Source organism: Mustelus asterias, unplaced genomic scaffold, assembly GCF_964213995.1.
Source record: "Mustelus asterias unplaced genomic scaffold, sMusAst1.hap1.1 HAP1_SCAFFOLD_587, whole genome shotgun sequence".
NCBI classification, from domain to species: domain Eukaryota; kingdom Metazoa; phylum Chordata; class Chondrichthyes; order Carcharhiniformes; family Triakidae; genus Mustelus; species Mustelus asterias.
In genome coordinates, this window is record NW_027590537.1 from 1 (window position 1) to 144,179 (window position 144,179).

The 144,179-nt window shown below is 47.0% G+C and overlaps 2 protein-coding genes and 1 pseudogene across 2 annotated transcripts; 2 read left to right on the forward strand and 1 right to left on the reverse strand.

The window, feature by feature from the left end:
- The first annotated feature begins 665 nt into the window (after positions 1-665).
- ykt6 (YKT6 v-SNARE homolog (S. cerevisiae)) lies at positions 666-19,125 on the forward strand. The gene is made up of 7 exons (XM_078205152.1): positions 666-817; positions 5,404-5,486; positions 7,605-7,705; positions 10,730-10,834; positions 13,864-13,929; positions 16,023-16,124; positions 17,802-19,125. The coding sequence occupies exons 1-7, from the start codon at positions 714-716 to the stop codon at positions 17,835-17,837; spliced, it is 597 nt and encodes a 198-aa protein (XP_078061278.1). The 5' UTR covers positions 666-713; the 3' UTR covers positions 17,838-19,125.
- Positions 19,126-22,569: 3,444 nt separating this feature from the next.
- On the reverse strand, positions 22,570-85,096 carry npc1l1 (NPC1-like 1). The gene is made up of 19 exons (XM_078205151.1): positions 84,948-85,096; positions 79,707-81,214; positions 78,155-78,255; positions 76,640-76,812; positions 68,823-68,951; positions 67,198-67,380; positions 65,016-65,130; positions 63,519-63,646; positions 57,961-58,098; positions 55,817-55,906; positions 54,703-54,893; positions 45,366-45,463; positions 42,848-42,977; positions 38,292-38,347; positions 35,518-35,668; positions 32,259-32,490; positions 27,087-27,200; positions 24,778-24,940; positions 22,570-23,243 (listed from the first exon to the last, which is right to left on the reverse strand). Exons 1-19 carry the CDS (start codon positions 84,999-85,001, stop codon positions 22,984-22,986), a joined length of 4,014 nt encoding a protein of 1,337 aa, XP_078061277.1. The 5' UTR covers positions 85,002-85,096; the 3' UTR covers positions 22,570-22,983.
- Positions 26,290-26,441, forward strand: LOC144487094 (U2 spliceosomal RNA; annotated as a pseudogene).
- Positions 85,097-144,179: the final 59,083 nt, after the last annotated feature.

Consider the following 144,179-nt stretch of genomic DNA (forward strand, 5'->3'; position numbering starts at 1 on the left):
TCCCTCTATACCCACCTTACCCATGTCACTGTCTAAATGCTTTTAAAAGACAACATTGTACCCACCTCTACTACTACCTCTGGCAGCTTGTTCCAGACACTCACCACCTTCTGTGTGAAAAAATTGCCCCTCTGGACACTTTTGTATCTCTCCCCTCTCACCTTAAACCTATGCCCTCTAGTTTTAGACTCCCCTACCTTTGGGAAAAGATATTGACTATCTAGCTGATCTATGCCCCTCATTATTTTATAGACCTCTATAAGATCACCCCTCAGCCTCCTACGCTCCAGAGAAAAAAGTCCCAGTCTATCCAGCCTCTCCTTATAACTCAATCCATCAAGTCCCGGTCGCATCTTAGTAAATCTTTTCTGCACTCTTTCTAGTTTAATAATATCCTTTCTATAATAGGGTGACCAGAACTGTACACAGTATTCCAAGTGTGGCCTTACCAATGTCCTGTACAACTTCAACAAGACGTCCCAACTCCTGTAGTCGATGTTCTGACCGATGAAACCAAGCATGCCGAATGCTGCCTTCACCACCATATACATGCACACTCGCCTTTGTAAGCAGTGTGGTGGGCGTTTCTAACTCTGTTTGCTCCAAGCGCAGAGGCTTGTACACTTGAATCAGCCCAGCTCGCTATCTGCTTCTGCCCAGCACCGTTCCCGACTGTGTTTGTCTCCCTGCAGAGGTCGTCACAAGGTGCAGTCATGAAGTTATACAGCCTGAGTGTGTTCTACAAGGGGGCCACGGGGGTAAACCTTCTGAAAGCCGCCTACGATGTCTCATCTTTCAGTTTCTTCCAACGGTCCAGGTGAGGATTTCCAGCTGGGGCCTCTACGGCGGGAGGGGTTTACATAGAAACGTAGGAGATGGGAGAACAAAGAACAATACAGCACAGGAACAGGCCCTTCGACCCTCCAAGCCCGCGCCGCTCCCTGGTCCAAACTAGACCATTCTTTTGTATCCCTCCATTCCCACTCCGTTCATGTGGCTATCTAGATAAGTCTTAAACGTTCCCAGTGTGTCCGCCTCCACCACCTTGCCTGGCAGCGCATTCCAGGCCCCCACCACCCTCTGTGTAAAATACGTCCTTCTGATATCCGTGTTAAACCTCCCTCCCTCTCTCTCTCTCTCTCTACCCCCCCCCCCCCCACTCCCACCCCCCCCTTCTCTTTCTTCCCCCCCCCCCCCCCCCGCCCCCACCTTGAACCTATGACCCCCCGTGAACGTCACCACCGACCCGGGGAAAAGCTTCCCACCGTTCACCCTATCTATGCCTTTCATAATTTTATACACCTCTATTAAGTCTCCCCTCATCCTCAGTCTTTCCAGTGAGAACAACCCCAGTTTACCCAATCTCTCCTCATAACTAAGCCCTTCCATACCAGGCAACATCCTGGTAAACCTCCTCTGTACTCTCTCCAAAGCCTCCACGTCCTTCTGGTAGTGTGGCGACCAGAACTGGGCGCAGTATTCCAAATGCGGCCGAACCAACGTTCTATACATCTGCAACATCAGACCCCAACTTTTATACTCTATAAAGGCAAGCATGCCATATGCCTTCTTCACCACCTTCTCCACCTGTGACGTCACCTTCAAGGATCTGTGGACTTGCACATCCAGGTCCCTCTGCGTATCTACACCCTTTATGGTTCTGCCATTTATCGTATAGCTCCCCCCTACGTTAGTTCTACCAAAATGCATCACTTCGCATTTATCTGGATTGAACTCCATCTGCCATTTCTTTGCCCAAATTTCCAGCCTATCTATATCCTTCTGTAGCCTCTGACAATGTTCCTCACTATCTGCAAGTCCCGCCAAGGAGGAGGCCATTCGGCCCTGCGAGCCTGCCCCACCATTCATCACAATCATGGCTGATCGCCCAACTCAATCCTGCTTTCTCCCCCATAACAACGAAAATTACAGCACAGAAACAGGCCCTTCGGCCCTCCAAGCCTGCACCGACCATGCTGCCCGTCTGAACTAAAGCCCCCTCCCCTTCCAGGGACCATATCCCTCTATTCCCATCCTATTCATGTATTTGTCCAGACGCCCCTTAAAAGTCACTATCGTATCTGCTTCCACTACCTCCCCCGGCAGCGAGTTCCAGACACCCACCACCCTCTGTGTAAAAAACCTGCCTTGTACATCTCCTTTAAACCTTGCCCCTCCCACCTTAAACCTGTGTCCCCCGAGTAATTGACTTCCACCCTAGAAAAAAGCTTCTGACTATCCACTCTGTCCAAGCCCCTCATAATCTTGTAGACTTCTATCAGGTCTCCCCTCAACCTCCGTCGTTCCAGTGAGAACAAACCAAGTTTCTCCAACCTCTCCTCATAGCTAATGCCCTCCGTACCAGGCAACATCCTGGTAAATCTTCTCTGTACCCTCTCCAAAGCCTCCACATTCTTCTGGTAGTGTGGCGACCAGAATTGAACACTATATTCCAAGTGCGGCCTAACTAAGGTTCTATAAAGCTGCAACATGACAATTTTTAAACCTTTGACCCCATTCGCCCCAAGTGCTATATCCAGCCGCCTCTTGAATACATTCAATGTTTTGGTATCAACTACTTCCTGTGGTAATGAATTCCACAGGCTCACCACCCTCTGGGTGAAGAAATGTCTCCTCATCTCCGTCCTAAATGGTCTTCCCCGAATCCTCAGACTGTGACCCCTGGTTCTGGACTCCCCCACCATCGGGAACATCCTCCCTGCATCTACCCTGTCTAGTCCTGTTAGAATTTTATAAATCTTTGAGATTTCCCCCTCATTCGTCTGAACTCCAGTGAAAACAATCCTAACCTCGTCAATCTCTCTTCATACGTTCCTTGGCTGATTCTGGCGTCTGATGGTGGGACTGATGTAAGAGCAGGTCAGAGGCTGGGAATCCTACGGCAAGTAACTCACCTCCTGACTCCCCCAAAGCCTGTCCACCAAGGCACAAGTCAGGAGTGTGATGGAATACTCCCCACTTGCCTGGATGGGAGCGGCTCCAACAACACTCAAGAAGCTCGACACCATCCAGGACAAAGCAGCCCCGCTTGATTGGCACCCCATCCACAAACACTCACTCCCTCCACCACCGACGCTCAGTAGCAGCAGTGTGTACCATCTACAAGATGCACTGCAGCAACTCATCCTTAGACAGCACCTTGCAATCCCATTACCGTGGGGCAGCGCGGTGGACCAGTGGCTAGCACTGCTGCCTCACAGTGCCAGGGACCCGGGTTCGATTCCCGGCCTCGGGTCACTGTCTGTGCGGAGTCTGCACATTCTCCCCGTGTCTGTGTGGGTTTCCTCCGGGTGCTCCGGTTTCCTCCCACAGTCTGAAAGACGTGCTGTTTAGGTGCTAAATTCTCCCGCAGTGTAACCTGAACAGGCGCCAGAGTGTGGCGACTGTGGGATTTTCACAGTAACTTCACTGCAGTGTTAATGTAAGCCTAGTTGTGACACTAATAAATAAACTAAACTAGAAGGACAAGGGCAGCAGACACATGGGGAACACCACCACCTGCAAGTTCCCCTCCGAGCCACTCACCATTCCGACTTGGAAATATATCAGCTGTTCCTTCACTGTCGCTGGGTCAAAATCCTGGAATTCCCTCCCTAACAGCACTGTGGGAGTACCTACACCGCACGGACTGACTGATGTCCAATAACAATCCTGGAACTCCCTCCCTAACGGCACTGTGGGTGTACCTACACCACACGGACTGACTGATGTCCAATAACAATCCTGGAACTCCCTCCCTAACGGCACTGTGGGTGTACCTACACCACACGGACTGACTGACTGTCCAATAGCAATCCTGGAACTCCCTCCCTAACAGCATTGTGGGTGTACCTACACCAACTGACTGACTGATGTCCAATAACAATCCTGGAACTCCCTCCCTAACAGCACTGTGGGAGTACCTACACCGCACGGACTGACTGATGTCCAATAACAATCCTGGAACTCCCTCCCTAACAGCACTGTGGGTGTACCTACACCAACTGACTGACTGATGTCCAATAACAATCCTGGAACTCCCTCCCTAACAGCACTGTGGGAGTACCTACACCGCACGGACTGACTGATGTCCAATAACAATCCTGGAACTCCCTCCCTAACAGCACTGTGGGTGTACCTACACCACAGGGGCTCCAGCGGGTTCAAGATGGCGGCTCACCCACCACCTTCTCAAGGGGCAATTGAGCAGTAAATAGATCGATAGAACAGTAAGAGGCCATTCAGCCCGTCATTTCTGCGCTGGCCCCAAAAATAACTAACCGCCCATTCTAATCCCACATGTGTAGCCTTGCCGGTTCCAGCACTCCAGGGGCAGATCCCGGTTCCTTTATGAATGAGTCGTGTTCCAGTGCCAACCACCAATTTAGGCCGTCAATTCCAGACACTCCCCACCCTCTGCGTGACGAGGATTCTCTCGTTTAAAAGCAAATGACCGCGGACGCTGGAATCTGAAACCAAAAGAGAAAATGCTGGAAAATCTCAGCAGGCCTGGCAGCATCTGTGAGGAGAGAAAAGAGCTGACGTTTCAAAGCTTTGACGAAGGGTCATCCAGACTCTTTTGGATGAAGAAAGACAGTAAATAAATAAATAGGTGGAGAACAGTTAAAAATTAAATAAAATGAAAACAAAGGGTGTGGAGGTGGGGTGGAGCGAATCATCTGAAGTTGTTGAATTCGATGTTGAGAGCGGAAGCTGTAAAGTGCCGAGTTGGAAGGTGAGATGCTGTTCCTCCAGTTTGCGTTGAGCTTCACTGGAACACTGCAGCAGGCCCAGGACAGACATGTGGACATGGGGAGCAGGATCGTGTGTTAAAATGGCAAATAGCGGGAAGGTCAGGGTTCCTGATTGCGCACAGTGCTCAGTAGCCCCCTCTGCTTCAAGTAAAACAACCCTACCCTTCTCCCATCTCCCCTTATCGCTGAAAAGTTCCAGCCCTGGCAACATTCTTGTCGACCTCCTCCGCATTCCCTCCACGGCAATTATGTCCTTCCTGGAATGTGGGTGACAGGAACTGTACGCAGAACTCCAGCTGTGGTGGCACAGTGGGTTAGCACTGCTGCCTCACAGCGCCAGGGACCCGGGTTCGATTCCCGGCTTGGGGTCACTGTCTGTGTAGAGTTTGCACGTTCTCCCCGTGTCTGCGTGGGTTTCCTCCGGGTGCTCCGGTTTCCTCCCACACTCCAAAGATGTGCAGGTTATGTGGATTGGCTATGTGTCAGGGGGATTAGCAGGGTAAATATGTAGGGTGACAGGGATAGGGCTTGGTTGGGATTGTGATCGGTGCAGACTCGATGGGCCGAATGGCCTCCTGTACTGTGGACTTCGTGCGTCACGGGTGCAGAAGCTGCGCTGGGGTTCACGCCTTTTGCTCGTTCCCTGCAGCGTCCAGGAGTTTATGACCTTCACAAGTCAGCTGATCGTGGATCGTTCACAGATCGGGAGCCGGGCTGCGGTGAAAGAACAAGGTGAGCCTGTCCGTCGTGGGGCCTCGTACTAAACCCCCAAACATTACTGGAAAAAAAAAACCCTGCCCTGCAATCGTTAGGACAAATGCCAGAATGCCCAATTTCCGAGGGAGCCGTGAGTCATACTGTGCTGGTTGGACCACAGGACGACTCTGATTGAGGCGTCGCCATGGCAAGTGCACCGGGGAACCGTTGCCCATGGTGACACGTCAACCCGCCGTCCAATCAGCACTCTTTTTCCCGTGTAGTATAAATTGTCCCTCCCTCTGAAATTTGGTGTTCTTGTGTCAGACCTGATGAGTGCGAGGCGAAAAGCTTTGACAGTATGTCTTGAAATTTAAATTGGGACCCAAATATTGTCCATCTGCTTGTAGTTTTCTGTCGTAGGGACTAGCTGTCTCAAGTAACCCCGGTATTCATGCTCTATTAATATTTTAATGTATTCTTGCAAGAATTAGCAAAGTGTTAAGGAACATTGGAGGCGGCACAGCGGTTAGCACTGCTGCCTCACAGCGCCAGGGACCCGGGTTCGATTCCCGGCTCGGGTCACTGCCTGTGTGGAGTCTGCATGTTCTCCCCACGTGTCTACGTGGATTCCCTATTGCCTTTAATGACCAGGGAGAATTTAGCACCTAACCAGCACGTCTTTCAGACTGTGGGAGGAAACCGGAGCAAAGGAGGTTTTGTGAAGGGTAGGTCGTGCCTCACAAACCTTATTGAGTTCTTTGAGAAGGTGACCAAAGTGGTGGATGAGGATAAAGCGGTTGATGTGGTGTATATGGATTTCAGCAAAGCGTTTGATAAGGCTCCCCATGGTAAGCTTTTGCAGAAAATACAGACACATGGGATTGAGGGTGATTTAGTGGTTTGGATCAGGAATTGGCTAGCTCTAAGAAAACAGAGGGTGGTGGTTGATGGGAAATATTCATCCTGGAGTTCAGTTACTAGTGGTGTACCGCAAGGATCTGTTTTGGGGCCACTACTGTTTGTCATTTTTATTAATGACCTGGATGAGGGTGTAGAAGGATGGATTAGTAAATTTGCGGATGACACTAAAGTCAGTGGAGTTGTAGACAGTGCGGAGGGAAGTGGCAGGTTACAGAGGGACATAGATAAGCTGCAGAGCTGGGCTGAGAGGTGGCAAATGGAGTTTAATGCGGAAAAGTGCGAAGTGATTCACTTTGGAAGGAGTAACAGGAATACAGAGTACTGGGCTAATGGTAAGATACTTGGTAGTGTGGATGAGCAGAGAGATCTGGGTGTCCATGTGCATAGATCCCTGAAAGTTAGCACCCAGGTTGATAGGGTTGTTAAGAAGGCGTATGGTGTGTTAGCTTTTATTGGTAGAGGGATTGAGTTTCGGAGCCAGGAGGTCATGTTGCAACTGTACAAAACTCTGGTGCGGCCGCATTTGGAGTATTGCGTACAGTTCTGGTTGCCATATTATAGGAAGGATGTGGAAGTGTTGGAAAGGGTGCAGAGGAGATTTACCAGGATGTTGCCTGGTATGGTGGGAAAATCGTATGAGGAAAGGCTGAGGGGCTTGAGGTTGTTTTCGTTAGAGAGAAGAAGGTTAAGAGGTGACTTAATAGAGGCATACAAGATGGTCAGAGGATTAGATAGGGTGGATAGTGAGAGCCTTTTTCCTCTGATGGTGATGGCTAACACGAGGGGACATAGCTTTAAATTGAGGGGTGAGAGATATAGGACAGATGTCAGAGGTAGGTTCTTTACTCAGAGAGTAGTAAGGGCGTGGAATGCCCTGCCTGCAGCAGTGGTGGACTCGTCAACATTAAGAGCATTCAAATGGTTATTGGATAAACATATGGATGATATTGGAATAGTGTAGGTTAGATGGGCTTTAGATTGGTTTCACTGGTCGGCGCAACATCGAGGGCCGAAGGGCCTGTACTGCGCTGTAATGTTCTATGTTCTAAATTGCCCCTTAGTGTCAGGGGGATTAGCAGGGTAAATACAGGGGGTGATGGGGATAGGGCATGGGTGGGATTGTGGTCGGTGCAGACTCGATGGGCCGAATGGCCTTCTGTACTGTCGGGATTCTACGATAACTGGATGATACCATGTTGTCTGAAGTTCCTCCCTCTGTGCTCCTGCCAGATTATCTGTGCCACGTTTGTATACGGAACGATTCCTTGTCAGGGGTGGCAATCGCTGACAGCGAGTACCCATCGCGCGTCTGCTTCTCGCTGCTCGATAAGGTAAGAGTCCGCGTGTCCTGAGATCCTCCCGGAGGCCGACCGAACCAAACCAGAGCCGGCAGGGAGGGATTCCGGGCTTCGCCACTTCCCTCCCGCCCCTCGTACCCCCGAGAGATCAGTAATCTATCCACCCCAGCCTTTTTAAATGTGTTCAGGGATGGAGCTGTCGAAGCCCACTGGGATCGAGATCCCCAAAGATTTGCCGCTACCCTCTGAAGCAATTCATAGAATCCCTACGGTGCGGAAGGAGGCCATTCGGCCCATCGAGTCTGCACCGACCACAATCCCACCCAAACCTTATCCCCGTAACCCCACATATTTACCCCGCTAATCCCCCTGACACTAAGGGGTAATTTAGCATGGCCAATCCACCTAACCCGCACATCTTTGTTATATTTCAAGTGGGCGGCACGTTAGCACAGTGGTTAGCACTGCTGCTTCACAGCTCCAGGGTCCCAGGTTCGATTCCCGGCTCGGGTCACTGTCTGTGTGGAGTTTGCACATTCTCCCCGTGTTGGCGTGGGTTTCCTCCGGGTGCTCCGGTTTCCTCCCACAGTCCAAAGATGTGTGGGTTAGGTTGATTGGCCAGGTTAAAAATTGCCCCTTAGAGTCCTGAGATGCGTAGGTTAGTGGGTAAAATATGTGGGGGTAGGGCCTGGGTGGGATTGTGGTCGGTGCAGACTCGATGGGCCGAATGGCCTCCTTCTGCACTGTAGGGTTTCTATGATTTCTATGCTCACCCAAGTGTTTTTGTCAAGGTTATACATTTTTTGACCTCCACTGCCTTCCTGGGCAGTGCATTCCAGATTCCCACCACCCTCTGAATTTTTTTTTTCCGAATCCATAAGGTATAGGAGCAGAATTAGGCCATTCGATCTGCTGTGGGGAAATTGCCACTTTGTGAGTCGGGCTTGAAGGTTTCAACAATACAGTTTTATTTTAACGAAGCTTCTTGGAGAAAAGGCACTGGCACTCCACAGTGCTTCTAGACAGCTACCTTCTCTCATTGAGACAAAAGGAGCGGTCCATCTTTATACCCTTTACACAATAGATCGACCGGGCATCTGGCCATTATCACATCGTTGTAATCAAGTAGGTGATCGATCGTTAACACATTGTTATAGACAAATACAGACATAAGCATGTTACCATCGCATTGTTCTATGAATGGATACGTTTCCTACGTCAGTGACTATCAATAACTTTAGTTTCGGTCGATTCATACAGTAGTTTACAGTAATTGGTTTTCCTGCATTTTGTATTCCCGATCCCACCTGTAGCTAATCTCTTTACCAGACCCTTTTGTACCTATTTCCACTGGCTTCTTGCAGTATCTAATTCCTGCATATTTTAGTTTATAAGTCGTCTGAGTGTCTTTAATCCTAAGTAATTGTCTGGCCTAAGAGTCGGTGCCTGTTTGTGGTCTTAACTCTTTATGTGCCAGGCAGTCATTTTTAAAGTGTACTCTTCTGTATATTTTTCCCACTTCAGATCCATCGAGTCTGCTCCGCCATTCAATCATGGCTGCTAAGTTTCTCAACCCCATTCTCCCGCCTTCTCCCCGTAACCTTTGACCCCCCTTACCAATCAAGAACCTATCTATCTCTGTCTTAAACACACTCAATGACCCGGCTCCCTCTGTGGCAAAGAGTTCCACAGATTCACCAAATCCTCTGGCTGAAGAAATTCCTCCTCATCTCGGTTCTAAAGGATCGTCCCTTTACTCTGAGGCCGTGCCCTCGGATCCGAGTCTCTCCGGCTAATGGAGAGACTCGGATCCAATCTTATGCAAGACTTGGTATCAACACGGACTTGGGGAAGATAATATACAACTGATAACAGGAGCAGGTCAACTTGACCTGGGATACTATCATATGGTGCTGCATCCCACCCTTGGGTGCCCACGGTGTTGCGAAATTGGCTGACAGATATGTTAACGTTTTACTTTCCATACACGAATAGCCACCTTTTAAGACCGTGGGAACAGGAGTAGGCCATTCGGCCCCTCGAGCCTGCTCCATCATTCAATAGGATCATGGCTGATCCGACAGTCCTCACGTCCACTTTCCTGCCCCTTCCCCGTAACCCTTAATTCCCTAACTGATCTAAAATCTATCTCCGCCTTAAATATACACAAGGACTCTGCGCTCACAGCTCCCTGGAGTTCCAAAGGCTCTCAACCCTCTGAGAGAAGGAATGCCCCCTCACCTCAGTCTTGAGTTGGCACCCCTTTATTCTGAGACTATGCCATCTGACCCTAATCTTTCCCGCGTCCACTCTATCCAGGCCTTTCCGCATTCTAAGGTTCAATGAGATTCCCCCTCCCCTCAGCCACAGATTCACCACTCTCTGGCTGAAGAAATTCCTCCTCATCTCTGTTTTAAAGGATCGTCCCTTTACCCTGAGGTTGTGCCCTCTGGTTCTAGTTTTTCCTACTAGTGGAAACATCTTCTCCACGTCCACTCTATCCAGGCCTCGCAGTATCCTGTAAGTTTCAATAACATCCCTCCTCATCCTTCCAAACTCCAATGAACCTTATACAGCCTCAGAAGTCCATCCCTGCTCTTGTATTCTAGCCCTCTCGACATGAATGCTAACATTGCATTTGCCTTCCTAACTGCCGACTGAACCTGCACGTTAACCTTAAGAGAATCTTGAACAATGACTCCCAAGTCCCTTTGTGTTTCTGATTTCCTAAGCATTTTCCCATTTAGAAAATAGTCCGTGCCTCCATTCCTCCTTCCAAAGTGCATAACCTCACACTTTTCCACATTGTATTCCATCTGCCACTTCTCTGCCCACTCCCCTAACCTGTCCAAGTCCTTCTGCAGCCCCCCTGCTTCCTCAATGCTACCTGTCCCTCTACATATCTCTAAAGTGAGGTGACCAGAACTGTACACAGTACTGTGGCCTAACCAACGTTCTATATCGCTCCAACATTGCCTCCTTGCACTCTATGTGGTTCTGAGTGATGACATTGAATGGTGTGCGATACCCCTCATGTCCTTTGGATTTATTTTTTAGGTGTTGGACGAATTCTGTAGACAGGTGGACAGTATAGAATGGCCCAAAGGCTCCCCGGACGTGATACGCTACAACGGACTGGAAGCCCACCTAGCCCATTACCAGGTACTGCCTGCCACTCTTCTGGGATAGCGCAACTGGCGGGTGAGTCTCGCTGCAGGGAGGGAGGTGCGGAAGTGTTGCCGCTCACCCTGGCGCACCCTCTCGGGAGTCTTGGAGAGCGGCTAGCTAGGAAACGGTACATTCTCCTCGTGTCTGCGTGGGTTTCCTCCAGGTGCTCCGGTTTCCTCCCACAGTCCAAAGATGTGCGGGTTAGGTTGATTGGCCAGGTTAAAAATTGCCCCTTAGTGTCCTGAGATGCGTAGGTTAGAGGGATTAGCGGGTAAATATGTGGGGATGGGGCCTGGGTGGGATTGTGGTCAGTGCAGACTCGATGGGCCGAATGGCCTCCTTCTGCACTGTAGGGATTCTATGATTCTATGAACTGCGCTGGCTTTCCACTGCTTAGAATATAGAGCCGTGTTCTGTTTTATTGTTCCGCGGGAAGGTTGGAATTAGAATGTGCCGGGGGGGTGGGGGAGTGGTAAATAAGAGACCGGCTGCAATTGTAGTCTCGAAACTATTCTAATGGTTTATTGAAAAAGAATAAATAATATGAAGAGCAATGAATCTCTCTGCCACCTGCCCATCGGGGACTCCGGTGGTGATGGCGAATCTGGAGCTGGAGGGGTCCTTGCACTGATCATGATCTTGGTCTGAAGTCCAGCTTATCCGGGTCCAAGCTCCCCTTGGGAAAACTATATACAAAAGGTAACAGTGACAGGTCAACTTGACCTGCGATGCTATCATATGGTGCTGCATCCCGTCCTTAGGTTCCCACGGCGGCACAGTGGGTTAGCACTCCTGCCTCACGGCGCCAGGGACCCGGGTTCGATTCCAGGCCTCGGGTCACTGTCTGTGCAGAGTCTGCACATTCTCCCCGTGTCTGCGTGGGTTTCCTCCGGGTGCTCCGGTTTCCTCCCACAGTCTGAAAGATGTGTGCGTTAGGGTCTAAATTCTCCCTCAGTGTAACCCGAACAGGAGTGCGGCGACTAGGGGTGACTTCATAGTTTCCCCACTCAAGACTGAAGCTGCCTCTGAATTCAGGCAGAGAATTCCAGATGTCAAACTCGCCACGTTCAAATATGAGAAGTTTGCCTTATTCTGCCCATTAGGTTGCCTGTTCAGCTCCAAACCTCATTGTTACAACTCAATGCATTCCACAGCCCACCTGAGTGCAGCCTCACCAGACTATTTGTTGACAAAAGCAGAGCAATACTGGGGTGTGGAATGGACTGCCTGCAGCGATAGTGGAGTCAGACACTTTAGGAACATTTAAGCGGTTATTGGATAGGCACATGGAGCACACCAGGATGATAGGGAGTGGGATAGCTTGATCTTGGTTCCAGATAAAGCTCGGCACAACATCGTGGGCCGAAGGGCCTGTTCTGTGCTGTACTGTTCTATGTTCTAATACTGGAATCTGAAATAAAAACAGAAAATGCAGGAAAGTCCCAGCAGGCCAGGCAGCATCCGTGGAGAGAGGATCGAGACAACGTTTTGAGTCTGGGCGACCCTGCGTCAGAGTTCATTTAAGTTTATTAGAGTCACAAGTAGGCTTACGTTAACACTGCAATGAAGTTACTGTGGAAATCCCCCAGTCGCCACACTCCGGCGTCTGTTCGGGAACAACTGAGGAAGAATTTAGCTCCTAACCAGTACGTCTTTCGGACTGTGGGAGGAAACTGGAGCACCCAGAGGAAACCCACGCAGACACTGGGAGAACGTGCAGACTCCGCACAGACAGTGACCCAATCCGGGAATTGAACCCGGGTCTCTAGCACTGTGAGGCAGCAGTGCTAACCCGCTGTGCCGCCCAAGTTGATAGTTCTAGTTTTAAGTTTAAATTTTAAGTTTGTTTATTAGTATCATAAGTAGACTTGCATTAACAATCACAGAACAGTTTCTTCCCTGCTGCCTTCAGTCTTTTGAATGGACCTACCTATGTTTTGTCTGTATAGCGCACAAGAAACAATACTTTTCACTGTATCCCAATACATGTGACAATAATAAATCAAACAATACTTTTCACTGTATCCCAGTACATGTGACAATAATAAATCAAACAATACTTTTCACTGTATCCCAGTACATGTGACAATAATAAATCAAACAATACTTTTCACTGTATCCCAGTACATGTGACAATAAATCAAACAATACTTTTCACTGTATCCCAGTACATGTGACAATAATAAATCAAACAATACTTTTCACTGTATCCCAATACATGTGACAATAATAAATCAAACAATACTTTTCACTGTATCCCAGTACATGTGACAATAAATCAAACAATACTTTTCACTGTATCCCAGTACATGTGACTATAATAAATCAAACAATACTTTTCACTGTGTCCCAGTACATGTGACAATAATAAATCAAACAATACTTTTCACTGTGTCCCAGTACATGTGACAATAATAAATCAAACAATACTTTTCACTGTATCCCAGTACATGTGACAATAATAAATCAAACAATACTTTTCACTGTATCCCAGTACATGTGACAATAATAAATCAAACAATACTTTTCACTGTGTCCCAGTACACGTGACAATAATAAATCAAACAATACTTTTCACTGTATCCCAGTACACGTGACAATAATAAATCAAACAATACTTTTCACTGTATCCCAGTACATGTGACAATAATAAATCAAACAATACTTTTCACTGTATCCCAGTACATGTGACAATAATAAATCAAACAATACTTTTCACTGTATCCCAGTACATGTGACAATAATAAATCAAGTCAATGAAGTTACAGAAAATCCCCTAGTCGCCACACTCTGGCGCCTGTTCAGGTACATTGAGGGAGAATCTATGAACCTATAAATGATGAAGCATTTTCTATATCTCGTTATGAAATATTCAGCGTGTGTTAAATGTATTTAATCTTATTCATGGAGTCATGGTTAGCGCACAGGCCAAATTTCAGTTTTGAGACAGTGGAGGGCTACTCGCGTGGCCCGCTCACTGGCCTAGGTTGCCCGTCACCTGATTTGTGTCCTTGCTTCCTCAGAATCCCCGCGAAGCTGACCCCATGAGCAAAGTACAAGCCGAACTGGACGAGACCAAAGTAATCCTGGTAAGAGCTGGAAGGCAACCCCGATGTTGTTCCCCTGTTCACCCTGGTGAATACTGTGACGCTGGTGGACAGAGTGAGTGTCTCCAAAGCCCCAGAAGAGTGTTGAGGATGTCAGGTGGTAAACATGCTTTCAGCTGTCCTTTTCTTTTAAGACGTTGAAAGGGAGTTTGGGCTCTCGAGCATAGCCAGTTCGCATCTCTATCTGGATACAAGGTCGAGGTGATTCACCTTGCTGTGGTGATGGGGGAGTTGAGCTCTCGAGCATAGCCAGTTCGCATCTCTATCTGGATACAAGGTCGAGGTGATTCACCTTGCTGTGGTGATGGGGGAGTTGAGCTCTCGAGCATAGCCAGTTCGCATCTCTATCTGGATACAAGGTCGAGGTGATTCACCTTGCTGTGGTGATGGGGGAGTTGAGCTCTCGAGCATAGCCAGTTCGCATCTCTATCTGGACACAAGGTCGAGGTGATTCACCTTGCTGTGGTGATGGGAGAGTTGAGCTCTCGAGCATAGCCAGTCTGCATCTCTATCTGGATATGAGGCCCAAGTGATTCACCTTGCTAGGGTTATGGACTTTGAGAAGGAAAGGGATACTGAAAACCATTGTGATACATATTACATGTATGTATTTCAATTACATTGAGTTTTTGCTGAAAACGTCTGATTTTCTGGCAACTCCAACTGCTTGACTCATTGAGAAATCTCACTAAAATATTGCAGAATATAAAGGAACAGGTTAGTCTGGGGGGAGGGGGGGGGTTGGTGGGAAGGAAGAGAACAGCCGGAGGCTAAATGTCTTTTATGGTTCACCTCGCTGGAATACAGGTGGGAACTCCCACTTGGGTGAAAAGATCAAACTGGAGAGGAGCTTTGCAAACTGGGGCTGGAAGATTCGCCTAACATAGGCGAAAGGAAGGCACTCCGGTAATGCCCTCACCTTGAAGGATGAGACGTGGGGTTAGACGTCCCCAGGCTGAGGCAAGGAAGAAACAGAGTAAACCCTTGGCCAATCCACTGAGGGGCAATTTAGCCTGGCAAATCCACCTGACCCACACATCTTGGGACACGTGATCGGCGATTCTAACAGTGCAGCGGGCCGGGAGGCGCAAGTGGAGGCCGTGTAGTGGGATTCCCCCCTGGGTGCCACGGCCTACGCCCATCTCCGGCCGCCTGATTTCCGGCTTCATCAGTTCTGTGCCAGAAATCGGCGTGGAGCTGATTTGAACGTCAATGTCCGGAGCCCCACCCCCACCACCACCCCCAAGAGTGTTTCACTCCAGTGGGGTTTACACTAATGTGTGGAGCTGGCAGCCCAACCCTGCTGGAGTGAAGGGGGTGGGGGGGGGGGGGGGCGATGGAGGTCAAGGGAGATGCCCCCTGGCACTGTCAGCCTGGCCCCCTGGCACTGCCCAAGGGACAAAGTGGCAATGCCTGGGGGAATCGGGTAGTGCCAAGGGGGCTGGGCGTTCCACTGCCACTCTGCAGTCAGGATTGGTGGGAAGGGTGGACAGTGGGTGGGGCGTGCGGGGGTGGAGAGAGAACTTGGAGGGGCAGCGATGAGAGGTCACGGGGCTGATATTTATGCAAATTCGGCGCTTCGAATTTTTTTGCGAGAATCCCAGCCAACCTTTGTCGGCAACTTGTGCTTTGAGCCACAAAACCGATTTAATATTTTTGTTATTTCGGAACTAACTGGTATATCTTAGTTCCTCTATCAGCCCAGTGATTGGCTGATTAGTGTCCAAAGATGTGCGGGGTTGGGTGGATTGGCCGTGCTAAATTGCCCCTTAGTGTCAGGAGGACGAGCTAGGGTAAATGCATGGGTTTAGGGGGATAGGGCCTGGCTGGGATTGTGGTCGGTGCAGACTCGATGGGCCGAATGGCCTCCTTCTGCACTGTAGGGATTCTATGATTCTACATGTGGGATTCCGGATTTTAAAATTTGCTCCCAAATGGCCGATGGGAATGGGCAACACATGCTGACCTTGCCCAGTGACGGGCGTGTTATAAAACACCGGGGTAAAACTGTGAAAACACAACGCTATCGTTACATGTACGGCATTCCAAACTCCTCCAATCCTTGTGTTTTGCAGCATAACACCATGGAATCGCTGCTAGAACGCGGGGAGAAGCTCGACGATCTGGTGTCAAAATCAGAAGTCCTGGGCACGCAGTCGAAAGCCTTTTACAAAACGGTAAGTGTGGCCCGGTTAGAGTTCGCCAAGGGGGTGCCAACCGCCAGTCCCTCCTGGGTCGGGGAGGGGGTCCCGCGGTACGATTAGGGGGGGTTAGCCTCCATACCTACTAGCCCTAAGCTCCGGGTATCGAGTCCCACCTGGTGGGCTTGGATGTCCAAGGAAGGTGCGTTGGCAACGGAAAGGGTTTACCAGGGGGTTGCCCGCTTTGGGGGGTATTAGATCGGAGGAGAGCTTGGACAAACTCGGTTTGTTTTCGCTTGAGTGTCAGAGGCTGAGGGGTGACCTGATGGTTTACCAAATTGGGAGGCGTGGATGAAGTGGATAATCCCAGGGTAGAAATTCTCACAGGGCAACTAGGGATGGGCAATAAATGTTGTAAGAGTTTTAACAACACCAGGTTAAAGTCCCACAGGTTTATTTGGTAGCAAATACCATTAGCTTTCGGAGCGCTGCTCCTTCGTCAGATGGAGTGGAAATCTGCTCTCAAACAGGGCACAGAGACACAAAATCAAGTTACAGAATACTGATTTGAATCTCTACAGCCAACCAGGTTTTAAAGATACAAACAATGTGAGTGGAGGGAGCATTTGGCACAGGTTAAAGAGATGTGTATTGTCTCCAGACAGGACAGTCAGTGAGATTCTGCAGGTCCAGGCAAGCTGTGGGGGTTACTGATAATGTGACATAAATCCAACATCCCGGTTGAGGCCGTCCTCATGTGTGCGGAACTTGGCTATCAGTTTCTGCTCAGCGACTCTGCGCTGTCGTGTGCCGTGAAGGCCGCCTTGGAGAACGCTTACCCGAAGATCAGAGGTTGAATGACCGTGACCGCTGAAGTGCTCCCCAACAGGAAGAGAACACTCTTGCCTGGTGATTGTCGAGCAGTGTTCATTCATCCATTGTCGTAGTATCTGCATGGTTTCCCCAATGTACCAATCACCAGGCAAGACTGTTCTCTTCCTGTGGGGGAGCACTTCAGCAGTCACGGTCATTCAGCCTCTGATCTTCGGGTAAGCGTTCTCCGAGGCGGCCTTCACGACACACGACAGCGCAGAGCCGCTGAGCAGAGACTGATAGCCAAGTTCCGCACACATGAGGACGGCCTAAACCGGGATGTTGGGTTTATGTCACACTATCAGTAACCCCCACAGCTTGCCTAGGCTTGCAAAATCTCACTGGCTGTCCTGTCTGGAGACAATACACATCTCTTTAACCTGTGCTTAATGCTCCCTCCACTCACATTGTCTGTATCTTTAAGACCTGGTTGGCTGTAGAGATTCTAATCAGTATTCTGTAACTTGATTTTGTGTCTCTGTGCCCTGTTTGAGAGCAGATTTCCACTCCATCTGACGAAGGAGCAGCGCTCCGAAAGCTAATGGTATTTGCTACCAAATACACCTGTTGGACTTTAACCTGGTGTTGTTAAAACTCTTCCTGTGTTTACCCCAGTCCAACGCCGGCATCTCCACAGAATAAATGTTGACCAGCCAGCGACACCCATGGCCTCCCTTGGTGGGAGAGCTTATTGTCCATCTGGGGAAAGATTGGTGGAGTGATGCACCGATTTGTGATTGGGGCTCAAGTGTGTGAAATATCGGGGAGCGGGGGGTGTGGTTGGTTTGGAGATGGTACCAACCTCTTTCTTTCTGTTTTCCCCGCCCCCGCCCTCCGCAGGCTCGCAAACAGAATTCCTGCTGTGACATCATGTGATTCCGGACTGGGCTCCCGCTCCGTCCCTCTGCCTTCAACAACATCCGGATCGTAGGAGCGAAACCTCTCTCTTCAGCGCGTGTGGGCGACACAATAGCAACTTTTGTCAGCAGTCGGTTTTTTTCCCCCCCCCAAGGCGGGCGATTTTTTGTGTGTGTCACACGTGGTGGAACCCCCTCTCCCTCCCTCCCTCCTTCCCTCCCGCCAGGGGTGTGCGTGTACCTGCAGGTGTATGCCCGCGGGGGTGCGCCAGTTGCGTGCGTGTGCCCGTGGAGGTGCTAGTTGCGTGCCCGTGCATGTCTGTTTGTGTATACATGCGTGTTTCTGTCTGTGCGTGATGCCCGTAGCTCCCGGGATCATGCATCTATTTAATCCAGCTCCAAGTTGTTCAATTCTTTACGGTCCATTGAAGTCATTTCTCAGTATTGTCCGTTGTACAGTCTGGGTGGCTGTGTGACCCTTCACGAGGGGACAGCAGGTGCGAGGCCGGGTCTTGTATCCACCGCACCTTCACCCCGCAGCCTCCCTCTAACCCCGCACACCCCAGGGGCACTGACAGATGCACTGGCCCACTCCCCACTGCCAGCCCAGCCGGGCAGCCGTGCTGTTTAACCTCCCCAGCGACCCCTCTCTCTCCCCGGTCAGCCTTGGGCATTGCAGTTTTTTTTTGTTTGGCCTCCCCTGCCATCCGGGGGGTCCGGATTGGCGACCCGGGGCCCCACAAGCTCCCCAATCTCGAGCCAGTCTCCACTCTGGCCGGTGCCATTGTACGGGCTTTGAGATGAAATTGGAGGGCAGAGCTGGAAGGAAATGAGGGTTCGGGTCTGGCCTTGGGTGCTGGAAACGGAAGGTGCGGGGGAGCAGTCGGGTCCATCCCCCCCCCCCCCCCCCGCCCCTCTCCTCCCCCCCGCCCCTCTCCTCCCCCACCTTCATTCCTCGCTTCAGTGAGCACAAGATTTGATTAAAATAGGGGTTGTGCTTCTGACACGTAACGCTATGACTGTAAGTAAAGGTTCCCCACACTTTTTTTTATACAATAAGTATTTTTGCTTCTCTTTTTCCCTCCCTCCCCTCTCTAATCAGGCAAATTGTAAATGTGTTATCCGCCAGATTAACTTATTTTTTTTCCTGTGGTCTTTATAGCACGAAAGGCTGGTGTACAATGACCGCACGGCCCCAGTCCACGCCTTGTGTGTCTCTCGGAGGTTGCGGGTTTGATTTGTCACGAGTCTCTTGTTTACACTGTAATCTGTATCTTTTCACAAATGTATAAAAACTTTTGCTTTCAAAAATCGCCGCCTCCCCCATCTGGTTATTGGAGCTCGACCGCGCGGGACTTGAGGATTTATAGATTTTTAGAAATTAGGAGCAGAAGGAGACAAATTCATTTGATTTATTATTGTCACATGTACTGGGATATAGTGAAAAGTATTGTTATCACGTTGACTTAATGTTTGTCATACAGTGTTAAAGTTATTGTGAAAATCCACGAGTCCCCACACTCCGGCGCCTGTTCGGGTACACTCAGGGAGAATTTAGCATGGCCAATGCACCTAACCTGTATGTCTTTGGACACTAAGGGGCAATTCAGCATGGCCAATTCACCTAACCTGCACATCTTTGGACACAAAGGGGCAATTCATCATGGCCAATCCACCTAACCAGCATGACCTTTGGACTGTAGGAGGAAACTGGAGCCCCCGCAGGAAACCCATGTAGACACGGGGAGAACATGCAAACTCCGCACAGAGTCACCCAAGGCCACTGGGCGGCATGGTCATTAGTACTGCTGCCTCACAGCGCCAGGGACCCGGGTTCGATTCCCGGCTTGGGTCACTGTCTGTGTGGAGTCTGCACATTCTCCCCGTGTCTGCATGGGTGTCCTCCAGGTGCTCCGGTTTCCTCCCACAGTCCGAAAGACGTGCTGGTTAGGTGCTAAAGTCTCCCTCAGTGTGACCCGAACAGGTGTGGCGACTCGGGGATCTTCACAGTAGCTTCTTTGCGGTGTTAATGTATGCCTACTCGTGACGCTAACAAATAAACTTTAAAACTGGAGGCTGGAATCGAACCTGGGTCCCTGGCGCTGTGAGGCAGCAGTGCTAACCCAGTGTGCCACCAATTTGAATATTACACCTGGTGGTTATGGGAGCTCGTTTGCATAAATGGGCTGCAACTTTTCCCCACGGTGTGACAGCAACCTTCAGAAGCTCTTTCACTTTGACCGTCAAAGTGTTTTGGACACGTGTTGGGGATCGGAACCGGTCTCGCTCTCCGAACCGGAAGCACAAACCTTTTTTTCTGTTGAATCTTAACCGAACAGGACACAAATTTCAAAACCCGAAAAATACACTCTGTACAACGATAGTGAATCAGGGAGGACCGGAGGCCAGCGTAAGTCAGAAGTTTTTATTGCACTTGCCAAAGTTGTTGCCAGTTATTGACTCGGATATCCGACGCGGGGTGGGTTATCCGCACTGTCGCTGAGGTGAGGCAACTTTAGTCCGTTTCCTAAAGATGCCTGGCAGATTGCATTGCCCCCTTTTTGAGGCTCTGGTTTAAGCTTCCCCCCCAAGCTCACGAGCCTTGACATCTGCATATACGGGGCACTCACAGTAAGAAGTTTAACAACACCAGGTTAAAGTCCAACAGGTTTATTTGGTAGCAAAAGCCACACAAGCTTTCAGAGCTCCAAGCCCCTTCTTCAGGTGAGTGGGAATTCTGTTCACAAACAGGACATATAAAGACACAAACTCAATTTACATGAATAATGGTTGGAATTGAACCCGGGTCCCTGGCGCTGTGAGGCAGCAGTGCTAACCACTGTGCCACCGTGACGCCTTCAATAGACATGCCAGGAGTGGGATAGCTCTCTTTCTTGGCCATTTCAGAGGGCAGTTGAGAGTCAACCCCATTGCTGTGGCTCTGGAGTCTCATGTAGGCCAGACCAGGGTAAGCATGGCAGATTTCCTTCCCTAAAGGACATTCGTAAACCAGGTGGGTTTTTCCGACAATGGTTTCATGATCATCAGTAGATTCTTAAATTTTTTATTGAATTCAAATTCCATCATCTGCCGTGGCGGGATTCGAACCCAGATCCCCAGAACATTAGGTGGAGTTTCCCGATGAATGAGTCGAGCAATAATACCACTAGGCCATCGCCTACCTCTGACCGACTGCCCTTCGTTGTGTATGAGGTGATTTGCGGTCTTGCCCCTCGCCTGAGGTGTGGCAACCCTCAGGGTAAATGACCACCAGCCAGCTCTTCTCCCCCCCCCCCCCCCTCAAAGGGGGAAGCAGCTTATGGTCCTCTGGGACTGTGGCGAGTCTACCTTTTGTTACTTAAATGTGTGCAGGTGATGGAGTTTAACTGGGGATTCACTTGAGTCCCTGAAATGAGTCATAGACTGAAACTGCGGCTCGGAGGCGCGTGCGTGTAATACGTAACTCTGCAAATAAATACAAAAATGCATCAAGATTGGTTCCAGTTCTACTCTTCACCAACAAGGAGCGGAATAGAACCAGTATAGAGTTAAAAAAGCAAGGGAGTATTGCTAAAACATTTAGGAAACACTGCTTTAACCTCAACTAGAGTACTGTGTCTGGCTCTGGTTTCCGCACTTCAGGAAGGATGTGAAGGGTTTGGGGAGAGTGCGGAAAGGATTCACGGGAATGGTTCCAGGGACGAGGGGCTTCAGTCACGAGGAGAATTGGAGGTTGAGAGGAGATTTGATCACGGCGTTCGATATACACAGTGAACAGGGAGAAACTGTTCCCATTGAGGGAGATTAGGAAGTGTTGAGTTGTTGCGATGGCAAAGGCAACAGTCGGTTGAAAGCAAATGTGAGGGTATGTGTCAAAGTTGGAGAGGTACTTAAAGGTGAAGCACTTGCGGGGGAACTGGAGAAAGAGCGGGATAGTCTCTGCAAGGGCCAGCATAGCACGTGATAGGCTGAGTGGCCTCCTCCTGTGTTATCCAGGGCAGTGATCTTGCTGTGATATCGAGGGGACCATTGGGTGCAGATAGAATCCCTACAGGGCAGAAGGAGGCCATTCGGCCCATCGAGTCTGCACTAACAACACCCAGGCCCTATCCCCGTAACTCCTCATATTTACCCCACTAATCCCTTTGGCCTATGCATCCCTGGACACAAAGGGGGCAATTTAGCATAGCCAATGCACCTAACCTGCACATCTTTGAACACTAAGGGGCAATTTAGCATAGCCAATCCACCTAACCTACACATCTTTGAACCCTAAGGGGCAATTTAGCATGGCCAATCCACCTAACCTACACATCTTTGAACCCTAAGAGGCAATTTAGCATAGCCACTCCACCTAACCTACACATCTTTGGACACTAAGGGACAATTTAGCATAGCCAATCCACCTAACCCACACATCTTTGGATACGAAGGGACAATTTAGCATAGCCAATCCACCTAACCTACACATCTTTGGACACTAAGGGACAATTTAGCATAGCCAATCCACCTAACCTACACATCTTTGGATACTAAGGGACAATTTAGCATAGCCACTCCACCTAACCTACACATCTTTGGATACTAAGGGACAATTTAGCACGGCCAATCCACCTAACCTACACATCTTTGGACACTAAGGGACAATTTAGCATAGCCAATCCACCTAACCCGCACATCTTTGGACACTAAGGGCCAATTTAGCATAGCCAATCCACCTAACCTACACATCTTTGGACACTAAGGGCCAATTTAGCATGGCCAATCCACCTGACCTGCACATATGCTTGGAGTGTGGGAGGAAACCGGAGCACCCGGAGGAAACCCACGTGGACATTGGGGAGAATGTGCGAACTCCACACAGACAGTGACCCAAGCAGGGAATTGAACCCGGGTCCCTGGTGCTGTGAGGCAGCAGTGCTAACCACTGTGTCAATGTGCCGGCTGGGGAAAACAAGATGAACAATGCACTTACGGGCATTCATTTTATGTTTGTGTGTGTTGACACAGCATTTGGAATTAATTTGACATTATTTGCAAGGACGGGAACAATTTTCACGGGCCCCCTTGCCGGGTGGAATGTTCCGGGTCTGAGGCCTAGTAGGCCTGTGACCGACTGGAGAGCTCGAACAGACAAGGTTCGACCTCGCAGGCTGAAAGAGGCCTCAAAGCGAAGTGACTGGGGGGTCTGGCTGACGTCCGGGTGAGGTGGATGCTTCCGCCATAGGTTCCCCGTTGTCCCTGGTTACCGGACGCTCCTCCATCTTGGCTGTCCCGTTGTTGTGAAGCGTTGGCTGCTCGTCCTTCCCAAAGACAGGTCCCTCAAACCCAAAGTTTTGGAAGGAATTAACAGAATATACTTTCTCTGGTGGTGGTTCATTGAGTTCGTGTTGCCGCAGTAACGCAGTAGACTTGATACCCGGGCCTGTAAATAAAGGTAGACATTGTTGTTGAAAGGCCTGACAACAGCAAGTAGAAGTGCATTTCCATTAGAATATTTAACATGCCCCCATCTACATCAATGGTGATAAAATAGAAAGGATCGAGAGCTTCAAGTTTTTAGGTGTCCAGATCACCAACAACCTGTCCTGGTCCCCCCCATGCTGACACTATAGTTAAGAAAACCCACCAATGCCTCTACTTTCTCAGAAGACTAAGGAAATTTGGCATGTCAGCTACGACTCTCACCAACTTTTACAGATGCACCACAGAAAGCATTCTTTCTGGTTGTATCACAGCTTGGTATGGCTCCTGCTCTGCCCAAGACCACAAGAAACTACAAAGGGTCATGAATGAAGCCCAGTCCATCACACAAACCAGCCTCCCATCCCCTGACTCTGTCTACACTTCCCGCTGCCTCGGGAAAAGTAGCCAGCATAATTAAGGACCCCACAGACCCCGGGCATTATCTCTTCCACCTTCTTCCATCGGGAAAAAGATACAAAAGTCTGAGATCACGTACCAACCGACTCAAGAACAGCTTCTTCCCTGCTGCTGTCAGACTTTTGAATGGACCTACCTTGCATTAAGTTGGTCTTTCTCTACACCCTAGCTATGACTGTAACACTACATTCTGCACCCTCTCCTTTCCTACTCCCCTATGTACTCTATGAACAGTATGCTTTGACTGTATAACGCGCAAGAAACAATACTTTTCACTGTATCCCAATACATGTGACAATAATAAATCAAATCAAATCAAACCCTAACTATGACTGTAGGACTGCATTATGCACCCTCTCCTTTCCTTCTCCCCTATGTACTCTATGAATGGTATGCTTTGCCTGTATAGCACGCAAGAAGCAATACTTTTCACTGTATCCCAGTACATGTGACAATAATGAATCAAACAATACTTTTCACTGTGTCCCAGTACATGTGACAATAATAAATCAAACAATACTTTTCACTGTATCCCAGTACATGCGACACATGTACTGGGACACAGTGAAAAGTACTGTTTGATTTATTATTGTCACATGTATTGGGATACAGTGAAAAGTATTGTTTGATTTATTATTGTCACATGTACTGGGATACAGTGAAAAGTATTGTTTGATTTATTATTGTCACATGTATTGGGATACAGTGAAAAGTATTGTTTGATTTATTATTGTCACACGTATTAAAAGTATTATTTCTTGCGTGCTATACAGGCAAAGCATACTGTTCATAGAGTACATAGGGGAGAAGGAAAGGAGAGAGTGCAGAATGTAGTGTTACAGTCATAGCTAGGGTGCAGAGAAAGATCAACTTAATATAAGTCTGACGGCAGCAGGGAAGAAGCTGTTCTTAAGCATCTCCCTATTTTTACATCCTATTCCATGAGCAATGAACATCACAATTCCACTTGTGCGGTTTAATGTTGCCCACTCTGCGAGGTTGCGCTGGCTCCCCTTTGTTCCTGCCCTTCAGTCAGGACGCCATCCCGCGGTGCCCCTGGAGATGTTGGCACTCACCAAAGTAGCTGAGAAGCACCGGGAGAAAGACTATGCCGTGAACGAGGCCCAGTAATGTGATCACCAGGTTCAGCCGGAAGAAGAAGATCTGGATGAGCTGCGACTGGGCGAAATACAGGACAATAATTCCAGGGAGATTCGTCATGGCAACGCCTGCAAAGACCTGTGGTGGAGGGAAGCAAACAGAATCCGGTGAAAAGGCGGGCGCCATTATACCTTCGCCCTGTAAATATAACCTTCTTCATTAATACAAGCGGTCGCTTAGCTTAGAGCGTCAATGTTGCCGAGAAAAGAGACAGGTTGTCGAAGTTTTTCAACCTGGACTCATGAGAACATAAGAACATAAGAAATTGGAGCAGGAGTAGGCCATCTAGCCCCTCGAGCCTGCCCCGCCATTCAATAAGATCATGGCTGATCTGAAGTGGATCAGTTCCACTTACCCGCCTGATCCCCATAACCCCTAATTCCCTTACCGATCAGGAATCCAGCAATCCGTGATTTAAACATATTCAACGAGGTAGCCTCCACCACTTCAGTGGGCAGAGAATTCCAGAGATTCACCACCCTCTGAGAGAAGAAGTTCCTCCTCAACTCTATCCTAAACTGACCCCCCTTTATTTTGAGGCTGTGCCCTCTAGTTCTAGCTTCCTTTCTAAGTGGAAAGAATCTCTCCACCTCTACCCTATCCAGCCCCTTCATTATCTTATAGGTCTCTATGAGATCCCCCCTCAGCCTTCTAAATTCCAACGAGTACAACCCAATCTGCTCAGTCTCTCCTCATAATCAACACCCCTCATCTCTGGTATCAACCTGGTGAACCTTCTCTGCACTCCCTCCAAGGCCAATATATCCTTCCGCAAATAAGGGGACCGATACTGCACACAGTATTCCAGCTGCGGCCTCACCAATGCCCTGTACAGATGCAGCAAGACATCTCTGCTTTTATATTCCATCCCCCTTGCGATATAGGCCAACATCCCATTTGTCTTCTTGATCACCTGTTGCACCTGCAGACTGGGTTTTTGCGTCTCATGCACAAGGACCCCCAGGTCCCTCTGCACAGTAGCATGTTGCAATTTTTTTCCATTTAGATAATAATCCAATTTGCTTTTATTTCCTCCAAAGTGAATAACCTCGCATTTGTCAACGTTATACTCCATCTGCCAGATCCTCGTCAGGACAAGAATGCCAGATTTCCAACTCTTGCAACAATTCATATGACAGGGGAGCCAATGGCATGTTGACTCCGATTGGATGAAGCATTGCCCTGGGGGAAGCGACTTGTGGCTCCCCAACACCCGGATAATTTGAAAAAAAAGTGCAAGGCTTGGACATATTCCTTTTATTTGCAGAGAATGGATCACTGCGTGATAATGTATGTTATTTTGAGCATGTATACATGGGAGCCACATTACGAACGTGACTGCTTGTCTGAAATTGGTTGTTCATGTAGCTATTAGCGCACTCGGAATTGTTCAGTAAGTGCTGAAGTACTGAAGGAAGTAAGAAGCTATCACTTCTCGGCCTTTTGGCTAAGATCAAGAGTAGTATCGGCAGTCCTGCACTTGGTTGAAGTTGTGAGGTTACACTGAGGCTTCATTAGAAGCAATTTTTTAAAGCAGCATCTCGGCCTTTTGGCTCAGATCCAAATGAGGTCAAGCCTTGGCGGAGGTGCAATGCCTGATCCAATCAGCTTGGATCATGTAGATCAAGGCCAAGACAGGAAGAGGCTTGTCAGCTTGGATCGGGAATGTCTCATTCGTTGAGACTTTGATTTGGACTTCGATTGGGTTGAATTGGATATGAAGAAAAAACCTGTTAAAAAAACCCAAAAAACTACCTTCGTGCTAGGTTCGCTGGGTGGGATATTAATGTTAAAAGTTTATTTATTAGTGTCACAAGTAGGTTTACATTAACACTGCAATGAAGTTACTGTGAAATTCCCCTAGTCGCCACACTCCGGTGCCTGTTTGGGGTACAGTGAGGGAGAATTTAGCACCTAACCCGCACGTCTTTCAGACTGTGGGAGGAAACCGGAACACCCGGAGGAAACCCACGCAGACACGGGGAGAATGTGCAGACTCCACACAGACAGTGACCCAAGCTGGGAATCGAACCCACATCCCTGGCGCTGTGAGGCAGCAGTGCTAACCACTGTGCCACCCATGTGGTTTGCATGTCTGGCACGGGAGTCCTGCTATTTAGAAGACAGTCACGGAAGGGGAATATATCTCACCCTCCTGCTCGTGCCACTCCATGCCCAAGATGCCGTGCCCCCCCCCCCTTTGCCACCCACTTGCCATACGTACCGCGCTTCCCATGGTAGCGGTGGCCTCCTTCGCCCGTTCCACTTTGTCGCTCTTGGTGCTGATGGCAAAGGAGCGCGTGAGGTGAGAGACAAACTCTACGGACATCCCGACAGCCTGGGAGGAGGCAACAGATGACCGATTAGACCCCGACACTCAAAAGGGTTAATAGTCACACAAGTTTAAAAATCACACAGGCTGCTATGAGAAAGGTCTACTTATAAAAGTCATAGGGTCATCGAGGTTTACAGCATGGAAACAGGCCCTTCGGCCCAACTTGTCCATGCCGCCCCTTTTTTTTAAACCCCTAAGCTAATCCCAATTGCTCCCATTTGGCCCATATCCCTCTATACCCATCGTACCCATGTAACTGTCTAAATGCTTCTTAAAAGACAAAATTGTACCCACCTCTACTACTACCTCTGGCAGCTCGTTCCAGACACTCATCACCCTCTGTGTGAAAGAATGGCCCCTCTGGACCCTTTTGTATCTCTCCCCTCTCACCTTAAACCTATGCCCCTCTAGTTTTAGACTCCCCTACCTTTGGGAAAAGATGTTGACTATCTAGCTGATCTATGCCCCTCATTATTTTATAGACCTCTATAAGATCACCCCTCAGCCTCCGACGCTCCAGAGAAAAAAGTCCCAGTCTATTCAGCCTCTCCTTATAACTCAAACCATCGAGTCCCGGTAGCATTCGAGTAAATCTTTTCTGCACTCTTTCTAGTTTAATAATATCCTTTCTATAATAGGGTGACCAGAACTGTACACAGTATCCTCACAGATAAGTATCAAGGCCAGTAGTCTGAGAAAATTAATTAAATCGCACATCTGTAGCTGGAAAAAGGGTGTGATATACTGACAGGCACAAGCTGGGATAATGATTTGATTTCGATTTGATTTGATTTATTATTGCCACATGTATTAGCGTACAGTGAAAAGTATTGTTTCTTGGCACTATACAGACAACGCATACCATTCATAGAGAAGGAAAGGAGAGGGTGCAGAATGTAGTGTTACAGTCATAGCTAGGGTGAAGAGAAAGATCAACTTAATGCGAGGTAGGCCCGTTCAAAAGTCTGACAGCAGCAGGGAAGAAGCTGTTCTTGAGTCGGTTGACATGTGTATCAGGTTTTTGTATCTTTTTCCCGATGGAAGAAGGTGGAAGAGAGAATGTCCGGGGTGTGTGTGGGGTCCTTGATTATGCTGGCTGCTTTTCCCGAGGCAGCGGGAAGTGTAGACGGAGTCAATGGATGGGAGGCTGGATAACTTGTAACAACGATGGATTCATTGGAAAAAAATAACAAAGAGAAGTCCAGCACAGGAACAGGCCCTTCGGCCCTCCAAGTCTGTGCTGATCATGATACCCGAACTAAACTATAAAAAACCTTCTTGCCCTTACTCGGTCCGTATCCCTCTATTCCCTCCCTATTCATGGACCCATCCAGATGCCTCTTAAATGTTGCTAACGTGCCTGCTTCCACCACCTCCTCTGGCAGCGGGTTCCAGGCACCCATCACTCTCTGTGTGAAAAACCTCCCCCGCACATCTCCCTTAAACTTTCCCCCTCTCACCTTGAACCTGTGCCCCCTTGTAATTGACACTTCCACCCTGGGGGAAAAGCCTCTGACTATCCACCCTGTCTGTGCCTCTCATCATTTTGTAGACCTCTATCAGGTCTCCCCTCAACCTCCGTCTTTCCAGTGAAAACAATCCCAGTTTATTCAACCTCTCCTCATAGCCGACACCCTCGAGACCAGGCAACATCCTGGTGAACCTTCTTCCCACTCTCTCCAAAGCTTCCACGTCCTTCTGGTAGTGCGGTGACCAGAACTGCACGCAATACTCCAAATGTGGCCTAACCGAGGTTTCATATAGCTGCAACATGATTTCCCAACTCTTGTACTCAATGCCCCGGCTGATGAAGGCAAACACGCCATACGCCTTCTTAATCACCTTGGCCACCTGTGTTGCCACTTTTAGGGAACTGTATATCATAATTGAGCAAGTGTAAGGTGATTGTGATTGGTTTTAATACCTGAATGATGTAACCTTAATCAATAATTAAATATAGGTACACAGGTCACTGAAAGTGGCAATGCAGGTGGAGAAGGTAGTCAAGAAGGCATACGGCATGCTTGCCTTCATCGGCCGGGGCATTGAGTTTAAAAATTGACAAGTCATGTTGCAGCTTTATAGAACCTAAGTTAGGCCGCACTTGGAATATAGTGTTCAATCCTGGTCGCCACACTACCAGGAGTATGTGGAGGCTTTGGAGAGGGTACAGAAAAGATTTACCAGGATGTTGCCTCTGTATGGAGGGCATTAGCTATGAGGAGAGTTTGGAAAAAATCCGGTTTGTTCTCATTGGAATGACAGAGGTTGAGGGGCGACCTGGTAGAAGTCTACAAGATTATGAGAGGCATGGACAGAGTGGATAGTCAGAAGCTTTTTCCCAGGGTGGAAGAATCAATTACTAGGGGGCACAGGTTTAAGGTGCGAGGGGCAATGTTTAAAGGAGATGTACGAGGCAGGTATTTTACACGGAGGGTGGTGGGTGTCTGGAACTCGCTGCTGGGGGAAGGAGTGGAAGCAGATACGATAGTGACTTTTAAGGGGCGTCTGGACAAATACATGAATAGGATGGGAATAGAGGGATATGGTCCCTGGGAGGGTAGGGGGTTTTAGTTCAGTCGGGTAGCATGGTCGGTGCAGGCGTGGAGGGCCGAAGGGCCTGTTCCTGTGCTGTAATTTTCTTTGTTCTTTGTTCTTTGTTAATAACTCTGAATGGATAGAGATAACTCCTATACTCTGATTGGTATCTGCTAATTACTTGTAATTGAATTTGAAACTATAATTGCGTGTGTATCCCTGAATACTGCACTCTGGCTAGTTACAGAATGTGAGTGGCGACGTTCCAGGTTCAGAGTTATGTAGCTTTCATTGAAATGGCTGTTTAAGAGAACTCCGTGACTTGGTCTGGTTACTTGCAGGGCAAAGTTGTAATCAATTAAAAGGGTGACGTCAAAGCTGGCAACAATGCTGAAGGTGGGCGCTGGGTTGACGCCAACCGTGTGCCCCCAACGTCAAACCCTGCAGTGCCGGCGGTGCCCACAGAGCACGGGCAAAAGTAACCGGAACCCACTTGAGCCAGAAACGCGATTGTGGCCGGATTGGAGATGGGAAAATGCGGAGGCAGCACAAGGTTAGCCATTTACTAGCCAAGTCGGATATGCCAAGTGGGCAAGTTACATCTGTAAAATTGCATAGGATTCCTGGCAAAAAAAGGTAATGGTGCCAACTCCAATGGAAATGAATATTGTCAGCACATTTGGTAACGGGGTAATTAAGTATAGATTAAGATAATGTTACTCTGATTTCCCAAGCCCCTGGCTTGTTTAGGCTCGAAGCCTCCCCAAAAAGCCCCACACATTTTCCTCCATTTTTCGAAGATTATGTTTATCTATGGTGTATAAATTGGACTCAGTTTGAAATCTTGAGAAGGTTGTCCAATTTACCACATCGGTTGCAGGGATGAGGGGACTTTAGCTCGAAGGTGAGGTTGGAGACATTGTTCTTCTTGCAGCGACGGAGATTAAGGGGGATACTTGATGGAGGTGTACGAGATTGTCGACAGGTTATGATAAGGTCAACAACGATACGCTGCTCCCAGGGCGGCATGGTGGCACAGTGGGTTAGCACTGCTGCCTCACAGCGCCAGGGACCCGGGTTCGATTCCCGGCTTGGGTCACTGTCTGTGTGGAGTCTGCATGTTCTCCCCGTGTCTGCATGGGTTTCCTCCGGGTGCTCCAGTTTCCTCCCACACTCCAAAGATGTGTGGGTTAGGTGGATTGGCCGTGATAAATTGCCCCTTAGTGTCCAAAGATGTGCGGGTTAGGTGGATTGGCCATGCTAAATTGCCCCTTAGTGTCCAAAGATGTGCAGGTTAGGGGGATTGGCCATGCTAAATTGCCCCTTAGTGTCCAAAGATGTGCAGGTTAGATGAATTGGCCATGCTAAATTGCCCCTTAGTGTCCAAAGACGTGCAGGTTAGGTGGATTGGCCATGCTAAATTGCCCCTTAGTGTCCAAAGATATGCAGGTTAGGGGGGATTGGCCATGCTAAATTGCCCCTTAGTGTCCAAAGATGCACCGGTAAGTGGAATTGGCCATGCTAAATTGTCAGTAGTGTCCAAAGGTGTGTAGGATAGGTGGATTGGCCATGCTAAATTGTCCCTTAATGTCCAAAGATGTGTAGGTTAGGTGGATTGGCCATGCTAAATTGTCCCTTAGTATCCAAAGATGCGCCAGTTAGGGGGATTGGCCATGCTAAATTGTCCCTCAGTGTCCAAAGATGTGTACGTTAGGTGGATTGGCCATGCTAAATTGCCCCTTAATGTCCAAAGGTGTGTAGGTTAGGTGAATTGGCCAAGCTAAAGTGACCCTTAGTATCCAAAGATGCGCCAGTTAGGGGGATTGGCCATGCTAAATTGCCCTTTAATGTCCAATGATGTGCAGGTTCGGTGGATTGGCCGTGGTAAATTGTCCCTTAATGTCCAAAGGTATGTAGGTTAGGTGGATTGGCCATGCTAAATTGTCCCTTAGTGTTCAAAGATGCACCGGTAAGTGGAATCGGCCATGCTAAATTGTCTGTAGTGTCCAAAGGTGTGTAGGTTAGGGGGATTAGCTGGGTAAATACATGGGGTTAAGAGGGTAGGGCCTGTCAGAAAGTCGGTGCAGACCCGATGGGCTGAATGGCCTCCGTCTGCAGTGTAGGGATTCTATGATGAGTGTGAGGACAAGGATTAGAGGGGACCCAGATTGTAAGATTGTGGGTCGCAGATACAGTGGGGGGCGGATCACAGAATCCTACAGTGCAGAAGAGGCCCTTCAGCCCATCGAGTTAGCACCGACGCATGAGAGGAATTGTGTGAAGAATGATGTCACCCAGCGAGCGGGAATGAACTGCAACTCGCTGCCTACGAGGGTGGTGGAAGCGGGGACGATGGATGATTTCCAAAGGAGATTGGATGGGGAATTGAGGGGAATAAATTTGCCGGGATGCGGGGATAGAATAAGGGATAGGGATTGGGACTGATTGATTGGCAGAGAGCTAGCATGGGTTCGATGGGCCGAATGGGCAGGAGGGGTTGAGGAGGCAGTCTTGGAGTCTGACCGTGACAAGGTTGATGAGGGACACCGCATTGAAGTCGATCCCCCACAGCGTCATCACTCCCACTGTGTCCACAATGATCATAACAATCGTTACAAGGTTCAGAATTCCCGACCGAATGTCCATTCCCAGCAGGATGCAGCAGACCACAAAGGTCGGGATCAGGCATAATCCGATATTGAAAATCCCCTCCTTCACCACAGTCAGGTACTGTTCGTAATACACGTAGGTGATCCTGCAAGAGACATAATGTTCAGTGCCTGCCATAGAATCCCTACTGTGCAGAAGAGGCCATTCGGCCCATCAAGCCTGCTCCGGCAGCAATCCCACCCAGTTCCTATCCCCATGTATTTACCCTGCGAATCCCCCTGACACTAAGGAACAATTTAGCATGGCCAATCCACCTAACCCGCACATCTTTGGACACTAGGGGGCAATTTACCATGGCCAATCCACCTAACCTGCACATCTTTGGACACTAAGGGGCAATTTAGCATGGCCAATCCACCTAACCCGCACATCTTTGGACACTAAGGGGCAATTTAGCATGGCCAATCCACCTAACCTGCACATCTTTGGACACTAGGGGGCAATTTAGCATGGCCAATCCACCTAACCTGCACATCTTTGGACACTAGGGGGCAATTTAGCATGGCCAATCCACCTAACACGCACATCTTTGGACACTAGGGGGCAATTTAGCATGGTCAATCCCCCTAACCCGCACAGCTTTGAACACTAAGGGACAATTTAGCATGGCCAATCCACCTAACACGCACATCTTTGTACTGTGGGAGGAAACCGGAGCACCCGGAGGAAACCCACGCAGACACGGGGAGAACGTGCAGCTTCCGCACAAACAGTGACCCAAACTGGGAATTGAACCCGGGTCCCTGGCGCTTTGAGGCAGCAGCGCTAACCACTGTGACACCGTGCCGCTGTGCCATCCCACCATCAAGGCACAAGTCAGGAGTGTGATGGAATACTCCCCACTTGCCTGGATGGGTGCGGCTCCAACAACACTCAAGAAGCTCGACACCATCCAGGACAAAGCAGCCCCGCTTGATTGGCACCCCATCCACAAACACTCACTCCCTCCACCACCGATGCTCAGTAGCAGCAGTGTGTACCATCTACAAGATGCACTGCAGCAACTCATCCTTAGACAGCACCTTCCAAACCCACAACCTCTCCCATCTAGAAGGACAAGGGCAGCAGACACATGGGGAACACCACCACCTGCAAGTTCCCCTCTGAGCCACTCACCATCCTGACTTGGAAATATATCGGCTGTTCCTTCACTGTCGCTGGGTCAAAATCATGGAATTCCTTCCCTAACAGCACAGTGGGTATACCTACACCACATGGATTGACTGATGTCCAATAACAATCCCGAAACTCCCTCCCTAACAGCACTGTGGGTGTACCTACACCACACGGACTGACTGATGTCCAATAACAATCCTGGAACTCCCTCCCTAACAGCACTGTGGGTGTACCTACACCACAGGGACTGACTGATGTCCAATAACAATCCTGGAACTCCCTCCCTAACAGCACTGTGGGTGTACCTACACCACAGGGACTGACTGATGTCCAATAACAATCCTGGAACTCCCTCCCTAACAGCACTGTGGGTGTACCTACACCACAGGGACTGCAGCGGGTTCAAGATGGTGGCTCACCCACCACCTTCTCAAGGGGCAACTAAGGATGGGCAATAAATGTTGGACCTCGCCTGCGATGCCCAGATCTCTTGAAGGATTATACAGCCCTACTAAGGACTGAAGTCAAGGGTGGCACTGCAGTTAGCACTGCTAACTGGTGGCACGGTAGCACAGTGGTTAGCACTGCTGCTTCACAGCTCCAGGGACCTGGGTTCAATTCCTGGCTCGGGTCACTGTCTGTGTGGAGTTTGCACATTCTCCTCGTGTCTGCGTGGGTTTCCTCCGGGTGCTCCGGTTTCCTCCCACACTCCAAAGATGTGCGGGTTAGGGGGATTGGCCGTGCTAAAATTGCCCCTTAGTGTTTTGAGATGCGTAGGTTAGAGGGATTAGCGGGTAAAGGTATGTAGGATATGGGGGCAGGGCCTGGGTGGGATTGTGGTCGGTGCAGACTCGATGGGCCGAATGGCCTCTTCCTGCACTGTAGGGTTTCTATGATTTCTATGCTGCCTCACAGCGCCAGTGATCCGGGTTCAGATTCCGGACTTGATTGACTGTTTGTGTGGGCTTCCTCCGGGTACTCCGGTTTCCTCCCACACTCCCAAAGATGTGCAGGTTAGGTGGATGGCCATGCTAAATTGTCCCTTAGTGTCTAAAGATGTTCAGGTAAGGTGGATTGGCTGTGCTAAATTGCCCCTTAGTGTCTAAAGATGTTCGGGTTAGGTGGATTGGCCATGCTAAATTGCCCCTTAGTGTCTAAAGATGTGCAGGGTAGGTGGATTGGCCATGCTAAATTGCCCCTTAGTGTCTAAAGATGTTCGGGTTAGGTGGATTGGCCATGCTAAATTGCCCCTTAGTGTCTAAAGATGTGCAGGGTAGGTGGATTGGCCATGCTAAATTGTCCCTTAGTGTCCAAAGATGTGCAGGTTAGACGGATTGGCCATGGGAAATGTGTGGGGTTACGGGAATGGGGTGGGGGAGAGAGCCTGGATATGATACTCTGTCAGAGAGTTGGTGCAGACCTGTTTGGCCAAATGGCCTCTTCCGCACTGTTGGGATTCTATAACTTTCTGAAGTGGCCAGGGCATACTTTATAACTGAGGCATGTGGAGTGGTAAGAGATCTAAGATAAATGCAGTCAATTGGAAATGGTGTTTAGCGTGTGTGCTCATGGTAACCTTCTTACAAAATGGAAACAGGGACCTTAAAAAATCAATTCCCCCTTCCTGGGGAAGCCAGCACTCTGTGCAGAGTGGAATGCCCAGGCTAGAAGCTTTTGTACATTTTCTACCTCCTATCTATGCAACGATGACACTAGTGCCATGCGTATGACAGGAGTTACTCCCAATCCTTCAAAATGTCTGCTCCACCCTTCAGCCGCGGCCTCTTGCTCACTTCTGCAGCGTCTGCACTTTACTCAGAGTCCACACCCAGGCTAGACTAGTCAAGCTCAGCGAGCATCGATGCACAGACACACTCAATCAAATGCAGAGCGATTCAACACTCACACCTGCCTGGTAAATTGGAGGGTGGCGCTTTGATTAAAAAAAACGCCCTCTTGGCGAAGCGAACACTTTCCGTCTTCAACGTAAACTTACGTGTAGGGGAAGACCTCGAAGTTTGGGTCCGTTCCGGGGACTTGCCTCAAGGTGGCAGTGATGTTGGCCGCGAGCTCACGGGCCATTTTCAGAGCGGCGGTGTACTCCTGGGAATTTTTCAGAGGCGTGTGATAGGCCATGAACCTGGAGGCTGGTCATAAACACAGGTCACACTGAGGTGATTCCCGATTAAGGTCAGCAACGAGACGCAGCCCACATCACCGCCCCGTCGAATAACAATCCTGGAGTTCCAGGATTGTTATTGGACATCAGTCAGTCCGTGTGGTGTAGGTACACCCACAGTGCTGTTAGGGAGGGTGTTCCAGGATTGTTATTGGACATCAGTCAGTCCGTGTGGTGTAGGTACACCCACAGTGCTGTTAGGGAGGGAGTTCCAGGATTGTTATTGGACATCAGTCAGCCTGTGTGGTGTAGGTACACCCACAGTGCTGTGAGGGAGGGAGTTCCAGGATTGTTATTGGACATCAGTCAGTCCGTGTGGTGTAGGTACACCCACAGTGCTGTTAGGGAGGGAGTTCCAGGATTGTTATTGGACATCAGTCAGTCCCTGTGGTGTAGGTACACCCACAGTGCTGTTAGGGAGGGAGTTCCAGGATTGTTATTGGACATCAGTCAGTCCGTGTGGTGTAGGTACACCCACAGTGCTGTTAGGGAGGGAGTTCCAGGATTGTTATTGGATATCGGTCAGTCCGTGTGGTGTAGGTACACCCACAGTGCTGTTAGGGAGGGTGTTCCAGGATTGTTATTGGACATCAGTCAGTCCGTGTGGTGTAGGTACACCCACAGTGCTGTTAGGGAGGGCGTTCCAGGATTGTTATTGGACATCAGTCAGTCCGTGTGGTGTAGGTACACCCACAGTGCTGTGAGGGAGGGAGTTCCAGGATTGTTATTGGACACCAGTCAGTCCCTGTGGTGTAGGTACACCCACAGTGCTGTTAGGGAGGGAGTTCCAGGATTGTTATTGGACATCAGTCAGCCTGTGTGATGTAGGTGCACCCACAGTGCTGTTAGGGAGGGAGTTCCAGGATTGTTGTTGGACATCAGTCAGTCCGTGTGGTGTAGGTACACCCACAGTGCTGTTAGGGAGGAGTTCCAGGATTGTTATTGGACATCAGTCAGTCCGTGTGGTGTAGGTACACCCACAGTGCTGTTAGGGAGGGAGTTCCAGGATTGTTATTGGACATCAGTCAGTCCGTGTGGTGTAGGTACACCCACAGTGCTGTTAGGGAGGGAGTTCCAGGATTGTTATTGGACATCAGTCAGTCCGTGTGGTGTAGGTACACCCACAGTGCTGTTAGGGAGGGAGTTCCAGGATTGTTATTGGACATCAGTCAGTCCCTGTGGTGTAGGTACACCCACAGTGCTGTTAGGGAGGGAGTTCCAGGATTGTTATTGGACATCAGTCAGTCCGTGTGGTGTAGGTACACCCACAGTGCTGTTAGGGAGGGTGTTCCAGGATTGTTATTGGACATCAGTCAGTCCGTGTGGTGTAGGTACACCCACTGTGCTGTTAGGGAGGGAATTCCAGGATTGTTATTGGACATCAGTCAGTCCGTGTGGTGTAGGTACACCCACAGTGCTGTTAGGGAGGGAGTTCCAGGATTTTGACCCAGCGACAGTGAAGGAACAGCCGATATATTTCCAAGTCAGGATGGTGAGTGGCTCGGAGGGGAACTTGCAGGTGGTGGTGTTCCCCATGTATCTGCTGCCCTTGTCCTTCTAGATTGTAGAGGTCGTGGGTTTGGAAGGTGCTGTCTAAGGATGAGTTGCTGCAGTGCATCTTGTAGATGGTACACACTGCTGCTACTGAGCGTCGGTGGTGGAGGGAGTGAGTGTTTGTGGATGGGGTGCCAATCAAGCGGGGCTGCTTTGTCCTGGATGGTGTCGAGCTTCTTGAGTGTTGTTGGAGCCGCACCCATCCAGGCAAGGGGGGAGTATTCCATCACACTCCTGACTTGTGCCTTGTAGATGGGGGACAGGCTTTGGGGGAGTCAGGAGGTGAGTTACTCTCCGCAGGATTCCCAGCCTCTGACATGCTCTGGGAGCCACAGTGTTTATATGGCTGGGTCCAGCTCAGTTTCTGGTCAATGGGAACCCCCAGGGTGTTGACAGTGGGGAGATTCAGCAATGGCAATGCCTTTGAACATCAAGGGGCGATGGTTAGAGTGTCTCTTATTGGAGATGGTCACTGGATTCCAGATCGGTGTTTTACCATTCCAATGGAAAGCATCTACAGGATATTTTCATCTTTTTCTGATTTTGATTTATCCTTGGTGTTGTTCGGCACGATCACACAAGGGGTCAAAGTACAGATTTGAGGTTAATAATGACCTTCTTAAATGGTGGAGCAGGCTCGAGGGGCATGGGTGTACTATTTTTTAATTCATTCATGGGACATGGGCGTCGCTGGCTGGCATTTATTGCCCATCCCTAGTTGCCCTTGGAGGGCAGTTGGGAGTCAACCACATTGCTGTGGCTCTGGAGTCACAGGTAGGCCAGACCGGGTAAGGACGGCAGATTTCCTTCCCTAAAGGGAACCAGATGGGTTTTTCCGACAATGGTTTCATGGTCATCAGTAGATTCTTAATTCCAGATTTTTAAAAATTGCATTCAAATTCCACCATCTGCCGTGGCGGGATTCGAACCCGGGTCCCCCAGAACATTCGCTGAGTTTCTGGATTAATCGTCCAGCGGTTATACCACTAGGCCATTCGTCTCCCCGTATTATAAATTAAGATAGTCCCAATTCTCACCCAGAATCTCGCTGTTGTTGCCCCTTTTCACTGCGTTCCCGTAAGCTCCCAAGCCTCTGAAAAGGAAAGCACATCCTTATAGCGAGAGAAAAGTGTAAGTGGGATAGCGCGGACTGAGGGAGGGCCGTTTTGCATTTTACAAACTGATCATTCCACCATCATTGACTTAAAGTTAACCTGAGCCGTTTGTACACTTGACATAGACGCCAAGAGGGGATTGTCCAAGCAGATCGAAGACAGAGGGTGGTGGTGGATTATTGCAATGGAGAGGGATAGGGCCGTACGGCAGGGCAAGGTTTACAATTGGGGGAGAGGTAATTATGATGCGATTAGGCAAGAATTAGGGGGCATAAGATGGGAACAGAAACTGTCAGGGAAAGGCACTCATGAAAAGTGGAACTTTTTCAAGCAACAAATACTGGGTGTCCTTGATAGGTATGTCCCTGTCAGGCAGAGAGGAAATGGCCGAGTGAGGGAACCATGGTTCACAAAAGAGGTGGAATGTCTTGTGAAAAGGAAGAGGGAAGCTTATGTAGGGATGAGGAAACAAGGTTCAGATGGCTCGATTGAGGGTTACATGTTAGCAAGGAATGAGCTGAAAAAGGGGCTTAGGAGAGCTAGGAGGGGACATGAGAAGTCCTTGGCAGGTCGGATCAAGGAACACCCCAAGGCTTTTTACTCTTATGTGAGGAATAAAAGAATGACCAGGGTGAGGTTAGGGCGGTCAAGGACTGTAGTGGGAACTTGTGTATGGAGTCAGTAGAGATAGGCGAGGTGATGAATGAATACTTTTCTTCAGTGTTCACCAAGGAGAGGGGCCATGTTTTTGAGGAAGAGAAGGTGTTACAGGCTAATAGGCTGGAGGAAATAGTTGTTTGGAGGGAGGATGTACTGGCAGTTTTGAATAAACTGAAGGTCGATAATTCCCCTGGGCCTGATGAAATATATCCTACGATTCTTTGGGAGGCAAGGGATGAGATTGCAGAGCCTTTGGCTTTGATCTTTGGGTCCTCGCTGTCCACGGGGATGGTGCCAGAGGACTGGAGAATGGCAAATGTTGTTCCTCTGTTTAAGAAAGGGAATAGAATGACCCTGGTAATTATAGACCGGTTAGTCTTACTTCGGTGGTTGGTAAATTGATGGAAAAGGTCCTACGGGATGGGATTTACGACCATTTAGAAAGATGCGGATTAATCCGGGATAGTCAGCACGGATTCGTGAAGGGCAAGTCGTGCCTCACAAATTTGATTGAATTTTTTGAGGAGGTAACTAAGTGTGTTGATGAAGGTAGGGCAGTTGATGTCATATACATGGATTTTAGTAAGGCGTTTGATAAGGTCCCCCATGGTCAGCTTATGATGAAAGTAAGGAGGTGTGGGATAGAGGGAAAGGTGGCCGATTGGATAGGTAACTGGCTATCTGATCGAAGACAGAGGGTGGTGGTGGATGGAAAATTTTCGGACTGGAGGCAGGTTGCTAGCGGAGTGCCACAGGGATCAGTGCTTGGTCCTCTGCTCTTTGTGATTTTCATTAATGACTTAGAGGAGGGGGCTGAAGGGTGGATCAGTAAATTTGCTGATGACATCAAGATTGGTGGAGTAGTGGATGAGGTGGAGGGCTGTTGTAGGCTGCAAAGAGACATAGATAGGATGCAAAGCTGGCCTGAAAAATGGCAAATGGAGTTTAACCCTGATAAATGTGAGGTGATTCATTTTGGTAGGACTAATTTAAATGTGGATTACAGGGTCAAAGGTAGGGTTCTGAAGACTGTGGAGGAACAGAGAGATCTTGGGGTCCATATCCACAGATCTCTAAAGGTTGCCACTCAAGTGGATAGAGCTGTGAAGAAGGCCTATAGTGTGTTAGCTTTTATTAACAGGGGGTTGGAGTTTAAGAGCCGCGGGGTTATGCTGCAACTGTACAGGACCTTGGTGAGACCACATTTGGAATATTGTGTGCAGTTCTGGTCACCTCACTATAAGAAGGATGTGGAAGCGCTGGAAAGAGTGCAGAGGAGATTTACCAGGATGCTGCCTGGTTTGGAGGGTAGGTCTTATGAGGAAAGGTCGAGGGAGCTAGGGCTGTTCTCTCTGGAGCGGAGGAGGCTGAGGGGAGACTTAATAGACATTTACAAAATGATGAAGGGGATAGATAGGGTGAACGTTCAAAGACTATTTCCTCGGGTGGATGGAGCTATTACAAGGGGGCATAACTATAGGGTTCATGGTGGGAGATATAGGAGGGATGTCCGAGGTAGGTTCTTTACGCAGAGAGTGGTTGGGGTGTGGGATGGACTGCCTGCAGTGATAGTGGAGTCAGACACTTTAGGAACATTTAAGCGGTTATTGGACAGGCACACGGAGCACACCAGGATGATAGGGAGTGGGATAGCTTGATCTTGGTTTCAGGTAAAGCTCGGCACAACATCGTGGGCCGAAGGGCCTGTTCTGTGCTGTACTGTTCTATGTTCAGATTGAGATTGAGGTGACGGGGCCTACATTCCCTGGAGTCTGGTTAAAAAAATTGTAGCATGCTGCTGTGCAGAGGGACCTGGGTGTCCTTGTCCATGAATTGCAAAAAGGTTGGTTTGCAGGTGCAGCAGGTAATTAAGAAGGCAAATGGAATTTTCATTGCGAGAGGGATGGAGTTTAAAAACAGCGAGGTTATGTTGCAGCTGTATAAGGTGCTGGTGAGGCCACACCTGGAGTAATGTGTACAGTTTTGGTCTCCTTACTTGAGAAAGGATATACTGGCACTGGAGGGGGTGCAGAGGAGATTCACTAGGTTGATTCCGGAGTTGAGAGGGTTGGCTTATGAGGAGAGACTGTGTAGACTGGGGCTATACTCATTGGAATTCAGAAGAATGAGGGGAGATCTTATAGAAACATATAAGATTATGAAGGGAGTAGATAAGATAGAAGCAGGGAAGTTGTTTCCACTGGCGGGGTGAAACTAGAACTAGGGGGCATGACCTCAAAATAAAGGGAAGCAGATTTAGGACTGAGTTGAGGAGGAACTTCTTCACACAACTAAGGGGTGACCTGATTTATGTGTTCAAGATTATGAGGGACATGGACAGGGTGGATAATGTTTCTATGTTTCTATGAGACCTTGGTGTCCTTGTGCATCAGTCGCTGAAAGTAAGCGCGCAGGTACAGCTTTCATAGCGAGAGGATTCGAGAACAGGAATAGGGATGTTTTGCTGCAACTGTACAGGGCGTTGGTGAGGCCACACCTGGAGTATTGTGTGCAGTTTTGGTCTCCTTATCTGAGGAAGGATGTCCTTGCTATAGAGGGAGCACAGCGAAGGTTTACCAGGCTGATTCCTGGGATGGCAGGTCTGTCATATGAGGAGAGACTAAGTCGGTTAGGATTATATTCACTGGAGTTTAGAAGAGTGAGAGGGGATCTCATAGAAACTTATAAAATTCTAACAGGGTTAGACAGGGTAGATTCAGAAAGAATGTTCCCGATGGTGGGGGGAGTCCAGAACTAGGGGTCATAGTTTGAGGATAAGGGGGAAAACCTTTGAGGACTGAGGTGAGGAGAAATTTCTTCACCCAGAGGGCGGTGAATGTGTGGAATTCACTCCCACAGAAAGTAGTTGAGGCCAAAACATTGTGTGATTTCAAGAACGTGAGAAGGGAAAGTTCAAAGGAGATGTGAGGGGTATGTTTTTTACACAGAAAGTGGTAGGTGTCTGATATGATAGGGGAGGGGGGGGTTTAAGGGGCTTTTAGATAAGCACATGAATATGCAAAGGAGTAGAGGGATATGGAGTAAGGGCAGGCAGGAGGGATTAGTTTAATTTAGCGACATGTTGGGCACAACATGGTGGGCCGAACGGCCTCATCCTGTGCTGTACTGTTCTATGTTCTAAGGAATTAGATTTCGCTCTTGGGGCTAAAGGGATCGAGGGATATGGGGGGAAGGGGGGGATCAGGATATTGAATTTGATGATCAGCCATGATCGTAATGAATAACGGAACAGGCTCAAAGGGCTGAATGGCCTCCTCCTACTCCTGTTGTCTTTGAATGGCAGAGCAGGCTCGACTGAATCAACTACCCAACTCCAGAATTTAATCCTTATATTCTGATCATTCAGTTTATAGTATATTTATTAGTGTCACTAGTACGCTTACATTAACACTGCAATGAAGTTACTGTGAAAATCCCCTAGTCGCCACACTCCTGTTCGGGTTACACTGAGGGAGAATTTAGCACCGAACCAGCACGTCTTTCGGACTGCGGGAGGAAACTGGAGCACCCGGAGGAAACCCACGCAGACACGGGGCAGACTCCGCACAGACAGTGACCCCAGCCAGGAATCGAACCTGGGTCCCTGGCGCCGCGAGGCAGCAGTGCTAACCCACTGTGCCACCCCTATTTTGCAGTGGAGGGTGGGTGCCATTTCACCCACTGGGGTTGGCATCGCCAACTTGGCATCCGCACTGCCCTCTCTCACCCTCCGCTGTCACTAGCCCAAAGTCCCGTGCTCATGAGCTCCCTGTCTGAACTTCCGAACCGCCCTTGCCGCCAACCAAGAAGCACCTTACCCCTTGGAGCACTGGAGTGTGGGAACGTCATTCAGGAAGTCGGGCAGGTAACGATTAAACAGTTCGATAGAGGGCCGGATGATGCCATTCAGATTGGATTCCATACACCTCTTCCTACTCTGCAGCTGACCTGGGTGGGAGGGGACAGAAATGCGTTAGCCCGAAAAATAGATGACCAGCCTGAACCTCAGTTGAACAATTAGAACGTAGAACAGTCCTTGTTTGCAAGAAATATTGTACCAAGTGTAGAGCAATGGGCACAGAATGAGGCCATTTGGCCCCTTACATAGAAGATAGGAGCAGGAGGAGGCCATTCGGCCCTTCGAGCCTGCTCCGCCATTCATCACGATCATGGCTGATGATCCAACTCAATAGCCCAATCCTGCTTTCTCCCCATAACCTTTGATCCCATTCGCCCCAAGTGCTCTATCCAGCCGCCTCTTGAATACATTCAATGCTTTGGCATCAACTACTTCCTGTGGTAATGAATTCCACAGGCTCACCGCTCTTTGGGTGAAGAAATGTCTCCTCACCTCCGTCCTAAATGGTCTATCCCGAATCCTCAGACTGTGACCCCTGGTTCTGGACTCCCCCCACCATCGGGAACATCCTCCCTGCATCTACCCTGTCCAGTCCTGTTAGAGTTTTATAAGTCTCTATGAGATTCCCCCTCATTCATCTGAACTCCAGTGAAAACAATCCTAACCTGGTCAATCTCTCCTCATACATCAGTCCCGCCATCCCCGGAATCAGCCTGGTAAACCTTCGCTGCACTCCCTGCAGTCATCAGGTTTTAACAGCACAGGAAGAGACCCTTTGGCCCATCAAGCCCCGATCTATTTCTAACCCCTTTTTTCCAGCACTTCATCCGTAGCCTTGTGTGCTCCAGCATTCCAAGTGCTCTTCTCCAGTGATGTGAGAGTTCCTGCCTCTATCTCCCCTCTCAGGCAGCGAGTCCCAGGTTCCCACCACCTTCTGGATGGAAAAGGTTTTCCTCAAATCCCCTCTAAATCCCCTGTCCCTTTCCTTAAATCATAGAGTCCCGACAGTGCAGTAGGAGGCCATTCATCCCATCGAGTCTGCACCGACCACAATCCCACCCAGGCTCTATCCCCATAACCCCGTACATTCACCCTAGCTAATCCCCCTGACACTAAGGGGCAATTTAGCATGGCAATCCACCTAACCTACACATCTTTGGACACTAAGGGGCAATTTAGCATGGCCAATCCACCTAACCTACACATCTTTGGACACTAAGGGGCAATTTAGCATGGCCAATCCACCTAACCTACACATCTTTGGACACTAAGGGACAATTTAGCATGGCCAATCCACCTAACCTACACATCTTTGGACACTAAGTGGCAATTTAGCATGGCCAATCCACCTAACCTACACATCTTTGGACACGAAGGGGCAATTTAGCATGGCCAATCCAACTAATCTACACATCTTTGAACACTAAGGGACAAGTTAGCATGGCCAATCCACTCAACTCGCACATCTTTGGACTGTGGGAGGAAACCAGAGCACCTGGAGGAAACCCACGTAGACACGGGGAGAATGTGCAGACTCCACACAGACAGTGACCCAAGCCGGGAATCGAGTCCGGGTCCCTGGCACTGTGAGGCAGCAGTGCTAACCATTGTGCCACCAGATCACCCTGGTAATTGACTCCACGACGAAGGGGAAACGTTTCTTCCTATCCACCCTATCTATGTCCCTCATCATTGTGCATTGGCCATGCAAAATTGTTCCTCAGTATCCAAAGATGTGCTGGCTAGCTGGATTTGCCATGGTAAATTGCCCCTTAGTGTCCAAAGATGTGCAGGTTAGGTGGATTGGCCATGCTAAATTGTCCCTTAGTGTCCAAAGATGTGTAGGTTAGGTGGATTGGCCATGCTAAATTGTCCCTTAGTGTCCAAAGATGTGTAGGTTAGGTGGATTGGCCATGCTAAATTGTCCCTTAGTGTCCAAAGATGTGCGGGTTAGGTGGATTGGCCATGCTAAATTGTCCCTTAGTGTCCAAAGATGTGCTGGTTAGGGGGATTGGCCATGCTAAATTGCCCCTTATTGTCCAAAGATGTGCGGGTTAGGTGGATTGGCCATGCTAAATTGCCCCTTATTGTCCAAAGATGTGCGGGTTAGGTGGATTGGCCATGCTAAATTGCCCCTTAGTGTCAGGAGGATCAGCGGGGGAAATACGTGGAGTTATGGGGATAGGGCCCGGGTGTGATTTTTGCCAAATGGTCTCATTCTGCAGTGTCGGGATTCCATGACACTATAATTGCGTTCCTTACCAATCGCCTTCAACCTGTGTCCCCTGTCTCTTGATCTTCCCGTTAATGGGAACAATTTCTTCCGATCCATTCTGTCCCGGATCCCACCTCCCCCACCCTCCTTCCCCCTCCCACCCCGACCCGATGAATTTCCACATTCAGCGACCAGTGCTTAACAAAACGAGTCAACGGGGATGGGCAGGAGGGTCTCACACTTGGAGCTGAGCAGAATTTACCAAAGTTGTTTCCAACGGTGTTACAGCAGTCTGACAGCGGGTTCAGCCAATCAATGAAATCGTCAACCCAGGAGGATGCTGGGATAGCCATGTAGGATCTGAGAAGGGGGAAATTATTTCAGAAGATAAGTATGATTTATTATTGTCACATGTATTGGGATACAGTGAAAAGTATTGTTTGATTTATTATTGTCACATGTACTGGGATACAGTGAAAAGTATTGTTTGATTTATTATTGTCCCATGTATTGGGATACAGTGAAAAGTATTGTTTGATTTATTATTGTCACATGTACTGGGATACAGTGAAAAGTATTGTTTGATTTATTATTGTCACATGTACTGGGATACAGTGAAAAGTATTGTTTGATTTATTATTGTCACATGTACTGGGATACAGTGAAAAGTATTGTTTGATTTATTATTGTCCCATGTACTGGGATACAGTGAAAAGTATTGTTTGATTTATTATTGTCACATGTACTGGGATACAGTGAAAAGTATTGTTTGATTTATTATTGTCACATGTACTGGGATACAGTGAAAAGTATTGTTTGATTTATTATTGTCCCATGTACTGGGATACAGTGAAAAGTATTGTTTGATTTATTATTGTCACATGTACTGGGATACAGTGAAAAGTATTGTTTGATTTATTATTGTCCCATGTACTGGGATACAGTGAAAAGTATTGTTTGATTTATTATTGTCACATGTACTGGGATACAGTGAAAAGTATTGTTTGATTTATTATTGTCACATGTACTGGGATACAGTGAAAAGTATTGTTTGATTTATTATTGTCACATGTACTGGGATACAGTGAAAAGTATTGTTTGATTTATTATTGTCCCATGTACTGGGATACAGTGAAAAGTATTGTTTGATTTATTATTGTCACATGTACTGGGATACAGTGAAAAGTATTGTTTGATTTATTATTGTCACATGTACTGGGATACAGTGAAAAGTATTGTTTGATTTATTATTGTCCCATGTACTGGGATACAGTGAAAAGTATTGTTTGATTTATTATTGTCACATGTACTGGGATACAGTGAAAAGTATTGTTTGATTTATTATTGTCCCATGTACTGGGATACAGTGAAAAGTATTGTTTGATTTATTATTGTCACATGTACTGGGATACAGTGAAAAGTATTGTTTGATTTATTATTGTCCCATGTACTGGGATACAGTGAAAAGTATTGTTTGATTTATTATTGTCACATGTACTGGGATACAGTGAAAAGTATTGTTTGATTTATTATTGTCACATGGACTGGGATACAGTGAAAAGTATTGTTTGATTTATTATTGTCACATGGACTGGGATACAGTGAAAAGTATTGTTTGATTTATTATTGTCACATGTACTGGGATACAGTGAAAAGTATTGTTTGATTTATTATTGTCCCATGTACTGGGATACAGTGAAAAGTATTGTTTGATTTATTATTGTCCCATGTACTGGGATACAGTGAAAAGTATTGTTTGATTTATTATTGTCACATGTACTGGGATACAGTGAAAAGTATTGTTTGATTTATTATTGTCACATGTACTGGGATACAGTGAAAAGTATTGTTTGATTTATTATTGTCCCATGTATTGGGATACAGTGAAAAGTATTGTTTGATTTATTATTGTCACGTGTACTGGGATACAGTGAAAAGTATTGTTTGATTTATTATTGTCACGTGTACTGGGACACAGTGAAAAGTATTGTTTGATTTATTATTGTCACATGTACTGGGGTACAGTGAAAAGTATTGTTTGATTTATTATTGTCACATGTACTGGGGTACAGTGAAAAGTATTGTTTGATTTATTATTGTCACATGTACTGGGGTACAGTGAAAAGTATTGTTTGATTTATTATTGTCACATGTACTGGGATACAGTGAAAAGTATTGTTTGATTTATTATTGTCACATGTACTGGGATACAGTGAAAAGTATTGTTTGATTTATTATTATCACATGTATTGGGATACAGTGAAAAGTATTGTTTGATTTATTATTGTCACATGTACTGGGACACAGTGAAAAGTATTGTTTGATTTATTATTGTCACATGTACTGGGACACAGTGAAAAGTATTGTTTGATTTATTATTGTCACATGTATTGGGATACAGTGAAAAGTATTGTTTGATTTATTATTGTCACATGTACTGGGATACAGTGAAAAGTATTGTTTGATTTATTATTGTCACATGTATTGGGACACAGTGAAAAGTATTGTTTGATTTATTATTGTCACATGTATTGGGACACAGTGAAAAGTATTGTTTGATTTATTATTGTCACATGTATTGGGACACAGTGAAAAGTATTGTTTGATTTATTATTGTCACATGTATTGGGACACAGTGAAAAGTATTGTTTGATTTATTATTGTCACATGTACTGGGATACAGTGAAAAGTATTGTTTGATTTATTATTGTCACATGTACTGGGACACAGTGAAAAGTATTGTTTGATTTATTATTGTCACATATATTGGGACACAGTGAAAAGTATTGTTTGATTTATTATTGTCACATGTACTGGGACACAGTGAAAAGTATTGTTTGATTTATTATTGTCACATGTACTGGGATACAGTGAAAAGTATTGTTTGATTTATTATTGTCACATGTACTGGGATACAGTGAAAAGTATTGTTTGATTTATTATTGTCACATGTACTGGGATACAGTGAAAAGTATTGTTTGATTTATTATTGTCACATGTATTGGGACACAGTGAAAAGTATTGTTTGATTTATTATTGTCACATGTACTGGGATACAGTGAAAAGTATTGTTTGATTTATTATTGTCACATGTACTGGGATACAGTGAAAAGTATTGTTTGATTTATTATTGTCACATGTACTGGGATACAGTGAAAAGTATTGTTTGATTTATTATTGTCACATATATTGGGACACAGTGAAAAGTATTGTTTGATTTATTATTGTCACATGTATTGGGATACAGTGAAAAGTATTGTTTGATTTATTATTGTCACATGTATTGGGATACAGTGAAAAGTATTGTTTGATTTATTATTGTCACATGTATTGGGACACAGTGAAAAGTATTGTTTGATTTATTATTGTCACATGTATTGGGACACAGTGAAAAGTATTGTTTGATTTATTATTGTCACATGTATTGGGACACAGTGAAAAGTATTGTTCGATTTATTATTGTCCCATGTACTGGGACACAGTGAAAAGTATTGTTCGATTTATTATTGTCACATGTATTGGGATACAGTGAAAAGTATTGTTCGATTTATTATTGTCACATGTATTGGGATACAGTGAAAAGTATTGTTTGATTTATTATTGTCACATGTATTGGGATACAGTGAAAAGTATTGTTTGATTTATTATTGTCACATGTATTGAGATACAGTGAAAAGTATTGTTTGATTTATTATTGTCACATGTATTGGGATACAGTGAAAAGTATTGTTTGATTTATTATTGTCACATGTATTGAGATACAGTGAAAAGTATTGTTTGATTTATTATTGTCACATGTATTGGGATACAGTGAAAAGTATTGTTTGATTTATTATTGTCACATGTATTGGGACACAGTGAAAAGTATTGTTTGATTTATTATTGTCACATGTGCTGGGATACAGTGAAAAGTATTGTTTGATTTATTATTGTCACATGTATTGGGATACAGTGAAAAGTATTGTTTGATTTATTATTCTCACATGTATTGGGATACAGTGAAAAGTATTGTTTGATTTATTATTGTCACATGTACTGGGATACAGTGAAAAGTATTGTTTGATTTATTATTGTCACATGTACTGGGATACAGTGAAAAGTATTGTTTGATTTATTATTGTCACATGTATTGGGATACAGTGAAAAGTATTGTTTGATTTATTATTGTCACATGTACTGGGATACAGTGAAAAGTATTGTTTGATTTATTATTGTCACATGTATTGGGATACAGTGAAAAGTATTGTTTGATTTATTATTGTCACATGTATTGGGATACAGTGAAAAGTATTGTTTGATTTATTATTGTTACATGTACTGGGATACAGTGAAAAGTATTGTTTGATTTATTATTGTCACATGTACTGGGATACAGTGAAAAGTATTGTTTGATTTATTATTGTCACATGTATTGGGATACAGTGAAAAGTATTGTTTGATTTATTATTGTTACATGTACTGGGATACAGTGAAAAGTATTGTTTGATTTATTATTGTCACATGTACTGGGATACAGTGAAAAGTATTGTTTGATTTATTATTGTCACATGTACTGGGATACAGTGAAAAGTATTGTTTGATTTATTATTGTCACATGTACTGGGACACAGTGAAAAGTATTGTTTGATTTATTATTGTCACATGTACTGGGATACAGTGAAAAGTATTGTTTGATTTATTATTGTCACATGTATTGGGACACAGTGAAAAGTATTGTTTGATTTATTATTGTCACATGTACTGGGATACAGTGAAAAGTATTGTTTCTTGCGCGCCACACAGTCAACGCATACCGTTCATAGAGAAGGAAACGAGAGAGTGCAGAATGTAGTGTTACAGTCATAGCTGGGGTGTAAAGAAAGATCAGCTTAATATAAGGTAGGTCCATTCAAAAATCTGACTGCAGCAGGGAAGAAGTTGTTCTTGAGTTGGTTGCTACGTGACCTCAGACTTTTATATCATTTTCCCGACGGAAGACAGTGGAAGAGAGAATGTCCGGGGTGTGTGGGGTCCTTGATTATGCTGGCTGCTTTTCCCGAGGCAGCGGGAAGTGTAGAAGGAGTCAATGGATGGGAGGTTGGTTTGCGTGATGGACTGGGCTACATTCATGATCTTTTGTAGTTCCTTGCGGTCTTGGGCAGAGCAGGAGCCAGACCAAGCTGTGATACAACCAGAAAGAATGCTTTCTATGGTGCATCTGTAAATGTTGGTGAGAGTCATAGCGGACATGGCAAATTTCCTTAGTCTTCTGAGAAAGAAGATGTTGGTGGACTTTCTTAACTATCGTGTAGCATTGTTCGAGAGTTTGAAAGAGTTAGAATGAAGTTTTCGAAGCTTAGAACAAGAGTAAAAGAAAGATTTAGGAGGTATGCTGGGCACAGTTTGCAGGAAGTTGCCTTGCTCCGGCCCCATCTTGAAAAAAATTACTTGGTCTCCAAGTAATCACGAGATGTTACAAAGTGCGGTTAGAACATAGATCACAGAACAGTACAGCACAGAACAGGCCCTTCGGCCCACGATGTTGTGCCGAGCTTTGTCCGAAACCAAGATCAAGCTATCCCACTCCCTATCATCCTGGTGTGCTCCATGTGCCTATCCAATAACCGCTTAAATGTTCCTAAAGTATCTGACTCCACTATCACTGCAGGCAGTCCATTCCACACCCCAACCACTCTCTGCGTAAAGAACCTACCTCTGATATCCTTCCTATATCTCCCACCATGAACCCTATAGTTATGCCCCCTTGTAATAGCTCCATCCACCCGAGGAAATAGTCTTTGAACGTTCACTCTATCTATCCCCTTCATCATTTTATAAATCTCTATTAAGTCTCCCCTCAGCCTCCTCCGCTCCAGAGAGAACAGCCCTAGCTCCCTCAACCTTTCCTCATAAGACCTACCCTCCAAACCAGGCAGCATCCTGGTAAATCTCCTCTGCACTCTTTCCTGCGCTTCCACATCCTTCTTATAGTGAGGTGACCAGAACTGCACACAATATTCCAAATGTGGTCTCACCAAGGTCCTGTACAGTTGCAGCATAACCCCACGGCTCTTAAACTCCAACCCCCTGTTAATAAAAGCTAACACACTATAGGCCTTCTTTACAGTTCTATCCACTTGAGTGGCAACCTTTAGAGATCTGTGGATATGGACCCCAAGATCTCTCTGTTCCTCCACAGCCTTCAGAACCCTACCTTTGACCCTGTAATCCACATTTAAATTAGTCCTACCAAAATGAATCAGGGTTAAACTCCATTTATCAGGGTTAAACTCCATTTGCCATTTTTCAGCCCAGCTTTGCATCCTATCTATGTCTCTTTGCAGCCTACAACAGCCCTCCACCTCATCCACTGCTCCACCAATCTTGGTGTCATCAGCAAATTTACTGATCCATCCTTCAGCCCCCTCCTCTAAGTCATTAATAAAAATCACAAAGAGCAGAGGACCAAGCACTGATCCCTGTGGCACTCCGCTAGCAACCTACCTCCAGTCCGAAAATTTTCCATCCACCACCACCCTCTGTCTTCGATCAGATAGTAAGAAGTCTCACAACTCCAGGTTAAAGTCCAACAGGTTTATTTGGTAGCAAATACCAATGATGGTATTTGCTACCAAATAAACCTGTTGGACTTTAACCTGGTGTTGTGAGACTTCTTACTGTGCCCACCCCAGTCCAACGCCGGCATCTCCACATCATTTCGATCAGATAGCCAGTTACCTATCCAATCTGCCAACTTTCCCTCTATCCCACACCTCCTTACTTTCATCATAAGCTGACCATGGGGGGCCTTATCAAATGCCTTACTAAAATCCATGTATATGACATCAACTGCCCTACCTTCATCAACACACTTCGTTACCTCCTCAAAAAATTCTATCAAATTTGTGAGGCACGACTTGCCCTTCACGAATCCGTGCTGACTATCCCGGATTAATCCGCATCTTTCTAAATGGTCGTAAATCCCATCCCTAAGGACCTTTTCCATCAATTTACCAACCACCGAAGTAAGACTAACCGGTCTATAATTACCAGGGTCATTTCTATTCCCTTTCTTAAACAGAGGAACAACATTCGCCACTCTCCAGTCCTCTGGCACCATCCCCGTGGACAGTGAGGACCCAAAGATCAAAGCCAAAGGCTCTGCAATCTCATCCCTTGCCTCCCAAAGAATCGTAGGATATATTTCATCAGGCCCAGGGGAATTATCGACCTTCAGTTTATTCAAAACTGCCAGTACATCCTCCCTCCAAACAACTATTTCCTCCAGCCTATTAGCCTGTAACACCTTCTCTTCCTCAAAAACATGGCCCCTCTCCTTGGTGAACACTGAAGAAAAGTATTCATTCATCACCTCGCCTATCTCTACTGACTCCATACACAAGTTCCCACAACTGTCCTTGACCGGCCCTAACCTCACCCTGGTCATTCTTTTATTCCTCACATAAGAGTAAAAAGCCTTGGGGTTTTCCTTGATCCGACCTGCCAAGGACTTCTCATGTCCCCTCCTAGCTCTCCTAAGCCCCTTTTTCAGCTCATTCCTTGCTAACTTGTAACCCTCAATCGAGCCATCTGAACCTTGTTTCCTCATCCCTACATAAGCTTCCCTCTTCCTTTTCACAAGACATTCCACCTCTTTCGTGAACCATGCTTCCCTCACTCGGCCATTTCCTCCCTGCCTGACAGGGACATACCTATCAAGGACACCCAGTATTTGTTGCTTGAAAAAGTTCCACTTTTCATGAGTGCCTTTCCCTGACAGTTTCTGTTCCCATCTTATGCCCCCTAATTCTTGCCTAATCGCATCATAATTACCTCTCCCCCAATTGTAAACCTTGCCCTGCCGTACGGCCCTATCCCTCTCCATTGCAATAACAAAAGACACCGAATTGTGGTCACTATCTCCAAAGTGCTCTCCCACAACCAAATCTAACACTTGGCCCGGTTCATTTCCCAGTACCAAATCCAATGTGGCCTCACCTCTTGTCGGCCTATCCACATATTGTGTCAGGAAACCCTCCTGCACACACTGCACAAAAACTGCCCCATCCGAACTATTTGACCTACAAAGGTTCCAATCAATATTTGGAAAGTTAAAGTCCCCCATGACAACTACCCTGTGACCCCCACACATATCCATAATCTGCTTAGCAATTTCTTCCTCCACATCTCTATTACTATTTGGGGGCCTATAATAACCTCCTAACAACGTGACCACTCCTTTCCTATGTTGATGGAATTAAATTGTATATTTCAGGAAAAAACAAGCAACAATATATGACAGGCCCTTCGGCCCACTATCCTTCGCTGATGTGTGGTTTCTATCCCTCTGTTCGCCTGCCATTCATGATACACCTTAAATGTTGCTAATGTTCCTGCTTCCACCACCTCCTCTGGCAGCGCGTTCCAGGCACCCACCTCTCTCTGCGTGAAAAACTCCCCCGCACATCTCCCTTAAACTTTCCCCCTTGAACCTGTGCCCCCTTTGTAATTGACACTTCCACCCTGGAGAAAAAGCCTCTGACTATCCACCCTGTCTGTGCCTCTCATCATTTTGTAGACCAGGTCTCCCCTCAGCCTCCGTCTTTCCAGTGAAAACAATCCCAGTTTATCCAACTTCTCCCCATAGCCGACACCCTCGAGACCCGGCAACATCCTGGTGAACCTTCTTTACACTCTCTCCAAAGCTTCCACGTATTTCTGGTAAGTGTGGTGACCAGAACTGCACGCAATATTCCAAATGCGGCCTAACTAAAGTTTTATACAGTTATCACATAACTTGGAGAATGGATGCCATTATGTTTGTGCATGACACTGCTCGGTTAGGTATGAATGAGACACATTCAAGCTGGGTGGATGATCTTAAATGGGTTGCCAGCGTGACGAATGGCAGACTCGGGAGTATGTGATGTGAATGAGCTACATAATAGTTTAACCTTGCGATAGAGGGAGTACAGCAAAGGTTTACCAGGCCGAATTCAAGAAGAAATTGGATAGAGCTCTTGGGGTTAAAGGGATCAAGGGATATGGCGGGGGGGGGGGCAAGGGGGATCGAAGGGCTGAATGGCCTACTCCTGTTTCTAGTTTCTATATTTCTGTGGGGCAGCACGGTGGCACAGTGGTTAGCACTGCTGCCTCACAGCGCCAGGGACCCAGGTTCGATTCCCGGCTTGGGTCACTGTCTGTGTGGAGTTTGCATGTTCTCCCCGTGTCTGCGTGGGTTTCCTCCGGGTGCTCCGGTTTCCTCCCACAGTCCGAAAGACGTGCGGGTTTGGTGCTAAATTCTCCCTCAGTGTAACCCGAACAGGCGTCGGAGTGTGGCGACTCGGGGATTTTCACAGTAACTTCATTGCGGTGTTAATGTAAGCCCACTTGTGACATTAATAAAAAAACTTTAAACTTCACCATTTCATCTCTGGTGAATCTATGCTGCGGCCCCTTTCAACGCCAACACGTCCTTCCCGAGGTGAATGTAGTGAATCCACATCTGGCCAAAGTGCCTCCAGATGTGAGTACAGAAAGATTACACACTCTCTCACACCCGCGCACTCTCCCGCGCGCACACACTCGCGCGCACACTCCTTAAATCCTACGCTACTCACACTCGAGGGAACTCGGTGGCGTACTGGATCTTCTGCGTCATTGAGTTGTTGTCACAGCCCACACTGGAGCAAACGCCATTCATTCCGTTGACCGTGGAGAAGTTGTAGCCTGCTGTGGTGACAAAGTACACCGGGACCCCCACCTCAAAGTACTTGTTGAGGGCAGCGAAGTACTCCAGCATGTACGAGTCCTAATGGGGCACAGGATAAGAGAGAGTTTTTCATCAGACCACAAGGTCCCATTGATCAGGAGGTGTGAACCACCCATAGAACCAGAGAATGTCTACAGTACAGGAGGAGGCCATTCGGCCCGTCGAGCCTGCACCGACCACAATCCCACCCACCCATAACCCCAAATATTTACCCTGCTAATCCCCCTGACACTAAGGGGCAATTTAGCATGGCCAATCCATCTAATCTACACATCTTGGGACACTAAGGGACATGGGGCGGCACGGTGGCACAGTGGTTAGCACTGCTGCTTCACAGCTCCAGGGACCTGGGTTCGATTCCCGGCTTGGGTCACTGTCTGTGTGGAGTTTGCACATTCTCCTCGTGTCTGCGTGGGTTTCCTCCGGGTGCTCCGGTTTCCTCCCACAGTCCAAAGATGTGCGGGTTAGGTTGATTGGCCATGCTAAAATTGCCCCTTAGTGTCCTGAGATGCGTAGGTAAGAGGGATTAGTGGGTAAAATATGTAGGGATATGGCCTGGGTGGGATTGTGGTCGGTGCGACTCGATGGGCCGAATGGCCTCTTTCTGCACTGTAGGGTTTCTATGATTTATTTAGCATGGCCAATCCACCTAACCTGCACACCTTCGGACTGTGGGAGGAAACCGGAGCACCCGGAGGAAACCCGCGCAGACATGGGGAGAATGTGCAGACTCCACACAATCACGCAAGGATGGAAGTGAACCCGGATCCCCGGCGCTGCGAGGCAGCAGTGCTAACCACTGTGCCGCCGTGCCGCCCCATTCCACCGTCTGTCGTGGCGGGATTCGAATCCAGGTCCCCAAAACATTAGCTGAGTTTTTGGGCGAATAGTCTCGCGATAATACCACTTGGCCATCGCCCTCCCCATATAGGAAGGTGGGGGATGATGGTTAAAATACTGACCGTTGGCAAGGCAAGCTCCTGGTCAAGTCCCACACGGACGTGGAGGGTCAAGAATATCCCGGCACACAGCATGAAGAGGAAGAGGACGAACTGGAGGAGAAAGTGGGGGAAGAATCGTCAGTCGGGCCAAATACGGGCATAGGAAGCAGATTCAAAATGGACACCAGACATGAGAGAAACTTAAAGACCCATGACTTCTGTCCTATGATTCGAAGACAACGCCCACTCCAGGGTCAGAGAGGTTTATAACATGGAAACAGGCCCTTCGGCCCAACTTGTCCATGCCGCCCTCTTTTTTCAACCACTAAGCTAATCCCAATTGCCCGTATTTGGTCCATATCCCTCTATACCCATCTTACCCATGTAACTGTCTAAATGCTTTTTAAAAGACAAAACTGTACCCGCCTCTGCTACTGCCTCTGGCAGCTTGTTCCAGACACTCCAGATTGGGTGGCACGATGTGCACTCAAAGCCTGGGAAACATCTCCAATTCACCCCCAGGGCTCCAGGAGGGCCGGAAGAGTACTTGATGTCCACAGTGCTCTTTTCCACATTAACACACGCTGAAAATTGAAGGCCTGAATCCAAGCCATCCGGCCCATCTCTCCTTCCTCCTATCCCACTTTACCTAACAACCGCAATACACCAATTGGGGGCGGCACGGTAGCACAGTGGTTAGCACTGCTGCTTCACAGCTCCAGGGTCCTGGGTTCGATTCCCGGCTCGGGTCACTGTCTGTGTGGAGTTTGCACATTCTCCTCGTGTCTGCGTGGGTTTCCTCCGGGTGCTCCGGTTTCCTCCCGCAGTCCAAAGATGTGCGGGTTAGGTTGATTGGCCAGGTTAAAAATTGCCCCTTAGAGTCCTGAGATGCGTAGGTTGGAGGGATTAGCAGGTAAATATGTGGGGGTAGGGCCTGGGTGGGATTGTGGTCGGTGCAGACTCGATGGGCCGAAGGGCCTCCTTCTGCATTGTAGGGTTTCTATGAATTGCATCCTTTTGTCCCCCTCAATCAACTCAACCACTCGCAGGTTTCTGAAGTCCCGGTTGAAGAGAATTCCTCAATGGATTTTCTTTTATTCGTTCCTGGGACATGGGGCGTCGCTGGCTGGGCCCAGCATTTATTGCCCATCCCTAGTTGCCCGAGGGCAGTTGAGAGTCAACCACATTGCTGTGGCTCTGGAGTCACATGTAGGCCAGACCGGGTAAGGACGGCAGATTTCCTTCCCTAAAGGGAACCAGATGGGTTTTTCCAACAATCGACAATGGACATCAGTAGATTCTTAATTCCAGATATTGTTTCTTATTGAATTCAAATTCACAGAATAGGGATTGTGGTCGGTGCAGACTCAATGGGCTGAATGGCCTCCTTCTGCACTGTAGGGATTCTATGACTCTATGAACTGAACAGACCCAGGGCTCTCTTGTCTAGAATGGAGGAGGCCTAAAAGCCTAAATCCAGGCCATTTGGCCCATCTCTCCATCTCTGGGTCTTCTCTCCTCGCACTCACCTGATGAAGGAGCGGCGCTCCGAAAGCTCGTGATACCAAATAAACCTGTTGGACTTTAACCCAGTGTTGTGAGACTTTGTAACTGATAAAAAGAGATCGTGAAGGGACTGGATCCAAAACCAGCAGGCCATAAATTTAAGTCTGTTATGGGGAAGCGATGGCCTAGCGGTATTATCACTCGACTTATTAATCCAGAAACTCAGCAAATGTTCTGGGGACCCCGGGTTCGAATCCCGCAGATGGTGGAATTTGAATTCAATAAAAAATATCTGGAATTAAGATTCTACTGATGACCGTGAAACCATTGTCGGAAAAACCCATCTGGTTCCCTTTAGGGAAGGAAATCTGCCGTCCTTACCCGGTCTGGCCTACATGTGACTCCAGAGCCACAGCAATGTGGTCGACTCTCAACTGCCCTCCAAGGGCAACAAGGGATGGGCAATAAATGCTGGCCCAGCCAGCGACGCCCGTGTCCCATAAATAAATTAAAAACTTCTCCGGCATTTGTATATTCCTGATATGAAATGGAGGCCGGAACTGCTCCCAGTGTAGCCTAAGGAAGGTTGAATACAGGTTGGGCTTTCGAACTGTGTTCCCCAGTTGCTTGGTAATGGATGGGATGGATATCTTTCTTACCACAATGATGCTGGTAACAGGATGAAGCAGGAATGGGGCATAATACTCCCTCATAAAGGGCAGCAAAAGGCCTTCGTGCTTCTTCCTCAACTTCTTCCGCTTCGAGTGCACACAGCAACAGATGTCAAGTCTGCCCGACTGTAGGAGAGACCAGACTGACGTCAAGCAAGTCAGCATTAGTATCGTTCTCAACCCGAAGCAACGCAAGTTCACATTTCACATTTGACTTTTCGTACAGATATGTACCAGAGCAGGTCAGAGGCTGGGAATCCTGCGGAGATTAACTCACCTCCTGACTCCCCCCCCCCCCCACCCCTCCCCCCCACCAAAGCCTGCCCACCATCTAAGATTAAAGCAAAATCCTGCGGATGCTGGAAACTGAAACAAAACCAGAAAAATGCTGGAAAATCTCAGCGGGTCTGACAGCATCTGTGGAGAGAGAATAGAGCCAACGTTTCGAGGACCCAGAGCTCTGACGAAGGGTTATCGAGACTCAAAATGTTGGTTTTATTCTCTCCCCACAGATGCTGTCAGACCTGCTGAGATTTTTCCAGCATTTTCTGTTCCTGTCCACCATCTAAAGTCTGAAAGTTCAGTTTATTAGCATCACAAGTAGGCTTACATTAACACTGCAATGAAGTCACTGTGAAAATCCCCCAGTTGCCACACTCCGGTGCCTGTTCGGGTTACACGGAGGGAGAATTTAATACTTAACCAGCACGTCTTTCGGACTGTGGGAGGAAACCGGAGCACCCGGAGGATACCCACGCAGACACGGGGAGAATGTGTAGACTCCACACAGACAGTGACCCAAGCCAGGAATTGAACCCAGGTCCCTGGAGCAGTGAGGCAGCACTGTGCCACCGTGCCGTTTCTAAAGGCAGGAGTGTGATGGAATACTCCCCACTTGCCTGGATGGGTGCAGCTCCAACAACACTCAAGAAGCTCGACACCATCCAGGACAAAGCAGCCCCGCTTGATTGGCACCCCATCCACAAACACCCACTCCCTCCACCACCGACGCTCAGTAGCAGCAGTGTGGACCATCTACAAGATGCACTGCAGCAACTCATCCTTAGACAGCACCTTCCAAACCCGCAACCTCTACCATCTAGAAGGACAAGAGCAGCAGATACATGGGGAACACCACCACCTGCAAGTTCCCCTCCGAGCCACTCACCATCCTGACTTGGAAATATATCGGCTGTTCCTTCACTGTCACTGGGTCAAAATCCTGGAACTGCCTCCCTAACAGCACTGTGGGTGTACCTACACCACACGGACTGACTGATGTCCAATAACAATCCAGGAACTCCCTCCCTAACAGCACTGTGGGTGTACCTACACCACACGGACTGACTGATGTCCAATAACAATCCTGGAACTCCCTCCCTAACAGCACTGTGGGTGTACCTACACCACACAGACTGACTGATGTCCAATAACAATTCTGGAACTCCCTCCCTAACAGCACGGTGGGTGTACATACACCACACGGACTGACTGATGTCCAATAACAATCCTGGAACTCCCTAACAGCACTGTGGGTGTACCTACACCACATGGATTGACTGATGTCCAATAACAACCCAGGAACTATCTCCCTAACAGCACTCTGCGTGTACCTACACCACATGGATTGACTGATGTCCAATAACAAGCCTGGAACTCCCTCCCTTACAGCACTGCGGGTGTACCTACACCACACGGACTGACTGATGTCCAATAACAATCCTGGAACTGCCTCCCTAACAGCACGGTGGGTGTACCTACACCACACAGACTGACTGATGTCCAATAACAATCCTGGAACTCCCTCCCTAACAGCACTGTGGGTGTACCTACACCACGCGGACTGACTGATGTCCAATAACAATCCTGGAACTCCCTCCCTAACAGCACGGTGGGTGTACCTACACCACACGGACTGACTGATGTCCAATAACAATCCTGGAACTCCCTCCCTAACAGCACGGTGGGTGTACCTACACCACACGGACTGACTGATGTCCAATAACAATCCTGGAACTCCCTCCCTAACAGCACTGTGGGTGTACCTACACCACACGGACTGACTGATGTCCAATAACAATCCTGGAACTCCCTCCCTAACAGCACTGTGGGTGTACCTACACCACACGGACTGACTGATGTCCAATAAGAATCCTGGAACTTCCTCTCTAACAGCACTGTGGGTGTACCTACACCACAGGGACTGCAGTGGGTTCAAGATGGCGGCTCACCCACCGCCTTCTCAAGGGGCAATTAGGGATGGGCAATAAATATTGGCCCTGCCAGCGACGCCCACATCCTGTGAGTGAATATTTTAAAAGTTAAAATATTTGCATCCTGAAACATAAATGTAATTAATTTCTGGAACTTTACTGTTGAACTGGAACTTATTTCCAATAAAGGGATTATTCACAAACACTTCAATCAGATGATTGCAACTGTGAGCCTATTTTTGCTGATATGAACAGTTGCTATCGAGGGTTCATGCATTTCGGTAAGACAAACCAAGGGTGGCACAGTGGTTAGCACTGCTGCCTCAAACGGCAGGGATCTGGGTTCGATTCCTGGCCTCGGGTCACTGTCTGTGTGGAGTCTGCACGTTCTCCCCGTGTCTGCGTGGGTTTCCTCCGGGTGCTCCGGTTTCCTCCCACACTCTAAAGATGTGCAGGTTAGGTGGATTGGCCATGCTAAATTGCCCCTTAGTGTCCAAAGATGTACAGGTTAGGTGGATTGGCCATTCTAAATTGTTCTTTAGTGTCCAAAGATGTGCAGGTTCGGTGGATTGGCCATGCTAAATTCTCCCCCAGCGTACCCGAACAGGCACCAAAGTGGATTGGCCATGCTAAATTGCCCCTTAGTGCCAGGGGGACTAGCTGGGGTACATGCATGAGATTATGGGGATCGGATGGGATTGTGGTCAGTACAGACTTGATGGGCCGAATGGCCTCCTTCTGCGCTGTAGGGATTCTATGAAGCCAGGGCATGACTGACACAGTTAATGTTCGGGCCCTGGGGAGTGTTGTTGAGCAGGGAGACCTCGGGGTGCAGGTACATAGTTCCTTGAAAGTAGCGTCACGGTAGACAGGGTGGTGAGGAAGGAGTTTGGCACACTTGTCTTTATCAGTCACAGCATTGAGTGCAGGAGTTGGGACGGTTTGCTCCAACTGTACAAGAGATTGGTAAGGCCACATTTGGAGCACTGCGTACAATCCTGGTCGCCCTGCTATAGGGCAGAGGGTGAAAAAAAGATTTACAAGGATGTTACCGGGACTGGAAGGTCTGAATTATAAGGATTTTGATTTGATTTATTATTGTCACATGTACTGGGATACAGTGAAAAGTATTGTTTGATTTATTATTGTCACATGTACTGGGATACAGTGAAAAGTATTGTTTGATTTATTATTGTCACATGTACTGGGATACAGTGAAAAGTATTGTTTGATTTATTATTGTCACATGTATTGGGATACAGTGAAAAGTATTGTTTGATTTATTATTGTCACATGTACTGGGATACAGTGAAAAGTATTGTTTGATTTATTATTGTCACATGAACTGGGATACAGTGAAAAGTATTGTTTGATTTATTATTGTCACATGTACTGGGACACAGTGAAAAGTATTGTTTGATTTATTATTGTCACATGTACTGGGACACAGTGAAAAGTATTGTTTGATTTATTATTGTCACATGTACTGGGATACAGTGAAAAGTATTGTTTGATTTATTATTGTCACATGTATTGGGATACAGTGAAAAGTATTGTTTGATTTATTATTGTCACATGTACTGGGATACAGTGAAAAGTATTGTTTGATTTATTATTGTCACATGTACTGGGATACAGTGAAAAGTATTGTTTGATTTATTATTGTCACATGTATTGGGATACAGTGAAAAGTATTGTTTGATTTATTATTGTCACATGTACTGGGATACAGTGAAAAGTATTGTTTGATTTATTATTGTCACATGTATTGGGATACAGTGAAAAGTATTGTTTGATTTATTATTGTCACATGTATTGGGATACAGAGAAAAGTATTGTTTGATTTATTATTGTCACATGTATTGGGATACAGTGAAAAGTATTGTTTGATTTATTATTGTCACATGTATCGGGATACAGAGAAAAGTATTGTTTGATTTATTATTGTCACATGTATCGGGATACAGTGAAAAGTATTGTTTGATTTATTATTGTCACATGTATCGGGATACAGAGAAAAGTATTGTTTGATTTATTATTGTCACATGTACTGGGATACAGTGAAAAGTATTGTTTGATTTATTATTGTCACATGTACTGGGATACAGTGAAAAGTATTGTTTGATTTATTATTGTCACATGTACTGGGACACAGTGAAAAGTATTGTTTGATTTATTATTGTCACATGTACTGGGACACAGTGAAAAGTATTGTTTGATTTATTATTGTCACATGTACTGGGATACAGTGAAAAGTATTGTTTGATTTATTATTGTCACATGTACTGGGACACAGTGAAAAGTATTGTTTGATTTATTATTGTCACATGTACTGGGATACAGTGAAAAGTATTGTTTGATTTATTATTGTCACATGTATTGGGATACAGTGAAAAGGATTGTTTCTTGCGCGCTGTACCGACAAAGCAAACCGTTCATAGAGAAGGAAACGAGAGAGTGCAGAATGTAGTGTTGAAGTCCTAGCTAGGGTGTAGAGAAATATCAACTTAATGTGAAGTAGGTCCATTCAAAAGTCTGATAGCAGCAGGGAAGAAGCTGTTCTTGAGTTGGTTGGTACGTGACCTCAGGCTTTTGTATCTTTTTCCCGATGGAAGAAGGTGGAAGAGAGAATGTCCGGGGTGCGTGGGGTCCTTAATTAAACTGGCTGCTTTACCCGAGGCAGTGGGAAGTGCAGACAGAGTCAATGGATGGGAGGCTGGGTTTGTGTGATGGACTGGGCTAGATTCACGACCTTGTGTAGTTTCCTGCGGTCTTGGGCAGAGCAGGAGTCACACCAAGCTGTGATACATCTGGAAAGGATGCTAGGCTGAGACTTTTTTCCCTGGAGCGTAGGAGGTTGAGGGGTGACCTTACAGAGGTTTATAAAACATGAGGGGAAGAGATAAGGTGAATAGCCGAGGTCTTTTCCCCAGGGTAGGGGAGTCCAAAACTAGATGGCATAGGTTAAAGGTGAGAGGGGAAAGGGGACTTGAGGGGCAACCTTTTCACCCAGAGGGTGGTGTGTGTGTAGAATGAGCTGCCAGGGGAGGTGGTAGAGGCGGGTAGAATGACAACATTTAAAAGACATTTGGACAAGTAGATGGATGGGAAAGGTATCGGGGGCCCAAACGCAGGCAAATGGGGCCAGTTCAGTTGAGGAAACCTAGTCAGCATTGACGAGATGGTCCGAAGGGCCTCTTCCCATGCTGGATATCTCGATGAGTCGACAATGGGTCCTCCCTGCCAGTGTGAAAGCAGAAATCGCAGCCGTGTGGTGATGCGCTGTGAATAATTACAGGGATATTGAAGAGTGGAGAATGTTCTCCGCCGTACCTCCTCTCTCCGTGCATCCAAGGACATCAGGGCCACAAACGCCGACATCTGCAGGAGGAAGTCGAAGAATACTGCCAGGGCGGCGTAGAGTGCGAAGGAACGGACGGCGGGCATCTTGGTGAGGGCACCTGCAGGAGGGATGGCGAGGCGGAGGGTGAGCGCTTCTCGCTGTGTGGCCAGGCACCTCGTTACAAATGAGGGTGAGTTGTATTCATCCACTCGCCCCACTCCCACTCCTCACCCAGCTCCCGGTCCCCTCTCTCACTCCCCCACCACCCGCCCCCCCCCTCCCCCCCCCCCCCCCCTCCTCCTCACCCAGCTCCCGGTCCCCTCTCTCACTCCCCCACCACCTCCCCCCCCCCCCCCCCGCCCTCCTCCTCACCCAGCTCCCGGTCCCCTCTCTCACTCCCCCACCACCTCCCCCCCCTCCCCCCCCCCCTCCTCCTCCTCACCCAGCTCCCGGTCCCCTCTCTCACTCCCCCACCACCTCCCCCCCCCCCCCTCCTCCTCCTCACCCAGCTCCCGGTCCCCTCTCTCACTCCCCCACCACCCGCCCCCCCCCCCCCTCCTCCTCCTCACCCAGCTCCCGGTCCCCTCTCTCACTCCCCCACCACCTCCCCCCTCCCCCCCCCCCCCCTCCTCCTCCTCACCCAGCTCCCGGTCCCCTCTCTCACTCCCCCACCACCCGCCCCCCTCCTCCTCACCCAGCTCCCGGTCCCCTCTCTCTCTCTCTGTCTGTCCCCCTCCCCCACTCCGACCTCTCTGTCCTCACTCTGCCAATGAAGCTCGAGGCAAACTCGAGGGTCACTGTCTCACCAAATCCAACCTGGTAACCTATCCACACTCGGCACTGAGTGCAGCCGTTTCAGAACATAACTTCACCCCTCCGCTCCCTCTCCTCCGCTCCCTCTCCTCCGCTCCCTCTCCTCCGCTCCCTCTCCTCCGCTCCCTCTGTCTCTCTCTCTCTCTCAGCGGAATTTTCAATGCAAAGGCCCGTTGACCTTGGATGGGAATTTCTGCCCTTTATGTGTATGTGTCTCTCTCTCTCTCTATCCCATTCTGTTTCAATCTTGCTCTTCCCTGCTCAGTCTTTTGCTCTCTCGTTCTCTATCTCTCTGCCTTTTTCTCTCTCTCACCGTGCCACCCCAATAACCTCTTCCCCACCCTCCCCTCACCCTCTCCCCCCCCCCTCCCCGCAACTCTCCTGGGTCCGACTTCCCCCCTGGTCCCCGAATCCCAATCCTGCCCACTCCGGGTTTGTGGCGCTGCAGCGGGTTGGAGAGCAACCCCACCATCTTGGAGATCCGGGCCTATGGTTCCCAACGGGAGAGGCCAAGCCCAGGGGGCGGAAGTGGGAAAATTCAGATTCCAGGCGCCGTTACCAAACACGAACACACGGCAAAAGAATGTGGGCGCCTACGGCCTCAGCGCTCCTCGGAACCAAACCCCCGACGTCGCCTCTCCGGGGAAAGAGTGGAAACAAAATGGCGGCCTTACCCAGGAAGAAACAGATGGACTCTGAGACGCTGCAGAGGAGCATGCTGGGAGCCACGTCCCCCAGCACCCGACCAATCTGCTCCTCCCTTCGCTCCCCCACTCTCCTCTCGTCCCTCTGCGGAAGGGAAAGACAGATGTGAGTGTGTTCCGGAAGGTTCCGCCGGTTGCGGGGGCGGGGGGGGTGGGGGGGCAGCCAGGCAAAGCGAGGTGTGTGCCGGGCCACCCAGGGGCCCCCGCATCCCTTAGTTCCCTTAGTTCCAACCGCCTGCCGTCCTGTGACACAGGCCAGAGCTCGTCATCTGATGGGTGTTCACCCTCTGGTAGGCCTAACCCTCGGCCTAAGTCGCAGGCCTCTGCGTTCCCTCCTTTTTATAATAACCAGAGAGGATTTTGTGTCCTACATAAGAACATAAGAACTAGGAGCAGGAGTAGGCCATCTGGCCCCTTGAGCCTGCTCCGCCATTCAATAAGATCATGGCTGATCTTTTCGTGGACTCGGCTCCACTTACCCACCCGCTCACCATAACCCTTAATTCCTTTACTGTTCAAAAATCTATCTATCTTTGCCTTAAAAACATTCAATGAGGTAGCCTCAACTGCTTCACTGGGCAGGGAATTCCACAGATTCACAACCCCTTGTGTGAAGAAGTTCCTCCTCAACTCAGTCCTAAATCTGCTCCCCCTTATTTTGAGGCCATGCCCCCTAGTTCTAGTTTCACCCGCCACTGGAAACAACCTCCCTGCTTCTAACTTATCTATTCCCTTCATAATCTTATATGTTTCTATAAGATTCCCCCCTCATTCTTCTGAATTCCAATGAGTCTCAGTCTACTCAGTCTCTCCTCATAAGCCAACCCTCTCAACTCCGGAATCAACCCAGTGAATCTCCTCTGCACCCCCTCCAGTGCCAGTATATCCTTTCTCAAGTAAGGAGACCAAAACTGTACACAGTACTCCAGGTGTGGCCTCACCAGCACCTTATACAGCTGCAACATAACCTCGCTGTTTTTAAACTCCATCCCTCGAGCAATGAAGGACAAAATTCCATTTGCCTTCTTAATTACCTGCTGCACCTGCAAACCAACTCCTTGAGATTCCTGCACAAGGACACCCAGGTCCCTCTGCACAGCAGCATGCTGCAATTTTTTACCATTTAAATAATAGTCCATTTTGCTGTTATACCTACCAAAATGGATGACCTCACATTTACCAACATTGTACTCCATCTGCCAGACCCTCGCCCACTCACTTAGACTATCTGACTCATTGACTATTTATTAGTGTCACAAGTAGGCTCACATTAACACTGCAATGAAGTTACAGTGAAAATCCCCCTAGTCGCCACACTCTGGCGCCTGTTTGGGTTACACTGAGGGAGAATTTAGCGCCTAACCAGCACGTCTTTCAGAGTGTGGGAGAAAACCGGAGCTCCTGGAGGAAACCCACGCAAACACGGGGAAAATGTGCAAACTCCACACAGATCATGACCCAAGTGACACGCTGGCACAGTGGGTTAACACTGCGGCCTCACAGCGCCAGGGACCCGGGTTTGATTCCCAGCTTGGGTCACTATGTGTGTGGAGTTTGCACGTTCTCCCCGTGTCTGCGTGGGTTTCCTCCGGTTTCCTCCCACACACCAGAGATATGTGGGTTAGGTGGATTGGCCGTGCCCAATAGCGACAGGGTGATTAGCAGGGTAAATATGCGGGGTTATGGGAATGGGGCTTGGGTGGGATCGTGGTCGGTGCAGACTCGATGGGCCGAATGGCCTCCTTCTGCACTGTAGGATTCTCTGAATCTACGAGTGTTTTGTTCGCCATAATCAAGCCCTTTGCTCATGTCCTTTAGGGAAGGAAATCTGCTGTCCTTACCCGGTCTGGCCTACATGTGACTCCAGAGCCACAGCAATGTAGTTGACTCTCAACTGCCCTCGGGCAACTAGGGATGGGCAATAAATGCTGGGCCCAGCCAGCGACGCCCATGTCCCACGAGCGAACAAAAAAATGCAACCCTTCGGAGCCGGATTCTAGAGACCAACCCACGCCGCCAGGGATGACACTTCCATGGGCGGTTTCCCCGTAAGTTTGGATTTGGAGGGGGGAAGGAATTGTTTCGCTAACGCTTCAGGGAACTTTACAGGGGGACTGGCAGCAGTGGGGACCTTGATTTTCTCTCGACTGACCTGATATTGAAGTACGAGAATGAATATGTTGTCCGCTCCCACGGCAAGCACCAGAAAAGGAACCACCTCCAGGATAATGAGGGAGGACGGTATGCCAATGTACGCGTAGAATCCCATAGAGGAAAGTACAGCGCCAAGTACCACCAGAATGCCCCCCAGCCCAAGAGTGATCTTCGAATCGATCTGCAGCAACAAAAAGAAACACATTGTTACTTATTTTTTTCATGCGATTACCCCGTCGTATCCCTGCAGGACTGGTTAGCACTGCTGCCTCACAGCGCCAGGGACCCGGGTTCGATTCCCCGCTCAGGTCACTGTCTGTGTGGAGTCTGCAAGCTCTCCCCCGTGTCTGCGTGGGGTTCCTCCGGGTGCTCCAGTTTCCTCCTGCAGTCCAAAGGATGTGCAGGTTCGGTGGATTGGCCATGCTAAATTGTTCCTTAGTGTCCAAAGATGTGCAGGTTGGGTGGATTGGCCGTGCTAAATTGCCCCTTAGTGTCCAAAGATGTGTAGATTAGGTGGATTGGCCATGCTAAATTGCCCCTTAGTGTCCAAAGATGTGTAGGTTAGGTGGATTGGCCATGCTAAATTGCCCCTTAGTGTCCAAAGATGTGTAGGTTAGGTGGATTGGCCATGCTAAATTGCCCCTTAGTGTCCAAAGATGTGTAGGTTAGGTGGATTGGCCATGGTAAATTGGCCCCTTAGTGTCCAAAGATGTGCAGGTTAGGTGGGTTGGCCATGCTAAATTGCCCCTTAGTGTCCAAAGATGTGCGGGTTAGGTGGGTTGGCCATGCTAAATTGCCCCTTAGTGTCCAAAGATGTGCGGGTTAGGAGGATCGGCCATGCTAAATTGCCCCTTAGCATCAGAGGGACTAGCTAGGGTAAATGCATGGGGTTATGGGGATAGGACCTGGGTGGGATTGTGGTCGGTGCAGACTCAACGGGCAAATGGCCGCCTTCTGCACTGTAGGATTCTATGATTTTAGGGCAACATGGTGGCACGGTGGTTAGCACTGCTGCCCCAAAGCGCCAGGGTCACTGTCTGTGCGGAGTTTGCACGTTCTCCCCCCGTGTCTGCATGGGTTTCCTCCGGGTGCTCCGGTTTCCTCCCACAGTCGGAAAGACGTGCTGGTTAGGTGCTAAATTCTCCCTCAGTGTAACCCGAACAGGAGTGTGGCGACTAGGGGATTTTCACAGTGACTTCATTGCATTGTTAATGTAAGCCGACTTGCGACACTGATAATTTTTTTTTTAGCACGGTCAAAAAGGTTATTAGTGGGGCGCAGGTTCGAGGGGGGGAAAGTTTAAGGGAGATATGCGGGGGGAAGTTTTTCAGGCAGAGAGTGGTGGGTGCCTGGGACGCGCTGCCAGAGGAGGTGGTGGAAGCAGGAACATCAGCAACATTTAATCTTGATAGACACACGAACAGGAGACGAACAGAGGAATAGAAACCGCATATGGGCGCAGGTTTGATTGGCCGTAGGGCCTGTTCCTGTGCTGTATTGTCCTTTGTTTGTACCTGGAGTGAAACACTTTATGCTCACAATGACAAAATCAAATGTAAAACTTAGGCTAACTTCACAAAACAGCTTGGAGTTTACGGCTCATAATGGACGTAAGATACTTGCCATGACACTCTTCCAACTTGTGTACTCCCCAAGCGCCAAGGCAATGTAGACAAAGATCACCAAGTAACTGATGGCAAAAATGGGAATATCTTCCGCCGTGGTTCTGTTGATCTCATCTTCCAGTGATCTCTGTTAAGATAGAAGAAGAGAAACCCGTTTACTCCACGCCTAACCTCCATTTCCCATCAGCCAACTTCAGCGCAACGGGAGCAATGGCTACCCTTCTGCATGCGAGTCTTTGGATATCAGCACGGTCATGGAACCTAAGCGTAGGACAGTGGTTAGCACTGCTGCCTCACAGCGCCGGGTTCGATTCCCGGCCTCGGGTCTGTGTGTGGAGTCTGCACATTCTCCCCGTGTCTGCGTGGGTTTCCTCCGGGTGCTCCGGTTTCCTCCCACAGTCCAAAGACGTGCGGGTTAGGTGGATCGGCCGTGCTAAATTGCCCCGAATGTCAGGGTGACTAGCTGGGGTAAATGTATGGGGTTACGTGAATAGGGCCTGGTTGGGATTGTGGTCGGTGCAGTCTCGATGGGCCAAATGGCCTCGTTCTGCACTGTCGGATTCTGAGATTCTAAGCAATGTCGTCAGGGTAAAGGAAAGGCAGCTTTGCAGCTGGGTGCGATCACAGGAATGAGGCAGAGAGAGCGGGCGAACCTTGCAAGGGATGACCCATGGCACGAGTGACGGCCATAGTCCAGATGAGCTGAATGGCCATCTCAATTCTGTGGTAAGGGAGGGCTAGCAGTGTGCCTGTGCCCTGGCCAACATTCATCCCTTAATGAAAGCATAGGAACATAGAAACTAGAAGCAGGAGGAGGCCATTCGGCCCTTTGAGCCTGCTCCGCCATTCATTTTGATAATGGCTGATCAGCAAATTCAATATCCTGCCCCCCTTCCCCCCATATCCCTCGATCTCTTTAGCCCCAAGAGCAATGTCTAATTTCTTCTTGAAATCACACAACGTTTTGGCCTCAACTACTTTCTGTGGGAGTGAATTCCACACATTCACCACCCTCTGGGTGAAGAAATTTCTCCTCACCTCTTAGTTTCTATGAGATCCCCTCTCACTCTTCTAAACTCCAGTGAATATAATCCTAACCGACTTAGTCGCCACACTACCAGAAGGACGTGGAGGCTTTGGAGAGAGTACAGAGAAGGTTTACCAGGATGTTGCCTGGTATGGAGGGGCTTAGTTATGAGGAGAGATTGGGTAAACTGGGGTTGTTCTCCCTGGAAAGACGGAGGATGAGGGGAGACTTAATAGAGGTGTATAAAATTATGAAAGGCATAGATAGGGTGAACGGTGGGAAGCTTTTCCCCAGGTCGGTGGTGACGTTCACGAGGGGTCATAGGTTCAAGGTGAAGGGGGGGAGGTTTAACACGGATATCAGAAGGACATATTTTACACAGAGGGTGGTGGGGGCCTGGAATGCACTGCCGGGCAAGGTGGTGGAGGCGGACACACAGGGAACGTTTAAGACTTATGTAGATAGCCACATGAACAGAGTGGGAATGGAGGGACACAAAAGAATGGTCTAGTTTGGACCAGGGAGCGGCATGGGCTTGGAGGGCCGAAGGGCCTGTTCCTGTGCTGTATTGTTCTTTGTTGTTCTTTGTTAGTCTATCCTCACATGACAGGCCTGCCATCCCAGGAATCAGCCTGGTAAACCTTCACTGCACTCCCCCTATAGCAAGAACATCCTTCCTCAGATAAGGACACCAAAACTGCACACAATACTCCAGGTGTGGCCTCACCAACACCCTATACAATTGCAGTATCTCTGCAGAGAGAGTTAAGAAGAGCCAGGAGGGGACATGAGAAGTCTTTGGCAGGTAGGATCAAGGAAAACCCTAAAGCTTTCTATAGGTATGTCAGGAATAAAAGAATGACTAGGGTAAGATTAGGGCCAGTCAAGGACAGGAGTGGGAAGTTGTGCGTGGAGTCCAAAGAGATAGGAGAGGCGCTAAATGAATATTTTTTGTCAGTATTCACGCGGGAAAAAGACAATGTTGTCGAAGAGAATACTGAGATGCAGGCTGTTGGACTAGACGGGATTGAGGTTAACAAGGAGGAGGTGTTAGCAATTCTGGAAAGCGTGAAAATTGATAAGTCCCCTGGGCCGGATGGGATTTATCCTAGGATTCTCTGGAAGGCTAGGGAGGAGATTGCAGAGCCTTTGGCTTTGATCTTTATGTTGTCATTGTCTACAGGAATAGTGCCAGAAGACTGGAGGATAGCAAATGTTGTCCCCTTGTTCAAGAAGGGGAGTAGAGACAACCCTGGTAATTATAGACCGGTGAGCCTTACTTCTGTTGTGGGCAAAGTATTGGAAAGGATTATAAGAGATAGGATTTATAATCACCTAGAAAGGAATAATTTGATTAGGGATAGTCAACACGGTTTTGTGAAGGGCAGGTCGTGCCTCACAAACCTTATTGAGTTCTTTGACAAGGTGACCAAAGAGGTGGATGAGGGTAAAGCGGTTGATGTGGTGAATATGGATTTCAGTAAAGCGTTTGATAAGGTTCCCCACGGTAAGCTATTGTAGAAGATACGGAGGCATGGGATTGAGGGTGATTTAGTGGTTTGGATCAGGAATTGGCTAGCTGGAATAAAACAAAGGGTGGTGGTTGATGGGAAATATTCATCCTGGAGTTCAGTTACTAGTGGTGTACCGCCAGGATCTGTTTTGGGGCCACTACTGTTTGTCATTTTTATTAAAGACCTGGATGAAGGCGTAGAAGGATGGGTTAGTAAATTTGCGGATGACACTAAAGTCGGTGGAGTTGTGGACAGTGCGGAAGGATGTTGCAGGTTACAGAGGGACATAGATAAGTTGCAGAGCTGGGCTGAGAGGTGGCAAATGGAGTTTAATGCAGAAAAGTGTGAGGTGATTCACTTTGGAAGGAGTAACAGGAATACAGAGTACTGGGCTAATGGTAAGATACTTGGTAGTGTGGATGAACAGAGAGATCTCGGTGTCCATGTGCATAGATCCCTGAAAGTTGGCACCCAGGTTGATAGGGTTGTTAAGAAGGTGTACAGTGTGTTAGCTTTTATTGGTAGAGGGATTGAGTTTCGGAGCCAGGAGGTCATGTTGCAGCTGTACAAAACTCTGGTGCGGCCGCACTTGGGAGTATTGCGTACAGTTCTGGTCACCGCATTATAGGAAGGATGTGGAAGCATTGGAAAGGGTGCAGAGGAGATTTACTAGGATGTTGCCTGGTATGGTGGGAAGGTCTTATGAGGAAAGGCTAAGGGGCTGGAGGTTGTTTTCGTTAGTGAGAAGAAGGTTAAGAGGTGACTTACTGGAGGCATACAAGACGATCAGAGGATTAGATAGGGTGGATAGTGAGAGCCTTTTTCCTCGGATGGTGATAGCGAGCACAAGGGGACATAGCTTTAAATTGAGGGGTGAGAGATATAGGACAGATGTTAGAGGTAGGTTCTTTACTCAGAGAGTAGTAAGGGCGTGGAATGCCCTGCCTGCAGCAGTAGTGGATTCGTCAACATTAAGAGCATTTAAATGGTTATTGGATAAACATATGGATGATATTGGAATAGTGTAGGTTGGATGGGCTTTAGATTGGTTTCACTGGTCGGCGCAACATCGAGGGCCGAAGGGCCTGTACTGCGCTGTAATGTTCTATGTTCTATGTAAAACATCCCTATTCCTATACTCAAATCCTCTCGCTATGAAGCCAACATACCATTTGCCTTCTTTACTGCCTGCTGTACCTGCACGCTTACTTTCAGCGACTGATGCACGAGGACACCAAGGTCTCGCTGAGTATCCGCCTCTCTCAATTCACACCCATTCAAGTAATAATCTGTCTTCCTACAAACCACAAGGATTTGTCATTGGACAGGTTGTCTGTACCTCATCCCCACATCAATAAATGCCAAGCATAGTTCATTATGCAAAGTGTTCTGAGGTATCTTTGAGAAAGAGGTTTGGATTTGTAATAAGAGAAGTGCAGAGTAGGGGATTCGGCCAATATATATCCCTCCATAACACCTGGGCTGAGGGCGGCACGGTGGCACAGTGGTTTGCACTGCTGCCTCACAGCACCAAGGACCCTGGGTTCAATTCCGGGCATAGAAAGAATCATAGAATCCCTACAGTGCAGAAGGAGGCCATTCGGGCCATCGAGTCTGCACTGACCACAATCCCACCCAGGCACTATCCCCGTAATTCCACATATTTACCCCGTTAATCCCTCTAACCTACACATTCTGGGACGCTAGTGCAATTTAGCATGGTCAATCCCCCTAACCTGCACATCTTTGCACTGTGGGAGAAAACCGGAGCATCCGGAGGAAACCCACGCAGACACGGGGAGAACGTGCAGACTCCGCACAGACAGTGACCCGAGCTGGGAATCGAACCCAGGTCCCTGGCGCTGTGAGGCAGCAGTGCTAACCACCGTGCCACTGTGCCACACTGTGCCACCGTTCCTCCCACAGTCTGAAAGACGTGCTGGTTAGGTGCTAAATTCTCCCTCAGTGTAACCCGAACAGGCGCCGGAGTGTGGCGACTAGGGGATTTTCACAGTAACTTCATTGCAGTGTTAATGTAAGCCTTACTTGAGACATCAATAAATAAACATAAATAATTTTTTAAAAACTCATTCATGGGATGTGGGCCTCACTGGCTGGGCCCAGTATTTATAATAAATAATAAATAATTGCCCCTTGAGAAGGTGGTGGGTAAGCGGCCATCCTGAACCCGCTGCAGTCCCTGTGGTGTAGGTACACCCACAGTGCTGTTAGGGAGGGACTTCCAGGATTGTTATTGGACATCAGTCAGTCCATGTGGTGTAGGTACACCCACAGTGCTGTTAGGGAGGGAGTTCCAGGATTGTTATTGGACATCAGTCAGTCCGTGTGGTGTAGGTACACCCACAGTGCTGTTAGGGAGGGAGTTCCAGGATTGTTATTGGACATCAGTCAGTCCGTGTGGTGTAGGTACACCCACAGTGCTGTTAGGGAGGGTGTTTCAGGATTGTTATTGGACATCAGTCAGCCCGTGTGGTGTAGGTACATCCACAGTGCTGTTAGGGAGGGTCTTCCAGGATTGTTATTGGACATCAGTCAGTCCTTGTGGTGTAGGTACACCCACAGTGCTGTTAGGGATGGAGTTCCAGGATTGTTATTGGACATCAGTCAGTCCGTGTGGTGTAGGTACACCCACAGTGCTGTTAGGGAGGGAGTTCCAGGATTGTTATTGGACATCAGTCAGTCCATGTGGTGTAGGTACACCCACAGTGCTGTTAGGGAGGCAGTTCCAGGATTGTTATTGGACATCAGTCAGTCCGTGTGTTGTGGAGGTACACCCACAGTGCTGTTAGGGAGGGACTTCCAGGATTGTTATTGGACATCAGTCAGTCCGAGTGGTGTAGGTACACCCACAGTGCTGTTAGAGAGGGAGTTCCAGGATTGTTATTGGACATCAGTCTGTGTGGTGTAGGTACTCCCACAGTGCTGTTAGGGAGGGAGTTCCAGGATTGTTATTAGACATCAGTCAGTCCGTGTGGTGTAGGTACACCCACAGTGCTGTTAGGGAGGGTGTTCCAGGATTGTTATTGGACATCAGTCAGTCCCTGTGGTGTAGGTACACCCACAGTGCTGTTAGAGAGGGAGTTCCAGGATTGTTATTGGACATCAGTCAGTCTGTGTGGTGTAGGTACACCCACAGTGCTGTTAGGGAGGGACTTCCAGGATTGTTATTGGACATCAGTCAGTCCGTGTGGTGTAGGTACACCCACAGTGCTGTTAGGGAGGGAGTTCCAGGATTGTTATTGGACATCAGTCAGTCCGTGTGGTGTAGGTACACCCACAGTGCTGTTGGGGAGGGAGTTCCAGGATTGTAATTGGGCATCAGTCAGTCCGTGTGGTGTAGGTACACACACAGTGCTGTTAGGGAGGGAGTTCCAGGATTGTTATTGGACATCAGTCAGTCCGTGTGGTGTAGGTACACCCACAGTGCTGTTAGGGAGGGAGTTCCAGGATTGTTATTGGACATCAGTCAGTCCGTGTGGTGTAGGTACACCCACAGTGCTGTTAGAGAGGGAGTTCCAGGATTGTTATTGGACATCAGTCAGTCTGTGTGGTGTAGGTACTCCCACAGTGCTGTTAGGGAGGGAGTTCCAGGATTGTTATTGGATATCAGTCGGTCCCTGTGGTGTAGGTACGCACACAGTGCTGTTAGGGAGGGACTTCCAGGATTGTTATTGGACATCAGTCAGTCCGTGTGGTGTAGGTCCACCCACAGTGCTGTTAGGGAGGGAGTTCCAGGATTGTTATTGGGCATCAGTCAGTCCGTGTGGTGTAGGTACACCCACTGTGCTGTTAGGGAGGGAGGCCCAGGATTGTTATTGGTCATCAGTCAGTCCGTGTGGTGTAGGTACACCCACAGTGCTGTTAGGGAGGGAGTTCCAGGATTTTTATTGGACATCAGTCAGTCTGTGTGGTGTAGGTACACCCACAGTGCTGTTAGGGAGGGACTTCCAGGATTGTTATTGGACATCAGTCAGTCCGTGTGGTGTAGGTACACCCACAGTGCTGTTAGGGAGGGAGTTCCAGGATTGTTATTGGACATCAGTCAGTCCCTGTGGTGTAGGTACACACACAGTGCTGTTAGGGAGGGACTTCCAGGATTGTTATTGGACATCAGTCAGTCCGTGTGGTGTAGGTCCACCCACAGTGCTGTTAGGGAGGGAGTTCCAGGATTGTTATTGGGCATCAGTCAGTCCGTGTGGTGTAGGTACACCCACTGTGCTGTTAGGGAGGGAGGCCCAGGATTGTTATTGGACATCAGTCAGTCCCTGTGGCGTAGGTACACCCACAGTGCTGTTAGGGAGGGAGTTCCAGGATTGTTATTGGACGTCAATCAGTCCCTGTGGTGTAGGTACACCCACAGTGCTGTTAGGGAGGGAGTTCCAGGATTGTTATTGGACATCAATCAGTCCGTGTGGTGTAGGTACACCCACAGTGCTGTTAGGGAGGGAGTTCCAGGATTGTTATTGGACATCAATCAGTCCCTGTGGTGTAGGTACACCCACAGTGCTGTTAGGGAGGGAGTTCCAGGATTGTTATTGGACATCAATCAGTCCGTGTGGTGTAGGTACACCCACAGCGCTGTTATTTGTTTAATTTTATTCGTGGGACATGGGCGTCGCTGGCTGGGCCAACATTTATTGCCCATCCCTAGTTGCCCGAGGGCAGTTGAGAGTCAACCACATTGCTGTGCCGTGGAGTCACATGTAGGCCAGACCGGGTAAGGGCAGCAGATTTCCTTCCCTAAAGGACATCAGTGAACAAGATGGGTTTTTCCGACAATGGTTTCATGGTCATCAGTAGATTCTTAATTCCAGATATTTTAAATTGAATCCAAATTCCACCATCTGCCGTGGTGGGATTCGAACCCGGGTTCCCAGAACATTAGCTCAGTTTCTGGATTAATGGTCTAGCGATGATACCACTAGGCCATCACCTCCCCTTTGGGAGGGAATTCCAGGATTTTGACCCAGCGACAGTGAAGGAACGGCCGATATATTTCCAAGTCGGGATGGTGAGTGGCTCAGAGGGGAACTTGCAGGTGGTGGTGTTCCCCATGTATCTGCTGCCCTTGTCCTTCTAGATGGTGGAGGTTGCGGGTTTGGAAGGTGCTGTCTCGGGATGTGTTGTTGCAGTGAATCTTGTAGATGGTACACACTGCTGCTACTGAGCGTTGGTGGAAGAGCTGAACAGTAGGGTCAGAACGAGGTGAAAGGATCTCATTCGGGGATGTGAAACAGTTTCTAACCACCGTACCTCTGACATGTAGGCAAAACTGAAATGGATGGACTTGTTCTGCTTGTACTCCTGCAGAATCCTGAGGTATTCTTGCTCCCAGAGTAAGGCGTATTCATATTTGGGATCCTGTGCTCCATAGTTATTTAAAGAGAATGTCATAATGAAGGCTTCTGCCTCGGTATAGTCCTCATCTGTTAAGGGGGCAAAACAGATTCAAATAAAGAGGCTAATACAACCTTGTGAGGCAAAGTGATAATCAGCCCCGCCCCAAACAGGAGACCACAACCAAACTACAACAGCCAAATATTTAAGTGCCGGCTCCATCTCCTGAAATCACCCACCCGTTAGTTAAACTGAGTGAAAGTGTATCTCTCCGCAGAGGGTGGAGCTTGAGTATGGCTGGCAAAAGCTTTTTGTTTCACACTCGTAGATTCACAGAAACCTTACAGTCCAAAAAGAGGCCATTCAGCCCATCGAGTCTGCACCGACCACAATCTCACCCATGCCCTATCCCCGCAACCCCAAAATATTTACCCTGCCACTCCCCCTGACACTAAGGCTCAATTTAGTATGGCCAATCCACGCAATTACACATCTTTGTACACCAAGGGACAATTTAGCACGGCCAATCTACCCATCCTACACATTTTTGGACACTAAGGGACAATTTAGCATGGCCAATCCACCTAATCTACACATCTTTGGACACTAAGGGACAATTTAGCACGGCCAATCTACCCATCCTACACATTTTTGGACACTAAGGGACAATTTAGCATGGCCAATCCACCTAACCTACACATCTTTGGACACTAAGGGACAATTTAGCACGGCCAATCCACCTAACCTACACATCTTTGGACACTAAGGGGCAATTTAGCATGGCCAATCCACCTAACCTACACATCTTTGGACACTAAGGGGCAATTTAGCATGGCCAATCCACCTAACCTACATATCTTTGGACACTAAGGAACAATTTAGCATGGCCAATCCACCTAACCTACACATCTTTGTACACTAAGGGGCAATTTAGCACGGCCAATCCCCCTAACCTGCACATCTTTGGACACTAAAGGGCAATTTAGCATGGCCAATCCACCTAACCTACACATCTTTCAGACTGTGGGAGGAAACCGGAGCACCCGGAGGAAACCCACGCAGACACGAGGAGAATGTGCAAACTCCACACAGACCGTGACCCGAGGCCAGAATTGAACCCGGGTCCCTTGCGCTGTGAGGCAGCAGTGCTGACCGCTGTGCCACCATGTAGGCTAGACCAGGTAAAGATGGCAGATTTTCTTCTCTAAAGGACATTAGTGAACCAGATGGGTTTTTCCGACAATCGACAATGGTTTCATGGTCATCTGTAGATTCTTAATTCCAGATTTTTAAAAATTGAATTCAAATTCCACCATGGCGGGATTCGAATGCAGGTCCCCAGAACATTAGCTGAGTTTCACGATTAATAGTCTAGCGATAATACCACTCGGCTATCACCTCCACTGTGGTAACACCAATTCAGTTCCTTACCTTTATATCCGCCAACAGCTAGGAACGGAAAGATGGGGCCCCCATAGTCCGCCATGCAACTCATTCCCAGTTCTGTGATGTCCTTGAAGGACAGTGGAGAGCTGTGGACAGAAAGGCATCTTTATGGCACACAACATTCACCTCAGTTGCGTGAAGGTGTTACACGGATGGGCAAATCTGTAATGGGAGACCCTAACGTAGGCAATGGCATGGGTACAGTCTCCATGCTGTTCCAGAACCGGCCATCAAGGAGAGGGAATCCTCGCTGTAACCCCACCCTGGATGACGAACGATACAGAGGGATTCAATGAAGACAAAAATAGATATGTTAAACATCAGAAAATAGGCTGATTATGGGGTGGCACAGTGGTTGGCACTGCTGCCTCACAGCGCCAGGGACCCGGGTTCGATTCCCGGCTCGGGTCACTGTCTGTGTGGGGTCTGCGCATTCTCTCCGTGTCTGCATGGGTTTCCTCCGGGTGCTCCGGTTTCCTCCCACAGTCCAAAGATGTGCAGGTTAGGTGGATTGGCCATGCTAAATTGCCCCTTCGTGTCCAAAGATGTGCGGGTTAGGTGGATTGGCCATGCTAAATTGCCCCTTCGTGTCGAAAGATGTGCGGGTTAGGTGGATTGGCCATGCTAAATTGCCCCTTCGTGTCCAAAGATGTGCGGGTTAGGTGGATTGGCCATGCTAAATTGCCCCTTCGTGTCCAAAGATGTGCGGGTTAGGTGGATTGGCCATGCTAAATTGCCCCTTAGTGTCCAAAGATGTGCAGGTTAGTTGGATTGGCCATGCTAAATTGCCCCTTAGTGTCCAAAGATGTGCGGGTTAGGTGGATTGGTCATGCTAAATTGTCCCTAAGTGTCCAAAGATGTGGAAGTTAGTTGGATTGGCCATGCTAAATTGCCCCTTAGTGTCCAAAGATGTGTACGTTAGGTGGATTGGCCATGCTAAATTGCCCCTTAGTGTCCAAAGATGTGCGGGTTAGGTGGATTGGTCATGCTAAATTGTCCCTAAGTGTCCAAAGATGTGCAGGTTGGGTGGATTGGCCATGCTAAACTGCCCCTTAGTGTCCAAAGATGTGCAAGTTAGTTGGATTGGCCGTGCTAAATTGCCCCTTAGTGTCCAAAGATGTGCAGGTTAGTTGGATTGGCCATGCTAAATTGCAGTTGAGTGCCAGGGGGGATTAGTAGGGTAAATATGTGGGATTACTGGGGTTGGCACTGGATGGGATTGTCAGTGCACTGGATGGGCCAAATGGCCTTTCTCTGCACTGCGAGGGATTCTATGGCTCTGTGAATCTCGCAAGCGAGGTCAGAGAATCCGCCCCTCGGAGTTAAAATGTCGGCAAGGAGAGAGCTGGCACGGGCGCCACTCGTCGAATGGCCTCCTCCTGCCCGGACAGAGTGGAGAGTTACACCATGTGGGGCTTTGAGCATCACAATTCTCCAGCCATGTGTGTTCCACACCACCCCCGCGGCCCATGCCCCCTCCCCACCTCGCTCGCCATGCCTCCATCTTGAATCAGATAAGCCAAGGAAGAAGACATACTTGATACAGTACAGGATGTGATCTCGCCAGTCGACGGTGCCGGTAACCCCTGCCATGGTCTGGTTGGCCACGGCATTGAAGCGGGTGCGGTTGTTCTGGAAGTACTGCAGCAGGCTGTTGACGGCGCAGTCGGTAGGCCGGGGGTCGTGAGGCCTCAGCGGAGCGTAGCAAATGTCCTTGAGGGTGATATTTCTCTGCGCCGTCTCGGACCACACGCTGATGTTCTGGAGTCTGGTTTGGAAGTCCAAAAGCTCCAGGATGACCTCCTTGGAGAAGATGGCGCTGAAAGTGTTGAGGCCAAACAGGACGGAGTTGTAGGTGTAATTGGAGCGATCCGCGACCGTGATGATGATCTGGTTGGTGCGGAAGAAGGGGCCAAAGTTGGCGTCGTGGAAGTCCTTCTCCTGGCGGGCGCGACTTCCGGGGGCAGACCACAGCTCCACCGGGTCGGTGGTCAGCGTGATGAAGACCAATCCGGCTGACAACACCACCACCACCAACAACGCGATGCAGATGACGAGCACCGGGTGCCGTGCCACCATGGTGCCCCACATCTGGAACACCTGGCCCAGGCTGAGCCGGCGGGGGGGCCCGATGGCACCCGGCGACGGGCCCTTCGGCAGGCCGGGGCCCTTACGGATCCGGCGCGTCGCCAGGAAGCCGACGAAAAGGAGGACGGCCCCGCCAAAGGCCGCCAGGCAGACGGCCAGTGCGCCGTCCATCGAGCCCACCTGCCAGGGCCCCGGGGGCGGGAGGGGGACGGCGAGGGCGGGGCAGGACTCCACGCAGTCCAGGCAGGAGCAGGCCTGCCCGTTGGTCACGGTGGACTGGTTGCAGCGCCAGAAGGCGCCGTCGAAGGGGACGATGCCCCCGCCGGGGGGGGCAGTCCCGTTGTGCGTCAGGACGAACTGGATGTCCAGCGGGGCTAGGCCGTTGCTGCTGTCGCCCTGGAAACGCAGCCAGCGCTCGGTGTTGCAGAGGGTGGCGCCGTACTTGCCGCACATTGGCGCGATGGCAAATCCGCCTATGGCGGGAATGCGGACATTCTGGCAGGAGTCGAAGGCGCCGTCCGCAAAGCGCCGGGTGTAGTAGCACTGGTACTCCAGCACCGCCTGGGTGAGGGTGCCGGACATGTTGGCAGCAAAACTACGCGTCACGTTGATGTGAAGACTCTGGTTGGGACTGCAGGTGTTCTGGCAGTACAGGTTGACGAAGTTCTCCACGCAGGACGGACAGCGACTCAGAGTGGACCTGGACAGCGAGAGGCTCATCTCCAACATGGTCAACTGTTTCCTCGAGCAGCAGGTGTACGTGCGGCCCTCCCCGGCGTACATCATCGGACACACCTTCCTCAGCAGCTTCAAGTGCTTCCCCGCCGCCTTGTGCGCCGGACCGTTGTTCAGGCAAGGGACGCGCGCCGGCAGCAGGCTGCCAGTCACCTCAGGGTTCCGCCCGCAATCTTCGTAGAAGGCGCAGTATCCGGCCCGGTGGATCGAGGTGCAGGCCCCCTGCGAGGAAGACAAGTTCGGAGAGCGGTTAGAGGGCAAATTCTCCTGGCGACGTCAACTTTCTGAGACCTCCTGACTCCCCCAAAGCCTCTCTGCCATCTACAAGTATTCACCTCAGTGAATTCTGAGGCCTAGCTCACCTCCTGTCTCCCCAAAGCCTATCCACCAGCTACAAGTACCCACCTCAGGGAATCCTGAGGCTTAGCTCAACCCCTGACTTCCCTAAAGCCTGTCCACCATCTACAAGTCCCATCTCAGGGAATCCTGAGGCCTAGCTCACCTCCTAGAACCATAGAAAATTACAGCTCAGAAACAGGCCTTTTGGCCCTTCTTGTCTGTGCCGAACCATTTTTTGCCGAGTCCCACTGATCTGCACTTGGACCATATCCCTCCACACCCCTCTCATCCATGAACCCGTCCTAGTTTTTCTTAAATGCTACAAGCATTTACCACTTTATCCGGCAGCTCATTCCACACTCCCACCACTCTCTGCGTGAAGAAGCTCCCCCTAATATTCCCTTTAAACTTTTCTCCTTTCACCCTTAACCCATGCCCTCTGGTTTTTTTCTCCCCTTGCCTCAGCGGAAAAAGCCTGCTTGCATTCACTCTATCTATACCCATCAAAATCCTTTACACCTCTATCAAATTTCCCCTCAATCTTCTACGCTCCAGGGAATAAAGTCCCAACCTATTCAATCTCTCTCTGTAACTCAGCTTCTCAAGTCTCGGCAACATCCTTGTGAACCTTCTCTGCACTCTTTCAACCTTATTTACATCCTTCCTGTAACTAGGTGACCAAAACTGTACACAATACTCCAAATTCGGCCTCACCAATGCCTTATATAACCTTACCATAACACTCCAACTTTTATACTCGATACTCCGATTTATAAAGGCCAATGTATCAAAGGCACTCTTTACGACCCTATCCACCTGTGACGTCACTTTTAGGGAATTCTGTACCTGTATTCCCAGATCCCTCTGTTCAACTGCACTCTTCAGAGTCCTACCATTTACCCTGTACGTTCTACTTTGTACTTTGGGGGAGTCTACCTGACTCCCCCAAAGCCTGTTCACCATCTACAAAGACCTAACTCAGTGAATCCTGAGGCCTATCTCACCTGCTGACACCTCCAAAGCCTGTCCACCATCTACAAGGCACACCTCAAGGAATCCTGAGGCAGTAACTCACCTCCTGACTCCCCCAAAGCCTGTCCACCATCTACAAGGACACAAGTCAGGAGTGTGATGGAATACTCCCCACTTGCCTGGATGGGTGTGGCTCCAACAACACTCAAGAAGCTCGACACCATCCAGGACAAAGCAGCCCCGCTTGATTGGCACCCCATCCACAAACACTCAATCAAACATGCCAAAATAATTTACATCTCGAAGTTTTTTTATAAAGTTTAGTTTATTTATTAGTGTCACAAGTAGTCTTACATTAACATTGCAATGAAGTTACTGTGAAAATCCCCTCGTCGCCACACTCCTGTTCGGGTCACACTGAGGGAGAATTTAGCACCTAACCAGCACGTCTTTCAGAGTGTGGGAGGAAACCGGAGCACCCGGAGGAAACCCACACAGATACAGGGAGAACCTCTCCATCCCTCCCTCCCTCCATTCCTCCATCTCCCCATCCTTCCATTTCCCCATCCCTCTATCCCTCCATTCTTCCATCCCTCCATTCCTCATCCCTCCCTCTCCCCATCCCATCTCTCCATCTCCCCATCCCTTCTATCCCTCCAACTCTCCATCCCTCCATCTGCCACCCATCACCATCCCTCCATCCCTCCATTGCGTCATCCTTCCATCCCTCCATCACCATCCCTCCATCTCTGTATCCCTCAATCCTTTCATCCCTCCATCTCTCTATGCCTCCATCCTCCACCTCCTCATCCCTCCATCCCTCCATCCCTCCATCCCTCCATCCCTCCATCCCTCCAGCTCCCCATCCCTCCATTTCTACACCTCCTCATCCCTCCGTTGCCCCCTCTCCCTAGCCTTTGAGTCCGTTCTCCTTCCACCCCTCCATCTCTCTGCCCACTCCCTCCATCCCTCCTCTCTCACCGTCCTCCCATCACTCTCTCCACCCCCCCCCCCCCCCCACCCCACCCCCCGGTACGCTCTCAATCACCCTCTAACTGCGGCCAAACCCGCGTGACTATCTTGTGGTCCAATCTTTTTAGCGTGAGCACACGCCAGCGTCAGCAGGGAGGTGCGAAGAGGTTAGCAGGTGCTACACAAATGCAATGAAATGGTTGAGAGCTTCAGGCTTTTAGGTGTCCAGACCACCAACAACCTGTCCTGGTCCCCCCATGCCGACGCTATAGTTAAGAAAGCCCCACCAACGCCTCGACTTTCTCAGAAGACTAAGGAAATTTGGCATGTCCGCTACGATTCTCACCAACTTTTACAGATGCACCATAGAAAGCATTCTTTCTCGTTGTATCACAGCTTGGTCTGGCTCCTGCTCTGCCCAAGACCGCAAGAAACTACAAAAGGTCATGAATGTAGCCCAATCCATCACACAAACCAGCCTCCCATCCATTGACTCCGTCTACACTTCCCGCTGCCGCGGGAAAGCAGCCAGCATAATTAAGGACCCCACGCACCCCGGGCATTCTCTCTTCCACCTTCTTCCGTCGGGAAAAGATACAAAAGTCTGAGGTCACGTACCAACCGACTCAAGAACAGTTTCTTCCCTGCTGCTGTCAGACTTTTGAATGGACCTACCTTCAACAAAGTTGACCTTTCTCTACACCCTAGCTGTGGCTGTAACACTACATTCTGCACTCTCTCCTTTCCTTCTCTATGAACGGTATGCTTTGTATAGCGCACAAGAAACAATACTTTCCACTGTATCCCAGTACATGTGACAATAATAAATCAAACAATACTTTCCACTGTATCCCAGTACATGTGACAATAATAAATCAAACAATACTTTTCACTGTATCCCAGTACATGTGACAATAATAAATCAAACAATACTTTTCACTGTATCCCAATACATGTGACAATAATAAATCAAACAATACTTTTCACTGTGTCCCAGTACATGTGACAATAATAAATCAAACAATACTTTTCACTGTATCCCAGTACATGTGACAATAATAAATCAAACAATACTTTTCACTGTATCCCAGTACATGTGACAATAATAAATCAAACAATACTTTTCACTGTATCCCAGTACATGTGACAATAATAAATCAAACAATACTTTTCACTGTATCCCAATACATGTGACAATAATAAATCAAACAATACTTTTCACTGTGTCCCAATACATGTGACAATAATAAATCAAACAATACTTTTCACTGTATCCCAGTACATGTGACAATAATAAATCAAACAATACTTTTCACTGTATCCCAGTACATGTGACAATAATAAATCAAACAATACTTTTCACTGTATCCCAGTACATGTGACAATAATAAATCAAACAATACTTTTCACTGTATCCCAATACATGTGACAATAATAAATCAAACAATATTTTTCACTGTGTCCCAGTACATGTGACAATAATAAATCAAATCAAAATCAAATGTTTCGTTGTCATTGAGATGCTGAAAGACCACAGTATCTGGTTCTGAGTCAGAAGGATGATTCACTATCTAAGCGAGAGACAGCCACAAAACCCAGCGACACACAGACCACGACGAAAAAGATGGAATAATCTCTGGATCAGAACCTAGTGCGACTGTTTGGCACTTACCATGAAGGAGTGAAGGCTGAGGTATAACACGACGGCGAATATTTTGACCAACATTTCCCCCTCTGAGTGTGTGTCCTCTTATTTGAATCCAATTCTCATGTTTGCACAGAGCTTGCCGATGGTCAGGGAATACACCCAGCAGTTTTGGAGTCTGATACTCGGGACTTTAATAGACTCTGTTCCCCCACGTCGCCGCTCTTCCCCTTATCGCTATTGTAGCGTGAGGGCAGGCAGCCAATGTGAATCCACAGATGCCAATAAATCCCAACTTATTAACCCAGTCCAAACGTAATAATCTCGGTCCAGTCAGCAAGCAATCAGTCAAAGGGCACAGGTCCGCTTGCTCACCCCACTCTAGCTATCGGCTGTAGCTCGGTTGGCTAGCGTTCCGGCCTCCCACCCCCAAAGGTTCCGGGTTCGAATCCTGCTGATGCCCCCGTGACAATAGGGTAGATAAGAATAAACCTTTCATAGAATCCCGACAGTGCAGAAGGAGGCCATTTAGCCATTGAGTCTGCACCAAACACAATCCCATCCAGGTCCTATCCCCATTACCCCATGCAATTACCCTACTAATCCCCCTGACACTAATGGGCAATTTAGCATGGCCAATCCACCTAACCAGAACATCTTTGGACACTAAGGGGCAATTTAGAATGGCCAATCCACCTAACCTGCACATCTTTGGACACTAAGGGGCAATTTAGCATGGCCAATCCACCTAACCTGCACATCTTTGGACACTAAGGGGCAATTTAGCATGGCCAATCCCCCTAACCTACACATCTTTGGACACTAAGGGGCAATTTAGCATGGCCAATCCACCTAACCTGCACATCTTTGGACACCAAGGGGCAATTTAGCATGGCCAATCCACCTAACCTGCACATCTTTGGATACTAATGGGCAATTTAGCATGGCCAATCAACATCACCAGCACGTCTTTCGGACTGTGGGAGGAAACCGGAGCACCCGGAGGAAACCAACGCAGACACGGGGAGAATGTGCAAACTCCACACAGACAGTGACCTGAGTGGGAATCGAACCCAGGTCCCTGGCGCTGTGAGGCAGCAGTGCTAACCACTGTGCTGAGAGGGTAGATTAAGAATAATTGTGACCAATAAATAAATTAATTAAACACCATAACATACAAGGCTACGGGCCAAAGAGTGGGGAAATGGGATTAGAATTGTTTAAAGTTTATCTGTTAGTGTCACAAGTAGGCTTACATTAACACTGCAATGAAGTTACTGTGAAAATGGCTGTCGCAGACACGACGGGTCTCTTTCCGTGCTGTGTCCATCACTGTACTGGAGTTGGATCTTTCGGATTGTGGGAGGAAACCGGAGCACCCGGAGGAAACCCATACATACACGGGGGGAATGTGCAGCGGCACTATCAAGGGCAGAATGGTGGCACAGTGGTTAGCGCTGCTGCCTCACAGCGCCAGGGACCCGGGTTCGATTCCTGGCTTGGATCACTGTCTGTGTGGAGTTTGCACATTCTCCCTGTGTCTGCGTGGGTTTCCTCCGGGTGCTCCGGTTTCCTCCCACAGTCCGAAAGACGTGCTGGTTAGGTACTAAATTCTCCCTCAGTGTAACCTGAACAGGTGCCGGTGTGTGGCGACTAGGGGATTTTCACAGTAACTTCATTGCAGTGTTAATGTGAGCCGAGTGTGGCACAAACAAATAAATTTTAAACTATTCTAATCCCATTTCCCCACACTTTGGTCCATTGTCTTGTATGTGTTTCAATTATTTATTTATTAGTGTCACAAGTCGGTTTACATTAACTCAGCAATGATGTTACTGTGAAAATCCTCTAGTCGCCACACTCCGGCGCCTGTACGGGTTACACTGAAGGAGAATTTAGCACCTAACCAGCACGTCTTTCGGACTGTGGGAGGAAACCGGAGCACCCGGAGGAAACCCACGCAGACACGGGGAGAACATGCAGACTCTGCACAGACAGTGACCCAAGCCGGGAATCGAACCCAGGTCCCTGGCGCTGTGAGGCAGCAGTGCTAACCACTGTGCTACCGTGCTGGCCTTCTCTTCTGAGTATTTCCTCAATGTTCTCAGGGTTCCTACCTCTACGTGCCTGCACCCCCCCCCTGCACCCGCGCCCCCCCCCCCCCCCCCGCCCCCATATACCCTATTGTCAGGGTGGCATAGTGATTAACACAGGTGATTGGCATATACACTGGGTCTATTGAAGTGTGTTATACACTGGATCTATTGAAGTGTGTTATACACTGGATCTATTGGAGTGTGTTATACACTGGGTCTATTGGAGTGTGTTATATACACTGGGTCTATTGGAGTGTGTTCTACACTGGGTCTATTGGAGTGTGTTATATACACTGGGTCTATTGGAGTGTGTTATATACACTGGGTCTATTGGAGTGTGTTATACACTGGGTCTATTGGAGTGTGTTATATACACTGGGTCTATTGGAGTGTGTTATATACACTGGGTCTATTGGAGTGTGTTATACACTGGATCTATTGGAGTGTGTTATACACTGGATCTATTGGAGTGTGTTATACACTGGGTCTATTGGAGTGTGTTATACACTGGGTCTATTGGAGTGTGTTATATACACTGGGTCTATTGGAGTGTGTTATACACTGGATCTATTGGAGTGTGTTATATACACTGGGTCTATTGCAGTGTGTTATATACACTGGATCTATTGGAGTGTGTTATATACACTGGGTCTATTGCAGTGTGTTATATACACTGGATCTATTGGAGTGTGTTATACACTGGGTCTATTGGAGTGTGTTATGCACTGGGTCTATTGGAGTGTGTTATATACACTGGGTCTATTGCAGTGTGTTACACACTGGGTCAATTGGAGTGTGTTATATACACTGGGTCTATTGCAGTGTGTTATATACACTGGATCTATTGGAGTGTGTTATACACTGGGTCTATTGGAGTGTGTTATATACACTGGGTCTATTGCAGTGTGTTATATACACTGGATCTATTGGAGTGTGTTATACACTGGGTCTATTGGAGTGTGTTATGCACTGGGTCTATTGCAGTGTGTTATATACACTGGATCTATTGGAGTGTGTTATACACTGGGTCTATTGGAGTGTGTTATGCACTGGGTCTATTGGAGTGTGTTATATACACTGGGTCTATTGGAGTGTGTTATATACACTGGGTCTATTGGAGTGTGTTATATACACTGGGTCTATTGCAGTGTGTTATATACACTGGATCTATTGGAGTGTGTTATACACTGGGTCTATTGGAGTGTGTTATGCACTGGGTCTATTGGAGTGTGTTATATACACTGGGTCTATTGCAGTGTGTTACACACTGGGTCAATTGGAGTGTGTTATATACAGTGGGTCTATTGGAGTGTGTTATACACTGGGTCTATTGGAATGTGTTATATACACTGGGTCTATTGGAGTGTGTTATATACACTGGGGCTATTGGAGTGTGTTATACACTGGGTCTATTGGAGTGTGTTATATACTGTGGGTCTATTGGAGTGTGTTATACACTGGGGCTATTGGAGTGTGTTATACACTGGGTCTATTGGAGTGTGTTATATACACTGGGTCTATTGGAGTGTGTTATACACTGGGTCTATTGGAGTGTGTTATACACTGGGTCTATTGGAGTGCGTTATACACTGGGTCTATTGCAGTGTGTTATATACACTGGGTCTATTGGAGTGTGTTATACACTGTGTCGATTGGAGTGTTATATACACTGGGTCTATTGGAGTGTGTTATACACTGGGTCTATTGGAGTGTGTTATACACTGGGTCTATTGGAGTGTGTTATATACACTGGGTCTATTGGAGTGTGTTATGTACACTGGGTCTATTGGAGTGTGTTATACACTGGGTCTATTGGAGTGTGTTATACACTGGGTCTATTGGAGTGTGTTGTAGACACTGGATCTATCGGAGTGTGTTATATTCACTGGATCTATTGGAATGTGTTACACACTGGGTCTATTGGAGTGTGTTATATACAGTGGGTCTATTGGAATGTGTTACACACTGGGTCTATTGTAGTGTGTTATATACAGTGGGTCTATTGGAGTGTGTTACACACTGGGTCTATTGGAGTGTGTTATATACACTGGGTCTCTTGGAGTGTGTTACACACTGGGTCTATTGCAGTGTGTTATACACTGGGTCTATTGGAGTGTGTTATATACACTGGGTCTATTGGAGTGTGTTATACACTGTGTCTATTGGAGTGTGTTATATACACTGGGTCTATTGCAGTGTGTTATACACTGGGTCTATTGGAATGTGTTATATACACTGGGTCTATTGGAGTGTGTTATATACACTGGGGCTATTGGAGTGTGTTATACACTGGGTCTATTGGAGTGTGTTATATACTGTGGGTCTATTGGAGTGTGTTATACACTGGGGCTATTGGAGTGTGTTATACACTGGGTCTATTGGAGTGTGTTATATACACTGGGTCTATTGGAGTGTGTTATACACTGGGTCTATTGGAGTGTGTTATACACTGGGTCTATTGGAGTGCGTTATACACTGGGTCTATTGCAGTGTGTTATATACACTGGGTCTATTGGAGTGTGTTATACACTGTGTCGATTGGAGTGTTATATACACTGGGTCTATTGGAGTGTGTTATACACTGGGTCTATTGGAGTGTGTTATACACTGGGTCTATTGGAGTGTGTTATATACACTGGGTCTATTGGAGTGTGTTATGTACACTGGGTCTATTGGAGTGTGTTATACACTGGGTCTATTGGAGTGTGTTATACACTGGGTCTATTGGAGTGTGTTGTAGACACTGGATCTATCGGAGTGTGTTATATTCACTGGATCTATTGGAATGTGTTACACACTGGGTCTATTGGAGTGTGTTATATACAGTGGGTCTATTGGAATGTGTTACACACTGGGTCTATTGTAGTGTGTTATATACAGTGGGTCTATTGGAGTGTGTTACACACTGGGTCTATTGGAGTGTGTTATATACACTGGGTCTCTTGGAGTGTGTTACACACTGGGTCTATTGCAGTGTGTTATACACTGGGTCTATTGGAGTGTGTTATATACACTGGGTCTATTGGAGTGTGTTATACACTGTGTCTATTGGAGTGTGTTATATACACTGGGTCTATTGCAGTGTGTTATACACTGGGTCTATTGGAGTGTGTTATATACATTGGGTCTATTGGAGTGTGTTATACACTGTGTCTATTGGAGTGTGTTATACACTGTGTCTATTGGAGTGTGTTATATACACTGGGTCTATTGCAGTGTGTTATACACTGGGTCTATTGCAGTGTGTTATACACTGGGTCTATTGGAGTGTGTTATATACAGTGGGTCTATTGGAGTGTGTTATACACTGGGTCTATTGGAGTGTGTTATACACTGGGTCTATTGGAGTGTGTTATACACTGGGTCTATTGGAGTGTGTTATACACTGGGTCTATTGGAGTGTGTTATACACTGGGTCTATTGGAGTGTGTTATACACTGGGTCTATTGCAGTGTGTTATACACTGTGTCTATTGGAGTGTGTTATATACAGTGGGTCTATTGGAGTGTGTTATACACTGGGTCTATTGCAGTGTGTTATACACTGGGTCTATTGCAGTGTGTTATACACTGGGTCTATTGGAGTGTGTTATATACACTGGGTCTATTGGAGTGTGTTATACACTGGGTCTATTGGAGTGTGTTATACACTGGGTCTATTGGATTGTGTTATATACACTGGGTCTATTGGAGTGTGTTATACGCTTGGTCGATGGCATTGTATTCCGCATTCTCTCCTTCGTCTTATCCATGATTGCCTTGCCTTTTTATCACATCCAATACCGCTGCTGTGGTTTCCAGGGAATTTATCTCCGTTTAAAGGTCTGTTTTATCAAGGATGGTGGATAAGAATAATATTGAGGTACCCATCGCTGCTCTGTTATCAGCCAGGTCCCAGCGTTCAAGGTTACAAACTCGCATCACACGGAATCAAAGTCCATTTTCTCCATGCCACAGATCTGATATCTGCCTGGGGCGCACAGCAAGGACAGTGTTTGTTCTTTGACGGCGATAGTGTCTGTTAAGTAGGTGTCAACACAACAGATCGTAAATCCCGTTGGACTTAAAGCTTGGTGTAAACCATTTCTGACTGATGGTGGGGCCTTTCTCTGAACCCGTGCAGGGTTGTATGTTGACACTGGCACAGTAGCAGAGTTGCGGGTTAAGAGTGGTACCAGGGAGACTTGAACACTCACTGCGTTTCTTCCTTTAGTAACCCGGGCCCTTTATGGATGGCACAGTGGTAAGCACTGCTGCCTCACAGGGACCCGGGTTCAATTGCCGCCTCGGGTCACTGTCTGTGTAGGAGTTTCCACGTTCTCCCTGTGTCTGCGTGGGTTTCCTCCGGGTGCTCCGGTTTCCTCCCACACTCCAAAGATGTACAGGTTAGGTGGATTGGCCATGCTAAATTGTCCCTTAGTGTCAAAAGATGTGCAGGTTAGGTGGATTGGCCATGCTAAATTGTCCCTTAGTGTCAAAAGATGTGCAGGTTCAGTGGATTGGCCATGCTAAATTGTACCTTTGTGCCCAAAGATGTGCAGGTCAGGTGGATTGGCCATGCTGAATTGTCCCTTAGTGTCCAAAGATGTGTAGGTTAGGTGGATTTGCCATGCTAAATTGCCCCTTAGTGTCCAAAGATGTGCGGGTTAGGTGGATTGGCCATGCAAAATTGCCTGTTAGTGTCTAAAGATGTGCAGGTTAGGTGGATTGGCCATGCTAAATTGCCCCTTAGTGTCCAAAGATGTGCAGGTTAAGTGGATTGGCCATGCTAAATTGCTCCTTAGTGTTGGGGGGATTAGCAGATTAAATACATGTGGTTCTGGGGATAGGGCCTGGGTGGGATTGTGGCCGCCTCTTTCTGAGCGGAAACAGTCTAAATATTTCCAGGGGGGGCGGCGTTGGCCGAGTGGTATTATCACTAGACTAATTAATCCAGAAACCCAGCTAATGTTCTGGGTACCCGGGTTCGAATCCCACCACAGCAGATGGTGGAATTTGAATTCAATAAAAAATATCTGGAATTAAGAATCTACTGATGACCCATTGTCGGAAAAACCCATCTGGGTCAGTAATGTCCTTTAGGGAAGGAAATCTGCCGTCCTTACCCGGTCTGGCCTACATGTGACTCCAGAGCCACAGCAATGTGGTTGACTCTCAACTGCCCTCTGAAATGGCCTCGCAAGCCACTCAGTTCAAGGGCAACCAGGGATAGAATCATAGAAAATACGTGCAGAAGAAGGCCATTCGGCCCATTGAGTCTGCACCGACAACAAACCCACCCAGGCCCTGTCCCCACAACCCCATGCATTTCCTCTAGCTAGTCCCCCTGACACTAAGGGGTAATTTAGCATGGCTAATCCACCTGACCCGCACATCTTTGGACTGTGGGAGGAAACCGGAGCACCCGGAGGAAACCCACGCAGACACGGGGAGAACGTGCAGACTCCGCACAGACAGTGACCCGAGGCTGGGAATGGAATCCGGGTCCCTGACGCTGTGAGACAGCAGCGCCAACTGCTGTGCCACCCGCGCCGGCCAGATGGGCAATAAATACTGGCCGGCCAGCGATGCCCATGTCCCACGAATGAATAAATAAATTTGAATGTCTGCGGCAGGGGTAGAGGGGGGCAGGGTAACGGGATTAGTTTTGGTATGGAGGATTTAACCACAGATGAACCAAGTGGCCTATCAGTCGCGTTACCCAGTTAAGGAAGTAGACCGAACTTATTAGGGAACTGTCCTTTCAGTCCCAGGACTAATCTCTGCAGTGTCATAGCTCGATAGCTGGCTCCACTGTCAATTACAACCAGGAGAACTTTGCCCTTTGGCCTTTGACTCTCTCTGTAAAAGCTTTATTAATTCTTGCCTTTTCCTGGTGCAGTTTCAGTGGCTCAGTAAGCACGTTACCGATCGAGATTTGACTAGGCGGTGCTGTTTATATATTCACTCCAAGAGAGAAGCTTCCGGTTCTTTACTTACGGTCTTCCAAGACAGCTAGCTCAACACCCTTGCTCAAGCCTTGGCAGTGACTCAGTACTGGTACAGTTCTGGTCACCCTGTTATAGAAAGGATATTATTAAACTAGAAATAGTGCAGAAAGGATTTACTAGGATGCTACCGGGACTTGATGGATTGCGTTATAAGGAGAGGCTGGATAGACTGGGACTTTTTTCCCTGGAGCGTAGGAGGCTGAGGGGTGATCTTATAGAGGTCTATAAAATAATGAGGGGCACAGATCAGCTAGATAGTCAACATCTTTTCCCAAAGGTAGGGGAGTCTAAAACTAGAGGGCATAGGTTTAAGGTGAGAGGGGAGAGATACAAAAGTGTCCAGAGGGGCAATTTTTTCACACAGAGGGTGATGAGTGTCTGGAACGAGCTGCCAGAGGTAGTAGTAGAGGCGGGTACAATTTTGTCTTTTAAAAAGCATTTGGATAGTTACATGGGTAAGATGGGTATAGAGGGATATGGGCCAAACGCGGGCAATTGGGACTAGTTTAGGGATTTTTAAAAAAAGGGCGGCATGGACAAGTTGGGCCGAAGGGCCTGTTTCCATGCTGTAAACCTCTATGACTCTATGACAGCTCGGGTAAACTCAAATCCCAGCCTCCTTTATCTGCAATTGACCCCGACTGCATCACATCCCAACATCCCGTTTGGGAGCGCAAAGACCTCCCAGTGTGAGGAATTTTCTCACGAGCTTGGCTGCTGGTGAGAAGGGCACGGATTTGTCCAGGACAAAATCTCCCAGACGGACACATCCCAAGGCCTTGCTGAGGGATGCATACAAGCTTGGAGCAGTCGCCACCAAGGGAAAAGGTGTTTGGGGCGGCACGGTGGCACAGTGGTTAGCTGCTCCTCATCCCCATGTTCCCCATGTACGCCGAGGGACTAATAACTGGGAAAATCCCTCAGACTGTGCAATTCTGGTCACCACACGACACTAAGGGGCAATTTTGCACGTCCAATTCATCTAATCTGCACATCTTTGGACACTAAGGGGCAATTTAGCATGGCCAATCCTCCTAACCCACACATCTTTGGACACTAAGGGGCAATTTAGCATGGCCAATTCACCTAACCTGCACATTTTTGGACACTAAGGGGCAATTTTGCACGTCCAATTCATCTAATCTGCACATCTTTGGACACTAAGTGACAATTTTGCATGGCCAATCCACCTAACCTGCATATCTTTGGACACTAAGGGACAATTTAGCATGGCCAATCCACCTAACCAGCATATCTTTGGACACTGAGGGGCACTTTAACATGCCAATCCATCAAATCTGCACATCTTTGGACACTAAGCGACAATTTAGCATGGTCAATCCACCTAACCGTCACATTTTTGGATGCTAAGTGCCAGTTTGCCATGGCCAATCCACCTAACCTATACATCTTTGGACAATAAGGGACAATTTAGCATGGCCAATCCACTTAACCTGCAGTTGTTTTGACACTCAGGGGCAATTTAGCCTGGCCAATCCATCTAGCCTGTACATGTTTGGACACTAAGGGGCAATTTAGCATGGCCAATGCACCTAACCTGCACATCTTTGGACACTAAGGGGCAATTTAGCATGACTAATCCACCTAACCTATACACCTTTGGACATTAAGGGACAATTTAGCATGGCTAATACAACTAGCCTGCACATCTTTGGACACTAAGGGGCAACTTAGCATGGCCAATCCACCTAACCCACACATCTTTGGATACTAAGGAGCAATTTAGCATGGCCAATCCATCTAACCTGCACATCTTTGGACACTAAGGGGCAATTTAGCGTGGCCAATCCATCTAACCTGCACATCTTTCGACAGTAAGGGGCAATTTAGCATGGCCAATCCACCTAACCCGCACATCTTTGGATGCTAAGGGGCAATTTGGCGTGGCCAATTCATCTAACCTGCACATCTTTGGACACTAAGGGGCAATTTAGCATAGCCAATCCACCTAACCCGCACATCTTTGGATACTAAGGGGCAATTTAGCATGGCCAATCCCCCTAACCTACACATCTTTGGACACTAAGGGACAATTTAGCATGGCCAATCCATCTAACCTACACATCTTTGGACACTAAGGGGCAATTTGTGATAAAAGCAAATTACTGCGGATGCTGGAATCTGAAACCAAAAGAGAAAATGCTGGAAAATCTCAGCAGGGTCTGGCAGCATCTGTAAGGAGAGAAAAGAGCTGCCGTTTCGAGTCCAGATGACCCTTTGTCAAACCTGTACATCTTTGGACTCTAATGTTGAAGTGGAAACTTTTCTGCTTCGTAACTGTGATATAAAGACTCAAACGAAATTCGTTCCAACAATATAACAAGCGTTTATTTACGAATAACTGCATGCAGTATTTGGCTGAAACTTGGGGTCAGAGAGCAGTTGGTACAACTGCTGATTCTTCCACAAGTCCGCAATTACACAGAGAAACTGTTCAGTATTTATACATAATCATTATCAGTTTTCGTGACCAGAGCATATTCAGGAATTTGATTAGTAATCGAATCATGAGCAATATCATTAATCATGTTTTAACTTGCTGACCTCCGAGAACTCTTTGTCTCATTATTCATACCCTTAACTTGTCCTTTGATGGAACAGAAGAAGGTCGGTGACTCCTTCCTCCCTGACCTTATCTTGTTTTATTTACTCATACAGCCTTATTAACTCTTACAGGGGTCTGGCATTTTGAAATAGCTTTGGTCAGCCGTTCTTACATTATACCAGAGAGTTGACCAATTTTCCCATCATGCTACTGCTTAGTTCATACAATTCCCTCCTTTTGTCATATCATGACAACTAATTAAATAGGTATATCCAGGACCCGATTAACGATGCATTTACACAAGCAAGCCAAGCAATCCTATCCCCAGTAGCAGTAGTAGTAGTTGCATGAAGGCCTTAAAGATCTAATCAAATAGTCCGTGACCCAGCCATCCTAACCAACCCGGTGGGTTATAATCATGAAATTCACGGCCAGTCTCTTGAATTTGATCAGCCTGTCTCTTAATATGGTCAGCCAGGTTGGTGATATTTTCAGAGGCGTCTGGGATATAAGTACAGCATTCCTGACCTACAACGGCACATGTTCCTCCCTGCAAGGATAATAGATAATCCAAAGCCAGTCGATTTTGTAATGCCACGGTCCGGACAGCCACCAGCTCAGCCGAGACCTCGGCCAGTGCCTGTCCAGTTGCCCCCGGCTTCTGCCGCTGTTACGTTTGCCAGTTGTTCCAATGCTGAGGCCATAAGAATCAGTTCGTTGGCTGCCCAGCCCCTTCCATATAGTGGAAAGTCCATCATAAAGAACCGTTCGGTTCCGCTAATGGTCCTTTTGGCTCGCGAGGGGTGATGCTGAAGGGAGGGTAGGTGGTGCATGTAGGGTACGACATATCCCAGAGAACAGGATCCTATCCAATTGGTAGGAAGCCACGAGTATGTTTTAGTGCCACATCTAAAATATGTTCCATTATAGGCCGTAAAATCATCAGCCAATGTCATCCAGGGTGCTGGGGAAGCATGTGCCCATGAGCTATTAAAGGTTATATTCCATACCCTGGACCAATCAAGAATAAACATACCCTTGATGGATAGGTTTGCTACTGGTCCTTGCCACTCAGCTGTAAGGTTGCATCTACTTTGTCCCATCAATTTTCCTTTCATAGAAATCATAGAAACCCTACAGTATAGAAAGAGGCCATTCGGCCCATCGAGTCTGCACCGACCACAATCCCACCCAGGCCCTACCCCCCCCATCCCTACATATTTACCCACTAATCCCTCCAACCTACGCATCCCAGGACACTAAGGGGCAATTTTTAGCATGGCCAATCAACCTAACCCGCACATCTTTGGACTGCGGGAGGAAACCGGAGCACCCGGAGGAAACCCACGTGGACACGAGGAGAATGTGCAAACCCCACACAGACAGTGACCCGAGCCGGGAATCGAACCCGGGACCCTGGAGCTGTGAAGCAGCAGTGCTAACCACTGTGCTACCGTGCCGCCCCTAATTTACTAAATTTCCCTGATTTACTGAAACATAGGGAACCTCGCACATCATTCGAGGGGACGGTAAGGGAGGGTGGAAGCAAGGCATGGTTATAAGCAGGCTGGTACCAAGCCGGAAAACCTCATCATTTCATAGCCAGCCGATTCCCAGTCTCTCATGTCTCCGCTCCACCTTGTTCGGTTTTGACGTAGAATCCATTGAACTGTCTCTTCCATGGGGAATGGGAGGGATTGGAGAGGTATTCCTTCCCTCGAATGGACGGGGATGTGGGTGCAAACCCAACATTGGCTCACATTCAACTTTTCAGTATAAATATATGACATATATAGATAGGTATTGGCGTGCATAGAAACATAGAAACCCGACAGTGCAGAAGGAGGCCATTTGGCCCATCGAGTCCGCACCGACCACAATCCCACCCAGGCCCCACCCCCACATATTTTTACCCGCTAATCCCTCTAACCTACGCATCCCAGGACTCCAAGGGACAATTTTTAACCTGGCCAATCAACCTAACCCGCACATCTTTGGACTGTGGGAGGAAACCGGAGCACCCGGAGGAAACCCACGCAGACACGAGGAGAATGTGCAAACTCCACACAGACAGTGACCCGAGCTGGGAATCGAACCCGGGACCCTGGAGCTGTGAAGCAGCAGTGCTAACCACTGTGCTACCGTGCCGCCCCCGGGTAGTGCGGTTTTTCACTACCGAAGTGGCACTGTAGCACAGTGGTTAGCACTGCTGCTTCACAGCTCCAGGGACCTGGGTTCGATTCCCGGCTCGGGTCACTGTCTGTGTGGAGTTTGCACATTCTCCTCGTGTCCGCGTGGGTTTCCTCCGGGTGCTCCGGTTTCCTCCCACAGTCCAAAGATGTGCGGGTTAGGTTGATTGGCCGTGCTAAAAATTAGTGTCCTGAGATGCGTAGGTTGGAGGGATTAGTGGGTAAATATGTAGGGATATGGGGGTAGGGCCTGGGTGGGTTTGTGGTCGGTGCAGACTCGATGGGTTGAATGGCCTCTTTCTGTACTGTAGGGTTTCTATGATTTCTATGAGTGGCCATTAAGGCCAAATAGTCCAGAGAGTCCAAAAAATATAATGACGATCTTCACCCTGCGTTTGTATCTTGATGGGAGACAACCTTTTCGCAGTGGGACAAATGGAATCCAACTTGAACGTCCTTCAAGCTTGACGGAAGTCGGGGTGGTCAGTAGTACTTGAAAGGGTCCACTCCAGTGTTGTCCCAACTTCTTTCTATCCCAGTTCTTCACCAATACGTAGTCTCCGGGTTGGATATCGAGGGGTGGTTGTCCCCGCTGTCACTGGGAGATGTGCCTGTTTCACCTGTGAGTGGAGAAACTTCAGAGAAAGTGTTAATTGCTTCAAATAATTCTGCATCTGTTCCCCCATCACATGGAGGTCTACTCCCTCCAGGGGTTTGTCATGGGCATCCCAGGGAGTCCTCATTGGCTGCCCGTAGACTATCTCTGCAGCTGACAGTCCGGTCCGCGAATGGGGAGTCACCCGCGTGTGAAACAGTGCCAAGGGCAACACCTTTAGCCAATTTAACCCAGTTTCTTCAGTCAATTTAGATAATTTTTCTTTTAAAGTCCCGTTGGCTGTTTCCACAATTCCTGCTGCCTGCGGGTGATACATGCAGTGCAGTTGTTGTTTAATTACGAGTGCTTCTCACAATCCAGTATTGATCCGAGCCACACAATGTGGTCCATTATCTGAGCTCACCATTTTGGGTACCCCAAAACGGGGAATAACTTCTGTCAACAATAACTTTACCACCGTATGTGCAGTACAATTCGTGGTGGGGAAAGCTTCAATCCGTTTACTAAACACATCGATTATTACTAAACAATATTTGTAGCAATTTACTTTTGGTAATTCAATAAAATCAAGCTGTTTACAGGCAAAAGGACCATCTGGCAAGGGAGTGGTTCCGGGAGGGCATTTAATGCCTTTACCCTTATTATTTCTCATGCAAATGAGGCATCGATCCAGCCGCGTTTGCGCTGCTTTATTCAAATCTGGGTGCCACCAAGTCTTTAGAAGTAGCAGTACCATTCCCTCCTTGCCAAGATGGGTACAAGAATGCAAATAGTCAATAAGAACCGGCAATAAAGAATCCGGGATACAAACTTGACCAACTGGGGTGAACACAGTAAGAAGTTTAACAACACCAGGTTAAAATCCAACAGGTTTATTTGGTAGCAAAAGCCACACAAGCTTTCGGAGCTCTAAGCCCCTTCTTCAGGTGAGTGGGAATTCTGTTCACAAACAGAGCATATAAAGACACAACCTCAATTTACATGAATAATGGTTGGAATGCGAATACTTACAATTGGGGCGGCACGGTAGCACAGTGGTTAGCACTGCTGCTTCACAGCTCCAGGGTCCCGGGTTCGATTCCCGGCTCGGGTCACTGTCTGTGTGGAGTTTGCACATTCTCCTCGTGTCTGCGTGGGTTTCCTCCGGGTGCTCCGGTTTCCTCCCACAGTCCAAAGATGTGTGAGTTAGGTTGATTGGTCAGGTTAAAAATTGCCCCTTCGAGTCCTGAGGTGTGTAGGTTAGAGGGATTAGTGGGTAAATATGTGGGGGTAGGGCCTGGGTGGGATTGTGGTCGGTGCAGACTCGATGGGCCGAATGGCCTCCTTCTGCACTGTAGGGTTTCTATGATTTCTATGATTTCTAATCAAGTCTTTAAGAAACGAAACAATGTGAGTGGAGAGAGCATCAAGACAGGCTAAAAAGATGTGTATTGTCTCCAGACAAGACAGCCAGTGAAACTCTGCAGGTCCAGGCAACTGTGGGGGTTACAAATAGTGTGACATGAACCCAATATCCCGGTTGAGGCCGTCCTCGTGTGTGCGGAACTTGGCTATCAGTTTCTGCTCAGCGACTCTGCGCCGTCGTGTGTCGCGAAGGCCGCCTTGGAGAACGCTTACCCGAATATCAGAGGCCGAATGCCCGTGACCGCTGAACTGGGGTGAGCCAGAGGTCCCGTGTCAAGGAGTGCCAACACCCCATTGACTTCCATAGTGTGTGCTCGGAATCAGAGGCCTCCCTCTGTAGTTGTTGAACCTCAGTTATCTCTGGCATGCCCTTCGTCCCTAATGCAGGTCCCCGATTTAGAGCCTGATTACCCCCAGTGGGAACAATCACAGAGGCCGATACAGCTGCCGCCTTAGCAGCTGAATCAGCACGGGCATTCCCTAATCGCACAGGAGTGTCTCCTTCGTGTGTGCAGCACATTTAATAACAGCCAATCGACAAGGAAGCTGAACAGCATCGAGGAGATTTTTAACTCCTCCTCTCCCTCCGTATCGCCTGAACAGGGAAACAGCAGCATGCCACAGCAACTGGGAGGATCCTCCTGTTGTTTAACCCGATGGGCTAGCCCAGCCTGCCTATCACCCGACGATTTCATACCCCCACCCTGTCCTTTTGTCCCTTGATGCTTCCTATCCCAAAGTCCACATTCTAATTTTAAAGTTTCCCAATCCTTAGGTTTCCCGTCCACACATTTAGCAATCCCTTTTTTGCGGGCGATATCCCTCCAATTCATTAATAGCGATTGTTCGTGGCGCCGAGTGGACTCTTTTTTCCATTTTGAAATTAAAGTTTTCCATTTGCAACCTGCATTTTTTTCCCCAAATAGCTTTTTCTGCTGCAGTGCAGTTTGCCAAGTTCCATGTGCCGCCGAGTGGCCAAATATCGGTACCTAATTTACTATTTAGTGCGGCAGATAAGTGGCATAAATTACGTTCCTGAGTAGGGGAATCAGAATACATAAAAAGCAACGGAGAATTGCCCCCTGTTTTGTCTAAAGTCTGTCCCATAACGTCAGTGCACTGTGTCCCTGGCAAAAAATGTTAAACAAAACAGGAATTCCTGGTACCAAGTCAAATCACAGGGTCCCAGACTCAAAATATTCAAATCATAGGGCCCCTGACCCAAACTAAGCCTGTGTAACCCTGAACCGGATGCAACACGAGATCAGGGGGTCCCTGACCTTAGGCTAGACACAATCGGGTCCCTGATCCTCAACACAATCGGGTCCCTGACCCTAAACAATCTACTCTCAGTCTAATTTAGATTCGAATACCGTCACCTGTTAGTGTCCTCCGTCAGGGACAAGGGGTCGTAGCACCGATCCGAGAGAGAGAGACCAAGGTGAATCTTACCTTGTGCCGGCGCCCGTCTCTTCCCTCCGGGCCGTGGCTCGATCACTCCTTCAGTCACCCACGGAATTCACCCAGGGTATTGGTGTCTGCTCGCAGCGCCAAATGTTGAAGTGGAAACTTTCCTGCTTCTTGACTGTGATATAAAGACTCAAACAAAATTCATCCCGACAATATAACAAGCGTTTATTTACGAATAACTGCATGCAGTATTTGGCTGAAACTTGGGGTCAGAGAGCAGTTGGTACAACTGCTGATTCTTCCACAAGTTTGCAATTTACACAGAGAAACTGTTCAGTATTTATACATAATCATTATCAGTTTGCGTGACCAGAGCATGTTCAGGAATTCGATCAGTAATAGAATCATAAACAATATCATTAATCATGTTTTAACTTGCTGACCTCCGAGAACTCTTTGTCTCATTATTCATACCCTTATCTTGTCCTTTGATGGAACAGAAGAAGGTCGGTGACTCCTTCCTCCCTGACCTTATCTTGTTTTATTTACTCATACAGCCTTATTAACTCTTACAGGGGTCTGGCGTTTTGAAATAGCTTTGGTCAGCCGTTCTTTATATTGTAACAAATAGTTGACCAATTTTCCCATCATGCTACTGCTTAGTTCATACAATTCCACACTAAGGGGCAATTTAGCATGGCCAATCCACCTAACCTGCACATCTTTTGGACTGTGGAAGGAAACCAGATCTGCCGGAGGAAACCCACGCAGATACGGGGAGAATGTGCAAACACCAAATATGCAGTCGATTGGAAGCTTCTGGAAGTGTGTGCTACTTTTGAAAATGGAATGTAGGCTGTAATATGAGATGCCCACACGTTCCCCTGCACCCCACCCCTCCCCTCCCCTCCCCACCATATTCCTGTGACCTCTGACCCTAACCTGCGCCTCTCTCCATCCAGACACTCACTCACACTTGGCTGGTCAGCAACTGGGGCGGGAGCCTGAAGTTCAAGAGGATGGAAAGGCTGACATAGAAAATAGAAACATAGAAGACAGGAGAAGGAGGAGGCCATTCGGCCCTTCGAGCCTGCTCCGCCATTCATCACCATCATGGCTGAATAGCCTAATCCTGCTTTCCCCCCATAACAAAAATAAAGAACAAACAACAATACAGCACAGGAACAGGCCCTTCGGCCCTCCAAACCCGCACCGCTCCCTGGTCCAAACTAGACCATTCTTTTGTATCCCTCCATTCCCACTCCGTTCATGTGGCTATCTAGATAAGTCTTAAACGTTCCCAGTGTGTCCGCCTCCACCACCTTGCCCGACAGCGCATTCCAGGCCCCCACCACCCTCTGTGTAAAATACGTCCTTCTGATATCCGTGTTAAACCTCCCAGCAGCCCCCCGCCCCCCCCCCGCCCCCCTCACCTTGAACCTATGACCCCTCGTGAACGTCACCACCGACCTGGGAAAAAGCTTCCCACCGTTCACCCTATCTGTGCCTTTCATAATTTTATACGCCTCTATTAGGTCACCCCTCATCCTCCGTCTTTCCAGTGAGAACAACCCCAGTTTAACCAATCTCTCCTCATAACTAAGCCTTTCCATACCAGGCAACATCCTGGTAAACCTCCTCTGCACTCTCTCCAAAGCCTCCACGTCCTTCTGGTAGTGTGGCAACCAGAACTGGACGCAGTATTCCAAATGCGGCCGAACCAACGTTCTATACAACCGCAACATCAGACCCCAACTTTTATACTCTATGCCCCGTCCTATAAAGGCAAGCATGCCATATGCCTTCTTCACTACCTTCTCCACCTGTGACGTCACCTTCAAGGATCTGTGGACTTGCACACCCAGGTCCCTCTGCGTATCGACACCCTTTATGGTTCTGCCATTTATCGTATAGCTCCCCCCTACGTTAGTTCTACCAAAATGCATCACTACTCATTTATCTGGATTGAATTCCATCTGCCATTTCTTTGCCCAAATTTCCAGCCTATCTATATCCTTCTGTAGCCTCTGACAATGTTCCTCACTATCTGCAAGTCCTGCCATTTTCGTGTCGTCCGCAAACTTACTGATCACCCCAGTTACACCTTCTTCCAGATTGTTTATATAAATCACAAACAGCAGAGGTCCCAATACAGAGCCCTGCGGGACATCACTAGTCACAGGCATCCAGCCGGAAAAAGACCCTTCCACTACCACCCTCTGTCTTCTGTGACCAAGCCAGTTCTCCACCCATCTAGCCACCTCCCCCTTTATCCCATGAGATCCAACTTTTTGCACCAACCTACCATGAGGGACTTTGTCAAACGCTTTACTAAAGTCCATATAGACGACATCCACGGCCCTTCCCTCGTCAACCATTCTAGTCACTTCTTCAAAAAACTCCACCAGGTTAGTGAGGCATGACCTCCCTCTCACAAAACCATGCTGGCTATCGTTAATGAGTTTATTCTTTTCTAAATGCGCATACATCCTATCTCTAAGAATCCTCTCCAACAACTTCGCTACCACGGACGTCAAGCTCACCGGCCTATAATTTCCCGGGTTATCCTTCCTACCCTTCTTAAATAATGGGACCACATTAGCTATCCTCCAATCCTCTGGGACCTCACCTGTGTCCAGTGACGAGACAAAGATTTGCGTCAGAGGCCCAACGATTTCACCTCTCGTCTCCCTGAGCAGCCTGGGATAGATTCCATCGGGCCCTGGGGATTTGTCAGTCTTTATATTCCCTAAAAAACCTAACACTTCCTCCCTTGTAATGGAGATTTTCTCTAACGGGTCAACACTCCCCAATAACCTTTGTTCCCATTCACCCCAAGTGCTATATCCCGCCGCCTCTTGAATACATTCAATGTTTTGGCATCAACTACTTCCTGTGGTAATGAATTCCACAGACTCACCACTCTCTGGGTGAAGAAATGTCTCCCTCATCTCCGTCCTAAATGGTCTACCCCGAATCCTCAGACTGTGAGCCCTGGTTCTGGACTCCCCCCACCTTCGGGAACATCCTCCCTGCATCTACCCTGTCTAGTCCTGTTAGAATTTTATAAGTTTCTCTGAGAATCCCCCCCTCATTCGTCTGAACTCCAGTGAAAACAATCCTAACCTCGTCAATCTCTCCTCACACATCAGTCCCGCCATCCCCGGAATCAGCCTGGTAAACCTTCTCTGCACTCCCTCGAGAGCAAGAACATCCTTCCTCAGAAAAGGAGACCAAAACTGCACTCAATACTCCAGGTGTGGCCTCACCAAGGCCCTGTATAATTGGAACAACACATCCCTGCTCCTGTACTCAAAACCTCTCGCAATGAAGGCCAACATACCATTTGCCTTCTTTACCGCCTGCTGCACCTGCATGCTTACCTTCAGCGACTGGTACACAAGGGCTACAAGCAAACCAGCCTCCCATCCAATAACTCTGTCTATACTCCCCGCTTAATCAAGGACCCCGCGCACCCCGGACATTCCCTCTTCCGCCTTCTTCCGTCGGGAAAAAGATACAAAAGTCTGAGGTCACGTACCAACCGACTCAAGAACAGCTTCTTCCCTGCTGCTGTCAGACTTTTGAATGGACCTACCTCGCACTAAGCTGATCTTTCTCTACACTCTAGCTATGACTGTAACACTACATTCTCTCTCTCTGCTTTCCTTCTCTATGAACGGTATGCTTTGTCTGTATAGCATACAAGAAACAATACTTTTCTCTTTTTTATTCATTCATGGGTGTGGTGAACCATTGTTGGTTCCCACCAGGTAGTGCTGAGCCAGGGTCTGGCCAGTACTATGAGTCTGTAGATATGTTACTGTTGGGGTTAGGGTTGGGCTGTTCTACATGTTACTGTTGGGGTTAGAGTTGGGCTGTTCTACCTGTAATGTAGTTCTTATGGTACATCCCAGTTGGGCTCCGCCTCCTGGGAGAGGTATAAAGGTCACTGCTCTGTCTGGGACCCTTTAGTCTGGGATCGTGTATTATATATGGTAGCTCTATTGTTGTAGTCAATAAAAGCCTTTATTTCCCCGAGTACCTCTAGCCTCGTGAGTTATATTGCGCATCAATTTTATTGACTACAATTGAACTCTCTTCGTTGAAAAAAAAACGACACAGAGAGCATGGAGCAAATGCTTAAACCCGAACGGCTTACGCTGGACCCACGTGCGGCGGGCGCCTCGAACACCTTCCACCACTGGTTGAAATGCTTTCAGGATTACCTCGCAGCATCCGCAGCGGTCACCACAGACGACGACAGACTCCGGGTCCTCCACGCGAGGGTAAGCGACACTGTATATTTAGTGATCCGTGGGGCCACCGACTACAAAGGGGCCCTCGAGCTTCTTAAGAAGCGCTACATTAAACCGCCAAACGAGATGCATGCTCGATATCTCTTAACCACTCGACGACAGCAGCCCGGCGAAACAACGGAACAGTATGCGTGCGAGCTCCTACAGCTAGCCAGGGGCTGTAACTGCAAAGCAGTGTCGGCAGACCAGAACATGAACGACCTCGCTCGAGATGCGTTTGTGGCGGGAATCGGCTCGTCTTACATCCGCCTTCGGCTGTTGGAGCAAGATAATCTCGATCTCACTAAGTCTATAGAGCTAGCGGATACGCTAGAAACGGCCTCCAAAAGCCTGGCAATGTATCCCGAAGACCACGTGGAGACAGCGTGGCAGGAGCAGTCACAGACCCCACTTCATTCAGCGGGACCGAAAAACTGCGCGATTGCGTTCCCACCCTCGGGCCTGACGACGGCAGCAGCTCCAGGCGGCCCGCGGTGTTACTTCTGTGGGGGAGTGAAGCACCCTCGGCAGCGATGTCCCGCTAAAGCGGTGTTGTGCTCCGCCTGCGGCAAGAAGGGGCATTATTCGAAGGTATGTCGATCCAAACTTCCATCCAGGAACAGCAGTGCGGCGTGTGACTCCCCGGAGCCGGTTTCCTCGTCGTCGGCATCGTCAAGGGCTTCTTCCACATGCGAGGCCAGGACGTCGCCATTCCAGACGACGGAGTCGCAAGAGACGTGTGACCACCAGGGGTCGCTGGTTTTGGCGCCATCGCCCACGTGCGACCTATGGGGCAGCCATTTTGGTCGGCACCGACCGCGAATGACCAGCAGGGGTCGTCATCAACCATCTCAGCTGCCTGCAGTGGTGCCCACGAACCAACGGTGGCGTTGATCATCCTGGACCAGGCAAAGCCTCACAGACTCGACAAGTCCATGATGGACATACAGGTAAACAAACGCACGATTTATTGTCTGTTTGACAGCGGGAGCACGGAGAGCTTCATTCACCCAGACGCCGTGAAGCGGTGTGGCCTCCGGATTCAGCCTGCCAAGCAGACAATTTAGATGGCATCAAGGTCCCGGTCTGTCACCGTGCTAGGGAGTTGCGTGATAAATCTGACGGTGCAGGGCACGGTTTACGAGAGCTTCAAGCTCCTGGTGTTACCGCACCTTTGCGCGCCAATACTCCTAGGACTAAATTTCATGGTCCACTTGAAGAGTGTAATCCTACAGTACGGTGGGCCACTCCCTCCGCTTTCAGTGGGAGACTCGCAGTCTCTAAATTGCCCAACGCGCTCCATCTGTAGCCTTTCGACGCTTAAGATTACCACACCCTCTTTATTCCAGAATCTCGTGCCAGGCTGCAAGCCCATCGCGACTAAGAGCAGGTGTTACAGCGCTGAGGATCGGATCTTCATTCGATCTGAGGTTCAGCGGCTCCTCAAGGAAGGGATCATCCAACCTAGCGCTAGTCCTTGGAGAGCGCAAGTCGTGGTGGTCAAGAGTGGGAACAAACCCCGGATGGTCATTGACTATAGTCAGACCATTAATAGATACACGCAGCTGGATGCGTATCCTCTCCCGCGCATATCTGACATGGTCAACCAGATTGCGCAGTACCGGGTGTTCTCCACCATCGACCTAAAGTCTGCCTACCACCAGCTCCCCATTCGCCCAGAGGACCGACAATACACGGCTTTTGAGGCGGATGGTCACTTGTGCCATTTTCTAAGGGTTCCTTTTGGTGTCACGAATGGGGTCTCGGTCTTCCAGCGTGCTATGGACCGAATGGTGGACCATAACGGACTGCGGGCTACCTTCCCGTACCTGGATAACGTCACCATCTGCGGCCATGACCAGCAGGACCACGATGCCAACCTTCTTAGATTCCTACGCACTGCATCTCGCCTGAATCTGACCTACAACAGGGAGAAGTGTGTATTTCGCACGCGCCGCCTAGCTATCCTCGGATACGTGGTGGAAAACGGGGTCATCGGCCCTGATCCAGACCGTATGCATCCCCCCCTCGAACTTCCCCTGCCCACTAGCGTAACAGCACTGAGAAGATGCTTAGGCTTCTTCTCTTACTACGCACAGTGGGTTCCCAATTACGCGGACAAAGCCCGTCCGCTCATCAAGTCTACCTCTTTTCCCCTAACACCAGAGGCTCGATTGGCCTTTGAAAAACTAAAAGCCAACATCGCGAAAGCTACGATGCACGCTATCGATGAGTCCATCCCCTTTCAGGTGGAGAGCGATGCATCTGATTTCGCCCTGGCCGCCACACTTAACCAGGCGGGCAGGCCAGTCGCCTTTTTCTCTCGCACCCTCCAAGGCCCCGAAATTCAACATTCGGCGGTGGAAAAGGAGGCCCAGGCCATTGTGGAGGCCGTCCGGCATTGGCGCCATTACTTGGTGGGAAAACGGTTCACCCTGCTCACGGACCAGCGGTCCGTGGCGTTCATGTTCAATAACACGTTACGGGGCAAGATCAAGAACGATAAGATCTTGAGGTGGAGAATCGAACTCTCCACCTATAATTACGACATCATGTATCGTCCAGGGAAACTCAACGAGCCCTCGGATGCCCTGTCGCGTGGAACATGCGCTAGTATGCAGGAGAATCGATTGCAGGCTTTCCACAATGACCTCTGCCATCCAGGGGTCACTCGGCTCTACCACTTCATAAAAGCCCGGAATCTACCCTACTCGGTGGAGGATGTCAGGTCCATAACCAGAAGCTGCCGGGTATGCGCGGAATGCAAACCGCACTTCTACCGACCTGACAGGGCACAACTCGTTAAGGCCACTCGTCCATTTGAAAGACTGAGTGTAGATTTTAAGGGCCCCCTTCCCTCGACAGATCGGAATGTGTACTTCCTCAATGTGGTTGATGAGTACTCACGATTCCCCTTTGTCATTCCTTGTTCCGATATGACCGCTGCCACGGTTATCAAGGCATTTCGTGATCTTTTCACCCTGTTCGGGTACCCCTGTTACATCCACAGCGATAGGGGCTCGTCGTTCATGAGCGATGACTTGAGGCAATTCCTGCTCTCGTACGGGATTGCCTCTAGTAGAACCACGAGCCACAACCCTAGGGGTAACGGACAGGTTGAACTTGAGAATGCTACAGTCTGGAAGGCTGTCTTACTGGCGTTGAAGTCTAAAGGCCTTCCAGTCTCCCATTGGCAAGAGGTGCTCCCTGATGCGCTCCACTCCATACGCTCACTCCTGTGTACGGCAACCAACGCTACTCCCCATGAGAGACTGTTTTCATTCCCTCGGAAGTCTTCCTCTGGGACCTCATTACCGTCTTGGTTGACGTACTCAGGACCTGTCCTCCTGCGGCGACATGTTAGGACCCGCAAGTCCGACCCTTTGGTTGAACAGGTCCATCTCCTCCACGCCAACCCTCAGTATGCCTATGTGGCACACCCTGACAGGCGAGAGGACACGGTCTCGATTCGAGGCCTGGCGCCAGCAGGGGGCTTGGAAACCCCTGTCGCTCCCATACCTCCTGTTAGAGACCCCCCAACTATTGTTTCCCCTCCTGACACGGCGCGGGCAGTATCGGGACCACCACTTAACCCTCTTACTCCCGTGTCCAGCTTGCCTGAGTCCAGGAGATGGTCGCCACTTCAAGGAGTGCCCAAGTTCAGCGGATTGTCACCACCTCGGGGCCTACGGGCCCGTGAGACATTGGAGGAGCCGTTGGACACCGCCTTGGGGAGAACGCCACCGCGAGTGCCTACACCGGTGTCATCGCCGGTGTTGTGGAGGTCACAACAACGGTGCAGTCCCCCTGACCATCTGAACTTATAGACTGATGAACAATTGTTCTGTGTTTTGTACCCCGCCGGCCTTTGTTTTCAAAGGAGGGGTGAATGTGGTGAACCATTGTTGGTTCCCACCAGGTAGTGCTGAGCCAGGGTCTGGCCAGTACTATGAGTCTGTATATATGTTACTGTTGGGGTTAGGGTTGGGCTGTTCTACATGTTACTGTTGGGGTTAGGGTTGGGCTGTTCTACCTGTAATATAGTTCTTATGGTACATCCCAGTTGGGCTCCGCCTCCTGGGAGAGGTATAAAGGTCACTGCTCTGTCTGGGACCCTTTAGTCTGGGATCGTGTATTATATATGGTAGCTCTATTGTTGTAGTCAATAAAAGCCTTTATTTCCCCGAGTACCTCTAGCCTCGTGAGTTATATTGCGCATCAGTGGGACATGGGCGTCGCTGGCTGGGCCACCATTTATTGCCCATCCCTAGTTGCTCGAGGGCAGTTGAGAGTCAACCACATTGCTGTGGCTCTGGAGTCACATGTAGGCCAGACCGGGTAAGGACGGCAGATTTCCATCCCTACAGGGAACCAGATGGGTTTTTCCGACAATCGACAATGGTTTCATGGCCATCAGTCGATTCTTAATTCCAGATTTCTTTTATTGAATTCAACTTCCACCATCTGCCGTGGTGGGATTCGAACCCGGGTCCCCAGAACTGAGTTTCTGGATTAATAGTCTCGTGATAATACCACCAGCCCATCGTAACACTAATACTAATACATGTGTGATGCGCGTTATCACACACGAGGCTTGAGATGCTCAGGAAATAAAGGCTTTTATTTGCTGTTACAACGAAGCTACTAATTATATACACGATCCCAGACTGAGGGGTCCCAGACAGAGCAGTGACCTTTATACCTCTCCCAGGAGGCGGAGCCCGAGTGGGATGTACCACAATAACTATAATACAAGGTGTAACAGCCCAACCCTAACCCCAACAGCAACAAGTAGAACAACCCATCCCTAACCCCAACAGCAACATATATACATACTTGTAGTACTGGCCAGACCCTGGCTCAGTACTATCTAGTGGGAACCAACGATGGTTCACCACAGTGTGACAATAATAAATCAAATCAAATCAAATCAGAATGTTCTCTGGTTCACGAAAGCCATGAGCAACTGCAGTGTTGGCACAGTGTGTCACACACACACACACACATAAACGTAGCTTTCTTTATCACCAAATTGCCCTCATAAGCACAGAGTCTGTGTTATTGTTGTGTAAATGTGAGTGGACAATAAAGATCTAGTGAGATAGTCTAAACTCCTGGATTTGTGCAATTGTTTTACAGAGGGAAGGGAGCTCAGCCTATAACTTGGCCAATGCTGGGGCAGCACGGTGGCACAGTGGGTTAGCACTGCTGCCTCACAGCGCCAGGGACCCGGGTTCGATTCCCGGTTGGGTCACTGTCTGTGTGGAGTTTGCACGTTCTCCCTGTGTCTGTGTGGGGTTCCTCCGGGTGCTCCGGTTTCCCCCAAAAGACGTGCTGGTTAGGTGCTAAATTCTCCCTCAGTGTACCCCGAACAGGTGCCAGAGTGTGGCGACTCGGGGATTTTCACAGTAACTTCATTGCAGTGTTAATATAAGCCTACTTGTGACACTAATGAATTAACTTTAACTTTTGGGTGCCAGTGTTTAAGGAGTCATAGGAAGGTGTTGGGCGCTGGTTCCTTAATGACTTAATCTACCGACTAACACTTAAAGGCGACCTGTCTCGTAAAGGGGTATCCAAGAGTCACTGGAAAACTCAATCACTGCCGCGACGCTTAATGTGTGAGAGAAGGCACGGGAGACTTCTCACTGAGGTTCTTGGTGCACGCTCGGAGGTATGGAGTCCCCAAGCAGGACAGGAAGCCCTCCGTGTGACTGTTCAGAGGATGAAAATGAAAGAAATAGTCATCTACTTCAGGAAGCATAAAGGAGAACATGCCCCTGTCTACATCAACTGGGACAAAGTGGAAATGGTCGAGAGCTTCATGTTTCCAGGTGTCCAGATCACCAACAACCTGTCCTGATCCCCTCACGCCGACGCTATAGTTAAGAAAGCCCACCAACTTTCTCAGGAGGCTAAGGAGATTTGGCATGTCCGCTATGACTTTCATCAACTTTTACAGATGCACCATAGAAAGAATTCTTTCTGGTTGTATCACAGCTCGGTGCGGCTCCTGCTCTGCCCAAAACCGCAAGAAACTACAAAAGGTCGTGAATGTAGCCCAATCCATCACGCAAACCAGCCTCCCATCCATTGACTCTGTCTACACTTCCTGCTGTCTCGGGAAAGCAGCCAACATAATTAAGGACCCTGCAGGCAACCCAGAAATGCTCTCGTCCACCTACTTCTGCCGGGAAAAGGGATGCAAAATTGTGAGATCACGTACCGACCGATTCAAGGACAGGTTCTTCCCTGCTGCAATCAGACCCGTGAATGAACCTACCATATGTTAAGTTGATCTTTCTCTACACCCTAGCTATGACTGTAACATACATTCTGCATCCCCTCCTTCCCTTCTCCCCTATGTACTCTATGAACGGTATGCTTTGTCTGTAGAGTGTGCAAGAAACAATACTTTTCACTGTATCCCAATACATGTGACAATAATAAATCAAACAATACTTTTCACTGTATCCCAGTACATGTGACAATAATAAATCAAACAATACTTTTCACTGTATCCCAGTACATGTGACAATAATAACTCAAACAATACTTTTCACTGTATCCCAGTACATGTGACAATAATAAATCAAACAATACTTTTCACTGTATCCCAGTACATGTGACAATAATAAATCAAACAATACTTTTCACTGTATCCCAGTACATGTGACAATAATAAATCAAACAATACTTTTCACTGTATCCCAGTACATGTGACAATAATAAATCAAACAATACTTTTCACTGTATCCCAGTACATGTGACAATAATAAATCAAACAATACTTTTCACTGTATCCCAGTACATGTGACAATAATAAATCAAACAATACTTTTCACTGTATCCCAGTACATGTGACAATAATAAATCAAACAATACTTTTCACTGTATCCCAGTACATGTGACAATAATAAATCAAACAATACTTTTCACTGTATCCCAGTACATGTGACAATAATAAATCAAACAATACTTTTCACTCTATCCCAGTACATGTGACAATAATAAATCAAACAATACTTTTCACTGTATCCCAGTACATGTGACAATAATAAATCAAACAATACTTTTCACTCTATCCCAGTACATGTGACAATAATAAATCAAACAATACTTTTCACTGTATCCCAGTACATGTGACAATAATAAATCAAACAATACTTTTCACTGTGTCCCAGTACATGTGACAATAATAAATCAAACAATACTTTTCACTGTATCCCAGTACATGTGACAATAATAAATCAAACAATACTTTTCACTGTATCCCAGTACATGTGACAATAATAAATCAAACAATACTTTTCACTGTATCCCAGTACATGTGACAATAATAAATCAAACAATACTTTTCACTGTATCCCAGTACATGTGACAATAATAAATCAAACAATACTTTTCACTGTATCCCAGTACATGTGACAATAATAAATCAAACAATACTTTTCACTGTATCCCAGTACATGTGACAATAATAAATCAAACAATACTTTTCACTGTATCCCAATACATGTGACAATAATAAATCAAACAATACTTTTCACTGTATCCCAGTACATGTGACAATAATAAATCAAACAATACTTTTCACTGTATCCCAGTACATGTGACAATAATAAATCAAACAATACTTTTCACTGTATCCCAATACATGTGACAATAATAAATCAAACAATGCTTTTCACTGTATCCCAGTACATGGGACAATAATAAATCAAACAATACTTTTCACTGTATCCCAGTACATGTGACAATAATAAATCAAACAATACTTTTCACTGTATCCCAATACATGGGACAATAATAAATCAAACAATACTTTTCACTGTGTCCCAGTACATGTGACAATAATAAATCAAACAATACTTTTCACTGTATCCCAGTACATGTGACAATAATAAATCAAACAATACTTTTCACTGTATCCCAGTACATGTGACAATAATAAATCAAACAATACTTTTCACTGTATCCCAATACATGTGACAATAATAAATCAAACAATACTTTTCACTGTATCCCAGTACATGTGACAATAATAAATCAAACAATACTTTTCACTGTATCCCAATACATGTGACAATAATAAATCAAACAATACTTTTCACTGTATCCCAATACATGGGACAATAATAAATCAAACAATACTTTTCACTGTATCCCAATACATGTGACAATAATAAATCAAACAATACTTTTCACTGTATCCCAATACATGTGACAATAATAAATCAAACAATACTTTTCACTGTATCCCAGTACATGTGACAATAATAAATCAAACAATACTTTTCACTGTATCCCAATACATGTGACAATAATAAATCAAACAATACTTTTCACTGTATCCCAGTACATGTGACAATAATAAATCAAACAATACTTTTCACTGTATCCCAGTACATGTGACAATAATAAATCAAACAATACTTTTCACTGTATCCCAATACATGTGACAATAATAAATCAAACAATACTTTTCACTGTATCCCAATACATGTGACAATAATAAATCAAACAATACTTTTCACTGTATCCCAATACATGTGACAATAATAAATCAAACAATACTTTTCACTCTATCCCAGTACATGTGACAATAATAAATCAAACAATACTTTTCACTCTATCCCAGTACATGTGACAATAATAAATCAAACAATACTTTTCACTCTATCCCAGTACATGTGACAATAATAAATCAAACAATACTTTTCACTGTATCCCAGTACATGTGACAATAATAAATCAAACAATACTTTTCACTCTATCCCAGTACATGTGACAATAATAAATCAAACAATACTTTTCACTCTATCCCAGTACATGTGACAATAATAAATCAAACAATACTTTTCACTCTATCCCAGTACATGTGACAATAATAAATCAAACAATACTTTTCACTGTATCCCAGTACATGTGACAATAATAAATCAAACAATACTTTTCACTGTATCCCAATACATGTGACAATAATAAATCAAACAATACTTTTCACTGTATCCCAGTACATGTGACAATAATAAATCAAACAATACTTTTCACTGTATCCCAGTACATGTGACAATAATAAATCAAACAATACTTTTCACTGTATCCCAGTACATGTGACAATAATAAATCAAACAATACTTTTCACTGTGTCCCAGTACATGTGACAATAATAAATCAAACAATACTTTTCACTGTGTCCCAGTACATGTGACAATAATAAATCAAACAATACTTTTCACTGTGTCCCAGTACATGTGACAATAATAAATCAAACAATACTTTTCACTGTGTCCCAGTACATGTGACAATAATAAATCAAACAATACTTTTCACTGTGTCCCAGTACATGTGACAATAATAAATCAAACAATACTTTTCACTGTGTCCCAGTACATGTGACAATAATAAATCAAACAATACTTTTCACTGTGTCCCAATACATGTGACAATAATAAATCAAACAATACTTTTCACTGTGTCCCAGTACATGTGACAATAATAAATCAAACAATACTTTTCACTGTGTCCCAGTACATGTGACAATAATAAATCAAACAATACTTTTCACTGTATCCCAATACATGTGACAATAATAAATCAAACAATACTTTTCACTGTATCCCAGTACATGTGACAATAATAAATCAAACAATACTTTTCACTGTGTCCCAGTACATGTAACAATAATAAATCAAACAATACTTTTCACTGTATCCCAGTACATGTGACAATAATAAATCAAACAATACTTTTCACTGTATCCCAATACATGTGACAATAATAAATCAAACAATACTTTTCACTGTATCCCAGTACATGTGACAATAATAAATCAAACAATACTTTTCACTGTATCCCAATACATGGGACAATAATAAATCAAACAATACTTTTCACTGTATCCCAATACATGTGACAATAATAAATCAAACAATACTTTTCACTGTATCCCAGTACATGTGACAATAATAAATCAAACAATACTTTTCACTGTATCCCAATACATGGGACAATAATAAATCAAACAATACTTTTCACTGTATCCCAGTACATGTGACAATAATAAATCAAACAATACTTTTCACTGTATCCCAGTACATGTGACAATAATAAATCAAACAATACTTTTCACTGTGTCCCAGTACATGTGACAATAATAAATCAAACAATACTTTTCACTGTATCCCAGTACATGTGACAATAATAAATCAAACAATACTTTTCACTGTATCCCAATACATGTGACAATAATAAATCAAACAATACTTTTCACTGTATCCCAGTACATGTGACAATAATAAATCAAACAATACTTTTCACTGTATCCCAGTACATGTGACAATAATAAATCAAACAATACTTTTCACTGTGTCCCAGTACATGTGACAATAATAAATCAAACAATACTTTTCACTGTGTCCCAGTACACGTGACAATAATAAATCAAACAATACTTTTCACTGTATCCCAGTACACGTGACAATAATAAATCAAACAATACTTTTCACTGTATCCCAATACATGTGACAATAATAAATCAAACAATACTTTTCACTGTATCCCAGTACATGTGACAATAATAAATCAAACAATACTTTTCACTGTATCCCAGTACATGTGACAATAATAAATCAAACAATACTTTTCACTGTATCCCAGTACATGTGACAATAATAAATCAAACAATACTTTTCACTGTATCCCAGTACATGTGACAATAATAAATCAAACAATAATTTTCACTGTATCCCAATACATGTGACAATAATAAATCAAACAATACTTTTCACTGTATCCCAGTACATGTGACAATAATAAATCAAACAATACTTTTCACTGTATCCCAGTACATGTGACAATAATAAATCAAACAATACTTTTCACTGTGTCCCAGTACATGTGACAATAATAAAGCAAACAATACTTTTCACTGTATCCCAATACATGTGACAATAATAAATCAAACAATACTTTTCACTGTGTCCCAGTACATGTGACAATAATAAAGCAAACAATACTTTTCACTGTATCCCCAGTACATGTGACAATAATAAATCAAACAATACTTTTCACTGTATCCCAGTACATGTGACAATAATAAATCAAACAATACTTTTCACTGTATCCCAGTACATGTGACAATAATAAATCAAACAATACTTTTCACTGTATCCCAATACATGTGACAATAATAAATCAAACAATACTTTTCACTGTGTCCCAGTACATGTGACAATAATAAAGCAAACAATACTTTTCACTGTATCCCAATACATGTGACAATAATAAATCAAACAATACTTTTCACTGTGTCCCAGTACATGTGACAATAATAAATCAAACAATACTTTTCACTGTATCCCAGTACATGTGACAATAATAAATCAAACAATACTTTTCACTGTGTCCCAGTACATGTGACAATAATAAAGCAAACAATACTTTTCACTGTATCCCCAGTACATGTGACAATAATAAATCAAACAATACTTTTCACTGTATCCCAGTACATGTGACAATAATAAATCAAACAATACTTTTCACTGTATCCCAGTACATGTGACAATAATAAATCAAACAATACTTTTCACTGTATCCCAATACATGTGACAATAATAAATCAAACAATACTTTTCACTGTATCCCAATACATGTGACAATAATAAATCAAACAATACTTTTCACTGTGTCCCAGTACATGTGACAATAATAAAGCAAACAATACTTTTCACTGTATCCCAATACATGTGACAATAATAAATCAAACAATACTTTTCACTGTGTCCCAGTACATGTGACAATAATAAAGCAAACAATACTTTTCACTGTATCCCAGTACATGTGACAATAATAAAGCAAACAATACTTTTCACTGTGTCCCAGTACATGTGACAATAATAAAGCAAACAATACTTTTCACTGTGTCCCAATACATGTGACAATAATAAATCAAACAATACTTTTCACTGTGTCCCAGTACATGTGACAATAATAAATCAAACAATACTTTTCACTGTATCCCAGTACATGTGACAATAATAAATCAAACAATACTTTTCACTGTGTCCCAGTACATGTGACAATAATAAATCAAACAATACTTTTCACTGTATCCCAATACATGTGACAATAATAAATCAAACAATACTTTTCACTGTGTCCCAGTACATGTGACAATAATAAATCAAACAATACTTTTCACTGTATCCCAGTACATGTGACAATAATAAATCAAACAATACTTTTCACTGTGTCCCAGTACATGTGACAATAATAAATCAAACAATACTTTTCACTGTATCCCAGTACATGTGACAATAATAAATCAAACAATACTTTTCACTGTATCCCAGTACATGTGACAATAATAAATCAAACAATACTTTTCACTGTGTCCCAGTACATGTGACAATAATAAATCAAACAATACTTTTCACTGTGTCCCAGTACATGTGACAATAATAAATCAAACAATACTTTTCACTGTGTCCCAGTACATGTGACAATAATAAATCAAACAATACTTTTCACTGTATCCCAGTACATGTGACAATAATAAATCAAACAATACTTTTCACTGTGTCCCAGTACATGTGACAATAATAAATCAAACAATACTTTTCACTGTGTCCCAGTACATGTGACAATAATAAATCAAACAATACTTTTCACTGTATCCCAGTACATGTGACAATAATAAATCAAACAATACTTTTCACTGTATCCCAGTACATGTGACAGTAATAAATCAAACAATATTTTTCACTGTATCCCAGTACATGTGACAATAATAAATCAAACAATACTTTTCACTGTATCCCAGTACATGTGACAATAATAAATCAAACAATACTTTTCACTGTGTCCCAGTACATGTGACAATAATAAATCAAACAATACTTTTCACTGTATCCCAGTACATGTGACAATAATAAATCAAACAATACTTTTCACTGTGTCCCAGTACATGTGACAATAATAAATCAAACAATACTTTTCACTGTATCCCAGTACATGTGACAATAATAAATCAAACAATACTTTTCACTGTATCCCAATACATGTGACAATAATAAATCAAACAATACTTTTCACTGTGTCCCAGTACATGTGACAATAATAAATCAAACAATACTTTTCACTGTATCCCAGTACATGTGACAATAATCAATCAAACAATACTTTTCACTGTATCCCAGTACATGTGACAATAATCAATCAAACAATACTTTTCACTGTATCCCAGTACATGTGACAATAATCAATCAAACAATACTTTTCACTGTATCCCAGTACATGTGACAATAATAAATCAAACAATACTTTTCACTGTGTCCCAGTACATGTGACAATAATAAATCAAACAATACTTTTCACTGTATCCCAGTACATGTGACAATAATAAATCAAACAATACTTTTCACTGTGTCCCAGTACATGTGACAATAATAAATCAAACAATACTTTTCACTGTATCCCAGTACATGTGACAATAATAAATCAAACAATACTTTTCACTGTATCCCAGTGCATGTGACAATAATAAATCAAACAATACTTTTCACTGTGTCCCAATACATGTGACAATAATAAATCAAACAATACTTTTCACTGTGTCCCAGTACATGTGACAATAATAAATCAAACAATACTTTTCACTGTATCCCAGTACATGTGACAATAATAAATCAAACAATACTTTTCACTGTATCCCAATACATGTGACAATAATAAATCAAACAATACTTTTCACTGTATCCCAATACATGTGACAATAATGAATCAAACAATACTTTTCACTGTATCCCAATACATGTGACAATAATAAATCAAACAATACTTTTCACTGTATCCCAATACATGTGACAATAATAAATCAAACAATACTTTTCACTGTATCCCAGTACATGTGACAATAATAAATCAAACAATACTTTTCACTGTGTCCCAGTACATGTGACAATAATAAATCAAACAATACTTTTCACTGTATCCCAGTACATGTGACAATAATAAATCAAACAATACTTTTCACTGTATCCCAGTACATGTGACAATAATAAATCAAACAATACTTTTCACTGTATCCCAGTACATGTGACAATAATAAATCAAACAATACTTTTCACTGTATCCCAGTACATGTGACAATAATAAATCAAACAATACTTTTCACTGTATCCCAGTACATGTGACAATAATAAATCAAACAATACTTTTCACTGTATCCCAGTACATGTGACAATAATAAATCAAACAATACTTTTCACTGTATCCCAGTACATGTGACAATAATCAATCAAACAATACTTTTCACTGTATCCCAGTACATGTGACAATAATCAATCAAACAATACTTTTCACTGTATCCCAGTACATGTGACAATAATCAATCAAACAATACTTTTCACTGTATCCCAATACATGTGACAATAATAAATCAAACAATACTTTTCACTGTGTCCCAGTACATGTAACAATAATAAATCAAACTGGAGAAGATCCTGAGGGACAAGAATTATGAGCATTTAGAGAGGTTTAGTATGCTCAAGAATACTCAGCATGGCTTTGTCAAAGGCAGATCGTGCCTTACGAGCCTGGTGGAGTTCTTCGAAACGTGACTAAACACATTGACGAAGGGAAGGCGGTAGATGTGGTTTATATGGATTTTAGCAAGGCGTTCGATAAGGTCCCCCATGCAAGGCTTCTAGAAAAAGTGAGAGGGCATGGGATCCAAGGGGCTGCTGCCCTGTGGATCCAGAACTGGCTTGCCCAAAGGAGGCAGAGAGTGGGGATAGATGGGTCTTTTTCTAAATGGAGGTCGGTCACCAGTGGTGTGCCCCAGGGATCTGTTCTGGGACCCTTGCTGTTTGTCATTTTCATAAATGACCTGGATGAGGAAGCGGAGGGATGGGTTGTTAAGTTTGCCGATGACACGAAGGTTGGTGGGGTTGTGGATAGTCTGGAGGGATGTCAGAAGCTACAGAGGGACATAGATCGGATGCAAGGCTGGGCGGACAAGTGGCAGATGGACTTCAACCCAGATAAATGTGTCGTGGTCATTTTGGTAGGTCCAATGGGATGAAGGAGTACAATATAAAGGGAAAGACTCTTTGTACTGTCGAGGATCAGAAGGACCTTGGGGTCCGGGTCCATAGGACTCTAAAATCGGCCCCGCAGGTGGAGGAGGTGGTTAAGAAGGCGTATGGTGTGCTGGCCTTTATCAATCGAGGGATTGAGTTTAGGAGTCCGGGGATAATGATACAGCTATATAAGACCCTCGTCAGACCCCACCTGGAGTACTGTGCTCAGTTCTGGTCGCCTCATTACAGGAAGGATGTGGAAAAGATTGAAAGGGTGCAGAGGAGATTTACAAGGATGTTGCCTGGATTGAGTGGCATGCCTTATGAGGATAGGCTGAGGGAGCTCGGTCTTTTCTCCTTGGAGAGACGAAGGATGAGAGGAAACCTAATAGAGGTGTATAAGATGTTGAGAGTCATAGATCGGGTGGACTCTCAGAGGCTTTTTCCCAGGGTGGAAATGGCTGCTACGAGAGGACACAGGTTTAAGGTGCTGGGGGGTAGGTACAGGGGAAATGTTAGGGGTAAGTTTTTCACACAGAGGGTGGTGGGTGAGTGGAATCGGCTGCCGTCAGTGGTGGTGGAGGCAAACTCAACAGGGGCTTTTAAGAGACTCCTGGATGAGTACATGGAGCTTAATAGGATGGAGGGTTATAGGTAGGTCTCGAAGGTAGGGATGTGTTCGGCACAACTTGTGGGCCGAAGGGCCTGTTTGCGCTGTAGTTTTTCTATGTTTCTATGTTTCTAAACCGTACTTTTCACTGTATCCCAGTACATGTGACAATAATAAATCAAACAATACTTTTCACTGTATCCCAGTACATGTGACAATAATAAATCAAATCAAATCGATACAGCTTTCCTCTCCGGGGAAAGGGGTTTTTAGACGGGAGTCCTTACACGAAATGGGCGTGTGTTCCAGTAAACCTTGAAAGATAATCGATGATATTAATTTTTACTGCTAATCGTCACAGCGATGATTGAGGGCTGGTGAGAGATATGGGATGGTTCCCGTATCATACAACCAATGATAATCTGCCCTATTTTAAGGGTGACCTTGGATTAAGCTTACTACTGTACATTGCTGTGTGGAGAACATTAACTGCCTACCTGATAGGTGTCTTCGAAAGGAGTTAATTGACAATCACTGTGGTTCCTCTGTCTGGCTTCAGGCTTCTGAGTACGATAGGCCCCTGTTTTTTTTGGTATTTTTTTCCCCAGCGAGATTGCCATGGGAACTCAGCCCTCAGTTTGGCCATTCAATACTTCCTGCTCACTCCCCATATCCCGCCATGTCTGTCTTCACCATCAAGATGATTCTCAATCTTACCCTTGATGCACAGCAACACCCACTGTTTCTCATCACGAGAGCACCTTTCATCATAGAATCTCTACACAGCAGAAAGAGGCCATTGGGCCCATCTAGGAAGGATGAGAGGTGACCTGATAGAGGTTTACAAGATGTTGAGGGGTCTGGATAGGGTGGACTCTCAGAGGCTATTTCCAAGGGCTGAAATGGTTGCTACGAGAGGACACAGGTTTAAGGTGCTGGGGGGTAGGTACAGGGGGGATGTCAGGGGTAAGTTTTTCACTCAGAGGGTGGTGGGTGAGTGGAATCGGCTGACGTCGGTGGTGGTGGAGGCAAACTCGTTGGGGTCTTTTAAGAGACTTCTGGATGAGTACATGGGATTTAATGGGATTGAGGGCTATAGATAGGCCTAGAGGTGGGGATGTGATCGGCGCAACTTGTGGGCCGAAGGGCCTGTTTGTGCTGTGGCTTTCTATGTTCTATGTTCTAGTCTGAGCCAACTCTCCAACGGCACATCTTACTGCGGTCCTATCCCCACATATTTACCCCGCTAATTCCCCTAATCTTTGGACACTAAGGGGCAATTTAGCATGGCCTATCCACCTAACCTGCACATCTTTGGACACTAAGGGGCAATTTAGCATGGCCAATCCACCTAACCTGCACATCTTTGGAAACTAACAGGCAATTTAACATGGCCAATCCATCTAACCTGCACATCTTTGGACAGTGAGGGGCAACTTAGCATGGCCAATCCACCTAACTCGCATATCTTTGTCCACTAAGGGGCAATTTAGCACGGAAAATCCATCTAACCTGTCTACCTTTGGACGTGAAGGGACAATTTAGCATGGCCAATAAACCTAACCTACACATCTTTGGACACTTAGGGGCAATTTAGCATGGCCAATCCACCTAACCTGCGCATCTTTGGACACTAAGGGACAATTTAGCGTGGCCAATCCACCTAACCTGCACATCTTTGGACACTAAGGGACAATTTAGCATGGCCAATCCACCTAGCCTGCACATCTTTGGACACTAAGGGACAATTTAGCATGGCCAATCCACCTAACCTGCACATCTTTGGACACTAAGGGACAATTTAGCATGGCCAATCCACCTAACCGTCACATCCTTGGACACAAAGGGGCAATTTAGCATGGCCAATCCACCTAACCTACACATCTTTGGACACTCAGGGGCAATTTAGCATGGCCAATCCACCTAACCTGCACATCTTTGGACATTAAGGGGCAATTTAACATGGCCAATCGATCTAGCAAACAATGTACTGGGCCTATTGGAGTGTGTTATATACACCTGATCTATTGGAGTGTATTATACACTGGGTCTATTGGAGTGTGGTATATACACTGGGTCTATTGGAGTGTGGTATATACACTGGGTCTATTGGAGTGTGGTATACACTGGGTCTATTGGAGTGTGTTCTATTCACTGGGTTTTTGGAGCGTGTTCTATTCAATGGTTCTATTGGAGTGTGTTATCCACTGGGTATATTATAGTGTGTTATATACACTGGGTCTATTGGAGCGTGTTATATATAACCGGTTTATTTGGAGTGTGTTATATACACTGGGTCTATTGCAGTGTGTTATGCACTGGGTCTATTGGAGTGTGTTATGTACACTGGGTCTATTGGAGTATGTCATATACACTGGGTCTGTTGGAGTGTGTTATTCACTGGTTCAACGGGAGTGTGTTATGTACACTGGGTCTATTGGAGTGTGTTATACACTGGGTCTATTGGAGTATGTTATATACACTGGGTCTGTTGGAGTGTGTTATTCACTGGTTCAACGGGAGTGTGTTATGTACACTGGGTCTATTGGAGTGTGTTACACACTGGGTATATTGGAGTGTGTCACACACTGGGTCGATTGGAGTGTGTTATATACACTGGGTCCATTGGAGTGTGTTATATACACTGGGTCCATCAGAGTGTGTTATATCCACTGGGTCTATTGCAGTGTTTTATTCACTGGGTCTATTGGAGTGTGTTATACACTGGGTCTATTGCAGTGTTTTATTCACTGGGTCTATTGGAGTGTGTTATACACTGGGTCTATTGGAGTGTGTTATACACACTGGGTCTATTGGAGTGTGTTCTATACACTGGGTCTATTGGAGTGTGTTATATACACTGTGTCTATTGGAGTGTGTTATATACACTGGGTCTATTGGAGTGTGTTATACACAGTGTCTATTGCAGTGTGTTATACACTGGGTCTATTGGAGTGTGTTATACACTGGGTCTATTGCAGTGTGTTATACACTGTGTCTATTGGAGTGTGTTATATACACTGGGTCTATTGGAGTGTGTTATACACAGTGTCTATTGCAGTGTGTTATACACTGGGTCTATTGGAGTGTGTTATACACTGGGTCTATTGCACTGTGTTATACACTGTGTCTATTGGAGTGTGTTATATACACTGGGTCTATTGCAGTGTGTTATACACTGGGTCTATTGCAGTGTGTTATACACTGGGTCTATTGGAGTGTGTTATATACAGTGGGTCTATTGGAGTGTGTTATACACTGGGTCTATTGGAGTGTGTTATACACTGTGTCTATTGCAGTGTGTTATATACACTGTGTCTATTGGAGTGTGTTATACACTGGGTCTATTGGAGTGTGTTATACACTGGGTCTATTGCAGTGTGTTATACACTGGGTCTATTGGAGTGTGTTATACACTGGGTCTATTGGAGTGTGTTATACACTGTGTCTATTGGAGTGTGTTATACACTGGGTCTATTGCAGTGTGTTATACACTGGGTCTATTGCAGTGTGTTATATCCACAGTGTCCATTGCAGTATGCTATATACTCGGTCGATGGCATTGTATTCCGCATTCTCTCCTTCGTCTTATCCATGATTGCCTTGCCTTTTTATCACATCCAATACCGCTGCTGCGGTTTCCAGGGAATTTATCTCCGTTTAAAGGTCTGTTTTATCAAGGATGGTGGATAAGAATAATATTGAGGTACCCATCGCTGCTCTGTTATCAGCCAGGTCCCAGCGTTCAAGGTTACAAACTCGCATCACACGGAATCAAAGTCCATTTTCTCCATGCCACAGATCTGATATCTGCCTGGGGCGCACAGCAAGGACAGTGTTTGTTCTTTGACGGCGATAGTGTCTGTTAAGTAGGTGTCAACACAACAGATCGTAAATCCCGTTGGACTTAAAGCTTGGTGTAAACCATTTCTGACTGATGGTGGGGCCTTTCTCTGAACCCGTGCAGGGTTGTATGTTGACACTGGCACAGTAGCAGAGTTGTGGGTTTGGAGTGGTACCAGGGAGACTTGAACTCTCACTGCGTTTCTTCCTTTAGTAACCCGGGCCCTTTATGGGTGGCACAGTCGTTAGCACTGCTGCCTCACAGGGACCCGGGTTCAATTGCCGCCTCGGGTCACTGTCTGTGTAGGAGTTTGCATGTTCTCCCCGTGTCTGCGTGGGTTTCCTCCGGGTGCTCCGGTTTCCTCCCACAGTCCAAAGATGTGAGGTTAGGTGGATTGGCCATGCTAAATTGTCCCTTTGATTCCAAAGATGTGTAGGTTGGGTGGATTGGCCATGCTAAATTGCCCCTTAGTGTCCAAAGATGTGCGGGTTAGGTGGATTGTCCGTGCTAAATTGCCCCTTAGTGTCCAAAGATGTGTAGGTTAGGTGGATTGTCCATGCTAAATTTCCCCTTAGTGTCCAAAGATGTATAGGTTAAGTGGATTGGCCATGCTAAATTGCTCTTTAGTGTTGGGGGGATTAGCAGATTAACTATATGTGGTTCTGGGGATAGGGCCTGGGTGGGATTGTGGCCGCCTCTTTCTGAGCGGAAACAGTCTAAATATTTCGAGGGGGGGCGGCATTGGCCGAGTGGTATTATCACTAGACTAATTAATCCAGAAACCCAGCTAATGTTCTGGGGACCCTGGGTTCGAATCCCGCCACAGCAGATGGTGGAATTTGAATTCAATTAAAAATATCTGGAATTAAGAATCTACTGATGACCTATTGTCGGAAAAACCCATCTGGGTCAGTAATGTCCTTTAGGGAAGGAAATCTGCCGTCCTTACCCGGTCTGGCCTACATGTGACTCCAGAGCCACAGCAATGTGGTTGACTCTCAACTGCCCTCTGAAATGGCCGAGTGAGACACTCAGTTCAAGGGCAACAAGGGATAGAATCATAGAAAATACAGTGCAGAAGAAGGCCATTCGGCCCATTGAGTCTGCACCGACAACAATCCCACCCAGGCCCTGTCCCCACAACCCCATGCATTTCCTCTAGGTAGTCCCCCTGACACTAAGGGGCAATTTAGCATGGCTAATCCACCTGACCCGCACATCTTTGGACTGTGGGAGGAAACCGGAGCAAAAACAAAGAACAAAGAACAGTACAGCACAGGAAACAGGCCCTTCGGCCCTCCAAGCCTGTGCCGCTCATTGGTCCAACTAGACCATTCGTTTGTATCCCTCCATTCCCATACTGCTCATGTGACTATCCAGGTAAGTCTTAAACGATGCCAGCGTGTCTGCCTCCACCACCCTACTTGACAGTGCATTCCAGGCCCCCACCACCCTCTGTGTAAAAAACATCCCTCTGATATCTAAGTTATACCTCGCCCCTCTCACCTTGAGCCCGTGACCCCTCGTGATCGTCACCTCCGACCTGGGAAAAAGCTTCCCACTGTTCAGCCTATCTATACCCTTCATAATTTTGTACACCTCTATTAGGTCTCCCCTCATTCTCCGTCTTTCCAGGGAGAACAACCCCAGTTTACCCAATCTCTCCTCATAGCTAAGACCCTCCATACCAGGCAACATCCTGGTAAACCTTCTCTGCACTCTCTCTAAAGCCTCCACGTCCTTCTGGTAGTGCGGCGACCAGAACTGGACGCAGTACTCCAAATGTGGCCTAACCAGCATTCTATACAGCTGCAACATCAGACTCCAGCTTTTATACTCTATACCCTGTCCTATAAAGGCAAGCATACCATATGCCTTCTTCACCACCTTCTCCACCTGTGTTGCCACCTTCAAGGATTTGTGGACTTGCACACCTAGGTCCCTCTGTGTTTCTATACTCTTGATGGCTCTGCCATTTATTGTATGACTCCCCCCTATATTAGTTCTTCCAAAATGCATCACTTCGCATTTATCTGGATTAAATTCCATCTGCCATTTCTCCGCCCAATTTTCCAGCCTATCTATATCCTGCTGTATTGTCCGACAATGTTCATCGCTAGGTTATCCCTGCTACCCTTCTTAAATAACGGCACCACATTCGCTATCCTCCAATCCTCAGGGACCTCACCTGTGTCCAATGAAGAGACAAGGATTTCCGTCAGAGGCCCAGCAATTACATCTCTTGTCTCCCTGAGCAGTCTAGGATAGATGCCATCAGGCCCTGGGAATCTGTCAGTTTTAATGTTCCCTAAAAAACCTAACACTTCCTCCCTTGTAATGGAGATTTTCTCTAACGGGTCAACACCTCCCTCCAAGACACTCCCGGTGAACAAGTCCCTCTCCTTTGTGAATACCGATGCAAAGTATTCATTTAGGATCTCCCCTATTCCCTTGGGTTCTAAGCATAATTCCCCTCTTTTGTCCCTCAGAGGTCTGACTTTTTCCCTGACAACTCTTTTGTTCCTAACATATCAATAAAATGCCTTAGGATTCTCCTTAATCCTATCTGCCAAGAACATTTCGTGACCTCTTTTTGCCCTTCTAACTCCCCATTTGAGTTCTTTCCTACTCTCTCTGTATTCCTCCAGAGCTCCATCTGTTTTCAGTTGCCTGGACCTAACGTACACCTGTCTTTTCTTTTTGATCAGATCCTCAATTTCCCTGGTTATCCACGGCTCTCGAATCCTACCTTTCCTATCCTTCCTTTTTACAGGCACATGCCTATCCTGCAGCCTTATCAACTGTTCCTTAAAAGACTTCAACTGTTCCTTAAAAGACTCCCACATGCCAGACGTGGACTTACCCCCGAACAGCCTCTCCCAATCAACGGCCACCAATTCCTGCCTAATCCGGCTATAGTCAGCCTTCCCCCAATTTAGCACCCTACCCTTAGGACAACACTCGTCCTTGTCCATTACTATCCTAAAGTTAACAGATTTGTGGTCACTATTTGCCACATGTTCCCCCACCGAAACTTTGACGACCTGACCAGGCTCATTTCCCAGAACTAGGTCCAGTATAGCCCCCTCTCTAGTCGGGCTATCTACATACTGTTCCAAAGAACCTTCCAGTACGCATTTTACAAATTCCTCCCCATCCAGACCCCCAGCTCTAAGCACTTTCCAGTCTATACCAGGGAAATTGAAGTCTCCCACTACAACAACCCTATTTTTTCTGCACATATCCAGAATCTCCTGACATATCCTTTCCTCCACTTCCCGTGGGCTGTTGGGTGGTCTGTAGTACACCCCCAGCATAGTGACTGCACCCTTCCTGTTTCTGAGTTCCACCCACAGTGACTCAGTACATGACCCCTCTAAGTTGTCTACCCTCTGCACCGCGGTAATATGCTCCCTAACTAATACCGCTACTCCCCCACCTTTTTTAGCCCCTCCTCTGTCTCGCCTAAAACACTTATACCCCGGAATATTCAGCTGCCAGTCCTGTCCTTTTAACCAAGTTTCCGTCACCGCAACCACATCCAAATTCCGCGTAAGCATTAAGGCCCTAAGTTCGTCTGTCTTACCCGTTACACTCCTCGCATTGAAGCAGATGCACTCCAGACCTCCAGGCCCACTCAGGTCATCCTCCTCCAGAGTGCTCTTCTTCTTAGCTAGCCTTGTCCTGGCCCCCAGCTCGACCCCAGCCTCAGTACTTACTGACCTACTGTTTTGATCCCCACCCCCCTGCCACGCTAGTTTAAATCCTGCCGAAACACTCTAGCAAAACTCCCAGCCAGGATATTTGTGCCCTTCCAGTTAAGGTGTAACCCATCCTTTCCATACAGGTGCCATCCTCTCATGAAGACTTCCCAATGATCTATGAATTTGAAACCCTCCCTCTTGCACCAGTCCTTTAGCCACGTGTTCAATTGTAGAATCTCCCTGTTCCTGGCCTCACTGGCACTCGGCACTGGGAGCAGTCCAGAGATTGCTACCCGAGAGGCCTTACTTTTTAGCCTAGCACCCATCTCCCTGAATTGCTCTCGTATGACCCCCCTGCTCTTTCTACCTGCGTCATTTTCACCAATGTGTACAATTACATCTGTTTGACTACCTTCCCTTTTTAATATGCTTCCCACCCTCTCGGAGACATCCAGTACCCCGGCACCAGGGAGGCAGACTACTATCCTGGAGTCTTGTTCGCTCCCGCAGAACCGCCTGTCCGTGCCTCTGACCATCTGGTCCTCGTGGCTTACCCCTGGAGGGTCATCCCCCTCCACAGAATCCAAAACAATATACCTATTTTGGAGGGCAACCACAGGGGATCCCTCCACTGACTGCTCACTCCCTTCCCCTCTCCCATCTGTTGCCCAGCCCTTACTATTATGGGAGACTGCTACTGGGGTACTTTCTGGTACATCACCCTTCTGACTTTTACCCTTCCTAACTGTGACCCACTTGTCTTCCTTCTGAGGCCCCGGTGTGACTACCTGCTGATAACTTCTATCTATTATTTTCTCATTTTCCCTGACTAAACTGAGGTCATCGAACCGCAGCTCCAGCTCCCTTACACAGTCCCTCAGGAGTTGCAGTTCCATGCATCTGGCACAGATATGGACCTCCGGGAGGCAAGTCGTCTCCAGGAACTCCCACATCCCACACCAAATGCAGCGAACTGGCCTCTCACTCATACCTGCCATTTCCTTTATAGTTTTGGAAAAAAAACAACCTTCCTTGCCTCCGCCTGTTTTCACCGAAGCCCCGTGAGCCAAAGCCCTTACAGCTCACACTCTGCTCCCTGCTCACTCCGCTGCCCGCTAACGACACTGCCCGCTCAAAAGTGCGGCCTGCTTTTAAACCCAGCAAAAACCTTCCCAGGCCTCTCCTGGGCCTACTTCTGGTTTCGGAAAAAAACCTCCGATTTTAAACCCAAAAATCACTGAAAAATAAATAAATAAATCAAGAGCGCCCGGAGGAAACCCACGCAGACACGGGGAGAACGTGCAGAGTCCACACAGACAGTGACCCGAGGCTGGGAATGGAATCCGGGTCCCTGACGCTGTGAGGCAGCAGCGCCAACCACTGTGCCACCCGTGCCAGCCAGATGGGCAATAAATACTGGCCGGCCAGCGATGCCCATGTCTCACGAATGAATAAATAAATTTGAATGTCTGCGGTGGGGTAGAGGGGGGCAGAGTAACGGGATTAGTTTTGGTCTGGAGGATTTAACCACAGATGAACCAAGTGGCCTATCAGTCGCGTTACCCAGTTAAGGAAGTAGACCGAACTTATTAGGGAACTGTCCTTTCAGTCCCAGGACTAATCTCTGCAGTGTCATAGCTCGATAGCTGGCTCCACTGTCAATTACAACCAGGAGAACTTTGCCCTTTGGCCTTTGACTCTCTCTGTAAAAGCTTTATTAATTCTTGCCTTTTCCTGGTGCAGTTTCAGTGGCTCAGTAAGCACGTTACCGATCGAGATTTGACTAGGCGGTGCTGTTTATATATTCACTCCAAGAGAGAAGCTTCCGGTTCTTTACTTACGGTCTTCCAAGACAGCTAGCTCAACACCCTTGCTCAAGCCCTGGCAGTGACTCAGTACTGTGTACAGTTCTGGTCACCCTGTTATAGAAAGGATATTATTAAACTAGAAAGAGTGCAGAAAGGATTTACTAGGATGCTACCGGGACTTGATGGATTGAGTTATTAGGAGAGGCTGGATAGACTGGGACTTTTTTCCCTGGAGCGTAGGAGGCTGAGGGGTGATCTTATAGAGGTCTATAAAATAATGAGGGGCATAGATCAGCTAGATAGTCAATATCTTTTCCCAAAGGTCGGGGAGTCTAAAACTAGAGGGCATAGGTTTAAGGTGAGAGGGGAGAGATACAAAAGGGTCCAGAGGGGCAATTTTTTCACACGGAGGGTGGTGAGTGTCTGGAACAAGTTGCCAGAGGCAGTAGTAGAGGCGGGTACAATTTTGTCTTTTAAAAAGCATTTAGACAGTTACATGGGTACGATGGATATGGAGGGATATGGGCCAAATGTAGACAATTGGGACTAGCTTAGGGGTTTTTAAAAAAAGGGCGGCATGGACAAGTTGGGCCGAAGGGCCTGTTTCCATGCTGTAAACCCCAATGACCCTATGACAGCTCGGGTAAACTCAAATCCCAGCCTCCTTTATCCGCAATTGACCCCGACTGCATCACATCCCAACATCCCGTTTGGGAGCGCAAAGACCTCCCAGTGTGAGGAATTTTCTCACGAGCTTGGCTGCTGGTGAGAAGGGCATGGATTTGTCCAGAACTAAATCTCCCAGACGGACACATCCCAAGGCCTTGCTGAGAGATGCATACAAGCTTGGAGCAGTCGCCACCAAGGGAAAAGGTGTTTGGGGCGGCACGGTGGCACAGTGGTTAGCACCACTGCCTCACAGCGCCATAGACCTGGGTTCAATTCCCTGACTGTCTGTGCGGAGTCTGCAAGTTCCCTTCCCATGTCTGCCTGGGTTTCCTCCGGGTGCTCCGGTTTCCCTCCCACACTCCAAAGATGTGTAGGTTAGATGGATTGGTCATGCTAATTTCCCACTGCCGCCTCACAGCACCAGGGACCCGGGTTCGATTCCTGACTTGGGTCACTGTGTGGAGTTTGCACGTTCTCCCCGTGTCTGCGTGGGTTTCCTCCGGGTGCTCCGGTTTCCTCCCACAGTCTGAAAGACGTGCTGGTTAGGTGCTAAATTCTCCCTCAGTGTAACCCAAACAGGAATGTGGCGACTAAGGGAATTTCACAGTAACTTCATTGCAAGTGTTAATATAAGCCTACTTGTGACACTAATAAAATAAACTTTGAAAACAGTAAGGCCAACTTTTGAGATGGAGTTTGATGTGGATAAGTGTGAGGTTGTCCATTTTGGCAGAAAAAAATAGACAAATTGTTCCCTGAATGGAAAGCAGATTCAAGATGCGTCAGTGCAGAGGGATCTGGGTGTCTTTGTCCATGAATCACAGAAAGTCGATATGCAGGTGCAGCACATCATTAAAAAGGCCAATGGGATGTTGGCATTTATTGTAAAGGGACTGGAGTATAAAAGTAAAGAAGTGTTGTTGCAACTGTATAGGGTGTTGGTGAGACCACATCTGGAGTATTGTGTCCAGTTTTGGTCTCCTTATCTGAGGAAGGATGTTGTGGCATTGGAGGCAGTTCAGAGGAGGTTCACCAGATTGATTCCGGGGATGAAGGAGTTGACGTACAAGGAGAGGTTAAACAGTTTGGGCTTGTACTCGCTGGAGTTCAGAAGAATGAGAGAGGATCTGCCTGAGGTATATTTCTGCACGATAGAGTTTCTATGGTTCTGTGGCATATAAAATTCTAAAAGGGATTGATTGAGTAAATGTGGACCAAATGTTTCCCCTTGTGGGGCAATCTCGAACCAGAAGCCACAGGTATAGGTTGAGAGGCGGTAGACTTAACACTGAGATGAGGAGGAACTACTTCTCGCAGAGGGTGGTGAATTTGTGGAACTCGCTCCCCCTTCGCGCGGGGGAGTCGGAATCATTGAATGGTTACAAGAAGGAGATGGATATATTTCTGATAGAAAGCGGGTTAAAGGGATATGGGGAACAGGTGGGGGGGGTGGATTTGAGACCAGGGAGAGATCAGCCATGATCTGATCGGAGCAGGCTTGAAGGTTGAATGGCCTACTTCTGCTCCTAATCACCATGTTCCCCATGTACTCCGAGAGACTACTAACTGGGAAAAATCCCTCAGGCTGTGCAGTTCTGGTCACCACACTACCAGAAGGATGTGGAAGCTTTGGGGAGAGTGCAAAGAAGGTTCACCAGGATGTTGCCGGGTCTCGAGGGTGTCGGCTGTGAGGAGAGGTTGAATAAACTGGGATTGTTTTCACTGGAAAGATGGTGGCTGAGGGGAGACCTGATAGAGGGTCTACAAAATGATGAGCGGCACAGACAGGGTGGATAGTCAGAGGCTTTTCCCCCAGGGTGGAAGTGACAATTGCAAGGGGGCACAGGTGCAAGGAGAGAGGGAGCAATTTAACACAGCCAATCCACCTAACCTGCGCGTCTTTGGACACTAAGGGACAATTTAGCATGGCCAATCCACCTAACCTACACATCTTTGGACATTGAGGGACAATTTAGCATGGCCAATCCACTTAACCTGCACATCTTTGGACACTAAGGGGCAATTTAGCATGGCCAATCCTCCTAACCTACACATCTTTGGACATTGAGGGACAATTCAGCATGGCCAATCCACTTAACCTGCACATCTTTGGACACTAAGGGGCAATTTACCATGGCCAATCCACTTAACCTGCACATCTTTGGACACTAAGGGGCAATTTAGCATGGCCAATCCACCTAACCTGCGCGTCTTTGGACACTAAGGGGCAATTTAACATGGCCAATCCACCTAACCTACACATCTTTGGACATTGAGGGACAATTTAGCATGGCCAATCCACTTAACCTGCACATCTTTGGACACTAAGGGGCAATTTAACATGGCCAATCCTCCTAACCTACACATCTTTGGACATTGAGGGACAATTTAGCATGGCCAATCCACTTAACCTGCACATCTTTGGACACTAAGGGGCAATTTAGCATGGCCAATCCACTTAACCTGCACATCTTTGTACACCAAGGGGCAATTTAGCATGGCCAATCCTCCTAACCAAGACATCTTTGGACATTAAGGGACAATTTAGCATGACCAATCCACTTAACCTGCACATCTTTGGACACTAAGGGGCAATTTAGCATGGCCAATCCTCCTAACCGATACATCTTTGGACAGTAAGGGACAATTTAGCATGGCTAATCCACCTAACCGGCACATCTTTGACACTAAGGTGCAATTTAGAATGACCAATCCTCCTAACCTGCACAACTTTGGACACTAAGGGACAATTTAGCATGGCCAAACAAACTAACCCGCACGTCTTTGGACATTAAGGGACAATTTAGCATGGCCAATCCACCTAACCTGCAGATTTTTGGACACTAAGGGACAATTTAGCATGGTCACTCCTCCTAAACTGCACATCTTTGGACACTGAGGGACAATTTAGCATGGCCAATCCCCCTAACCTGCACATCTTTGGACACTAAGGGGCAATTTAGCATGGCCAATCCTCCTAACCGATACATCTTTGGACATTAAGGGACAATTTAGCATGGCCAATCCACCTAGCCTACACATCTTTGACACTAAGGGGCAATTTAGAATGACCAATCCTCCTTACCTGCACATCTTTGGACACTAAGTGCTAATTTAGCATGGCCAATCCACCTAACCTGCATATCTTTGGACACAGAGAGACAATTTAGCATGGCCACTCCTCCTAACCTATCCATCTTTGGACATTAAGGGACAATTTAGCATGGCCAATCCACTTAACCGCCACACCGTTGGACACTAAAGGGCAATTCAGCATGGCCAATCCATCTAACCTGCATATCTTTGGACACTAAGGGGCAATTTTGCATGACTAATCCTTCGAACCTACACATCTTTGGACACTGAGGGACAATTCAGCATGGCCAATCCATCCAGCCTGCACATCTTTGTACACTAAGGGGCAATTTAGCACGGCCAATCGTCCTAACCTGCACATCTTTGGACAGTAAGGGACAATTTAGCATGGCCAATCCACTTAACCTGCACATCTTTGGAATCGAAGAGGCAATTTAGCATGGCCAATCCTCCTAACCTACACATTTTGGATACGAAGGGGCAATTTAGCATGGCCAATCCACCTGACCTGCACATCTTTGGACACTAAGGAGCAATTTAGCATGGCCAATTCACCTAACCTGCACATCTTTGGACACTAAGGGGCAATTTAGCATGGCCAATTCACCTAACCTGCACATCTTTGGACACTAAGGGGCAATTCAGCATGGCCAATCCACCTAACCTGCACATCTTTGGACACTAAGGGGCAATTTAGCATGGCCAATCTACCTAACCTAGACATCTTTGGACACTAAGGGACAATTTAGCATGGCCAATCCCCCTAACCTACACACCTTTTGACACTAAGGAGCAACTTAGCATGGCCAATCCACCTAACCTACACATCTTTGGACACTAAGGGGCAATTTAGCATGGCCAATCCACCTAACCTAGACATCTTTGGACACGAAGAGGCAGTTTAGCATGGCCAATTCTCCTTCCCTACACATCTATGGACATCAGACTTTTGAATGGACCTCACACTAAGTTGGTCTTTCTCAACACCCCAGCTGTGACTGTAACACTACATTCTGCACACTCTGCTTTCCTTCTCTATGAACGGTATGTTTTGTCTGTGTAGCGCGCAAGAAACAATACTTTTCACTTTTTTATTCATTCGAGGGACATGGGCGTCGCTGGCTGGGCCAACATTTATTGCCCATCCCTAGTTGCCCTTGGAGGGCAGTTCGGAGTCAACCCCATTGCTGTGGCTCTGGAGTCACATGTAGGCCAGACCAGGTAAGGACGGCAGATTTCCTTCCCTACAGGGAACCAGATGGGTTTTTCCGACAATGGTTTCATGGTCATCAGTAGATTCTTAATTCCAGATTTCTTTTATTGAATTTAAATTCCACCGTCTGCCGTGGTGGGATTCGAACCTGGGGTCCCCAGAACTGAGTTTCTGGATTAATAGTCTAGTGATAATACCACTAGGCCATCGTAACACTAATACTAATACATGTGACAATAATAAATCAAATCAAATCAAATCAGAATGTTCTCTGGTTCACGAAAGCCATGAGAATCTGCAGTGTTGGCACAGTGTGTCACACACACACACACATAAACGTAGCTTTCTTTATCACCAAATTGCCCTCATAAGCACAGAGTCTGTGTTATTGTTGTGTAAATGTGAGTGGACAATAAAGATCGAGTGAGATAGTCTAAACTCCTGGATTTGTGCAATTGTTTTACAGAGGGAAGGGAGCTCAGCCTATAACTTGGCCAATGCTGGGGCAGCACGGTGGCACAGTGGTTAGCACTGCTGCCTCACAGCACCAGGGACCCGGGTTCGATTCCCGGTTGGGTCACTGTCTGTGTGGAGTTTGCACGTTCTCCCTGTGTCTGTGTGGGGTTCCTCCAGGTGCTCCGGTTTCCCCCAAAAGACGTGCTGGTGAGGTGCTAAATTCTCCCTCAGTGTACCCCGAACAGGCGCCCGAGTGTGGCGACTCGGGGATTCTCACAGTAACTTCATTGCAGTGTTAATGTAAGCCTACTTGTGACATAAAGAATAAACTTTAACTTTTGGGTGCCAGTGTTTAAGGAGTCATAGGAAGGTAGTGGGCAGCACGGTAGCACAGTGGCTAGCACTGCTGCTTCACAGCTCCAGGGACCTGGGTTCGATTCCCGGCTTGGGTCACTGCCTGTGTGGAGTTTGCACATTCTTCTCGTGTCTGCGTGGGTTTCCTCCTGGTGCTCCGGTTCCCTCCAACACCCCAAAGATGTGCGGGTTAGGTTGATTGGCCGTGCTAAAAATTGCCCCTTAGTGTCCTTAGATGTGTAGGTTAGAGGAATTAGCGGGTAAATATGTAGGGATATGGGGGTAGGGCCTGGGTGGGATTGTGGTTGGTGCAGACTCGATGGGCCGAATGGCCTCTTTCTGTACTGTTGGGATTCTATGGTTTCAGTCCAGTGACTTAATCTACCAACTAACACTTAAAGATGACCTGTCTCTTAAAGGGGTCTCCAAGAGTCACTGGAAAACTCAATCACTGCCGCGACGCTTAATGTATGAGAGAAGGCACTGGGCCTCTCACTGAGGTTCTTTGTGCACGCTCGGAGGTATGGAGTCCCCAAGCAGGACAGGAAGCCCTCCGTGTGACTGTTCAGAGGATGAAAATGAAAGAAATAGTCATCTACTTCAGGATGCACAGTGGAGAACATGCCCCTGTCTACATCAACGGGACAAAGTGGAAATGGTCGAGAGCTTCATGTTTCCAGGTGTCCAGATCACCAACAACTTGTCCTGGTCCCTCTACACCGACCCTATAGTTAAGAAAGCCCACCAACTTTCTCAGGAGGCTAAAGAAATTCGGCATGTCAACTCCGACTCTCACCAATTTTTACAGATGCACCATAGAAAACATTCTTTCTGGTTGTATCACAGCTTGGTCTGGCTCCTGCTCTGCCCAAAGCCGCAAGAAACTACAAAGGGTTGTGAATGAAGCCCAATCCATCACGCAAACCAGCCTCCCATCCATTGACTCTGTCGACACTTCCCGCTACCTCGGGGAAAAGCAGCCAGCATAATCAAGGACCCCACACACCCCGGACATTCTCTCTTCCACCTTCTTCTGTCAGGAAAAACATACAAAAGTCTGAGGTCACGTACCAACCGACTCAAGAACAGCTTCTTCCCTGCTGCCATCAGACTTTTGAATGAACCTACCTCATGTTCAGTTGATCTTGCTCTACACCCTAGCTATGACTGTAACACTACATTCTGCACTCTCTCCTTTCCTTCTCCCTGACGTACTCTGAACAGAATGTTTAACTCTACTGCGCACAAGAAACAATATTTTTCACTGTATCCCAGTACATGTAACAATAATAAATCAAACAATACCTTTCACTGTGTCCCAATGCATGTGACAATAATAAATCAAACAATACTTTTCACTGTGTCCCAGTACACGTGACAATAATAAATCAAACAATACTTTTCACTGTATCCCAGTACATGTGACAATAATAAATCAAACAATACTTTTCACTGTATCCCAATACATGTGACAATAATAAATCAAACAATACTTTTCACTGTATCCCAGTACATGTGACAATAATAAATCAAACAATACTTTTCACTGTATCCCAGTACATGTGACAATAATAAATCAAACAATACTTTTCACTGTATCCCAATACATGTGACAATAATAAATCAAACAATACTTTTCACTGTATCCCAGTACATGTGACAATAATAAATCAAACAATACTTTTCACTGTATCCCAGTACATGTGACAATAATAAATCAAACAATACTTTTCACTGTGTCCCAGTACATGTGACAATAATAAATCAAACAATACTTTTCACTGTATCCCAGTACATGTGACAATAATAAATCAAACAATACTTTTCACTGTATCCCAGTACATGTGACAATAATAAATCAAACAATACTTTTCACTGTATCCCAATACATGTGACAATAATAAATCAAACAATACTTTTCACTGTATCCCAATACATGTGACAATAATAAATCAAACAATACTTTTCACTGTATCCCAGTACATGTGACAATAATAAATCAAACAATACTTTTCACTGTATACTAATACATGTGACAATAATAAATCAAACAACACTTTTCACTGTGTCCCAGTACATGTGACAATAATAAATCAAACAATACTTTTCACTGTATCCCAATACATGTGACAATAATAAATCAAACAATACTTTTCACTGTATCCCAGTACATGTGACAATAATAAATCAAACAATACTTTTCACTGTATACTAATACATGTGACAATAATAAATCAAACAATACTTTTCACTGTATCCCAATACATGTAACAATAATAAATCAAATCAAATAAAATGTATTTGGTTTCAATTTATTTAGCTTCCTTTGTGAGAATGTTCCCAGGTAGTTTGGGAGGCCTCTGAGTAAAAGAGGTCAGCTTTCCTGTATTTGTTTGCATAACATCCATTTTAATGAGGTTTTACGACCTCTGAAGTGAAAAGATGGGTTATAAAGAGGTTAGTAGATTCGTGATTTTGGGGGAGTGGGAGGAAACGCAAAGTCAAAAGAAATTGTGCTGTTGCCTAGCGACGGGTGTCTGGTGAGACAGACACAGATGTGGAAATTAAGTTATGACAAACAACTCTGTTGAGTAAGAAAATGATTATTAGCTAACTCGGCCTTCAGTGAGGCCAGCGCCTACGTACTCAGGATAAGAGACTAATCCAAACCTTGTGTCAGTTTCATAAACACTGCATTCCAGGCTAGGACACAGGATGAAACAAAGACAAGTTACCATGGCAATTACCAAATAACAAGATGTGATGCCAATGAAGGAGATGGTTTTCTATTGGATAACAAAATTGGCTTGACGACAGAAGCCTGAGGGTGGTTGTAGAGGGTTGTTTTTCAAACTGGAGGCCTACGACCAGCGGTGTGCCTCAGGGATCAGTGCTGGGTCCACTGTTATTTGTCATTTATATTAATGATTTGGATGAGAATATAGGAGGTGTGGTTAGTAAGTTTGAAGATGACACCAAGATTGGTGGCATAGTGGACAGTGAAGAAAGTTATCTTCGATTGCAACGGGATCTTGATCAATTGGGCCAGTGGGCTGACGAATGGCAGATGGAGTTTAATTTAGACAAATACGAGGTGATGCATTTTGGTCGATCGAACCAGGGCAGGACTTACTCAGTTAATGTTAGGGTGTTGGGGAGAGTTACAGAACAAAGAGATCTAGGGGTACATGTTCATAGCTCCTTGAAAGTGGAGTCACAGGTGGACAGAGTGGTGAAGAAGGCATCCGGCATGCTTGGTTTCATTGGTCAGAACATTGAATACAGGAGTTGGGATGTCTTGTTGAAGTTGTACGAGACATTGGTAAGGCCACACTTGGAATACTGTGTGCAGTTCTGGTCACCCTATTATAGAAAGGATATTATTAAACTAGAAAGAGTGCAGAAGAGATTTACTCGGATGCTACCAGGACTTGATGGTTTGAGTTATAAGGAGAGGCTGGATAGACTGGGACTTTTTTCTCTGGAGTGTAGGAGGCTGAGGGGTGACCTTATAGAGGTCTATAAAATAATGAGGGGCACAGATCAGCTAGATAGTCAACATCTTTTCCCAAAGGTAGGGGAGTCTCAAACTAGAGGGCATAGATTTAAGGTGTGAGGGGAGAGATACAAAAGGGTTCAGAGGGGCAATTTTTTCACACAGAGGGTGGTGAGTGTCTGGAACAAGCTGCCAGAGGTAGTAGTAGAGGCGGGTACAATTTTGTCTTTTAAAAAGCGTTTGGACAGTTACATGGGTACGATGGGTATAGAGGGATATGGGCCAAACGCGGGCAATTGGGACTAGCTTAGTGGTTTTTAAAAAAAGGGTGGGATGGACAAGTTGGGCCAAAGGGCCTGTTTCCGTGCTGTAAACCTCTATGACTCTGACCTCTATAAGAAAAGCAAAAAGATGTACTATGATTGGTAGACTATGTATGCCAATAAAGGATTGGAAAGTTGCTCACTTCTCATTTGCTGTAATTAACTATAACTGCTAATTATCTGTATGAATCGACGGAACATCGTCGCAAAAGTCACTGTGTCTGTTCTCCTTGCCAGCAAGTAATAAAAACTTAATAAGATTTGAGGACTCACCATGCACTATTTGGGTTAATCCTCAACATAGACAAAGGGAAAGACATAAAAGATGTTAGACAGGGGTTCTGCACTCTCTGGTAAGGAGCTGAGTTTAGGGAACTCTTGCATCTTGGAAAAGGTCCTTAGGGATGGGATTTACGACCATTTAGAAAGATGCGGATTAATCCGGGATAGTCAGCACGGATTCGTGAAGGGCAAGTCGTGCCTCACAAATTTGATAGAATTTTTTGAGGAGGTAACTAAGTGTGTTGATGAAGGTAGGGCAGTTGATGTCATATACATGGATTTTAGTAAGGCGTTTGATAAGGTCCCCCATGGTCGGCTTCTGATGAAAGTGAGGAGGTGTGGGATCGAGGGAAAGTTGGCCGATTGGATAGGTAACTGGCTGTCTGATCGAAGACAGAGGGTGGCGGTGGATGGAAAATTTTCGGATTGGAGGCAGGTTGCTAGCGGAGTGCCGCAGGGATCAGTGCTTGGTCCTCTGCTCTTTGTGATTTTTATTAATGACTTAGAGGAGGGGGCTGAAGGGTGGATCAGTAAATTTGCTGATGACACCAAGATTGGTGGAGTAGTGGATGAGGTGGAGGGCTGTTGTAGGCTGCAAAGAGACATAGATAGGATGCAAAGCTGGGCTGAAAAATGGCAAATGGAGTTTAACCCTGATAAATGTGAGGTGATTCATTTTGGTAGGACTAATTTAAATGTGGATTACAGGGTCAAAGGTAGGGTTCTGAAGACTGTGGAGGAACAGAGAGATCTTGGGGTCCATATCCACAGATCTCTAAAGGTTGCCACTCAAGTAGATAGAGCTGTGAAGAAGGCCTATGGTGTGTTAGCTTTTATTAACAGGGGGTTGGAGTTTAAGAGCCGTGGGGTTATGCTGCAACTGTACAGGACCTTGGTGAGACCACATTTGGAATATTGTGTGCAGTTCTGGTCACCTCACTATAAGAAGGATGTGGAAGCGCTGGAAAGAGTGCAGAGGAGATTTACCAGGATGCTGCCTGGTTTGGAGGGTAGGTCTTATGAGGAAAGGTTGAGGGAGCTGGGGCTGTTCTCTCTGGAGTGGAGGAGGCTGAGGGGAGACTTAATAGAGGTTTATAAAATGATGAAGAGGATAGATAGAGTGAACGTTCAAAGACTATTTCCTCGGGTGGATGGAGCTATTACAAGGGGGCATAACTATAGGGTTCATGGTGGGAGATACAGGAAGGATATCAGAGGTAGGTTCTTTACGCAGAGAGTGGTTGGGGTGTGGAATGGACTGCCTGCAGTGATAGTGGAGTCAGACACTTTAGGAACATTTAAGCGGTTATTGGATAGGCACATGGAGCACACCAGGATGATAGGGAGTGGGATAGCTTGATCTTGGTTTCAGATAAAGCTCGGCACAACATCGTGGGCCAAAGGGCCTGTTCTGTGCTGTACTGTTCTATGTTCTATGTTCTATTTCCTCTACAATTTAAGTAATCGTGAGTTTAAGAGTGTGGATTTTTTGGCATCTCAGGGCGAGATACCAGCTGGGGGCAAAAGCATCTAGTGAATGCTCAGAAGTCCGCTGGAAGAAAACCATCGACACCCGTGCCAGTCCAAGCCGTGGTGTTAAGATAGTGGTAAATCTTCACTGGGGGGGGGGGGGGTTTGTGTCTGTAAGGATGTTGCTGGGTTGAAAGAAGTAATGCGAGTTTGAACCGATTTGATTTGATTTGTTTTATTATTGTCACATGTATTGGGATAAAGTGAAAAGTATTGTTTCTTGCATGCTATACAGACAAAGCATACCGTTCATAGAGAAGGAAATGAGAGGGTGCAGAATGTAGTGTTACAGTCATAGCTAGGGTGTAGAGAAAGATCAACTTAATGCAAGGTAGGTCCATTCAAAAGTCTGATGGCAGCAGGGAAGAAGCTGTTCTTGAGTCGGTTGGTACGTGACCTTAGAATTTTATCTTTTTCCCAATGGAAGAAGGTGGAAGAGAGAATGTCCGGGGTGCGTGGGGCCCTTGATTATGCTGGCTGCTTTTCCCCGAGGCAGCGGGAAGTGTAGACAGAGTCAATGGATGGGAGGCTGGTTTGCGTGATGGATTGGGCTACATTCACGACCTTTTGTAGTTTCTTACGGTCTTGGGCAGAGCAGGAGCCCATACCAAGCTGTGATACAACCAGAAAGAATGCTTTCTATGGTGCATCTGTAAAAGTTAGTGAGAGTCGTAGCGGACATGTCAAATTTCCTTAGTCTTCTGAGAAAGTAGAGGCGTTGGTGGGCTTTCTTAACTATAGTGTCGACATGGGGGGGACCAGGACAAGTGATCTGGACACGTAAAAACATGAATCTCTCGACCCTTTCTACTTCGTCCCCGTTGATGTCAACAGGGGCATGTTCTCCACTACGCTTCCTGAAGTCGATGACAATCTCCTTCGTTTTGTTGAGGGAGAGATTATTGTTGCCGCACCAGTTCACCAGATTCTCTCTCTCATTCGTGTACTCTGTCTCGTCATTGTTTGAGATCCGACCCACTACGGTGGTGTCATCAGCAAACTTGAAAATCGAGTTGGAGGGGAATTTGGCCGCACAGTCATAGGTGTATAAGGAGTATAGTAAGGGGCTGAGAACACAGTCTTGTGGGGCACCGGTGTTGAGGATAATGATGGAGGAGATGTTGTTGCCTGTCCTCACTGATTGAGGTCTCATTCTCTTGTGCTTGCATTGAGATCTTTCCAATGTTTTTTTCGCCTGGCATAAAATTCTTCATTTTTCCCGGTTCCGTGAATGTTTTATACTTCACCGTTAATGGTTCATCAGTAGACTCCTGTAAATGTGTTCAGTAACTTTCCTCCGTAACTGCACGTGACTCCAAACCCGGCAAAGGGGCATGGTGACATTGGGAGGCGTGGGCACTTTGTGATTCACAATGCAACGAAAACATGACACGTCGGTATCGAAACATTGAAACGAGATTCGGTTAATGGTTAATGAAAGATAGTCCACGCTAGTCTGTGACATGAGCAATTTATCAGAGAGAAGGTCACAAATTAGATAAGGACACAATAAACGTTGGTCTTCTGATAATATTTGATTAAACATAGCCTTCAAGTGTACACAATCGCACAGTTACCAACTAACTATGACCTCGAAAGATGATCACCGCATGCACGTTTCTCAGGCACCAATTGAACACCTACAATATGGCCGACAGGAAGCCAAAACCTGGTATCAGGCTTCTCTATATAGGTGTCCAGAGCACATGCCGGAATATTTTTTTTAATCAACCTATATATGCGGCATGGCGGCACAGTGGGTTAGCACTGCTGCCTCACAGCGCCAGGGACCCGGGTTCGATTCCCGGCTTGGGTTACTGCCTCTGTGGAGTTTGCACGTTCTCCCCCGTGTCTGCGTGGGTTTCCTCCGGGTGCTCCGGTTCCCTCCCACAGTCTGAAAGTCCTTACCCGGTCTGGCCTACATGTGACTCCAGAGCCACAGCAATGTGGGTGACTCAACTGCCCTCCAAAGTCAACAGAATCAAAATGGAATTGAATGAGGGACAAATCTCACGGGGAGGCGATGGCCTCGCGGTATTATCGCTAGACTAATTAATCTAGAAACTCAGCTAATGTTCTGGGGGACCCGGGTTCGAATCCCACCACAGCAGAAGGTGGAATTTGAATTCAATTAAAAATATCTGGAATTAAGAATCTACTGATGAACCATTGTCGGAAAAACCCATCTGGTTCACTAAATTCGCCCTCAGTGTACCCGAA

Excerpts from the sequence above, each read along its gene's own strand:
- ykt6 (XM_078205152.1), top strand. The coding sequence starts at position 714 with ATGAAGTTATACAGCCTGAGTGTGTTCTACAAGGGGGCCACGGGGGTA. Across the intron at positions 5,487-7,604 it reads GGCTGCGGTGAAAGAACAAG|ATTATCTGTGCCACGTTTGT; the intron begins GTGAGCCTGTCC and ends TGCTCCTGCCAG. Across the intron at positions 13,930-16,022 it reads ACGAGACCAAAGTAATCCTG|CATAACACCATGGAATCGCT; the intron begins GTAAGAGCTGGA and ends TGTGTTTTGCAG.
- npc1l1 (XM_078205151.1), bottom strand. The coding sequence starts at position 85,001 with ATGTTGGTCAAAATATTCGCCGTCGTGTTATACCTCAGCCTTCACTCC. Across the intron at positions 76,813-78,154 it reads AGCTGTTGGCGGATATAAAG|ATGAGGACTATACCGAGGCA; the intron begins GTAAGGAACTGA and ends CCCCCTTAACAG. Across the intron at positions 38,348-42,847 it reads ACACTCCAGTGCTCCAAGGG|AGGCTTGGGAGCTTACGGGA; the intron begins GTAAGGTGCTTC and ends TTTCCTTTTCAG.